The sequence below is a fragment of the Lepisosteus oculatus genome, chromosome 2 (genome assembly GCF_040954835.1).
Source record: "Lepisosteus oculatus isolate fLepOcu1 chromosome 2, fLepOcu1.hap2, whole genome shotgun sequence".
NCBI lineage: Eukaryota > Metazoa > Chordata > Actinopteri > Semionotiformes > Lepisosteidae > Lepisosteus > Lepisosteus oculatus.
The window spans coordinates 70279612-70406304 of record NC_090697.1 but is presented as its reverse complement, the minus strand read 5'-3'; the positions used below and the strand labels follow the sequence as shown (position 1 = coordinate 70406304).

At 42.3% G+C, this 126693-nt stretch overlaps 6 protein-coding genes and 1 long non-coding RNA gene across 8 annotated transcripts; 1 reads left to right on the top strand and 6 right to left on the bottom strand.

Annotated features, from left to right (window-relative positions):
* Positions 1-6618: 6618 nt before the first annotated feature.
* On the top strand, positions 6619-20975 carry LOC138224553 (uncharacterized). Its single transcript, XM_069182400.1, has 5 exons — positions 6619-6813; positions 11771-11822; positions 14401-14481; positions 17935-18019; positions 18479-20975. Exons 1-5 carry the CDS (start codon positions 6757-6759, stop codon positions 18543-18545), a joined length of 342 nt encoding a protein of 113 aa, XP_069038501.1. The 5' UTR covers positions 6619-6756; the 3' UTR covers positions 18546-20975.
* npc1l1 (NPC1-like 1) lies at positions 20590-39989 on the bottom strand. The gene is made up of 18 exons (XM_015340311.2): positions 39802-39989; positions 36360-37915; positions 35226-35326; positions 34537-34709; positions 33789-33917; positions 32335-32517; positions 31415-31529; positions 30446-30711; positions 29614-29703; positions 28714-28904; positions 27732-27859; positions 26984-27113; positions 26606-26661; positions 26157-26307; positions 25636-25867; positions 23567-23680; positions 22744-22906; positions 20590-21882 (listed from the first exon to the last, which is right to left on the bottom strand). The coding sequence occupies exons 1-18, from the start codon at positions 39850-39852 to the stop codon at positions 21668-21670; spliced, it is 4044 nt and encodes a 1347-aa protein (XP_015195797.2). The 5' UTR covers positions 39853-39989; the 3' UTR covers positions 20590-21667.
* A 1693-nt stretch (positions 39990-41682) lies between these two features.
* LOC107078693 (uncharacterized) lies at positions 41683-43244 on the bottom strand. The gene is made up of 2 exons (XR_001479659.2): positions 43103-43244; positions 41683-42161 (listed from the first exon to the last, which is right to left on the bottom strand). It is a non-coding gene; the product is annotated as an uncharacterized lncRNA (long non-coding RNA).
* Positions 43245-50115: 6871 nt separating this feature from the next.
* On the bottom strand, positions 50116-61287 carry ddx56 (DEAD (Asp-Glu-Ala-Asp) box helicase 56). Its single transcript, XM_006625514.3, has 14 exons — positions 61203-61287; positions 59791-59952; positions 59063-59217; positions 58349-58519; positions 57652-57742; positions 57114-57355; positions 56478-56624; positions 55850-55963; positions 55454-55548; positions 53891-53964; positions 53130-53219; positions 52636-52741; positions 51503-51606; positions 50116-51340 (listed from the first exon to the last, which is right to left on the bottom strand). Exons 1-14 carry the CDS (start codon positions 61257-61259, stop codon positions 51254-51256), a joined length of 1695 nt encoding a protein of 564 aa, XP_006625577.2. The 5' UTR covers positions 61260-61287; the 3' UTR covers positions 50116-51253.
* A 523-nt stretch (positions 61288-61810) lies between these two features.
* On the bottom strand, positions 61811-67348 carry LOC107075471 (transmembrane emp24 domain-containing protein 4). The gene is made up of 5 exons (XM_015336722.2): positions 67088-67348; positions 65627-65727; positions 64770-64895; positions 64156-64302; positions 61811-63559 (listed from the first exon to the last, which is right to left on the bottom strand). The coding sequence occupies exons 1-5, from the start codon at positions 67239-67241 to the stop codon at positions 63410-63412; spliced, it is 678 nt and encodes a 225-aa protein (XP_015192208.1). The 5' UTR covers positions 67242-67348; the 3' UTR covers positions 61811-63409.
* An 820-nt stretch (positions 67349-68168) lies between these two features.
* Positions 68169-73684, bottom strand: LOC102698260 (transmembrane emp24 domain-containing protein 4-like). Its single transcript, XM_015336645.2, has 7 exons — positions 73451-73684; positions 72841-72941; positions 72227-72352; positions 71604-71750; positions 70894-70998; positions 69496-69903; positions 68169-68725 (listed from the first exon to the last, which is right to left on the bottom strand). Exons 1-7 carry the CDS (start codon positions 73584-73586, stop codon positions 68690-68692), a joined length of 1059 nt encoding a protein of 352 aa, XP_015192131.1. The 5' UTR covers positions 73587-73684; the 3' UTR covers positions 68169-68689.
* A 2315-nt stretch (positions 73685-75999) lies between these two features.
* Positions 76000-103777, bottom strand: nt5c2l1 (5'-nucleotidase, cytosolic II, like 1). Of its 2 annotated transcripts, none has more exons than XM_006625516.3 (18): positions 103099-103777; positions 97708-97781; positions 96790-96907; positions 93977-94072; positions 90628-90719; positions 89281-89338; positions 87856-87949; positions 87000-87053; positions 86231-86314; positions 84378-84419; positions 84017-84127; positions 83132-83198; positions 82312-82482; positions 81469-81520; positions 80291-80351; positions 79384-79560; positions 77650-77745; positions 76000-77118 (listed from the first exon to the last, which is right to left on the bottom strand). In XM_006625516.3, exons 1-18 carry the CDS (start codon positions 103236-103238, stop codon positions 77089-77091), a joined length of 1617 nt encoding a protein of 538 aa, XP_006625579.1. In that variant the 5' UTR covers positions 103239-103777; the 3' UTR covers positions 76000-77088. The 2 variants fall into 2 exon arrangements, with proteins under 2 accessions (XP_006625579.1, XP_015192045.1); XM_015336559.2 differs by having other exon boundaries at positions 84017-84124.
* Between the last annotated feature and the right edge of the window lie 22916 nt (positions 103778-126693).

Sequence of the window (126693 nt, the reverse complement as noted above, 5' to 3'; positions counted from 1 at the left end):
ATAGCACACGAGGCAGGTAAAGGGGTGAAACTCATTGTAGATCTTACACAAAGCCTTTCTAAAGAATGTTGGTTCACTCAATTTGGATCTGCTCTTTTTCTCTCTATGGTACTTGTACTGGTCCTTGCCTCAGCGGCAGACTAGACTGTGTATCTCTCTAAAGCCGTTGTTTTCAATTTGTACTGTACTGAGTGGTCGTTTCTCGCACATCTGCCCGTTCCCACTTCACTGTTGCTGCAGCAGGCTGTTGTGTTGTTTCTTCTTGGGCTGTCGTCTACCTTGCAGACTTGTCCGTCTGCCAGGGATTGTGATAAAACGGTTCCTTGTGATTCCTTGGAATTCACATCTAAAGCAACTCCAGGCTGTTTAATGATTACGCGGCTATCCTTCGGGTATTAAACAGTGCTCCACTTTGTCCACTGTGCATGTTGTTGAAATATCACAGTTTGTACAATTATGTAAGTGACTGTGACCAGTGAACTAAAGGGACTGAAATCAAGTTGAATGTCTGTTCCCTTGGCACATTGATGTAATACATATAAGCCACGTTAGTAAGTGGACAAAAATATCTTATTCTAATGTAACACTCAGCTTTCCTAGACTTTTCCCAGGTCACATTAGAAATAATTTTCTACAGGGGTGTCATTATTATTCCCCCTTTTTTCTGAGACAATTTACCCTGTTAAAATAGCAAAGCAGCTGTAATTATTTTGAGTTAAATTTCAGGAGTGTGTCCAGCATAATGGGCAGTCTTCATCAACAGGGCGTACAAAGGCCATTGAAAGCTGCTGGGCTTTAGCCTGTGTCTCACTGTTTCCCCTCCTCTACCTCTTTCCTCTCATTCAGCTCTGAGACGTCACTTCTCGAGGAGTCTGTGCAGGAATTGCAAACTCACCATGGACTTACCTTAAACATTCATAATGGCGTGTGCACTTCAAAATATGAAAAAAGCAATATACAGAAAGCAGATATTAACTTAAAATCATCCAAACTAGGTTGCCTTTACAGGTCAGGTCTTGTGTGTTACTGGTTCACAGCTATTATAACACCTTGCTGCTTCCATTGAAATGTGTCTAACAGTACTGGCTTGTTTACCAAGGGTTCTGCTTTTTAGTCTAGATGGGTGTGGTATGTGATAGATTTAACCTCTTTCAGTTTGTCTCTTCTGATTAGTGAGATTGTGCGCTGTTGTTCTCGGGGAAGCCAAAAAGCTTAGAAATAAAGAAAATGGACTTAAAGCAGCAATCTGCTTATCAGCGACATTAAAATTAAATGCAGTAAAAAGTCTTAAACTGTTTCTCATGGGTTGTAAGGATGGGATCAGGAGTTGAGGGACCTACATTTTTGATTTACAGGAGACAGCTGTAATATGTTCTAGTGTTTTAACTTGCAATCACAGATTTCATCACAGAAGTTCTGGGATAATTGTAGGACCTAGATATTTTTAAGATGGTTTTACTGGAATAACTCTGGCAAGAAAAAGTCTCATCAGGCCTCTTTCGCCTCAAACACAAGCTTCATATGTTTCGGCTGTGAGTTTTTGTGTCATTTGCTGGTGAGAGTGTATCTGTGAGTCTGCTTACTAACAAGACAGTGTTTGTAACTTGGGTTGAAATGACCCCGTGTTAATTGCTATGTAACCATATGTCTATTTGTGCAATATTACTCTGTTCTATATACTCTGGTGTTGGTTATACAGTGTTTTGCCCTCAGTAGGGCAGGGCAAGCAAATTATTGTATTTGTCAGGGTTAATGTTGTTGAGGGCATGATTTGACAGTCGGGTGCCTTCAATTTGCTGTGATCAATCCCTCCTTTATCTGTTAATGCCCTGCACCTTTGTCATTAAGCTTGTAAATTCATACATTATTGGTAAATATTCTTTGGAGAAAAATTAAGTTTGCTTCATTTTAAACCCTGTATTTAACATTTTAATTTGATTAGCAAGCAAAATCTCTTAGAACAGGGTATGTTGAAGAGTTCTTGCGATGACTTATTGTGGTTCTTTGCACTCCCGTTTCTGTCCACCAGTGGGCAGCACATCTATTAAAGTTAAAGTGGCCTAGCCCAAGACCGCACAGTCCAGCACAGAGGTCATTCTCTCCCGAAGTAGTATTTTTAGATCTCAGCTCATTTGCTGCTGCATCTTGTTAATCCTCCATAAGAATCACGGTACTCATTATCCTTTAGATTGTGTTTCCTCGTTAGAGACATGTAGTGGTGATTTCTTGTTGAGTTCTCCATTGGACTGTGTGAATTCCAGCTTCTACTTACAAAGCTATAGGGAAAGAAAGGAATGGGGTCTTTTCTGTAGGCCACTCTGTGGGAACATGTCTCACTACTTCAGCATTGCAGGTTAATTAACCATTCCACATTTTACCACGAAACCCAGGCAGTTAAGAGAAAGTGGAATGAATTAAGTGGGGAGGGTATCAGTGTTGCCTGATGCATCAAGACAACATTCATTGCATTATGAGTTTCTCTACGTAGTTGACACACTTCTTTTTCCAGGAAGACTAACCATGGCAAGTAACAATTTCAGACTATAAAAGAACTGACCAACAGTTTGCAACACAGTAAGGCAAAAATAAGGTCACAAATACTAGCAAACTTAAAGCTGCTACTTTGAAGTCTCTGGGCAAACTTTAAAGAATGTGCATTGGCTCTGGGGTATTATAACAGTGACCTTTTCTTGCATTTGCAGAGATGGGAAGGTCTGCTTTATTACAATAACACTGGGCGGGCAATGTGAGAGGAGAAAACAGGAACAACTCTCTCCAAGTGCAGAATATTTATCTTTGTAAGCAGTCTCTTCTGTAATGATTTTTAAAAAACAAACGCAATTACTTTCTCACAATTAGGTCTTTCTCTTCCTTGTTTTGTCTTTTGTATATGGAAGCTGATTTGTAAATGTGCTTCTTGTAGATAATTTATTTGGTCTTTTTTCTAACCTCCCTGATGGTTTGGATGACACATTAACATGAAAAAGTGTTATAATAAGCGTTGCCTAAAGTCTCTCTCTTTCTCTCTGCTTACTGTTTACATATCTTGTAATATTGCTTATATAAAGTGTATAAAATTTGCTTTGGAAAATGTGTGGTGCAGTTGCTTTATTTTAAATTGAGAAACGGGATCTACAGTTTTTGTTTCTGTGACGCATCTGTACAATTCATGTGAATTAGGGAACAAATTAAGTGACACCAAGACCAATGAATTTGTCCAACTGTGCAGGTAGTAATTCTAGTGCTGTCGAAAAATGATTGAACCTTCTCCGACAGCAGGGCTAGCGGGAGTCTGGAATCGGGAACCAGGGGACGAAGAACAGAGTCCCAGTTACTCAGCTGAACTGATACTCAAGTTTCACAATTAACCTGTTTTTCATTTCCACAAACTATGTATAAAGCATTTGGCTTTCCTATTGGTGCTGAATAGCCCCCCTAGGCCACAATGTTCAGGAATACAGTAGTAACATCCTGCAAATTTGTTTGTACTTGTCTTATTTTACCTTTCAGGTATGTCCTGGGTTCTCGATGTTCTCTAGATTCTGGAACACTTAGTGAAGTAGTAACGTTGGCAGATGGTGCCAAAAGAGGAGGATCAGAAAACACCGTAGAAGCAGGGAATGGGGAAAGCATTTGTTTGGGTAAAATTAAAAACCGGGAAAACACCTGGCAGATATAGTTGAATGTAGACAAGAGCACAATATTAATTCAGTTAGCAAAATCATTCTATAGATACAAAAGAGGAAGTGCTGAGCTTGAAGGGGCTACTAATTTTATTAGTTAGAACTTCTAAACAATGTGTGAAAGAAATAAAAAAGCACCCAAAGTGTTAGGATATATAGTAAGTAGTGTATACTTTTAAATAAAGAGATGTTAAAATGTTCCAACTCACTAGTAAGGCCCTTTAGAATTTTGTGTACACTTTTAGCCGCCATGTTACAAAAGAAGATTTGCTGTTCTAGAATTAAACAAAAGCAACTAGATACATTCTGGGTCTTCAAGGCATGTTCTACACTAGAAGATTAAAAGCAGTGAAGCTTCTTAGTAGAACAGAGAAGGTTACAAGACCTGGTCCAAGTATTAAAAATCCTCAAAGGTGCTGAGAAAGTCAACTCAGGTGACTTCGGAATAAGCAGTTAGGCCTGATTTAGAAGACACAAGCACAAAACGATGTGGAGATGCATTTAAAACCAAGAACAGGAGGCCTTTCTTTACACAAAGGGCTGTGGGAGTGTGCAACAAGCTACCCAGCCATCTTGCTGAAACAAACTCTTATCTTTAATTCAACAGAATAACCAGATGGGCCAAATACATTCTTCTTATTTCTGTCCTGTTTTATGGTCTTTTGTTTAATTAGAATTTCACTACTAGGTAGCGCCAATGTCTTTGGTTCTGGAGTCGCTGGGTTAGTGGCCAAAGTTCAGTGCTGAGATCGGGAAGATAAGTGAGACGCTTAAGTCTCTTTCCATGTCCTCTGCCAACATTGTCTTTCTAAAAGGTGTTACAGGGCAGAATAACAGCACTCTAAGAGCTTCCTCTCACAGCGGTTCCTCTGACTGACTGCCCCCATTTTGTTTTTCCCCATTTACAGACCTTTTTGAACACAGACAGATCTTCGTATTTGGACTCTGGGGCTGTGGTATGTAAAGAGCAGCCTTGTGCAAACTGCTTGTCTTCCCAGTTTTCTCTGCAGAGAATCTCCAGGCACCTTTTTGTTATGGTTGAGGCTTTCATCCTGGAAACAAAACCATGGTGAAGTAATATAGAGAGAGTAAGGATCTCTGTGCCAGCAAAAGGCTACCTCTTAGTGCTTCTGGGGCTTAAAATAATTTTAAAACATTTATTTAGAGGAGATTGGAGTGTTGAGAGCAGGGATCGTTGAGGTCCACATGGTATAATTTTCAGATGTCTGGTTGCTTTTGCCTTACCCTTGTGATTTGGAATAGCAGATTGTTTTTGTTACATCTTGGTGTCTACTATGTACCCCGCAACCACACATGAGAGTAGCCTTACTACTAAGTATAGCCTTACTCCTCCAACCCGCCTACCTTTAAGTCTTTTGCCAAAGGCCGCACAACTTTATACTGGATTTGGCACCAGTTTGGGGATGGGCATTACTGGTTGAAGAAGGCTCCACGGCCGAAACGTTGTGTTTTCTTCAGCATGGAAAAAACCTATTACTTGTTCCTTTGCAGCCTATGCATGCTGACGCAGCTACTCACCTGAACTACTTAAGCAAAAAAGCCATATAAGTTAACCACAAATAGTCCTACAGTATGGCACTTGCAGACTGGGAAAAAAAATGGATGTACTGATATTGGGACAATTTTCATATTCTCTCAAAAGAAGAAGGTAAAACAGCCTTTGGTATACATTCCCAGAAAGTCATGTAGAACATCGCTCTTGACCAGTGTCATCAATTCCCCTTCCTGGGAGGCTGTGGCTCAACCAGCTACAACTTAGACAATTAAGAAGAATAATTCACCTCTTCCATCTACACTTGAAAATAATGATTTTGTAGATATTACATATACAATTAGCAACTTTTGAAGTTCCTGGAAAACTGTCCAGCTGAGCAAATCATCAGATCATCGATGATGATCAAACTTCAGCTTGAATGCAGGGAAGCCCACGAACCCCAGCACAGACCTCCTGATACTCCAGGGAGCTACAGACATCTCAGCTCCTCACAGATAAACTGAGACTGGGTGTCAAGAGGAAATCATTGCACTGAGAGGCCGGATTAAATGGCAACATTCGCTCGTTGTCCTGGAGGGCGTTGTCCTGAGAGGATTGAAAAGAAGACGATGTGGCTTCCCTCCAAGACCAGGAGTGAATATCCATGTGCTAAATGAGCCATGAAAAACACACTGATGCCCTGGGATAGTTTCTCCATCACGGTACACAACAGAAACTGTTTTTTTTTTCTGTTAGGAAGCTAGATGCTTCAGGGCACCACAATCAAGTCTGGCCAGGTCTTATTAAAACACGATGTAAACAGTCATTCCTTTTAGTCACTTTGCTGATACTTTCATGCAACACAGCTTGTGAAGATTGAGTTGTGCATCAGTTCTTCACTAGTTGTGCAACAGCTGCTCCTGAGTCACAGTAGGACCTCAGTTTTAGGTCTCATCTGAGAGGCCAGGCATGGGAGGGTTCAGAATCACGTGTGGCTTCTGCAGGGCAACAGTGGGCACGGCTGGAGTTTTAAATAAAGCGTCCCGGTAGCATTCCATTTATCTTAACAACAGGACCTTACAGACTCTTAGTGCACTCCTGAGGTTAGTCTGAGTTGTTTTAATTTCAAATTAAGTTGGGGCATATATTATCATATTACCAGCCACAGTCCAAACATGATTAAACTTGTCAGCCTTGGGTTTTTGTTGTCGTTGCTGTTGTTCAATGGAGACTGAATAAGCTGGGTCTAAGTTGGTTTAAATGAAAAAGAAGTGTGGTTCTGGAATGTGAAGTGACCAAGAATAAACCCTTAAAGCTATCAGTTTCACTGAAACAATAACGACAACAATATCAAAACTATTATTATTATTATTCAAGGCATTCCCTGTACGAAACCAGTGTTTAGCTCGCTCCGCCCAGAGATGCGAGTCTCCGCCCTCTCTGAATGATCAGGTTCTGTTTTAAGGGAGTTGCGGAACAGTTGCTAATTGCTGCTAAATGCTGGGATATTCGGACTCGTGTAGGGATATGCCAGTAAATAACCTGACCCCAGCCTGGTAGACACCTCTGCTCGCAAAAATGCCTGAAGAGTCCAATAACTGGACTCTGGTTAAAACCGAAGGAAACCTGGTTCAGGTATGTTCGTTTGAACACAGCAAGAGCTTTGTCCTCAGGTGAGAGGCGAACGAGAGCACGATATTCTGAGTTTTAGAAAACGTAGCTGCTCTTTTTTAAACGATGCTGATGTTTTGCGTTCCAGCTAAATGAGATATATAAGATATAAAAGCTATATAAGAGGCTTTGTGTTGGTCTGTTCACGCCGAACGTCTTGAACGAAAAATTTAAGAAGGTCGATTTGTGTTTTATTTAGTATGAAAGTGGGCGAATTCATATATAATTATGTGTTCTCGAACAGATAATGCAGGTAACGATGAACACAAAGAATATTTTCAGTTACAGCAATTTCAGCATGCTGTCTAAATCAGTTTTACTATTGGAACGTTATAATGGTGAGATAAGCAGCATTGCATGAGACTACAGATAAATCAGCGTTGAGTGGGGGAAAAAATGTGACCTGCGATTTATTTAGTACCGTTGACAATGTGCAGTGTTTTCAAGTTATCTTCAGTTAAAATGAAAAACGCGAAAAAAAACGCTGTTGCCCTGTCGAGTGGTGTCTTAGGAAGTACGCACGCACATGTTTTGGAAACTTTTAGAGTGACTGCATTCTTTCTTATCTTGGTTAAACAGACCGACTGAAGAAAATGCTCTTTTGAGGTTAAAAAAAGACAGCAACAAGCACGAGCAAACCGAAATCAAATTAGGCTTTTGATTAGTGCAAAGTAATATCGCCTTAATCCGCTGTATAACAGCTATCATGTTTTGTGATGTTTAAACCACTAGAAATGCAGTGCATTTATACCGAATTTTTCTTCAGTGTTTTTAGACAACTGGCGGCATGTTTCGTTACAGCGCTTTATCGGAGTCTATCGATCTGCTTACATGCCAAAACTCTGCAGAGTATTTTGCAACCCCGCACTACCCTAAAATACCGCACACCCTGCATAACTTAACAACAACGGGTGTAGTCTCATTATGCATTGTCGCGTCTGACAGGCACTTATTGCGCTAGTACACATGACAATATAATTGATCATGTTTAGTGTTGTTTACATGGTTACAAAATATTTGTTTTTTTGTCTTAAAAAAATAAAGAAAACCTAGATTTGCTTTTAGGGATACATCTCAAAGCTTTGTGGTTTTTGATATTCCAGTATCACAAAAATATCTAAATTTCGATCTGGACGTAGGTGAAACACACTGGTAGGTTAATTGGTTTCTGGGAGAACTGGCCCTTGTGTGTGTTTGTGCTCCACTGGCGTCTCGTCCAGGGTGTACCCCACCTTGTCTGTTGCTTGCTGGGATAGGCTCCGGCTCCCCTGCGACCCTGTTTTGGATGAAGCGGTTAGAAAACAGATGGATGGATTTGTCTGGCTAAGAACAAGTGGTTCTCCAGGATTCTCCATGGGCGCGATACGTGATTTGACGTTTTCAGGGGCTGCATCATTTCATTCTGCATCCTGAACACAAATCCACAAAGTAGGAATACAAACAGTGAAGCAAACTTTATATTTTAAAAGACCTAGTCCGGAAGGAATGCCACAATTTCATATGGCGTTTGGGTTAAAAAGTGCCGAAATAAGTAAATATTTATATTTTCAGGATATAAATATCAGCAAAACCAAGGAAAAGGTCAAAACCAGATCCCCTTGGGGCCCCTGCATTGTTCAAGGTGGCTTTTCCTCTCCAAAAAAAAAAACTGTGTCAGTTAGCATATTCCAGAGAGCCTTTTTTAAAAAACATGTATAAATTATTGTGCAATTTTCCAGGGGAAATGCTTTATCTGGAAAGTAGGGTGAAGGTACTGCTAGTCAAAGTTCCTTGATTTCACCAACCCAGTTGCTTTTGTGTGCGAGGGAAGAATCCTGCCCCGTGTCAAGTGAAAGTGCGAGTTCAGTGCGCTCTGGGCCTGACCTCCCAGTGGACGCCTTACATGGAGTCTCGTGGGCCTTCTGGAACCGAATCAGTCAGTGAGAACATCATAAAAACAGGCACAACAAACCCTTCCTCCTGTCAGCATATTTATTTTGGAATGGTTGCTATGTAAAGTGAGGTCTTTGAACTGCGGAGCAGTTTGCAACACATTGTCTTTAAAGGAGCAATGACGAGATTGAATATGAAAGAATAACCTGCTTACAGCACAGCACCATTAGCCATGAACCACCAGAGCTGTGCTCATACTAATTTTGACCAAAAGACATATTTAACTCAAACTCGGACATGCTGCTCTGTATGGGTTGAGAAACATGACCCGTAGACGTGTCCACACTGTATGTTTACCCGATTCTTTCAGCTACTCTTTTGGGTGTTCCAACATTGTAGAATGCACAGCAAATAAAGAATGGGGTATCAGCTTTTTTAAAGTTAAGAAGAGATTGTTCATTTACACATGATGTGTCAAGCTGTGAAAGGAAGAATTGCAATTCATGTGGGTGCTTTCATGGCTTGCCTGCTTGTTTCTCACTTTATGACAGGTGGTGCTTTGCTTTTAAGATCAGATGGGTAGAATGGCTAACACTGCTGTTTTGTGGAGCTCAGGCTGAATACCTCTATAGATGGGCTTTGTGGTCTCTGGAGAAGTAATGCAGAACAAAGCTTGTGTTTGACCGAGCATTAGTTGGACTTAATTTGTACCTTTTCAAAAGGGATCCCACAGGGTCAGTCAATAAGCAGGTTCATGCATACTCTGTTTAATATTTTTGTGTTTTTTTTTGTGTTTTTTGGGGAAACAGGAGAACCTAGGGGCAGAATGACAGGAGAGCCCTACATCAAGGCATTATAGATACAAAGTATAAAACAAATTTATCTGTGATGATTGTGCATGTTGTGGTCTCCTTAATTCCATTCAATTCTGACTTTTCTGACCTGAACAGTTTATTGGACTTTTGTAACAAAGGTTTACAACACTTTTTAGAGTAGGCAGTTTTATCTGACTTGTCTATTTAATATTTGTGGACTTACTTTTTATCATACAGTGCCCCTTTGCTTTTCTGTTGTTTCTAATGTTATCTAATGTTTTAGTATATTATTTCACATTTATATTCTAACATATTTGTGCACAAATAAAGGGATCTTTCGCTTACAGCGGGCTTGATCAAATATGTTTAAACGTCGACCATCCAAAAAATCATAAAAATGTGAATAGGCAAGAATGCAGTATACAAGAATGATCTGTTTTCAGTATGAAACCTGAGCGAGACACATTTAAAATTCAAGCATCGCAAGTTTAACATTGGTTATGACCTCCTTGAGCATTAATGTGGTTCTGGCAGCACTGATGTAGAGACGTGAGCAGCCTCTAGACAGACTGCTGTTGGGTTTTCCTCTGCTCTTCCTATGCAGTAGCAGCCAGTCAGTGATGTTTGGCCAGTTGTGGTAATATCATATTAATAAAGAATATAATGACCAAATGCTCTTATTCAGCGCATATTGTTATGGTTATTGAAAGAGGCTGTTGTGGCCTCACAAGAGTCTAGACACAATGGATAACACCTGTCTCAGTGTCAACTTTTGAAGTTCTCGGGAGCCTCAGTGCAAGAAAGGAACTGGTGTTTACTTAGTGGTGTATTTATTAGCCATATGCAAGAGATTGTATGTGGCTAATAAAGTGATCTGATCTGATCTGTAGCACTTTGGATACTTGTCACTCAGAGCTTGAGGAAATCAACAGTCCTGTAAATTGGTTGACAAATTGAAGGCTCTCCAGGGCAGACCAGCATAAAAGGATTGCAGGTATTCAGGTGGCACAAAATTAATTAATTTGATTTTTCCATTTAATTTGACTGCAGTTATAACTAAACCATGGATTAGTGCAACCTGTTGCCAGGGCATGGTTGTTTTAAAGTCTCCCTGTATGCTGCACATTAGTGGTGGTGGAGGGGAGTCCCCATTACCTGTAAAGCACTTTGAGTGGAGTGTCCAGAAAAGCGCTATATAAGGGTAAGCTATTATTATTATTATTATTATTATTATTATTATTACTTGCGCTGGTCTTGGGCTTTTCTTCACTGACATTTTGCCTGGGGCCGGTGCCCGTCGATGAGAGCTCAGCTACTGTAAGTGCTTGAGTGAGCGACGGAGGCAGTGCATCGCTCATCTGAAGAAACCCAGATGTGCTGAGGCGGACAGCACAGGGAGAAGTTCGCCTGCGCGGTGGGGGCTGAGAGGCAAGGTGCTGTATGGGGGGAAGAGAGGGAAAGAAAAGAGGCTCGGTAACTGCTCTCAGTTAGACAGGGAGGATCCCAGGGCAGGATGGGAGTTGCACAAGTATGCTCCGAGTCAGCACGGCCAGTTAAAACCACTGCTCCCTGCCCCCAGACAAGTCTGATAATCTGACATTCCCAGACTCTCGGACAGCTCTGGTTCCTTTCTCAGTGCTACTGTAGCCTTGGATGTGTCGCTGTTCTTTCAATAACAAAGTCTACGCAACAGGAAGGATACAGTGTGGGGAAATAAACTGTTGCCTTAATTGATCTATCTGACCTCCTGTTTTGTTTGTCTCATGTTTTTTTTTTTGGCGTGCAGCAAGATACCAGTAACTTGTTAATCTCGGTGTATTTTGTCTGGTTTGATAGTGTGGAATACAGTGTGTTTTAAAAGTAATGAAATGCACCACCTTGTAGAAAAAGTATTTGAGTGTATCAAGTTTTCCACATTAAAACCTACAGGAGTGCAGTTGCTACTTACAGGAATGACCACTGTGACATTTCTGGTAAACCTCCCAATGTATCCAGGTAATTGTATGTGTAAAGGTAAAGCAAGTTTTAGAAATGCACATAAATATCTCAGTATATACTGAAATGTACCCTGATAGGTATACTGTTGACATCATCCTCATGAGCTGTAATAAAGATTCCCAAAGGAGATATTCAGGGCTCTCTTAAGGAGCAATGGTACAACTGCGCCATCTGCCCAAAGCCAGTGCCATTGCCCTGTACCTATACTTAGTCTGGTGTCTGCCACTGTCTTTCAGAGTGTTCTCCAGGACCTGGCCTGGGATGCCCTTTCTGGAGCGCACACCAATGGTGAGTGGGACAATGTCTGGACACAGTGCAATCCCCCCTAAACTCGGTGTCAAATGGGTTGGGTCTAGTCAGCTTAGAAAGAGCTGTTTCAGGGGCTCCAGGCTCAACTGGCAAAAGAACTGGTTTGGAGCAAGGTGGAGCTGTACGGCCCGGTGTTTCTGGTTCCATCCTTGTTCGACTGGTTGGAGTTGTCCAAGCAGAGGGGCTCAATTGACAGAGTGCCCCCAGAGGTACAGCTGGAATTATTCAGCCAGTCATTTCAGTGCTGCAGCAGCAAGAGATGTCCCGTGCCTCACTTTAACTCCCCTGTCAAGCATTGTAGAACTTCAAGCTTGTCAAAACATGGCTGGTTCTGCTGGCTGGGTGTGTCAGTGGCGCATGTCAACAGGTGTCTACTTCCCTTGTGAGAACAGCAGATGATGCTGGAGGGCAAATAATTAAAACCCTTAGCAGTTCCATTTAAGAATTACTCTTAAGAGTTTGTTACTCTTAAATGTGGGACTAAATGATTTTATTTTTAACTGTGTACTAAGAAAACAAGCAAGGAAGTTTAATAAAGCTTTCATCTAGTGTGCTTCCATCTCTTGTGGTGTCACAAGGCTGTTTAACCTTGGATAAGCACATGTATGGCAGTTGGTACCGCTGGCCAAAACGACGGTTCTCATTGCTGTGTGGAGTTTGTATGTCCTCCTCGTGATCTGGCATCCCCATCTAGGGGGCTGCCCCACTGTCTGTCTGGGTTCGCGTCAGCTTGGGGTGACCATCACAGGGATCGCAGCAGGTGCTTATGAATAGGGGATGATTGAACCACCATAATACACTCAGACGCACGTTTGTATTTCTGCATTTGCGTGGACGTCCCCTCAACTCATTCCATCTCTGCCTACTCTTCTATACTTCACCAGCTGAAACTCAACGTGGGGAAAACCTAGAACCAAAATGACTAGCCTGTGTACTTCTAGACTTTAAAGGAGATGCTGTTTAGTTTATAGAAACGGTAAAAAAATGGACCTCTTTAAAAATCCCTGCCTGTTTCTTAGGAGTGTGCTGCCTCTGACAGGTAGATATTTGGTACAGTATATTATAGTACTTCTGCGCATGCATGTATATGCATGCACAGACAGTTAAAATCTTTTCGGTTTATATTATGGCTGGAATGGGCAGTTGTGTGTTTTTCACTTTTCAGCTATGAGCCCCGTGAGCTCAAACCGGTAAGAATGAGGAAGTGTAGGCAGATACTCCTGGCCCACCCACTTCTGAGTTTTTGTGTTTTTTGCAGTTCAGTGCTGATTGGAGGAGAGGCATATTTCCTTCCCAGCAGCACTGCATGTCTGTCAGTGCCTGGGGAGGTTGGAAGGGCTGCTGTGTTGCAGTGAGTGAGCCCTGACTGATTTACCCTCCCTCCCCTTGGCAATTGTGCACAGTTGCTTTGGGATTTCTGGTCACCTGGCTCAGACTCAAGTCCAGCAGTTCCCTGTCCTGGCCCTGGTGACCCCTCACACCTGTTGGTTTATGTTCCAGCTGAGCCCTCAGTGACACAATCAGAGCCGTCATTGACTTAATAATAAGGTTAGTGTGCACTGTTTGTGCCTAGCTCGTAAACATGTTGGAGCTTTAACCACTGTATTTTGGAAGTGGAATAAAATCCCAAACTTGTCACTAGAAACAAAATGCAAATATTTCAGTGGAGCAACTTCTTAGATCAAGTAGGGCTTGAAAGATCTGATAAAGGTGGGAAGGAATGAAAAGCAGTAGGCGTGTGGACCAGGACCAGGACTGGGAATCGCTGCTCAAACCCGTGATCGTGGAGCTCAGGCGAGTGCCTTAACCCACTGAGCCACTTGGGTGACACTTCCACTTTAAAACCTCCCCTGTTGTTCGGTAATTTCTCCTTAACAATTTCTTATGCTCACAGAAAGGCCATCGATGCAGGCATTTAAAGATCAAAAACACACCAGCGAGAAGGTCATTATAATTCATTCTCGGCTTATGGCAAGAAGCGGCATTCATAACGCCAGTCAAAGGAAAGCTTTGGAAATAAAAATATTAAGTGATATTTTTAAGAGTAATTGCAAAAGTCCAGTCAAAGTAGCCCTTATTTCATTAAAGTTCTTCATTGTAAGATTTGTCTGCTTAGAATAAAATAACAATTGTGTATTTTATTATTATACTTGAACATCTCATGGTAGACCTAACAGTGTTATTATAGTTACTGTAACAAAGTTCCTGACCTAAAATCTTGGTCCAAATTCTTTCGACAAGATATGCCAGCCTTGCTTAAATATCTTCATGGGATAAGTGTTTCATCATTTCTTCCCATTTATTCTTAAACTTCTGTTTTTGAAATAACGGGGGAATTGTTTTAGAGGTCTGAAGGTTGGATGTCCGAGATGTCAGATGTTCTAGGCTGTGTTGTTTGCAGAGACGTAGTGTTACCTTTGGTGACTCGTTTGGGTCAGAATGAAGAAGTGACGAGAGGAGTTCAATCGTGCCGCAGAGAGAGGGCCGGGCACGTGGGGGTGGTCTTGGCTGGGATTGAGCAGGAGCTCAGAAGGTCCTCTTGTCTTTTGGGTTCCAGGGTCCACTCCGGCAATGCAGTTCCCCCACACACAGCCCACTGCCGGCAGCGAGGTGGTCCGAGGCAGCGGCATCATTCCTGGTAACCAAGAGTTTGTACATCTTCCTGCACTGTGGGGGTGAAACTCCCCTTTCCCAGCAGTTCCAGGCTGCAGTGTTTTCTTACAAATTACTGACGTATTTGACTGACACTTTTGTCCAAAAGAACATAGCTTTTATAGAGCTGGGCATTTTTTCAATTGGAGCAATTTGAGTGAAGTACCTTGCTTAAAAGTGCATCAGCAGTGTCTCTCCTAGGATTTGAACTCGCATCCCGACATCCACTTAATATAATTGCTGGGATGCTGCTTTTTATTGTCCAACTTCACACTTCCCTGTAAATCATCATCATAATTAAGATCCAGAGATTTGGATGTTCTCTATAAACGTACGTTTTCTTTTGCTGTGTCTGTCATTTTCAGACAGTAGTGGTAATGGTGTCACTGTCTTATGTGGAAATAAAAGTTGGCAGCACATCTCGTCGGAAAAGACGACAAAAATGTACTTTCAATCTGGATCCAGCCTGGAACGGGTATTGTTTGAAAAAGCACCTAAATCAGGGTTAGAGTGATGATGAATGTCCCAAAGCAAACTCCATTCCTGTGTTTTAAAGAAAAGGTTGGAAAATAGTCATTCTTCATCCAAATGATCCTGTACTCTTGTTGCCAAGAATTATACTGTATGCAGAGTGAATCAAGCAACAGCTGACCTAACTACATATTTACATTAAAGGCAAACTATTTTATTAACAGCAGCAAAAATGCACATTTTGCTTGGAAATGTATAGGCTCAGATATACCGAAACAGTTATACTTTCTCTCTAAGCTGAAATTGCTCTCATTAGTTAATTACACAGTAGCTGCCCGTTGCTTACTGATTTAGTAGCAGATGGAAGTGCTAGGCCCTCCTCTGTGTGGGCCGAAAGGAGCAAGACAAATGCTGGTAGGAGTAAAATAACCAAAGCAACATCAGTAACAAATGCACAGGGGCTACATAAGGTACATTAGAGTAATGACATGTCAGCCAAACAGTTTTGGGGACCAAAGATCAGTGTGATATCGTCTCAGTTCCAGTTATAAGCAAGGCAAAGTCAGCCTTTCACTTACAATCGTAATCCAGACATAAACTTTGAATGATTCCACATAGTGGAAAACAATTGTGTGGTTTTAACTGCCTTAATAGGCTTAGAAAACAGCATTTGATGATAAATGCTGACAAAATTGAGGCCACAATCATATTTCATGTCTTGATTTTTGATTTTAAGAGATCTTTAAAGGTATTGTCCCTGTGCAACATTTCTCAGACATAATGGGTGGTAATTGGTTTGATTCACAAATTGCATGCACACAGTCAGTCATTTTAGAGTTCTGAATGAACTGAGGGCCAGGAGACACTCTGGCCTTTCAGGAAATGAGTTTGATGCTTCTGTGATGAATTGTCACAGGCTGCAGTTGCCACAAAGGGTTCACAGTCTGCACAACTGGTTGTCATACCGGAGTGTAAAGACAACAGCTGCAAAAGAATTTACAGTAAACCCATAAATTCCCTTAAGGAACAGAGAAAAAGAAATCAGGCTTAAGAGGAAATTTAAAGTTGGAGAAGCCCATCACTTTTGTCCTTGAGGTATTTGGAGAGGATTTTGGGGACATTTGTGGACTGATTAGGATTTATCTTGGACTTGCTTGTCTACGTTTACACTGGTTCATCCAAGGTCAGTGCAAGTTGGTGTCTGTGAAACTGCCGCTTGGTACTGATTAGGAGATAATGGACTATGTGATCCAAATCGCTGTGTGACTGTATAGGAATCTCTTTATTCTGTATGATTGGACTGACACAAATATTGCATTAAAACCTAACAAGTTAAGACCCTTTTTAAAATGTTCCGTTTCAAGTAGAAAAACCCCTGAAACGGATTCTTGACACTCTCTCCAAGCCCAGGCGCACTTCTCTTGCACAGACTGTACAGTGTGTGCATTTCTTCCCTGTCGATCACATTCTGTTCTTAGCTGAACTCCTGCACTCAGCTCTAGCTCTCCTGACTGGGTAGTAATCTTCATGCCTCCTTTACAGTGAAATATGTCCTTTTTCGCGGCAGGAGACACCTCTGTAATCCACTGTATAATAACTGCTTACAGGGCCCGTGACTAACCTCCTGATGTAGGCTGAAACTGACACTCTGAAACCTGTTGTTAACCTGATGCTGTCAGCCAGCTCCCCTGTTATTACTTTCTGTGGCTTCACAAATTGAACATTAACTATACAGTGCCTCAGCCCTTCAGGGCATTTCAGAATCTATTTCTTGTTAAACGCTTTTGTTGTAACACAAAAACAGAATACCAGGATTGAATTAAATACATTAGTACAAGCTTGTGCCATCAATTTTTTTTAAAAGAAATTCACATTTTTAATCTGGGCAAGTAAATTCAGATCAGCTTAATTGGCTTGTATTTCTGTTGGTTGACGCAAATATCTGTGAAAGCCCCCTTTTGGAAGCTTAGTCTTGAGCATTTTTTCTTTAGTTTTTGTGTACTTTTATTTTTTTTCCTAATTTCCTTGGCAATGTTCTTGTTTGTTCCTCTGGAAAAAAAATGTTCTCTGAGTGATTGCAACATGAAGAATATAGGTCTTGAGAGGGAGTGAGAGATTGATAGTAAGAGTGAGGGAAAGATTTCTAAAAATGAAATCGGAATCTGTGTTCTTTTAAGGCTAGTAAACAGTGTCTCAGACATTTGATTAAGCTGTTGAATTTGCCTTTTGTAATGTGTACAAAGACTTTTTTTTCCATTTGTAGGACACATGATGTGGCAAGTTGCCATTCTGTTCTTTGGTGCAGGCATGATCTTTTTTTTCCAAGATTTTTCCAAGATAAGACCTCGTGGACTGTAATTATGTCAGGTCCTCTTTGACTCCTGCTCACACTGCCCCCTTGTGGCATTCCATAGGAACTACACAAGCTTTCAAAGTGATTTAATATCAGTATACTGTATTTGACTTCAGCCTGGCCTCCCAGCTAGGTAGTATCTTGTCTTATCTTGCCAGGATAGACTCTGGCTCCCCTGCAACCCTGTGTTGGATAAAGTGTTTGGAAGTTGGATGGATTGAATTTAACCTTAATGATTATAAATTCCCTGTATTCAGCCTGATCCACTCACTGCTGTTTTGTTAAGGATTGGGAGTCAACTCTTTGAGTCAGCTTGGACTGTAAGCAGTGTCTACAGTAGACGTATACCGCCAGGCATCTATGGATCTGTGGGTGTCCTCAGAAACTGAGTAGGGTGTTCCCAGGATTTCCTCTCGTGTTTTTCTTACACGTGTCATGTAATCTCGCAAAGTGGATCTGCTCTGACGGTGCTCACAGCAACATTGTCAGCCTGTGGTCCGGCTTTTAGTTTGGTGAAATGCCTTCATATGAACTGGCTTATCCAGAATCTGCCAGGCTGGCCACAGGCTGGTGTCCTGGGGGAGCTGTGATGAAAATTACTGTGCTTCTGTGCAGGTGGGATAGCGGCAGCTGTGTTTATCAGTTTCCTGCTGGCTCTCTACGCTGTGCTGTGGAAGTGTATGGTGGCTGCGCCCAAGAGGTAAGATGATTCCTCAAGTATTCAGTTAATTTTAAATTTTAAACCTTGTGAAATGCAGATGGATGCATTCAACAGGTTTGTTCCTTCATGCATATATGGAGCACATGTGGGCTTAGCTCCTAACACCTGACTTGCCAACATCTTAACAAGATGTAAAGCACCACACAGATCATTCTAAATGCTGATTTAAGAGATCCCATTAAACATCATAAGATCTTCGTTCTGGTTTGCAAAACATTTTCTTGAAGAAGTACTGTCATAACCCCACTGTTGTGAAACATATTTTAGAAAGAGTTTGGTGTTCTCTGTGGCTCAAGGTGAGGATTGAATTACATAGACGCACTTTGAAGTACAGTATACAGGATTTGTAAGCCAGACCAGATTTAATTAGCATGAAGAGAAACGGGTATAAACGGGTAATTAGAAAGCGTGAAATAGGATATCTTTGTAAAATTTCAGGCATGAGAAGAAAAGGAAGGCGAAGACTCAGCAGCTGAAGGGCCCTCTGAAGGAGCTGATCTGCTGATTCTCCGGCACTGGGACCTGTGCTGTTTCACTCTGGCACAATTCTTGTCACCTTGTAGCTTGCTGGTTTCTCCAGGCTGACTCACAGACTGGCTCTGCTGTGCCTGCTGAGGGACGAGACCTGGCTGTGTAACCCTGCATGAGGGACTGTTTAAAGTCCCGCACAGGCGGCATTCTCTCACCTCTCCATTTATGTTCTGCCTGGAGGGGGAGCAATCATTTTCACCACGGCACAGGAGCAAGACTGCATCAGGAAACGGTTCCCGCCAGGGCAAAAATGTAAAGCTTGTTCGGTTTTAAGAAAAATCTTTTGGTTGATGCCTCAAGCTGACACCGTGATTGCATTGTAGGACAGCCATCCTTATAGATTCGTATTGATACTCATACACCAGAGAGAGGGATAAATGAACACTAAGCAGGGGAAAAAAAACTGGGGTTGATAAAGATGCAGCGATTGATATGATCCCTGTACATTAATCGGAAACGTTATTGATGGCAGTAAAGCGTGCAGGAAAGCCATAGCTAGCGCTGGAATGTGCTGTGAGGCAGTCTGCTGTGAATGCATCGTCCTGGCCAGAGGCAGGTACTTTCTGGGAAAGTGTGGAATTGCAAGCCAGAGATTAAGAAGGCTTCACGATGGAATTTCAATAAAAGAAATTTGTTCATATGTGTTTATACCCAGCAGTCATGCCTGCCAGCTGCAGACCTCTGGCTGGGTTTGCACTCAAGCCTTACTGTATATAATGGCAGCATCCATAGAAAGATTGAGTCTCCTCACCCCAGTGCCATGCTGTTTTCCTTGGAGAGGCACCAGCTGAATAAGGGTTCAGTTTCCCATCTAGCACTGTTTTTTTTTGTTTGCAGTTTGATCATGGGATTGTTCAATGCATGTGTATTTAGTTACATGTATAAGCTGTGATGTCGTGTACACACTGAGAAGCTGTTGTTAAAGAAAAAGTCTTTCAGTAAACTGTATTGTCAGTTCAGCAAGATTACTGGGGATTTAATAAAGTTAGATATTTTGGGTTTGTGCTGCTACAGGACAGAAGTCATATCTGGTGTTATGGTTGACTTTCAGGATTTTGGTTGTGTTGGTTTCTGTTGATTTTCCTTTTTGCTTTAAATACCCTGTTTTGTATAGATGACTTCTAACGGTCTTTGGTTTTATATGGGAATGTGAGGTTTTGTGAAAGTGGAATGAATATGAGAGAATGTCCTGTAAGTCAAAGTCAATAGTTCAGTTGGACTCCCCACTGTCTTTGGCATATTCCTGTGCCGAGTTACTGTAAATGTTGTGGATTTCTTCCACCTCAAATATGCTTTACATGTTATACTAGAAAGGAAATGCTCCCTGATAAATAAATCTTTTTTCAAGCCCTTAAAATGTATCTATGGTTGTATCTAGAATACCCATGAAGCCAAGATGCAGTGGTTGCAATGATTTAAATTTAAAATGAATCTGCACTTTAAGTGGGCCCACCTACATGATGTGCATTGCAAGGTGCTGCTGCATTAAAGAGGTGAGATACTTTTCCAGACCTTTTTAAGACTTATTTGGGATACGTCTTGTCGCTTTTGTAGGATGTTTTTAGAGGATGAGACTATCCTTTTAGACATAATACATAATACATTTAACCTTGGTTGTAGGGTACAAAGTCTTTAATTCAGTTTAATTTCAATTTTTAAATTGACCAGGTTTCTGTCATTGAGGGGGGGAAATCATCTATTTTCTGTGTGAAGAGAACTTTCCAGTTAAAAAAAATAAATGAAGAGCTCATCTCTAAAGCTTCTGAAAGTGTCAGAACATTGAAGCAAAACCAGATGGGTACAATCTACAGCTCTTAAAAATAAGCTGTTTTTTGTTCAGCCTCAGAAGATCAAAATAATTTATTCTGTTTTCTCGCGGTGAAAAAGAGTGAAATTGATGTACAGAATGCTCAAAGTAAGTATACCCCCCATTTTATTTCTGGTCAACAAACCCACTAACAACTTTCCTATTTATTGCATAAGTCATCCTTATATTCTTGATTGAACTTTGATTTCAACATGGTCATACTTCTTTTATTTTTTCTTAGTGTGATTTTACATTTCTTTAATTACATTCATTTGTGGTACAACAGCTTATATTTTTCAAGTATACTGGCAAAATGTACAACAGCTATACTGAAGTGACAGGCTTACTAGTTCCTACAGTGAGATAGTACCGATGCCTATGTTTTGTGCTTGCTCATGGGTATAGGGACCAGAGTGTCATGAATTTAAAGAGTTAAAGTTAAGGAAAATGAGTCAAACTCATCACTGATGGCAGTCACCGAACTTTACCCAAAATGGGCTCTATTTTTAAACATGCTTCAATGAATACTGTAAACATTTTTCTGTTCAACCTTTTCTCTAAAATTTCATATATTGAAATAAATCCTGTATAAATATATGAACTGTTTTTTTTTTTTAGTGTTTGAAATCCACAGAGTGGTGCAAATGTAACACAATGTATTACAAATTCAGTTGGAGCTTTGTGGACTCACACATATCAGATTAATGTGTAGTTGTTGACCGAAGTTACTACTCTACTGTTACGTACAGTATATATGTACATAGTGGTAATAATGAAAGAGTGGATTAAAGTGTTTTACATTGTATATGTAGAGAGGAGTGCAAATATCTGTGCATGACTAATTCATGTGTCAATAATTTTTTCGAGAAATATTACAGTCCCTGTTGTAATAGCAACACCACTGTTTAGGTATAAAATAAATAGTCTGACTTAATTGCACAGTTTCCACTACTATATACAATTAGTAACATTTTTCATTGCATTCGTGGTGTCTTTTATATATGTATGATGTGAATTTTTAGAAGTATCAAATTTCTACTTAACAATGCAGCAGAACATAAACTATTTGAGAACACTTTTACCACAGTGTATGAAGGTCTCTTCAGCATTCCCATTTGGATCTTCTTGTGTGGCGTTTTCCAGGAGTGTACAGTTTGTTTCCTGTTTCCACATGCTTGTATCCTGGGGTGGTCGTATGGGTATTTTCAAGATCCCATGTTCTCAGAGAAAAATGAGGTATGTGCAGTTAAGAAAGAGTTTTGAGAAACAGTTTTTTTTTCCAGTGGTTTTCACAATTTTGAGGTTGCCTGGACAGGTTCCCCCTCTACAGTATTGGAGGGACAGGTGTGTGGTTGTCCATTGTTCATTGCACTTGTGTCACAATGAAGGTTTTTTTCAGTGTCTTTAAATCCTGCGTTTAAGTAGACGTGATTGACCCGTTCAGAATCCTTCTGCTCTTTTTTCTCCTGGAGTTCCAGCAGCACAGCGCGGTTGACATCAGGCCCTGGAAGAGAAAGAAAATTATTAAAATCAGACCTTGACCTGGTCATGTGGACTGATTGATTGAATGTTTATTTCGGGAACTCAGTGCACAGATGGTCCCTGGTGTCAAGTCTTATTAGCTGCTCAACTGCTTTGAAAGCCCCTTTTATCCTTCCTCAATTGAATTGATCTGCCAGAGCCAGCTACATGAAGAGTGCGGATTTACTACTCTTAAAGGCAGTACAGGTGGCTGTGGACAAATATCACTTTTCTGCTCAGTTTCCCAGATCACCACTCATTGCTAGACTACGGTGTTTTCTCGTTCTATATCTGGCTCTTCTCTAAGTTACTGTGCATTTTCTCCAAATAGGGCAGTTATGTGATGATTCACAATTCTGGACCTGGGGACCCATACACCTGTTCATTTACCTTACAACTGAGGTCTTTAGTTTAAATAAATCCTCACCTGAACCAACACATTGCTTGCTTAGGACTTTGCAAGTTTTTTTTTCTGTGCAAAGGCTGTAGATTTTAAGTTCTGTAGGAAATGTAATAGTTAAAAGTCGACCTCCTACATGTTAAAAAACTGAAAACAAAGAATTCAATTTTAAAATATGAATGATCTAAAGGGTACAGTTATTTAGATGTGTGTTCAGAGGAAACAAAAACCAGGACCAGAATTAGGAACACCTGGGTTATGGGACTCCACCTGTGACTGGGAATGGGGTGAATATACAGTAGTCAGTCACTACAGGTCTTCTAGCTTTAGCAAATAAACACAGTGCCTGATTCATGTACAGGATGGCTGGTTGGAACTCCAGATGGGGGGAAGAAATAATCGATCTCTCCGGGTAGTGCAGGGAAGGAGAGAAAGCTCTCTTACCAAAGTAGCTGAGTAGCACGGGCAGGAAGACCAGGCCATGAGCCATGCCCAGCAGGGTGATGACCAGGTTGAGGCGGAAGAAGAAGAGCTGGATAAGTTGGGCCTTTGCAAACGCCAGCACCACAATTCCTGGGAGATTCGTCATGGCAACACCAGCAAATACCTGAGAGTCCGAGACATGAGACATACAGTTAGGCCGAGCTTCTTAGGATACCCTAGATGAACTGCCCTCAGACTCCTCTCTCTTAATGACTGTTGTTCTTAATATTAGTTTCTTCACCATCTGCATCTCATTGTTTTAATTATTCCTTAAGTTCTATGAGCCTTTCTTCATCCTTCTTAATGGTAGCGAAAACGTGTTTTGGTGCATTCACAAAGCCTAGCTTGTAAACAGGCTCAGTCATGGGAAGTAAACCTCCTAGCTTCTGCAGCCTCAGTCATTGGAAGCCCATAAGAATAACGGGATATTTGTTTTGTAGGACTACATTTGGCATGCGTGTTGTTACAGAGCAGTTTTACATTTTTGTGCCAAAATTGGACATTCCTACAACTGAAGCAACTCTTCATCAGTAATTGTCCTTCAGATTTTAATAGCTGATTTCTGATTTGATCTTATGTCTGCAGGATGACACTTCAGATATTAGATCCTATGAGAAGTGGCTGCTGGAGACTTTGAGATCTACAGCCAACATGATCAGTTATCAAATGAGCGAAGGGGGTCAAAAGGTCTGCCCTCGTTTGTAGCCCTCGTGGAGCTCTTGTTCTTGCCCTTCTAGACTCAGTCTGCTCAGGAGCTACTGTAAGTAAATGCACACTGACTTACGGCACTGCCCATGTTGGCTGTGGCCTCCTTGGCTCTCTCCACACGGGTGGTCTTGGTGCTGATGGCAAAGGTGCGGGTGAGATGGGAAACGAACTCCACTGAGATACCGACAGCCTGGAAGAAACACGCACTTCCATTAGGGCACTGCACGATACGACTTGATGTAACAGGGGTTTGTTCCAAGTACTCATGATCCTCAAGGGCACTGAAGAAGCCAACTCAAGGGATTTCTTCAGAATGAACAGCGAAACATGAATTTGAGCACACAAGTGGAATGTAGCCTTTGGATGAGACGTAAAACCGAGGTCCCTTACTCTCTGTGGTCATTAAAAATCTCAAAATGAGTAGGGGTGTAACTCTGTAATTTCCCATTGGCCCTTACCAATCATGGCCTCCTAATAACCCCCCTCTATGAATTGGCTACATTACTCTGCTCTCCTCCCCACTGATAGCTGATGTGTGGTGAGCGTTCTGGCGCACTATGGCTGCCGTCGCATCATCCAGGTGGATGCTGGACATTGGTGGTGGTGGAGGGGAGTCCCCATTCTCTGTAAAGCGCTTTGAGTGGAGTGTCCAGAAAAGCGCTATATAAGTGTAAGCAATTATTATTTCAAACCGAGAACAGGAGGCACTTCTTTGCACAAAAGAACAAAACACCCAGCCATATTTTTGAAGCTGATACCATGACTTCTTCAAGAAACAGCTAGATGAGATGCTTGGATCAATGAACAGCTTCCAAATGGGCTAGATGGCCAGATGGCCTCCCCTTGTTTGTAACTTTTCTCATGTTCTCATTTTAATATAGTGCTTCATACAGTCCCATCATAGAATATTGTATTACAAACAAGCAGAAAAAGCCATGCAGTGTGATTCCATTTACAAAGGGATAGAGATAGTGATATACTGTATATAAGACACAGTAAACATACTGTGATCTTGAAAGGAAAAAAGTAATAGGTTTATTCCATGCTGAAAAGAGACGAAAGGAAACACACTTCGGTTGTGGAGCCTTCTTCGGGCGTAAGAAAGATAGGGCTATGCTGTGATCTTAACTTACATTTTAGAATGAGTGGGTTTGTTTGCATATCTTGTATCTGTCAGGAAGTACCTACACCACAGAGCTTGCTGTTTCAAGTTTCTTCAGGGCAGGGAAATGGGTCCAATAAATTGAACTGATTTAGTTTAGAGTGGAACAAACATCACAACCTGCTCATGACCCTCAGAATGATGAATAAGAAAGAATGCCTTACTATGATAAGTTTAAACTCTGATTTGCCTATAATTTGGCAAATGGAGCTACACATTGGAGGAGTGGTACTGTGCACACTAATCACAATTGCAAAATGTTGCACTGTGCTCTGAAACCTGTTACTTACAGCATCTTATCTAAAAAAAGGTGATATGGAGTTGAATTATTGTATTGATGAAATCCTTCCAATGAATAAGCCCTAACTACCCTTTAAATGTATTTTTGAATTAATTTATCTCTTACTTATCTTTTCAGTAAAACCATCGCTCTTCAGTAAAATGTAGTCTAAGAAACACAAGAATTACTTCCTACGGTTACTTAAAGTTAACCTCTGACCTAAATGTACCCTTAGTGGAATTCAATAAGAAATGAGCTACTGTACACGTACTTTTTTCCATACATGTTTTTTCCAATTGAAATATACTTTTAAGCCTGGATGAAGATGCCTGTTCTTGAATTGATAGAACCTGGATAGAAGAAACTCTTATCAGAGCATGTTCAACACCAAAGGTTACAGAAATTCTTGGTCTGGGGAATGTGTGGGTTGGTCATACAGTATGTGAACACAAGGTTTTCCAAAGTAGAAATTATGTGAGCTCAACAGCAGTTCAGCAATAGGCTCTGCAATAACCAGGTTTTCACTATGGCATCCACGAAGATAAATAATGATTTCTTGCTCAGTCCAACAGCTTCTAATCTTCCCTGTTCTGTGAAAGGAATGTGATGGAGCCATCACTGTTTGATACTGTATTAGAGAATAAATAAAAAATTCTCAATCAAGAGAATTGTGTTAGTGAGTCTTCAACAATGCATTACTGACCGTGACCAGGTTGATGAGTGAGACAGCATTGTAGTCAATCCCCCACAGGGTCATGACCCCAACGGTATCCACGGTGATCATGACAATGGTGAGAAGGTTGAGCAGGCCTGACAACAGGTCCATGCCCAGCAGGATGCAGCACACAACAAAAGTAGGCAGGAGACACATTGAGATGCTGAAGATGCCCTCTGGCACAATGGAGAGGTACTGCTCGTAGAACACGTAAGTGATCCTGGAGGACAGATGCAGAAATGCATTTATGTGCTTTAAGGTCCAGTAAGTTCAAAAACTGCACAGTTCATAAAACTGAAAGTACCAGTTCAAGAAATGGTAGACATTCCATAACACACCCTCAAAACTGTTGACATCTGTGACGAGAGACCCCCCCCCAGAGAGGGATTTTAACTTTTAAAAAGACCTTAAAGCACTTGAGTCTTAGTCTAGAAAACCCCAGGTGTGTCTAGCTCTGGGGTCTCCAGGTGCCCCTGCACAGTAGTTCTTAGGGGTGACGGGGCTCGTACGTGTAAGGGAAAACCTCAAAGTCGGGGTCTGTGCCCAGGATCTTCCTCATGCCCATGGTGATGTTCTCCGCCAGCTTTCGGGCCTTCTGCAGAGCGTCAGTGAACTCCTGAGAGTTGGTCAGAGGGGTGTGATAGGCCATGAACCGCGAGGCTGCCGGAGAAAAAGAAGGCAGGGTTAGTCTAAACAGTTTCCAACACACACACATTCCCTGATATGGGGGATTAAATATCTAGCTTCTTCTCACGGGTGTAAACAAATATTCTGTGCTGCATGCGTTTTCTTCATCAGCGTGCTCAGCTGTGCATTTAGCAAATCTTTGAATAGTGAAGTCATGTGAAATCTAAAAGCTGGGTTAATGTATTTTTCTTTTTTTAGAAATCCTCAGTACCATGCACATCTGCCAAATCTATCCATAATCACAACTCTGGTTAAATAAACTGATTCTTACCTATCACATCTCCGTTCTCATTCCTCACCACTGCTTTGTCATAGGCCCCCAACCCTCTGTGGAGACAGAATGGGGGCTTTTAGCAGATACAGGTTCAAATGGACTGACTAGGTCTAAAGGTTTTCTGGGACATTTATTTTGTGGGATTTGTCACACAACTGCAAGTGGGACTTCTCTTGAGCCGAGAGCAAACCTTTGCTCTTTGCAACAATGTCTGAAAGGAGCACAGTGTCAGTCGCAACATCAAAGTGTGATTTTTGGGCTAAGTGAACAGAAAAGCCACAGAAAAAGATTAAAAGTTGAAAGTGGACCACAAGAAGCAGAGTATTCTGGAGGCGAGGAACAGCTGGGCAGGATGGGTGCGCTCTCTTCACTCACCCCTTCGAACACTGCAGGTTGGGCCGATCATTCAGGAAGTAGGGAAGGTACTTGTGGAATTCCGTCACGTTAGGCCTCAGAACACCACTCTCAGGAGATTTCATACACCTCTTCAGGCACTTCAGGCCAGCTGCCAACATAAGATTTCAAACTCTGCATCCATTATGAAAGCCTCTAATGTGAGTACCACATGTTTCATACTGTACACACTGATTTTGGGACTAATGTGCATTTCAGCAGTTTGGTTAGATTCTAATAGATTCTAATCAGTGCAATAGAGGGTTGAGTGTGCGAGAGGTCATTTGGCGCAACTTTCCTAGCTGAGAGAATGAGTGCAAGGATGAGATTGATCAAATCCCCTCCACTTTCACAAGGAATGAGTTAGGGAGCTGCCTCAAGGGTGGAGATGGGTTCCCACACATCTTCCCCGACATCTGTTATGTTATCTGAATGTTTTGCCTTTAGCAAAACATTCAAAACACTTTCCAAATATGACCAAAGAGACCACAAAATTAGAAGGTGCTTAACATACAGTTTATATAATATACATAGATATATATGTTAGGTGTTATTATTGAATTATGAGTTAATCTGACAACAAGGGCGCCAAGTAAAAGTGCTTAGGTCTCTTACCTGAAAATAATACGTTTTTTCTTTAAATAATAGTGTACAGTAAATATCAGTGAATTTTCAGAATGTGCATTGAACTCCACAGTTTCATAGAGCATTTGTGAAAAATAGGACCTACTCTCATTTGCTGGGCAGAATTGTCCAAAGTGAGACCCAGATGTGTATAACCGGCAGCATCTGGAGCCTGGATTGAGCCAGTCAATGAAGTCATCAACCCAAGAGGAGGCTGGGATAGCAAGGTATGATCTGAACACAGAGACAGAAACAGGCACGTGAATGGAGCGAGTTACTTTTAGAACTTAATCAGTAAAGGGGGAGCACTTGGGCACTCATAAGTGAAGGGTTGCAGGTTCAAATTCCAGGTTAGAAACAGCTGTTATACTATCAAGGGAAGTACTTCACCCAAACTGTTCTAGTAATATGTCCAGCTGTGTAAATTGACACAGATGTGACCCATTTTGGATAAAAGCATCAGCCAATTTATGAAAGTTGTGTTATTGTTACCTGTATGTAATTTAGCACTTATCTATTATAAATGTCAATTTAAATTAAAAAAATGAAAAGTACTGCATATCGTTTTAGAGCCACTTGCAAAGCAAAACACGAAATATTAATCCTTAACAGAAAACACTATAATATTTTATAAAGTTTGGTACTGTAAATGTATAGCCCTTTCAAATATCTCAGAATGAGCCTCTTTTTAATTCAGGCTATGTTCTAAAAGAGTTATACTGTATGTGGTTAATTATGGGTATGAATCTTAATTAGGCGGTTGTAGTTCAGGTGGGTAGCTGCGTCAGCATGCGTAGGCTGCAAAGGAACAAGTAATAGGTTTATTCCATGCTGAAAAAAAGAAGAAAGAGAACACAACGTTTCGGCCGTGGAGCCTTCTTCAGGTGTGAATCTTAATTATATTGGCCTCACAAGAAGGGCGAATGTGAATTCTTAAGACAGTTCCATGTTCTGCAGGATTGTGATTAGCTGAAGAGCTTATTGATACTGGAACCCATAATGCCTTTCAAACACACATGTATCCTATAGACTTTATATATACAGACATTTTCATCCTTAAGTATCAAAAGCAAAAGGGCAGTGCTTACTCTTTGGGGAAATTAGTGGCATACTGGATTTTCTGGGTGAGAGAGTAAGGATCACATCCAACACTTGAGCACACTCCATTCATCCCACTGACACTGGCGAAGTTGTAGCCCCCTGTGGTGACGAAATAGGTTGGGACGCCCACCTCAAAATACTTGTACAGGTACTTGAAATACTCCAGCATGTACGAGTCCTGTGCCAAACAGAGAGAGCATGGTGGCGGTCAAATCTTCATTTGCATCATTTTGGGACCAAGCTGAGCTTTCAATTAAAATATGAGTTGGTTGCCCACTTAAATGTGAGTGATGCACACTGGCTGTCAAAACAGTGTGTGTCAGCTCTGATGACGGACTTTTGCCATCACTGAATCTGTGCTGCTCACGACTACAGTTGGCACTCATCTAACTGCTATCGAATAGCTTTACACTGCCCACTACAGTGCTACCAGCTCAGTGCTGGTTCAGTGTTAGTATCTGGGCAGGTGAAGTTTAACCATTGCTTGCTATGCCCCAGAGCTCTGGAATTCAATCACCTAGGATATCAGAGAGTCCTTCCCTGAGAGCTTTCAAATACAGACCCAAAACATTCTTCAGAAAGGCTATTTGATATCAGTGTCTGCCCCTTTGTTTTTTCTTTACATTCTAAACACTTTTTTAATTATTCTGTTATCTCCTCTCCTGTTTTTTTCTTATTGTAAAAGCACTGAGATGCTACTTGACAAGACACTATTATTATTGCTTGATATTAATTGATACTTTAGACATGATACTTCTGCCATACATTGTTTTGGCATTGCACAACTGAATACAAAACTTTTTCCAGCACACACCAAATACTGAAGCATCTTTTATCTGTGGTGCAAGTGACAAGATGTGGAAATCTAAACAGAAAAAAAAACTCACCTGGGGCAGAGCCAGTTCCTGATCCAAACCCACTTTCACATGGAACATCAAGAAGATTCCAGAGCAGAAAATGAACAGGAAGAGAACCATCTGGGAGGAGACACAAGGCACAGCAGTAGATTTTAGCCACAGGGTTGGAAAAGGAATTGTGGTGCAATTCATACATGGTGGTACTTCAGGATTTAAGAGAGTGTGTGGAAAAAAGAAGGTGCAGTATCCTCACCAACCTGTATTGGCTCATTGGGTAACAGTGTTAATCATAGTATTAGTAGCTACTGTATATCACTCTGCAACATACAACTGGCAACCCCCACTGACCTCCTGGAAAAGCTAAGGTTGCTACTGGAAGAGCTGTTAGTGGGACCAGACGGGATCACTCACCCTGCAGTCTGTGTGGCACTATACTGTAATAAGGTGCCATCCTTTGGATGAAACATGAAACCGAGGTCCTGACTCTTTGTGGTCATTAAAAATCAATCATGGCCTCATATTAATCCCCATCTATGACTTGGCTTAATTGCTCTGTCCCTATCCCAAATGATGGCTGATGTATGGTGAACGTAGTGGCGCACTATGGCTGCCGTTGCATCATCCAGATGATGGAGGGGAGTCTCCTTTTAGTGGATCTCCCAGAAAAGCTCTATATCCATGTATTATTATTATTATTATTATTATTATTATTATTATTATTATTATTATTATTATTATTATTATTATTATATTGCCATGATGTGTCATGTTGTCCCTTCAACCACATTCCTCATGGCAAGAGTGACACCTGCTGTCCAATTACTATACTGCAGGTCATCCTGCAGCAGATCGCTGGACCTACCACAGCGACCCTGGTGACGTTGTGCAGCAGGAAGGGGGCGTAGTAGCGTCTGATGGCGGGCAGCAGGAAGCCCTCGTTCTTGCCCTTCGTCTCGGAGCCGCCCACAGTAACACAGCAGAGGACGTCGCAGCGGGAGGCGTCCTGCCGCCGCGCATCCAGGGAGAGCAGCGCCACGAAGGCCGTCATCTGCAGGAGGAAGTCCATCAGCACGGCGAGCGCGGCGTAGAGGGCGAAGGACTTCACCGCCGGCATGCTGCTCAGGGCTCCTGCGACGGCAGAGAACACACCCCTCACCAGCTGCTCCACACTTTTTACCTTCCTGGCAGCATAATAATTGCTTGCACTTATATAGCGCTTTTCTGGACACTCCCCCCAAAACGCTTTACAGGTAATGGGGACTCCCCTCCACCACCACCAGTGTGCAGCCCCCACCTGGATGATGCGACGGCAGCCATAGTGCGCCAGAACGCGCACCTCACACCAGCTATCAGTGGGGAGGAGAGCAGAGTGATGATCTCCAGTGGGCTGCCAGTTGTGAGCTGCAGGGTTCTGTTGTGACTGCTGGATGTTTCGCCCTAGTTAAGGTTCTGCCACGGTGTTTTAGGCATGCCAGTTTGTTTGGAGGGTCTTCAGATTTGCAGGAAGAGATCGGTGGGTGACTCTGTGCAGTTGTCACTGCTAACACACAACCTGCCTTTTGTGTACTACAGAGAATGCGCATGTACACAGCACCTCTCAGACTTGCTCGATTACAAAGAAGTTTCTCTTACTTGCCCACAGGGGTTTCTACCAGTTCATCATCAGCAGTGACTTGATATTTTGTTTCTAAAACAACGTTAAGAAGGACAGTAGATCACTTTACCGCTTGAAGGATCCCAAAAGAGAAGGAAGGGGGGATTCTGCTTTTTTAACCCAGAAGTGACCTCATCATATTTCACAGTCTAACATTATGACAGACTCCATTCTCACCTAAGAAGAAGCAGACGGACTCGGAGAGGCTGCAGAGAAGCATGCTGGGAGCCACGCTGCCCAGTACTCGACCAATCTGTGCCTCTCTCTTCTCCTCTGGTTTCCGCTCATCCCTCTGTCAATGAGAACGAACCGCTCATTCAACAGCAGGTGACAGCTAAACTGCTCCGGAGACAGTAACGGCCTCCACATGCATTTGATGCGGCTGAGTGTCACCTTGGCTTACATCTAATGGCAAGCCCATTTACTGCGGAGTTTACACTCCACAATTTTTCCAAGTGTTGATTGACTAAATGCATTTTTTAAAGTAGGTAAGAGCAAGGAGGTGAGTCAGTGTGCAAGCTGCAAAGCAACGAGTAGAAAAGGAAATGGAAACACTCAAAAGCTCAGTGTTTTGGCTGTGATGCATTATGGAAAACCACACATCTCAAGGCGGCTCTGCAGCTCAAAGTAAAAGCTGAAAAGAGTTTTCTTTTCAAGTTCAAGTACAATACATTATTGCCTTAACCACTAGTTGCATGCAATTTGGTTTGGTGAGTTCATGGATTCAAATGCCACACAACACAAATATACAACATAAAGCTAATAATAAACAGCATCAATCCAATACATCATCACATAACATCCTAAACACACACCAATAACGTTATAAATAGCAGTGAGTTTCATTTTTGCATTAACCATTTTTGAATGTCTCAATGACATAAAATGAATAAGAATTTCTGCTTTTTAAAAAAATGAAATGAAATAATACTCACTGAATAAAGATTTCTTTATTCCAATCAATAAAGGAAGGAAATGGTGAACATTTTTTAGAACTTCTCATCCGTGACATATTTATTAAATATTTAATATGCACATATAAGAAAAAGTTTTCCAGTTTCCAATTGGAAAGTCAAACGATGAGAACCCTTGCTGACCTGAAACTCCAGGACGAAGATGAAGATGTTGTCAGCTCCCACTGCAAGCACCAGGAAGGGCACGACCTGCAGGATGACCAGGGAGGATGGGATTCCTATCCAGGCGTAAAATCCCATGGAGGCCAGGACAGAGCAGCCCACAACCAGAATCCCCCCCAGGCCCAGCAGCAACTTGGAGTCAACCTGGAGCACAGCAACCAAAACACTATCGTCACCCACCAGCCAGAGCTAGGACCTACTTTACCAAAAGTGGGGTTCCCCATTCCTGCACGGCCAGGCTAGGGATACCTGCTGGGCCCTGGATGAACCAGACACTTTGAGAAAGGATGTGTCACGGACGTCCAAAGGGACTAACCGTGGGGAGCAGGAGAGCGGAAAAAGACCCATATGCGTAGCGGCGAGACGGGAAAAAGGCCCGGGCTCATTAGTGCAAAGAGTTCAGGAATGCCGTATAGAAACCTATGCCCTCAGGGAGCGGACGTGGGGCGCCCTGGTGCTAGGCGGGTCTCAGGACATCCGAACGTCAATGCTGAGCCAGGACAGAGTGCAAGACCCGGAAATATATAGCCCAAGGGAAAGAGAGGGACAGGAAGGACAGCAGACCGGAAACTAGGGACAGGTCAGAGAAGGAGCGCCCTCTGGCTGCAGAGGGCGTGACAGGATGGTTGTTGCACGTTGTCTTAAAAGTAAAACAAATGAACTTTTAAACTAAAAAGAATGACACCATTCTTATCCTCTTTTTGTCAATCCAAGCTTCTGTGGATCACAGCCGAACAGAATTACCAAGAGCTGAAGTAGCAAGATGCATGAATTGTCCAGAGGGCAAATCTTAGATCATAAATGGTGTAATTGCAAAATAAGAGCAATAAAATAAAGGATAGTGACAGCATTGTTCAACGCTAATAGCAATGACCTTGTACATAATGTTCAGATATCAATGGACAACTGCCAATAACCCTATTGCACTGGAAATATTTTTTTGGAAAGTATTGCCAGCATAGCACCAATCAAATCAACTGGCACAGACATTACTGATTAACTAAGGAGGAAATGAAATTATTTCTAGATAGGCATCCTTTAAAAAGTAATTTCTTTGAATTGAAAGGCATAGCTATAAAAGCTAATTTAATAAGCAGATATATTTTAAAGTCTAATCTGGAAATGAATCTCTAGTTCAAGCCGTATTCTCCAGTTGGACCAGTTAGCAAAGACAGAAATCACTTTCTTTGGGTTTCAGATTTTTAACTTCTGAATTTTGGTTGACACTGCAATTGCAGTACATGGATGATTCTGTACAATGTTAAACATGATGAAAATTGTGTTTATCTCATATTACGGAATATTATTGTGGGTATACTGTGAAGGGACTAAGTCTTTCTCATGCCTGTTCAGGTTTGATTTCACTTCAAAGCAGCTCTGGTATGAAGACGCTGAGTGATGAGGTCATTGCCTACCAGTATTCTCCTGCAGGAAGAGTACTCCCCCAGCGCTACAGCGATGTACACGAAGATCACAAGGTAGCTGATCATGAAAATGGGAATGTCTTCCATTGTTGTTCGGTTGATTTCATCTTCCAAAGATCTCTGAGGAATAACAAAAAGAAAGAGAAAAGAAATCAAAAGAGATAAATGCATAACTGCAACACTTCTTTTTGTACTTTGGGGTAAAAGTTCTGTTGTTACGTTGACTTGTTGGTCTTGCAGTTTTGTCCACGAGTTTCTTTCTACAACATCTGACTGTAAAACATGTACAACCTCCAGAATTGGCTTTTTTCTGATGATTCAACTGTGTAATCAACCCTTCCATCCACATGTCCTCTCATCTGTTCCATTCATAGGGTGATTTGAAAGGGAACGCAGCACATTCCCTTTCAGCAGTCAGAATTAAGATCTGTAAACAGAGAGCTCAAAAAGGGGACATAATTCCATCTTTAAAAATCCTCAAAGGCATCAAAAAAGTCAACCCAATGAACGTCTTCAGAATCGACAACGAAAAGTTAACCAAATGGTAGAAATGGAAACTAAGGACAGGAGTATTAAAAATGAGAACAGGGATTTTGTTTATGCAATAGGCATGGAACAAGCCGCCCACCCATACTGCCAAAGCTGATACCAATTGGAGAAGAGCACCCTCTCAACTCTAGGCTCTCTTACGTTCTGATGTTAAAACAAATCAGAGTATATTTCACCTCTGGGGCCATACCTCAGCCATGTACGCAAAGGTGAAGTTGGTAGAAGGATCCCTCTGGTACTCTTGTACGATATCCAGAAACATCTGTTCCCAGATCTGGACCAGCTTGAACCTGACGTCATTACGGGGGTAATTGTTCAGGGAAAACGTGAGAATCAGAGCCTCAGCATTGGTGTAGTCAGAACCTGAAAGGTAGGAGGGGGAGGGGGGGGTCTGTAGTCTGACCTCAGTGAGCTTCCCAAAACTTTGTCCAGCTGAGAGCTACAGTACAATTCCATGCAAACAGATTAATCTAACTTCCACTAAAACACCTTTATCCCATTTGTCTTGTTCTAACAATCAGTTTGCCCAGTTTATTGTGGTGGTAGTGTGAAGTGGCTTTCAAGTAAAGTTGTGTTACAGATGCACAATACCTTCCATCCATTCATGTAATCAATCACATCAAAAACAGAACCACAATGAAGAACATGTGTAGTACCAACATCTCCTTTGTTTTTGTCAAACAGACCCTTCATTTACTTCTTCAATATTTACTTAATGGGACAAATGTATCCCTTTTCCTCTGCGTTTCTGTTCCTCTGTGTTGTTGGCTCAGAGGTGCTTTAAGATGACACCTTCAAAGCAAGAGGAAACCAGACGAAGCCAGAAGAACTTTGGAAGGCAGGATCGAGCCCATATAAGCCCTTTGTCTACGTCTTTACCTTCATATCCTCCAACTGCCAGGAAGGGGAAGACAGGAGCTCCGTAATCTGCCATGCAGCTCAGTGAGAGGTCTGTGACATCTTGGAAAGACAGTGGAGAGCTGGCAAAACACATTACAGGGATGCAATGCAAGTGTTGCTAAAGAAAAAGATTACACAAGCAGCAATGATCTTTTTATACAGCTTTTAGTGAAGCATGAACAATCAGTGCTGATTGACACCTATGAATATGTGCAAATTATTAACACACTTTATGTTGAAGAGGGGACCTACGTCAGTGTATGAGTTGTTCAGATCCTTGTGGATCCATATACAAAAAGTTTTTATGTTTCCCATTAGACCTCCTGAGATAGAAAGGATCAAATACTCTCCACTCATTTGTTACCTTTGTCGTGTTCTTAGATCTGTGCTATATCGGCCATAGAAACAACAAAACAATGTGGGCTTTCAGCTAAAGCATTGATGGTCAGATCAGTCGTTCACACTATATATATAGAATTTATCTAAAAAGTTCACATGGAGTTATGCAAAATAATTACAGTTTTATGGCACCCAGGAATTAAGAACATTGTTACCAGCGACCATGTACAGTTAATTAAAACCATTGCATATTTACCTATTCTTATGGTCTCATATGAAAACAAAACAAACCAACTGAAAACCAGAACTGCTTTATTATACTAACAATAAATGTGAAAAGATGTGTTAAGCTTTGCACCAAAGCATTTTCTCACTTTTTCATAGGAACTTAAACCTGTTAGAACAAAACCAATAGCTAAGACACACAACAATGTTGTCTATGTATCTTACAAGGAATGCCCTTGGTTAATGGTGTCTGTTTAACAGCATGCTGTTACTATGTCATTTAGATGGCCCCTAATACTGGTAACATCGACTTTACATACATATAAAGTAAAATCTGAAAGTTCTATAGATAGTTTCGCCCCTCCTGGTATTATTGAACAGAAAGAGGGACTGTATCCAATGGAAAATAAATGTGGATGGGAATGGGAATGAGGTAATGTCAGTGTGGTACAGAATAAAGAGCCCTGCAAGAAAACAATTCATTATTCAGATTTGAACTCCAGCATGACTTTAAGAATCATTTTATTAATAGTGCTTCTGTATACTCACTTAACACAGTATATGAAGTGGTCCCTCCAATCCACCTCCATTGTCTTCCCTTCCTCTGTCATGTTGACTTTGGCATCCAGATTTTGCTTGCTATTCTGAAAGTACTGTACCAAGCTGTTAACTGCACAGTCAGTGAGGGCTGGGTTGCTGGGGTTAAGAGGAGCAAAGCAGATATCACTTAGGGTGACATTTCTGCCATAGTCCTCTGACCAAAACTCGATGGACTGCAAGCGGGTCTGCAGTTCTAGGAGTTGGAGGATAAGATCTTTTGAGATGATTCCACTGAAATTTTGCTTCCCAAAGAGCAGTGAGTCGTAGGTGTAGCCTGGGCGGCCGGGGGCAGTCAGGATCAGCTGGTTGGTGCGGAAGAAAGGGTCAAAGTGTTTATCATGGAAATCCTTCTCCTTTCTGGCCCGGCTGTTGGGAGCCGACCAAAGCTGCACAGGATCTGTGGTCAGTTCGATTTTCACAAGGCCCGCGGCAAAAGCTGAAACGATAACTAGCGAGATTATTATGACCTTGATGGGGTGGGAGGCCATCAGGGTGCCCCAACTTTGGAAAAGACTCCCCAGGAAATGCTGAGTGGCCAGGCTGGCTCTGTCTTTGAATCTCACATCTGAGGGGAGGACTTCTTTTCTCACCACATTGTCGTTCTTGTCTTTCCCTTTGTCTTTGCTTCTTCCCCTGCAGAGGTTCCTCACCAAAATGAACCCCAGGAATGACAGGCTGAGTGCAATGAAGACCACCAGGCAGAGCACCAGCACGCCATCCAACTGTCCAATTTTGAAGGCCCCTGACGAGGACACCGGAGGGGCATCAATGAGACAGGACTCGATGCAGTCCTGACAGGAGCAGGCTTCTCCTCCAAGGGATGTAGATTCATTGCAGCGCTGGGCCCTGCCATTGTAGGGCACGATCCCTTGACCAACAGTAGTGCCTGCGGGGATGAGGCGGAAGTCAATATCCAGGGGGGCCAGACCATTGCTGCTATCTCCCTGGAAGTCCAACCAGCGTTGCGTGTTGCAGCGGGTGGCACCATACCTTCCACACATGGTGGCAATGGCAAAGCCCCCGGTCGAGGGGATGCGCACGTTTTTGCAGGAGTTGAAAGAATCATCTGCAAACTTTCGGGACAGATATGCCTGGTACTCCACTACAGCTTCCTTTTCCTCTGCGTTTATTGTGACATTGACAGTCCTGGTGATGTTGATGTGCAGACTCTGGTTGGGGCTGCAGGTGTTGATGCAATGGATATGGGCAAAGTTCTCAGCACAGGAAGGACAGCGGACCAGGAGGGACTTAGACAGGGTGAGGCTTTCCTCCAAAGACTTGAGTTGGTTGATGGAGCAGCAAGCGTAGGTGTTGTTCTCCCCATTGTCAAGCATGGGACACACATCCTTGAGCCTCTGGTAGTGCAGACTGCTCAGCTTCCTTGCTGGTCCTCGATAGACACAAGGGATGATGGGCTTGATCAGGCTGATGTTGATGGATGGATTGCGACCACACTCCTCATAAAACGTGCAAAAGCCTTCCTGATGGATGGCATTTGAGACAACCTGGGGAACCCAGAGCACAAATGCTCTAGAATGTTTTTTCGTCACAAAATACAAGCTTAATTCTGAATCAATTTTTTAATAAGCTCAGCTCAACACCCAAACCCAAGTTCTTGCACAGCTGGGACAATGTCTGCACATGTGATTTGTGAGGTCTGATTTACATACTAAAATCTGATCACCAGTGAGAGATATGAATGGTGGGTAAGACTGTAGATGCCACTCTAAGCAATTACACTGTGATTTCACTGGCATCTAGTAATTCCTATGTCCACAGGTGCATGACAGTGCATAGCAAGCTGAAGACATCCCTGGAGTGGATTAATTCTGGCCACAAAAACGTAACCAACATGCTCTAGTAATACAACTCCACGACATGCACATGCTTTTGTGGGTTTGGCCACTTACAAGCCCGTCTTTCTTTTTAAAAATCAAATAACAGAAAAAAAGCAGATTAGCAAAAGTTAGAAAATACTGTAAGCAGAATCGTGGTTCCTACATTATGACTTTACTTAGCTGTGATATTCAGCACAATATACAACATACGCCTTTCTCGATGTTTCAAATACAGAGACAAAAAAAGAACCGCAGCGTGTAGAGTTTCCTAAATATTTCAATGTACTAAGCATTTTGACTTCACCTTGTTACAAGTCAGGAGTGAAAGTTTGGCTTGGTTCACTTTACACTTGTTAGTATTATCCATAAGGAACACAAATTTCCATAAAGCTATGAATCACAAATTATATCTTATCGGTAGTGCTATTATTTTAATCATTCCATGCAATTTTATCTGCTGTGTCACTGAACAGTGCGTAAGCCTCTGGACTCATAACTGATAGGCTAGAAGTTCAAGTCCTTGCTGTAGACACCGCTACTGTAACCTTGAATGAGGTACTTTACCCTAATTATTCCAGTCCACCCAGCAGTAAAAATGGGGACCAGCAGTACTGCCCAACACTAGCCCTGGCCTGATGAGCCACTGTGCTCTGGTGTAGTTTGATTTTGTTGACTTTTTACGCAAATTTAGACTTTACGTATACTATGTGGTGTCAGTCCTTCAACCATTGCTGCTTCACACACAAAGAAAGCTGCTGAGAAAATCTTGGTCTCTGAGAGACCATGTTCTGTCCTGCCACACAATATAAACACAGTAACCACAAACCAAAATACTAAATTCTGTAACTGATTTTATAACAAAAAGCAAATAGTGTTTCAATTGTCAAGGTTAGTTGATTCAAAATATATAGTAAAGGCTACACAAAAAGAGACACTATTACTTACTTTAAGAAAAGTGAAATATATATCCATATCACAAGTAATTAAGATAGACTGGCTGTTAGGTAGTGGACAAATGCTTCTCCTGGCCTGAATTATGTGGGTCCAATTCACTTAACTATATCATACAGTAACAGCATAAGAAAGGTTACAAATGACAGGAAACCATTTGACCCATCTACTCCATTTGGTAAGTAGTGCATATGTGATCTGAAGATCTCATCCAACTGTTTCTTCAAAGAAAGCTATCGAAACAAAATATTGGGTTGACTCGCTTGATCAGAGCTACGGTTTAGGCTAGTTATGAATGTTTCTGAAACCCACTACATTTTCTGGTTCTATAGGTGAATTAATGGAATAATTAATCTATAGGTGATCATAGTATCTTCGTGAAGTTGTTATGCTGGCTACAAAAGCCTCCGTTCAAACACCGCATTATCCTGTCTTGTTAAATATAATAAATATTGTTAGAAAATGACCTGCTTGTCAGTGACATCACTTGTTGGTATTATTTAGAATTTAGAATCGCCACAGAGTGGGCACAAGAAGCAGGAAATTGAAAAGAAGAAACCGAAGTCAACAGGAAGTACAAAATCCTGCTTCCGATTACTTACTTGGTGTAGACCGAGGACGCACAAGACAACGACAAACGCGGAAGTGTTCATGTTGTTACTCTGGACCTTGCTTCAGCGGGGACGGAGTGTGGGATAGAGGGGCAGTTTCGACGAGAGGCCAGGTGTCAAGTACGCTGCTCTGTCTGGCAGGCTGTTCAGCCGTGCGACAGACGAGCAGTGTTTGTGAATGTGCACTCCCAGCCTTGATAGAAGGAGTTTTATTCCTGTCTAGTGTTCTTTATCTGGTGTGATGCAGACACATCCAATCCTGTCAGAGCTTCTAAATAATCATTGATAAAGTGGTATGTTTGTGTTGGCATGTTATCAGGCTTAGGAGATAAACATGCTGCATTACTGTAGTGGAAGAGGCTCATGTGGGCTTTCCCAGATATGGCATGGTCTTGGGGAATTTTAAGCATTTTCTAATGTTTAATTAAAATATATTGTGTATTGTTCTGAAATTTACTATGATTCTTTGTTCACCACATCTTTTCATACACATGAGTTTACCTGCTATAACCAGTGTATGGGTTCTGAGATATACAGCTCACTCTGGAATGCTAAAAAACAGATTTCTATCAGTGTTCCCTACATTTCATTTCAAGGACTGTTGTTTACTGAATGCATTTTCTCTCATTTTCTTGTGCTACAGCACGTTTATATAGTAGTAATTTAATATCTTTACCAATTGGGCTTAAAGATGAGTACTTTAAATAACATTAAATCAACATTCCTGATATCAAGAAGGACATGAGACACTTTTGCAGTGACTAAGAGGCACTTAAAGGACATTTTAACAGTAATGTTCTGTACCTCCCTGCCTTGCAGCTGTTGCTTGCTGGGACTGTCTCCAGCTCGCCCACAACCCTGAAGTGGCAGAAGTGGTTAGAAAATGGTGGATGATTGTTCTGTGTCAGTGTTGCAGTTCATTAATGACCCATTTCATGGATGCTTGGGTGTGTATTGGGCACCTGTGGGCACTGGGGGCCTCAGAAGAATGCGCAGCTGAATGGAAGTAGTCCACAGGGAGCTCTGGGGTGTCTTGGGAAGTTAGACTGCACAAAGTGAAAGCTGAGTTTAGAGGCCATATAAAAAGTCGTTATTTCTCAGAGTTTCATGTTAAATGGTGTCTGTCTGTTTCTGCTACACTTTCTCTGATGAAAGCATCTCTATTTGGATTTGACCTTAGTTCAACATTATTTTAGCTCCATTTATGTTTTTTTTTCACTATTTATACTATTAATATTTTGGCCTCACTTCCAACCTGTACAGCGAAATTCAATCTAATCTCAATGCTATCTCAGATGGAGCCTGGAGAATGTTACTGCATTCACTTCATATGAAAAAGTAACAGAAGATGCCAAATATTGATGTGGTTCACATTTTGCTGTTTGTCTTCCCCTAGGTGAGTTTTCAATTATTCAGTCTCCTAACAGAAACTTCAGTTATCAATCGCACCATAGTGATGGAGTAAGAATAAAATCATACTTTTATTTACATTTTAAGAAGTGAACAGATAAGTTTGTTGTTTGAGAAGTAGTACTGTTCTTCTGATTAACAAAATACTAAGATCAAACCACAAAAAAACAGCCGTGTGGAGCAGTGGTTAGGGCTCTGGATTTGTAACTGAAAGGTCGTGCAGTCGAATCCCAGGTGAGACACTGCTGTTGTGCCCTTGAGCAAAATAACAAACCACATTAATGGTCAATCACCTCCAGAAAGTTTTGATTTCTAAAATTGCTGAAAAGAATTTAAACCCACATTTAAAAAGACTCAATAACAGCAAAATATAAGAATTGCTAATGGCATCCGAAAGCAGCCTGTTTGTGAAAAGCAAATCGGTTTATCTGCTTCAGCAATAAGCAGACTGTGAACAGAAAATATGTAATGCATGTCTCTTACTTTAATGATTCATTCAACACAAGGACTCCTTCAAGCATGTTGCCAATAGCAGACTAACATTTTGTTGGCAGATCTCACAGTCGTAACTTAATACCACTGTGGTTGGTGAAAATACATAATCAACACCCAGTTGCCATATTAATTAGCCCCGATGGGACTAATTAATACGAGAGCTGATGAGGATTACTACACCAGCTTGGCCACATCAGGAAAGCGGTTGTAACTCATCGTCTGTATGAAAATGATCTGTGTGCTTGGAGGACTTCAGGGGTAGTGCTGACTGTTGAGAGGTGAAATTGCTGTCTCCTGTGGCTCAGGAAACATCTGAAGTGGAGTCTGAGAGAATGGTGAAGGGCTTTGTTCAGCAGTAAATCCTGTTTGGATCTCGGCAGACCTGTTGGAAGACTCCTTTAACAAAAGATTGTGTTTGGCCCATGTTGAGAGTATCTTCACTGCTCCTAGTGATAAAGAAAAATTATTATTATTTTTTGTTATTATTACTAATCAGGTTTTACAAGCTGGAGACTCATAAAAACTGTGAAAAACATTACCAGATACCGCATATATTAAAATGATTAAATAATTGACAGTAAAATAAACTCCACTTAGCATGAAATAATACTAAATATATTAATTGATACACTTGTGCAACAGTCCCTCAGCTTTCTTACCCTGGGTGGTTAAAATGGATTAAATTGTTGTACAACAGGAATCCTATTTGCTTTCTTGAATACAGACACATCTTCTGTAAATATGCAGTCCAGAAAAAAGAACCAGTGCTTCCACAGGGGAATACCAGGTATAACTACAATGAGTCTTTGTTTTGCCCAAGTTTCAGTTCATGCATCCAGTTTCTAACTGCTTTATCCAATACATGGTTGCAGGGAAGCCGGAGCCTATCCCAGCAAGCAACAGGTACAAGGCACCATACACCCCGGATGGGTCACCAGTCCATCGCAGGCATTCCTAGTTAAATCACCAATGTCATTCTGAAGAATTAAGCATGTTTTTTATTCAAAATCTTTTGAAAAAAATAACCTGGGTTCTACAAGTTTTGAAGAACTGCTGGCCTTTTGAGACTCCTCAACAAATTGTTCAATTTATATATAAGGCAAGTTAAGATATGGATGAGCGATGCAACAGAATCTGCTTGATTGTGGCTCCAAAAGGACCGGAATTCATTATGCTCCCGCTAGAAAGATAATGAACTTTTTGAGCAGAGCTGCACAGGTGGCCCTGAATTCTCCCTTCTGGACACTGAAGATCCACGCTGTCAGTTCAGCACAACTTTTATTCCCTGCATCCCATAAAGTCAACAAGGCACTGACAATGGTGAAATGTAGAAAGCAGCCTAAACAAACAGTGCTGTAGATGGATAGGTTAGAAAAGAAACACTAACCTTATCAGAAACTCTGCAAGGTCAAGATGTGAAAATAAACTTTGTATTTAGAGCGGAGTCGCTCTAAAGGCCTTCTGCTGCAGAATTGAACCCTGGGCCCCAGCGCTGTGGGTGAAAGGGTAGTCACAGCCATCCTAGTGTAGCTTTCCTCTGAAATGCAACTAGGAAATGTTCATTGAAGGGTGTTAACTGTCAGGACCTTGTACTTTGCACATAATTCACCCTATGTGGCTTGCTCACTCACACACACTATTACAGATAATTACATACAAATTGGGAACTAAATCATGTACGCAGTCAGTCCCTGGCATCAATAATGTGATGTCCTGCGCCTTGTAAAGAGCTGTTGGTCTTGTATCCGTATGTGGACACAGCTTTTCTAGAGGCAAATAATGATGATTTCACTGGTTTGATCAATTCAGAACACGATATCAATGGTTTGAAATAACATGACAACTAAACAAGTCGCAAATGTTTAGAACCGCCTGATAACATTACTATTGGGTTCATTGGCGAAACACTTTGGAAAGGCCCTTGAATCATCAATGGATTGTTACGCCTGGGCAAGCCAGAGCTCAGTGCCCGCGGTGTCCACGGCACAAAGCCGTGTTCACATGTGGTGTCATACAGCCCCCGGTGACGTGAGAACGCGATCAGAGTGGCTGTTTGTGCCACCTGTCCCCCTCTCAACGAGTAATTGCCTCATCAGCACTGGATACTTAAGCTCTGTCCTGTCCACAGTCCGACACCCTGCCTTTGAGATTTCATCTCTGTGCATGGAACTCCAGTTACTACATGGCAGTGGATGGCGTCATCAGCAATCTCGCTGACCTGCCTGGCTGAGTAGCTTCTCCTCTATACTGCCAGTCAGCCCAGAGCACCATGCCTGCCGGCTTGCCTTCTCCTGAACCTAGCAAGAAGATTCCTCAGTCTGTCTTGCAGACGCGGCATTCTCCAGGTCAGTGCTGTGTTGAAAATCAAGAAAACAAAAAAAAAATGAGACTGATCAAATTCAGTCCTCTCACTTGCAGGCTACGAAACTAAAACAGTCGATTTGTTAAGTCCCGATACGTTTAAACGCATCCGAGTTTTCACTTGGGCTCTCTTATACAGATCACAAAAGCTGCTTGTGCTCTGCCATTGAAGTCGAATATCAATCTCAGGGTCAGAACAAAAGATAGGAAATCTCATCTGGGTCAGTGCCAGACTAGCAACATACAGCCAACAAACAGTTGTACAAGCTTGCAAGCAGGAAGATTTGGCAATCGATTGATTTTGCCCTTGAAACCTACAGTATTCACCTTGATAACCACCATGAGGACTAGCAGATTTCTGATTAGACAAGAACAACTTTGCAGCATTTGTGTTCCCACGAAACACCTTTACTCCATTTCTGCATGGGGTGTTGAAGAGCTCTTATCATGTACAAATGTATCATTTAGCTGATAGTCTGTGGTTATCTATAGTATTAGAAAAGGATAGTAAATATTTTAAGCTTTCTTACTTCCCTCAGTCAGACTGTCACAACAAGAGCACAAAATCAATACTTTACCCAGGTGCCTCGGCTCACAATGATTAAATGTGGATCCTCCTCTGTAAATGTCTTAAAATGTATTTATTTTGATTACTATTCAAGGCTGTTTTCAGAATGTTCTTCGCTTTTGATATTTTACCTTCTTCTAGAAAATTTGTACATGTACCCACTTTCTAATACTTTTTTCTTTCTTTATCCAGGGTTTTACATTAACTGCTCAAATGCTGAAAATGAAATTGTTTTTTTAAAAGACATGTATTAACAAAAGAATCCTTTGTGTTTTTGAACAAGAAATACAGGTAGTCCATGATTTACCTGGGCGATGCATTCATGAACAATTCCAAGTAATTCAAAAACATGTTAAAAACAGCTTGTTAGAATGTAAATTGGAGAGGATTTCATCCTGCCTTCTCTCAAAACAAGAGGTCTGAACCTTTAATAAAAACAATTACAGATTTATTCACGTATGATCTTTGCATTGTTGTACTAAATGCTTTTTTTTAATTTTGTCCAAATGAGAAAATCTTATGTTTTATTGTATCAAATTAACCATTGACCCATTATCATATGACCCATTGTCCTTTTAATACCAAATGCCTCCTTACAAAGCTTTGGAAGACACAGAAGACTACAGTAGCTGCGATTTAGATCAGACATTTCCTGTGAAGAAAAAGACAAACATTTAGAGAAAACAGAGAGATTTAAAATAAAATCATTGTGGCAATCCAAAGATTGATATTCTGTATTCTTTTTTATGTAACTCTAATTTAAAATAATGTGAAGCACTTCTGTTTATGTAAACTGGAGTTTTATTTTGTTTTAAAAAAATATTAACTATCTTTGTACTTTCAACTCATTAATACCTGAGGAGCTATATTTGATGAGCTTCACTCATTCTAAAGGAAAAAGAGTACTGCGCAGACCCACTGATTGGGGTGGGATTTCACAAAGCAGCTAAAATTGACATTAAAGTATTCAGTATTCAGTGTTCAGAAGTTAGGAATTCTACATTTTTAATAATTACTACAATCATTGTTAAAAGACTTCAGAATAGATTTTAAAATTGACACACGTGGATTTTTTTTAAAAATGGACATTAATGTCTTCCCTTCCGTGACAGTAAACTAAAAAGGAGTGTTGAAAGAAAAGCTCAAAACAGGCTTTTCTATTTTTTTGTCAACCTCTTTTCTTAGAATTCATAAGCAGATACAATTAATATGATTGAGCTGTACGACATTAGTAATAAAGGGCACACAGCATTCATTAACATTAATGATCTACACTCCCTCTCTCCTGTGTGGCCTTGAGAGGTACAGAGTCTGCTGAGGTTCATTTCCTTGTTGAGATATATCTATACAGGGAACGCTTCCAAAATCGATGTGCAAGATGTGCAAGAAATGTACTCCATTGATGCTGGTACAGCAAAATAACACTTCTTCTGAAAAAGCCAATGTAGTGCCACTATATATGACCTACATTGTTCATGAACCATTTTTTGGTGGGTATACAAAGAACACAAAAGTCAGAGAGGGGACCTCTGTCACTGTTCACATGTGATCCGCAAAGGAACCAGAGGAGGATATCGAGTCGAAAGAGTAAAACACTACGTTTCTGCTTCAGGTGTGGACAGGAGAGAGTGTGAAGAGAGGAGGAGGTGGGGGGGAGACATGCAAATGAGAAAAGAGGAGGGAATGGGGATAATTTTTTGGAAATGTGATGGTTGGATTACAGGGGAGGAGTGAAGGGCAGCACTCTGTAAATGAATGGTGATCTTAAAAAGAAATGAGTGCAGTCTAATGATTTTGGCTTATGATGCCTTTCCAGCTCACTTGTCTTTGAATGTCTGTGAAAGGAAAGAGACACAGATCACAGTGTGGTCATTATCAAGAGAGGAATAGTGAGAGACCCCAGTGTTATAATATCTGCACTCTTCCACTTATCAGCTATAATTCACCATCTTTACTCTAAAGCATATGAACCAAAAGCCTGCTTAGTTTGGAGGTAGTCCACAAAAGGACACAAATACTGCACACACCTTCACTCTTGGTGTGCACATCATTATGGAAATATTGTTAAATCCATTTTCATAGAGCCGTTTAACTTGACAAAATAGAAACCTTAGGCTGTAGAAAATCAGCTGCTCATCACTCAGGCCTTGAGATTTATTTGGTCAATACCTAAAGTGTTAAAGAGAACTAGACAAGCTGTTGGTCAGTGGTCACAGGCTGAAGGGTGAATGCAGGCAATGGAACTGAAACTCACCAGCTGCCCTGGTAATCCCCTCTGCTTCATTACTTTCATACAATCTGGAATCTAACTATCATTTAACATTAACTTATCATCTGACATTACTCGCCCTGGTGAAAGTTTGTGCCCTGCAATGGACTGGTGCACTGTCCAGGGTGTATCCTGCCTCGTGCTTGTTGCTTGTTGGGATAGGCTCTGGCTCGCCCGTGACCCTGTATTGCATAATAAAGTTAGAAAATGGATGGATGGATAAATAAGGGGCTTTTTGTGAAGTGGACCAGACTATCAGCAAAGAGAGAAAGCATATCTTGGTTTATGTGTATGCTATGTGTATAACTCTATAACTATCCTTTCATATGTTTCTTTTCTGTTGACAAAGCCCTAGACATTATCAGCAATGTACAAGAAATAGTTTTTTTGTGGCGAGTCAGCTTTGAAACGATACAGCCCTGCAATAAACTGCCGTGCGTATCTGAGCACCACTCCCTCCCGTCAGCGCAAACACCTGCCCATTCGGATTCTAATCTCACCCAATGCACCAGTTTCTGCCAGCTCACAGGACAAAAAAGCAAAATAGCATCCTGTTTCAGCCATTTTTCACTGCTACGGAAAGCACTTTTTTATTATCACTGTTCCTATTTCTGATTTTTGAATTAGCCAACATACGGCCTCATTTATGTAGCAATTTCTGACTCCTTTACGTTACAGTATTTAAAAAAAAGACCTCTCCAAATTGCTAATGTCAAAATAAATTGCTGAAACTATTTACTGGTAGTAAGAAAAAGCAATGAAATAAAATCTCTAAGTATTATAAAACCTGTAAACTCATTAAGAGGCTATAAATGTTCTGTGAATATGAGCCTTAATGTCTTTAAACCAAAGGTTAAAATTTGTTTGTATCACACTGTGCCCTTCCTTGTAATTGACTCAAGTGAAAGCAGCCGGCTTAGTCTGAGTCAGGGATTAGTAATGCCCAGAGACTGTGCCTGGCAGCTCCCAAAGTGCTTTACTCTTCCAATTCCTCTGAACACGGCCTGACCAAAACAATCTGCAGACCAGATCAGCAGTTAAAAAAAGATCAGCAAACCTTCCCTGCCCTTTCCCACTAGGAAATGTTTCTCAACACCCTTTTAGAGAGCAAACAGCATCTGGTAATGAAGTGTGTCTCATCTTCCTCTGGCTCATTTTTAAGGACCAGATGGTTAGCACTGCTGCTATAATTTCCCAGTCCCAGCCTCAGGTGTCCATGCGTTGGGATTTGCACTGTCTCTCTCTGTTCCCCTGACATTTAACCAGGTGCTCTGGTTTTCTCCTGCCCCTCAAAGGCACACTGGTTAGATTTGTTTGGTGACTCAAACTTGTCAGTTTGTCCATGGCCCATGAATGATCTGCTGTTCTGTTCAGGAATATGGCAGAATAAGGTCTGCCTTATTCCATATGCTTAAGGTGTGAGCTCTGGATTACAGCAATTCTCACAGAAATAAGCGCCTTTCCAACAATGGAAAATATCACATTTATCCAGGTCACACTAACCCCACTTAAAATGAGTTTCTAAAAACACTCTTAACATCTCTTAAATCTACTAGAGATCAGATGGCCTAATAGATAAAGATCCCCATGAGAATGAAAAGACACAGCACTCCATGACTATGGTTGAAAATCACTGACCTGTAGATCCTGATGAACTGGGGTTCTCCAGGACCAGGGGTGCTGAATCCACTCTATAATCCAATCTGTAATCACCAGCTCCTGAAAGGGAGCCTTTCCCAGCCAAACCCTTCCATTCACAGTGAAAAAATTACTCTGACACATAATGCACAGTGCCTAACAAAGGTAATGATGGATTAGCGTTGTGGCTGGGGCCTGCATGTCCAACTCTGGAGCAGAATCGCTTGTTTGTATTGATGTAAGTAATGACAGCAGCAGGAGACTGAAGCAGATGTATTCAGAAACATTTTGAAACAAATTCTTATTAGTAGCTCTTGGTAACTATGCAGCATGACAACGACCCAAAACATACCTATATGGCCAATAAGACAATGGCCAAGTCAATCCACAGATTTAAATCCAACTGAATGTGCATTTAACAGTGACTATCAAAACTATCTCCCCCTTGGATTTTTTCATCTTTTACTATTTCACATGGGTTCAGGATCAATATACCTACCTCTGGGAGGTCCCACAGTTCATTCCTACAGCTCCCAACAACTACATCATTAAAACAAAGAAACTTTCAAAGTAAATCTGGGAGAGGGTTACTACAGCTTGGGGAAGGGTATAAAAAAATTTCCAAGGCAGTAAAGTCCATTGTAAAGAAATGTGGAAAATACGGCACAACTGTGAAACTGTGAAGAACAGGGTCTCTTAAAAACTGAGTATCCAGACAAGAAGAGCATTCGTCAAGAAGGCAACCAAGAGGCCTGTGACAACTATAAAGAAATTGAAGTCTTCCATGGCCGAGATGGGAATAACTGCATATGCCAATTGCCTGGATGCTTCACAAAGTTGGGATTCATAGAGGAGTGACAAAAAAACTCAAATCTTGACTATACTTTGCCAGATGGCATGTGGAAAACTATGTGACCAAGTTGAAGAAGATTATATGGTCCGATAAGACCAAAATTGACCATTTTACCATCAACAGTAAGCGTTATGTTTAGTGCAACAGAAACCATAACCCTGAGAACACCATCCCTACCGTGAAGCAAGGTGGTGGCAGTAAAATGCTACGGAGATCAGGGCCTGGAAGACTTGTGAAGACAGAAGGAAAAATGGATCTTTGAGAGAAGATTCATCTTCCAGCAGGACAATGACCTAAATAAAACATACATCCAAAGCCACACTGGAGTGATTTAGAAAGAAAAATATCTTTGTTCTGGAGTGGCCCTGTGAAAGCCCACACCTCAATCCAATCAAGAATCTTAAATGATTATAGAGTTAACTAAGATCAGTGAGTCATGGATGTCATGCAGTAAGAGCCTCCAAGGGATATGCAACAGAAGAGAAGTGTTGTTTACACTCTTTATATAACGTGAAGGTGTCCCAATTCTCAAGACTGCTTGAAATTACTGGGTTGAAGACAAAATGTGGTTTTGTTCTAATATGTAAACATGTACTGTAATATGTCAAATGTATGCATGGAACTACCCAAAAATAAAATACAGTGAACTTGGCATTCATAACACATTCATGATTACAAATGTGACTATAAAGCAAAAATAATTTTGACTGCTAAAGACTAAATGTACTTTATTTCTTCATACAGTCATATAGTTCACAAAGCATAAATGAAATACAAGAGTCCTGGAAGGGTTGTGGACACAATAGAACTGTGTCACCTGTCACCCTCTGCAAATAAACTTGCTGTAAATCAGCACTTCCCCATCATGGCCATGAAGGACACCACAGCCTGCATTCTGTTCTATTGAAGTCATTGATTAATTAAGCCCAGTTATTTTTTAATCAACCTACTCGCTTTTTATCAGTTTCAGCCGTTGAAAAGGAAAGAAAGGTTAGAAATAAGTATTAATCCTCTAAGAGGAGCCGAGCTTTAGAAATCCTTTCATTTAGTTTACCCTTTCAAGGTGGAAAGTAATTGTTCTGTACATCACAAAGAACACTTCAATGCATGTGACACAGTGTCAGTCTCGACTGTGTAAGTACGTCATTAATTAATAATCAATTATAGTAAATGTTTAGACAGCTACTGAAGAGCAAATATCTTAAACCTTGAACGATTGAACTTAAAAGTTAAAATAGAGATCTGCATGCTAGGTTTTCTTGAAAATAATATATTAAGAATATTTCTGAAACTCAGACCCGAGTGTAGAAAAGAGTTATAAATGCAATCAGCTTGTACAATTAAGAAATCAGTAAGCTTAATTAATCAAGAGCTCAGTTGGAGGACAATACTCCAGGACCAGGAGACACTGCTGTACATGGCACACAGACTCTGAAGGTGGCTGTCTGTTGGGCCAAATGTGCCCTACAACAACAGGCACAGAACCAAACTATATTAAACAGCGGGGACAGGTTCAAGTGAAGGGAGGTGACCAGCCCATGTCAGAACTGCCTTTATCACAGCCTGCTGAAGCATCCTCAAAGCCTGAAGACATGAGTCCGACTCACACAAATACATTCTCTTTCCCAGGATGAGTTCAGAACTTCCTGGAAGCCCGCTAGTGGAGCAGGAAGGACTGCATTATGGCAGGGAGACAAGAAATCTGGGGGCATGAGTCTCGCGTTAGTTCTTCAGTCAGATGGTGTGTTCAGTCTGATCCCCACTGCACTGCTGGAGATGCGCAAATTCCACTTTCCGATCTCTCCCAGGAAGGCGAGCTCTCCCAACGGCCCCGTCGTCTTGTGGGTTTTTATGACTGCGGCCCCTGGCTGTTCTTTGTTTTTCCCCCTTTCGCGGTGTAGCGGAAGTTCTTCAGTGGGTTCCGGCCTCTGTGCGGCTGCGGAACCACGACAGTGGAAAGAAATGACGGGTTACAGGCCGCGACAGGGAGCTCCTCGAGAACGTGTCGACAGGTACGAGTGGACCCCACTACGAGTCGCCCCGCTAAGCGTTGTTTCGAACTGACAGACGTGACAGAAACACTCGCCGCATCACCCACCTTGAACTTGCTTTTCAAAACGGCGCCCTCTGCTTTGGCTCCTCGCACACGCTTCCTCTTTCTCTTGACCTGGGGGCTGGCCACATTTTTCAGAGTTTGAGGGACTGAAAAATCAAGCACATGGAAATGGTGTGAGCACATTCACCTCTCTTGACAAAACACTGACTGACTTCCCAGATTCTACACCCTACTGATTTGGCCTACACCTTCCTATTTTCCTATATTTTAAAACAGTGATGGTCCTACATTTTCATTCACTGTACATGATATTCATTTTTGTTTGTAAAATTAAACTGCGTACACATTGTTAATGATTACTTAGAATCGATTTGGATTAAACAACAATTTTCTGTTTTATACCACTCAGAGTGACATTTCTAGCAGCTCAGCTTTACAGTTAAAACTGCAGTAACAGAAGGACCTGCAGAGACAATCCTCTGCCTGAAACAATTTGCCACGTGACTAGTTGTGAGCTCCACAGTGTTTTAAAAGAGAGCATAACTGACATTACTGCAGGCTTGCAGGTGCCCAGCAAATAACAGGATTTGAAATAAAAGTTGAGGCTACCTTAGCAGCCTACGTCCACTCAAATGAGGCAAAGACTCCCTCGACTGTGCATCCCCACTCAGGGGAAAACTATGAGCTCATGTCACAAGTCCAGTGCCCAGCTTAAACCACACAGGCCCACTGAGTAAGAACCTTTACTTGCTGAGTCTTATATATTTCACACTAGAAATCTTAACTTCCTAGTGTGTGAATGGCACGGTGGTCTGCACAATTGGGCCCTGTGTTCGATTCTGGGCCGGGACGCCTCTCTGTTCACATTCTTCCTTTTGTTTGAAAGGATTCCCTGCAGGTGCTCCAGTCCACCCGCTTTGCAAAGACATGCTAGATAGGTTAACTGGTGTGTCTCAATTGCTCTTGTGTGCGTGTGCTAATACCATCCAAGGTACAGCTCCGCCCTTCACCCTACACCTTTGGGATGGGCTCCAGGTCATCGTAACCTTTGCGATGATAATGGGAAAATGGGCAGCGGTGTACTGTGTAATGCTCAGAATCAACACAGGTGCACTGGGCGCCCCCATGCTATTAGTAACGTGCTCTGCAACAGCAGAAGCTGTGGAGACGCTCACTCAGGTAGTCTGGCACGTTCTTCAGGTGGGGCTTGACGAGGGCTGGGTGGAGATCCCGGTCGTGGCGGAGAATCTGCAGGTCCCGGGGGTTGTCTTCAAAATACGTCTGAAGAAAAGACACAGTCAGATGAATCCAAAAGAAAAAAAAAAGTTTACTTTACAATTCATCTGAGAGAAGTGGTGTCAATTAATTTGGTCATCTGAGCCTGTGTGAATAACTCTGTAGTTCTGAAATCTGTCTGCTTTCAATATTTGGCTCAATTTGATTATAAAGCATGATTATGTAGTTGCTGATTTCTGCACCACATATCTAACTGCAATTCAGTGTTGGGCCTTTTCCTATCCTGAAGGATCTGGTGCCATATTAGGACTAAATTTGGATTCTATTTGCTCATAAAGGTTTAATAATCCTTGTAAATTTGAGTTTGTATTTTCCCCAGTCTAAGCTTGCAGTAACTATACATGCAGGTGATACACCATGAGGAGGCACCTACCTTGAGTTTCTCAGAGTTGAGCAGCTCCTGTTTGATTTCCTTGAGACGGGCCTCCTTCACTGCCTGCTTGGTGACAGACCTCATGGCATCCTGCACACACAGCCAGAGAGACTCAGCCACCGTACAACTCCCTGACACAATCGCAACACACATCCACCATCCTGAGTCGCTCTGGCCATACCAAAGCCTCTACACATCTTCTTACCTTAGTCTTTAAAATTCCCCTTCATTTTCTGCCGTGCAGCAAATGACAGTGTAAAAATTATATTTTGAACATAAAAACAAGCACATGCCCATGGCCTTTGACACTATGCCTCAACGGTAGATAAGAATCAGTCCAGGTAAACAAGGATAAAACACTTTCCAAAACATTTACAGCCATCTGCTATCAAAACATTGTCACGTTCCCAGAGGACTCCCCCTCAATTCCTGAAGGGCCCAATGTCTTCTGTGTTTTGTTGTGCTTGAGTTCTCAGCTACACATTCAGTCTAATTATTTAATAAACTGTATAAATGTACTACTTTTAAGGCAGCATCGGGAAGGGAATATTTAAAATACTAATAAGGTCTTTAAGGGGAGATTGCTTAAAACATACACTCCATTAAAGATGGTATTTTCTTTACAAAATTCGAATATGTATAAATTAAATAAGTTAATCCTTTAAATGACTACACAGGTTGGAACACAAGCCATTAGACTCAAGGCCTCTCAGAAACAGAGCTTGAGACCCCTGCAGCACACAGGAGCATTAATCACTTACCCGACACCTGTACCTGAAGCCCTCAATCTCCTCCATCTTAAATCCATATGGTTTTAGGGCACATTCTGCATTGTCTGAAACCAGAGACAATCCTATTGTTTACCTTGAGATATTTACTTAACTGGGTAAAAAATGACACAATAATTCTTGATGGTACCTTGGATCTCCGATCTGAACATTTAATTTTATTTTAATTAAAAATTGAAATAAGAAAAGATAGGTAACCTTGCTTTAACCCTGTGTGGATGATTTGTGTAAATATGTTCCCCGATACATCTCTAGGCCTAAAGGAATCACGGGCTAAGCAAACTAAATCATTACAAGCACTTTTTAGGACAAAGCATGATGGGAATCTGGATCAAGGTATTCAGTTATGTTATTAAAGTAAATAGTCTAAACTTATTTTGAGAAACCCGCTGGATAAGAACTTTGGGTCATATAGCCACTAGACACTCAACTACCCAGATGAGGCAAATGGCTCATTTTCAATTGTAACCTTCAAATATTCCTATGTACAATACCAGTTAAAAGATTGAGTACACACAACCTCCTCTGAACAGTTGATGTTGAAACATCTGTACTTCTAGTTGCATTGAGCTCAACTTGTATTTCAGGGGCAGTTAGTCGCCAGTTTTGCAGACTTGTGACTCTAATGAACGTATTCTCTGATTCTCAGGTCACCTTTGGCCTGCCTGACCTTTTCGGATCTCATGAGTGCCGGTTTCTTTATATAGTTTGATAGTCTTGGCCAGAACAGTTACTGACACTTGCAAAGTTCTTGCAATTTGTCTTAAAGGTTGACCTTCATATTTATAGTAATCGTGGACCCTCACCTGTTTACCAATAACTGGTGACAAAAGGTCAGGACAAAAGGAGTGAGATAACATGCTAGTTCACTGTAAGAACATTTAACAAAGACAATTTTAAATTTCTTTTAGTGTTCCAACACCATGTTATACACATTTCTGACTTTTAACTAACCTGGGCTTCAGACTGAAATCTGCTTGCTTTGGGTGTTCACTTTATTGAAAATGAAAACGTAACATTTTCAATGCAGTTCACTTAAGATTAAGAACACATACCATGTAATTAAATATTAAGTGTTTATAGACAAGTTTATACAGTTTAAAGCGCAGATAATCATGAAAAACCTGGTTTCAAGCAGGTATACTCAAACTTTTGACTGGTACTGTAAGTCATTCAAAGATTAACCGCAGCACAAACATATTAATGTCTGTCTTTATTTTAATTACAAGACAGAACCATAACTGCCTTAATGCTGGGGCCTTGACATCACTGACAAGAACAGGGATGGAGTTTAGATCCACTTCTACTGTCAGCCAGACATTAGCTTATTGTAGACAGCTCAGCATGCGGTACATAATGAGCAAAATGTCTGCAGGGCCACCCCCAAATCCTCCAAACGTTCGGGTTTTTTTAAGAGAAAATAAAAGAAGCCGTCTCTGTTGGCATCCTTTGCATGTGACATCTGACAATTCTACTGAGACCCAGAATGCAGGATGACAGTCTGAAGAAAAGGAGACATGGACAAACTGAGCTGACCTCCCATGAGCCCGTCCCGGAATTCCTCCAGCAGGCCCAGCTCCGCGTGCGAGACGAAGCTCAGGGCTGTCCCAGGGTTGTCAGCTCTGGCTGTCCTGCAGGGGCACAGACAGAAACCAACAGGGAGAAGGGTCAGGTGAGGCTGCTCTCTCTGCTGGATTTGAAATTCTTACCAGATTCCTATCCTGTGCTATTGATAAAGGCTTGCAGGGAACGAGAAGACTAACTGACGTTCCGTGAACCACTCCTGTACAGCCTTCCTCTGCAGACTGGAGAAGCAAATTAGCCGAAGCGTCACTCATGAAACAGTCCACACAGCTGCAAGAGTCAGTGCAGGGAGTGTTTTACCCCATGCACAGCCACACACAGAGAATCAATGGAAGGAGAGGACCTTACCTGCCAACACGGTGGATATAAGAATCGATGGAGGTGGGCAGGTCAAAGTTAATGACATTGGCCACATCCTGGAAGTCGACCCCCCTGGATACTCCGTACTCCTTGTCTTTTCCCCTGAAAGTGAGAACAAAAAGAGCTGCCGCTCAGTCTGGTCCAAGACCAAAGAGGGTAGAACACACCTGTGCCAGGAAAACAAGCCTGAAAGAGCAAAACAGGCCATGAAATCTCTGAACCGACAGAAGACAAAATGGAAAACACAGAGACACTCTTAAAATAAACTTAATTTGCTTTCCTGCGGTTTGCCTTGTTGTCTGTTCTGTCCCATATTGCATTAATAACAAAAGAAGACTATTTTTGAAAACCCGTAACTTGCAAAGGTCACTACAAGTAACGCACAGTGCATCTAACCTAGTGTTCTAGGCAGATGGCTGTACTGGACTTCAATGTGCCAAGCCCCCATATGGCACCTAGCAACACCACAAACCGGCCTGGACAGGAGAGATGTCTGCCTCTTCGAACAAATGGAACTGTGGTTTTACTTTCAATAAGCTTACAGCAGGTTCTCTCAGCCACCCTGTCTGAAAAGTAATACCCCCTGCTTCCTGTTCCCTCCCAGCCCTGTACTCACCTCCCTTCTTTCCAAAAGCTCTTTTTTTTCTTCTTTCCCTTACTGCCCTCTGCCTCCTGGGCGCTGCTGGGCTGCGCCAGGTTCTGTTCGTCTGTGGCGATGACGTAATCATAGAAGCCCTGGTTAAACTGGCCAATGATGTGGCACCTAGAGAGAGAGTCCTGGCAGTCAGTCTGGAGAGCTCCAGGAACACACCGGTTAAAATCACAGCACAGGTGTCAGGAGCCACTCAGCTCATTCGATACATAAGAGCATGCAGGGAGTCCAGAGAGCAAGACCAGCCATTCTGCTGATAATGGCAGCTGTGTCATTGATATTCATTCCTGCCCGTGGAGGATAATAACTCTGCAGATTAGATTATACAGTCTCCAGTGGCTAATGACCTGATACTGCAGGTTAACTAGAGCAATTAATCCATATCTGACTGGCTTAAGGAATTACGTGCTCAGAAGAAACTGAAACCAAAATGATCCCTAAACCCTCCAGGCTCTGAAGTCTTGGATATTGAATAATAGTGAAGTCAATATCAACAGCCTAACTGAACCAGCACTGCAGAGTGAGGATCTGACCCCATTAAAGTCACATCACTTAAACATAGAAATCCTAAAGAAAAAAAGAGCGCCTGGTCACACACACCTGGACAGGATGGGCAGCTCGGAGTTGAGCACGCACGCAGGGATGCTGAACTGCTCCAGGAAGAGCTTGAGGCGGTAGCAGCGGTCGATGGCGCTGACGAAGATGATGGTCTTGCCCCGGACCAGGCCCAGCTTCAGCAGGGTGTAGATGAGCAGGAACTTGTCTTCTTCCTCGCAGAGCACGCTGTACTGTGTCAGCTGGGAGCTGTCCGGCAACTGGGAGCCCTGCAGCTTCAGAGTCACCTGGGAAAGCACAGCCAAAAGGCGCACATGAGCAAGATTTATACTCGCATCTTGGAATGGCAACAGAAAAGTAAAAAACAAGCAAACTCTTGCACAATTAGATGTATTTCTAGAAAAAAGATCAGATTTGATATCCGGTATTCAGGATTGCATAACTATGTTTTTCTTTATTCAAATGACCTAACTCAGATTCCTAGAAAAACCTCCTTGACGGCAACACCATTGCGACAATCGAATCTTGTCATTTAGAGCCAAGCTGCAGAAGCCCCTTGCCCACTAACTCTGTCCCGTCTTACAGGGTTGTGTAGGACCAGCTCTTTCAACGCCTGGACATCTTCATTAAAGGTGGCAGACATCAGGAAGGCCTGGTAGATCTTGGGCAAATGGCTGCAGGAGTAGCAAAAAGAGTGGCAATGAAAACAACAGTCAGGTAGCACACCTGGAAACGTCCTCATGCATACTTATACTAATGCCTTGACTTTGCAAACTCAAATTGACAGCTACATGCATATGACTACCAACAGCATCTACCCATGGCTACATGAAAGGTGACAAACAGCATGAAAGGTGCTGATTAAATGATGCAAGTCACTTATCTTATCAGAACTGATACACTGATAACTGATGAGTGAAGAAATCAAAGTTCCAGTTTTCTCTATTATCTCAGTGCATCCCAATCCTAGTTCTGGAGAGGCCATGTCCCTTGTCCCAGGGTTCCCATATTTTTCTTTTCAGAGTCTGTCAGGTAAATAACTGAATGGTGTACTTATTATTTACTCAGCCACCACAGTCTTTGTCTTAATGTATTAACTCAAGAAAGCTAGTACATTGACCAAAGAACAAAATAAGAAATGTGGATCTGCTATGAATGGGAATGAACAAATAAATGTTCTAACACCTGGACAGGTTGAACAGCTGGATGCCAGTGTGTGTGTGTGTGTGTGTGTGTGTGTGTGTGTGTGCAGCCAAGTCAGACGGCACAGTGGACCTCACCACAACAGGCTTTTCAAGTCACTCTCAAAGCCAAAGGAAAAGACCAGGTCAGCCTCATCGATCACCAGCATCTCCAGGGAGCTGCGCAGGGTCAGGTTCTGGGCCAGCAGGTGGGCCAGCACCCGTGACGGAGTGCCCACCACGATGTCCGGCTTCTCCATCAGGATGGGCCTGAAACACAGAGCCCAGAGATTAACGCTGCAGGGGCCCACAGATTCACCTCAGACCCCCGGAGCGAACCAATACTGACAGCCAGGTGGTACTTAAAAATAGTGAGACTTTATGGACAATGTACTTTTGAAACCAAAACATCAGACACAGGAATACTAAGGTCACTGTTCAGCTCAAGACCAGGGGAGAATTCAAATACCCCTCTGAAATCAAAGAGGTTATGAAATGGTTTAAAACACTATGGGCTTCTAGGCCTAACATGTTCAGTTCTAGCATTTTGTAGTAAAGATTCCAAATTAGAAAACATTGGCAGGCTTGTAATTTAAATGAAAACAAATAAAAGCACATAAAAATAAAATAAGTTGTAGCATGGACACAAGTGACATTTCATTCCACAATACACCGGGGTGACTCTGTCCAAATAGGAGGAAAGAAAAGCCTCTGCTGGCACTCAGCGTTATCACATTATAAAAAACGCTGTCGGTTTTTGTCAGCTTCTGCCCCTACCATCCCCCCCCACCCCTCACCACCTGTGGTGCTTACTTCTGCGCAGAGACGTCGGCCTTGCCCGAGATATCTGCCACCCTGACGTCCCGGGCGCAGTAGGAGGTGAGCTGGCGGATCATGGTCTGTGCCTGCTGGCCCAGCTCCTTGGTGGGGACGAGGACCAGAGCCCTCACCGCCTGCTCCTGCACCGTCTGCGCAGACACACACAAAACAGCAGAGGCAGCCCGGCTCTCCATGTTACTCTCAGCGCAGAACCGCCTCCCTGGCATCACACTACACAAGCAGACCTGAAGCACCCGCATGCAAAGCAGGAACCGGCATATGGTCCCTGTTCTGGGGAGAACAAAAGTCGGTGCCACTTCCCGAAATGGGGGGGCGGAGCGGTGGCTCTGTGGCTCAGGATCTGCGCCTGTGGCTGGAAGGTTGCCGGTTCAAATCCCGCAGCCAGCAGAGGAATCCTACTCCGTTGGGCCCCTGAGCAAAGCCCTTAACCCCAGCTGCTCCAGGGGCGCTGTACAATGGCTGACCCTGCGCTCTGACCCCAGGCTCTCTCCCTGTCTGTGTGTCTCATGGAGAGCAAGCTGGGGTATGCGAAAAGACTAATTCCTAATGCAAGAAATTGTATAGGGTTAATAAAGTGATGTTAAATTCACCTTGATCCCAAATGGACACACGCCTGCACATAATTCAAACTCCCCAGCAACATGAAATCAGCTGAGGTCTTGGCCAGGGCTAACACAAGTGCCAAGTGGGCTGCTGGTTACCTGTTTTGCGGAGAGAATGTGCTGAATGATGGGCACGGCGTAGGCGGCGGTCTTGCCGGAGCCAGTTCGGGCTCGTGCCAGGAGGTCTTTCCCTTCCAGAGCCAGGGGGATGGCCTTCTCCTGGATCAGGGTGGGCTGGGCCCAGCCCAGGTCTGCCAGCGCCTAGGAGAGAGCACTCGCATATCGGAGCTCCAGTCCCCACACAGGAACAACACTACAGCCTGAAACCTGGCTGACATGAAGATGTACAGGGTCTACAATCCATATCCCATACCACTTACACCGGTATCAATGTGAGGAATGTAGCCCAGTTTCATGGTATCAGTGACCACACAGTGACAACAAGACAACAACCTGCTATCACAGTTGTACTGCTGCCTAGCAGATTATCCAAAACACACACAAAAGCTGTAAAAGTTTGTGTTGGACAAACACGTATTAGAGACACATATGCACAGCTATGAACTGAAATGACAAATCAGAATGTGATTTGTATTTTCCTTTTTTCTCAGCATATATTATTTGTACTGTTCCCTATGTTATGTTTACACTGACGTTTTTAAGAATTTATACACACTTTCGTGGCCATTGCTAAGTATACTGCGTGAACTCCGTGACCTCCTTCTGGGATCTGAACAGATGTGGTGATAAGAATCAATACTAATTTCACTCGTGCAAACACAAGGGAAATCACTAGACTCAGTGACGGCCCACCTTAAACTTAAATCTGGCCTCGAAAAGAACTATGTTTGTATGTTTGAGAGGATCAATTCAAACATACGAACTCATTCTAAACGGGAGGGGGATTCTACCTTTTTAGACTCAACAACTACACTAGGAGCAAAGAATGATGAACACTATTTTTTTGGGGGGTCGTGGGAGCACTTTTAAAAAGTAAACCCTGAACAAACTGTTTGAAACTGGGTGTTGGTTAACATCAAAGTAAGAAAGTTCAAATTTTGTTGTTTTTTACGTTACGAGTCAAATTACAGGGAAGCTGAGACAGAATACGCATTTGTGCACAAAGAAACCCTCTTGCGGCAGTTCATTTGAATTGACAACTTTTAGGGTCAGGTTAAAATGTATTAATCCCAACACTTAAGGATTCCCAAATTTACCACCTAAACAGTAACTGTAAAATGAGATTGGAAGATTTACAAACTATTCTTGAACAATTTAACGTCTGTAATAAGATTAAATTACATAACAAAACAGAAATAACCATTTAGATATTTTATCACCTCCTTACAATTCTGAAATCTTTGCAGCTCAACACTACTGATAGACGAGACGTGGACATGAGAATTGGCTTCTTTGCATGAGAACCGATCTTCACAGCGCTACCCAAAAAAGAATAAGGCGGCCCATACTCTTCTGTAGTAAAGATTCGCCGGTTACACAACTTTACCTACCTTTAAAAGGCGATCATCTAGCCCCATTTCATGGAACTGCAGTCTGTCAGCAGCCATTGCTCCCACGTGTGTCTGCTATCTCCGGAAGAATCGGGGCTGATGAAGTACTCAAACAGAAACGAGCAGCGACACCTGGCGGCTTGGAGGAGCAGTATGTTCGAAAGCGACTTAAACTTGGAAGGCAGACGAAAACTACGCCAAGATAAAATGCCTTAGTACTCGCTTAAGAGACAAGTGGTTTTTAACCAATAAAACTTCTCAATACCGTCCTGCTCTTGATAAAACTGTTAATATTATCCATAATGGCTAAAGAAACTTGTCCATTTTCAAAAATTAAACGAGCCATCTTTAAAATAAATACAATTGGTACAAATTGGTATAAACCGTGTTAATAAGCTTGCAGTGTTAGGACATAAGACAACGTTAAAATATTTTTCTTCAGTTTACATTCTGAGTTGCTCTTCATATCTTGTGTTTTACTGATTACTTAACCATATTCAGATTTTGTATAAAGCTGTGTAATTATTAAAATTAAATAAAACCTAACCTAGAAAAGGCTTTACCCGTATTTTGAAAAAAGGGGACAAATAAACCACAACACTAAAAAGCAGTATTCATAAGTCAGTTTTATTTACTGAACACAAAGCTCTGTATTTAAAGAAAAACATGTACAGCAGCTGGACAAACGTTTTTTTTTACTGTAACTTAAAAACAGGAATAAGTGGCTACAGTAAGTGTTGTCTTCTTTCAAAGGACCAGATAATTGAAAACAGTTCTTGTGAAAAAGCTGCTCACGTATCCAAAATTAGCGTTTACGTTAGAAATTACTTATACTGAAAGAAACGTGCCTCTTGCCTTAAATGAGGTGTGATGTTTTACTGCACATCTTGCAAGTTAAAACGACGTTATGTGTGGTGCAAAACGATAAAGGCATTAGTAATTCCAACATGACATTGGTTTCATTCTGGTTTGTATTAGCAGCATGAATATAGTACCATGTGACAATAGGATATCTTTGTTTCTTTAAAATGTGAAAGGGTCTATTGATCAGATCTATTGTTGATCAGAAAAAACATTTTCATAAATACATTAATGGCATTAAACATCAGACAATACAGAGCAGGCAATCAAAAGGTAACAAACCGTACTATTCAAATTCAAAAACAAAATAAATAGACTTAAATGTACTGCAATATCAAGCTGAAATATTTATATCCAAAAGGCTTTTTCTCAGTCTGTGATTCACAAGACCAATTTCTTTCATTGCGTGAAGCCAACAATCATTTGTTTTTCTCTCAAAGCTCAATAAATAATTTCTTCCCCAATATAGTATTCACTTTATCTTAATGTTTTTCAACATCACGTTCCTCACCTGAAGTGTATTTTTTAATTCCTCCTTTCACATTAACTCTTCACCTAACACACTACATTTCATTCCACGGACTTGACCACAGTTACTCCACTACAGTTAAGCAATTGGTTCCAACTCATACGAAAAACAAAACTTTACTCCAACTCACCACTGTCATTCTGAATTAAAGTGTTAATAATATTAAAGTTATTTACCTACCCCTGCATTACTTTGGGTAGAAAAGAGAGGAATGCATGTGTTAGGAATACTGCCTACTATGTGTAATATTAAAGTACATATGAATCACACAGCATGTACAGTCTGCAGATGTGTTGCGTATTCACTGATGAAATATCAACAGTTAGAAAACCAAAGCTTCACTTAATTCCAATAAGAACTTTAAATGAACCCTGACATGGGAATTACAAAAAATAAACGTAATTTTGGGGTTAAGATTTCTGTAAATGAGAACGTCTAGTCACCTCAAATGTACAAATTACCTATTAATTAGAACCAGAAATATGCTGACATTTACCATATCAAGTAAGCAATGCCATTGTTTTATTGTTTAAAGGGGATCTTCCATTAAAAGGAGGAAGATAGGTAAAAAAAACTCTTATCATTCCTTGAACCTGCCTTTACTTTAAAACTTGAATTACTCTTCCCTTCCCCACTCCCAGCACGGAGAGTCCAACAGGATTTTTCCACGGAGCCAAAGTGAAAGTCTTCAATGGCTGGATCAATAGTCTGGGCATCAGGTTGAGTCCCACTCGTCGCACCTCCACCTCTTCCTAAAGAAAGGAGACGCAGTAACGAGCACTGGAGGACGAAGGGGGTTGGCAGAGGGCATGCAGGATTACACCAGCTTCTTGGCCTCGAAAAAGCTTTTCAGGTGCCTCATCTGCCAGATGCCGGTGATGATGAGGATGATGGTCTGAGCAATGGACCACCACAGCACACGCTGGTTGGTGCTCTCACTGGTCATCCTGAAGCGCTCCTCACGGTACTGCCGAGACAGACACACAGACACTGAAAACATAGCCTCTCCTGGCCCAGACTGTTACGGGTATTCTGTTCTGGTTTCAGAGGTGCACACTGCCTGGAGCCCCATTACCAAAGCACTGCACCCCACACCTTCCATTAGCTGAGCAACAAGAACAGCCTGAAGAGGACTTGACCTGTATTCCACAAGGTTTTAAAATATCTGCAGATCTAACCCATCCTAACAGAATCTCCCTCAATTGAGGGTGCTTGTGAGGGGATTGCACAGTGCATCTGTAGCACATATTTTCAATAGCATTTAGACATACTGTAAGGTGTATTTTGTGCTGGGAAGTGAATGGAAATCAATTTACTGCTGCTGTAAATTATACGGTCTATTCATTGGACATGGAGTTCCATAACCATAATGTTCTGACCAGTGTGTGTACAGTATGTTGCATTGTAATGTTTTCTGCTATGTTATGCTCACTGCAGAAGTTATGCAATAGCATGACCACAACAAAAGACTTTAGCAGGAAATAGTTCTTAAGCAAGAAACGGATCAGAACTATGTAGAACAACCTAGAAACATACTGACAAACCACTCTGGGCCTTTCTTACCCGCTGGTAGTTCTGCTCTTTCTGGATCTGCTCCACCTGGTCCAGCAGCTGCCTGACTCTGAGCTGCAGCTCTGTCAACTTGTCTTTGGCTGCAATCTCAGGGTAGTTATTGGTGTGTTCCCCTACCTGGATATCCAGGTGAACTCTCTGACAGATTAACACAGGGAAATTAAAAAAAAACATGACGTATGACATCAATTTAGCTCTTAGTGATCAGGAAAGTCTGTGAGGTCTGAAGCAAGATTAAACCACGATGTTTCAACTGTTAATGGATACTGTGATTCCCTCTGAGAAACTTAGATGAGTTTGATAGAACCAGTTCTCTTCTCTCTCTTTCCATCTTCCATCAGACAACTGTTGAAACTTTAGGATTACCCAAGAAAGTTACTCAAAGCAGAATAAATGGCAACCTCTTTAAGTTGATTACGGTTTTTAGTGTTTTTCAGTGTTCTGAATTTCAATCATCTATAACAACACCCTGTACCTGAGAATTGCAACGATACAAAAAGCTGCAAGAGCACAAGATGGCATGTATTTTAATCTTCAAAAGGCAGGACCTGCCTGGAACACCTGTGAAGCAAAATGCCAGAACGGTAGTATGAAGGGCTGCTTACCAACTTCCCCCCAGCAAAAAGCACCATCTTGGTGGAGTTGGAGTGCAGACAGATCTGATGCTCTCCAGGGGTGTGGGAGGTGAAGGTGAAGCGGCCTTCCGATCCATATTGCCGGGAAAGCACGACCTACGACACACAGGCAGAGCCAACAGGTGACTCTTCACTCCCACCAGTCCCAGACCCATATTCATCACATTTTAATACAGTGCATGGAATGGCATCCAAATCTAAAGGAGGGATCTGAATGAAGTAACACCCCAGCCAAGCACCAACACTAATATATAGCAACAAGTCCTCCCACACACTGTGCCAAGTGTACTTTGTTAACTCATGTACATTCATCATGCCATGTTCAGCACTAGCATGTGGCGTGTTGTAAAATCCTGAGCGTAATGCCAAAAGTAATTTGTTTTTGTGTCCCAAATGTGGTTGAGGTTTTTTTGTTCCCAGACGAAAATGTGTTTCAAAGGTTATTGTTTCATGGAAAATATAATATGTTGTCTCCACAATGTCAAATTGGACATTATATATTTTCTCTTCTGTTCAACGAATGCAACCCACATGACAATAAATAATGCTTTTTGCAATAAGATGCTCACTGCATAACAGATTGCTTTATTCCAGGTTTAGCAGCTTTAGACTGAGGAATTAACCTAGCGCCAGGTGATAGCCACGTGGAGATTAAATAATATTTTAAATATGCTTCGCCTCTAGGTGAAAATTGCAGAACCACAGTGTAAAACAATTTACTGGCATGTTAGAAAGCAGTCTACAATTCAGGAGGAAGTTTGAACTGTCTTTGCTTGAAAAGGCACTGGTCTTCCATGCAGCCCCAGAGTTATGAGACCCAACGCTACCTTGGTGTCTGGATCTTTGACCTCGACATGCATCCCCAGGCCAGGTGTGGACGGCAGGAATGAGCTGCTCTGCTTGTCCCACAGCTGTGTGCGGTATTTCCCTGGGAGAAACACCCAACAGGAATCAGCATGTTTGCTCTCTGTCCAACGACGGAACCAAGACTTGCGATGCACAAGCACATAGCTCTGCTTCACACTTTGCAGGCCCTTGTATAATAAGCAGCATTAGGTGCTGGTTACCCTGTACTTCATACCCTGCTAGATTATTTAAAAAGGACATAGGTGCTTGCATTTCTGCTTCATTCAGCACATTCTCTTGAAGAGCCTACAGTAAGCCTATAAAACCTGAAATGGAACAAACGGCTATACAAAGGGCATTCTTCATCATTTGCAGTGTATAAACTAGGAGTCTCAGATCCAGGTCCTGTGGAGGTCCTGGTCTAAGAGGCTATATGGGTGACCACTAAAAGACCAACAGAATTCTATTGTGGATTATCAAGGAGATTTTTTTTTAATTAAGTGATTTGCAGATCATTCGGTACAAAAATCAGAATGCCCTTCAACCCATAATAACAAGAGTTCCCTAAACGGAACAGATTATTTGCTTAATTGGCCAACATTTACAAAAACGACTAATATTTTTTAAAAAGTCAACTTTAAGGTGACTTATACAAATAACCTTTGCTCATATTTCGGTTCAGACTAACATATGCACAACCCATGCTGTTTCAAACCACTAGGTTTGCACCACTAGACTTAAGAACCGTTTCTACCTCAATCCAGTGTGCATCTTTAAAACTAACTGCAATGCACCTTCTGTATGGAGTATCATATTCTTTTCACTGCCACATTTATTGAAAGTGGTTGTTATTATTTATTCTGTACCATTCTGTAATGTACTGTTTACATTGTGTGAGGTGATCAGTTGTACTGTGTATGCCCCGAGAGATCGGTGCGAATAAGAATTTCAATGCACCTCTGGCACAAACGCAAACCAGCAAAACTTGTTTTTCGTCTTAAAGGTGTCAAGGGCGACCCGTCGATATAACAGAAGCGAGCACAGGTGCAGAACTAAGACCATGGCACCTGCGCACTCAGCTAACCATTTGTTTACACGACGACGTTTTATGAGAATGAAACGCACACACTGAAACATGAAATATTAGTCTTTTTCATTATTTCTTGACATTTTAACCAAAACAAAACCACAAGTAAGCATACTGTAGCAAGCACACGAGAGAATTGTGAACAAGAGAACTGCATCTCCGTAGAGGACGCCGAACAACGTTATACACTCTATGCCAGCTCGCTTTTTAAACGATAAAGAGCAATTGAAGGGCTGCTGAAGTGGTTCAGGAAGGTTCGTCGTCCCAGGAGGGATGGGCGTACGTAGATAAACGAAAGCGAACCCAGTTTTATTAACCAACGGCGAACGCGGTCAGGTAGTTCACCTGTACGTACCGATAACCATGGTCTCGTCGGGAATCTCCTCGATGAAACATTTTTTCTCCGTCTCCCCGATATGGAAGTACAGCGCTCGGGTGAGGCTGAGAGTGGCGAGCAAGAACAGACAGACAACCTGCGAGAACAGAGACATCCTGGACAAAACTGACATTGACAGCGGCTGCACCTGAGACGTCGAATCCGCACAATACACACAGCCTCAGCTTCCGAGCGGGCATGCGCGGATTCTTCCAGCAGTTCCGACCCAGGGCACTGCGTCTGCGCAGTGTTTTTGCGGCCCAAAAAGTAGTCGATTTGAGCATGCGCGGAAAAAGGGATGACGTATTGCTAAAACGGGGTTATCATACAGCAATGTATGTACAGTATACAGTTATTGGCCACGTAGGACAACAACTTTCCTAACTGTTTCAATTCAGGATATTTTCCTGAAGATTATTCTGTTCATTGTAAATCTGGTACGTGCATTATTACGTCAGGAAAAAGGGGTTGATCAGGATACTTTTGTCTGGGTCCAAGTTGAGAGTACAATATATCTTGGGGGTTCAGTATATTACTTAAATCAGTTGTTCCTAACTCTGCTCATGGGGTACATCTTTACGTTCTCATTTTTGTTCCAACCAAGGTCTTAATCTTAATCACAGGCAAATTGAAGTGTGTTAACTGAAATGTAACATTTGACCACCGCAGAAAGATTCTTTAAGGGATCAGCTACTAAGAGCTCCCTTGTTTTAAACAGCAGAGCAAACTCTTAATAAGCAAGTTGATAAGCATACATACTGCATACAGTTCTGTATATGAAACTAGAAGACACAGGAAACATCGAGTCAGATAAAACAGATATACAGTAGTTATTATTAAGGCATACCAGGGTCAGTATTAATACATTCCTTTGTCATGTTTAGTTTTACAAACATGTTAAAGGGAAACTGCTGTAATTTCATAAGGTACAGGGGCGGTAAAAAGCTAAACGTAACACTGTATGATATGATACACTTTGTTAATCCCCAAGGGGGAAATCAAGTTATCAACACAGGTCATAGATGTAAAAGATCATAAAATCTTACACGGACATGACAACTACTCCCCACACAGGATGCATTTATTTGTATTTGGGAAAACAGAAGATTAGTGCAGATGGGACATTTAACAGGACTTGCATCCTAATTCATGCAGACAATAGCTTTTTATATTTGACACAAGAGAGGAAGAATTTTGTCATGGGTTTCCCTTCACGATGATAACTCACAGAAAACTGAAGGAGCTCTGATGGCCTAGTACTTAGTTAAATAATATCTTTTACAGGGGTGTAAAAAGAGTTCAATTGCCTCAAATGTGCAAAAGGTTTCTTTAAAAATATACAAGTGCAAGTTTCGTTTTTAAAAAAAAGTGCTTAAGTAGAAGTATAAAAGTATAATCTCATGTTGACCCCGATGGACGTCTCCCTCATTGTAAGTATTGACCTGAGCAGATCCATGCTGTCTACTGAACAGGTCAGATATCCTTCAAGCTGTTTGGCACTTTCTTGTACAACAGAAGACTTCACAAAAGCTAAAAAAAAAAAAACTTTATCGGAGGAGTTCTGTAGCTCATCAGGGTCTGTTATGAGCTCCACCCGCTGCTTGATGTAGTCCAGACCTGTATTGTAAAAGAAACAGGTTATATCCTTTCTAATAATGTACACAATGTTGATATCACACAACTATGATACAGAGAACACTGTAAAACTACATTACATTAGGAAATGAGGAAATGCCATCAACCAATCAGCTTTCTCATCTAGCAGACTATTTTCACCTATTACTGTTTTCCATATATGCCTACTAGGATGTTAATTGAGTTCAATTTTAAATCCATCTGCACATTAATTTGCTTTTATCTTTAACATTCCAGTGTAAAACTGAACAAGTGTTGAATTAGTTAAATGACAATTTTAATATGATTTATGTATGTATCAATACTGGTATTTAATTCCATGCTCAGTCTCTAAAAGCAAGTACCAACTCAAGCTGATACAGTCAGGATGTGTCACAGTGTTCTCTGGAAATGAGCACATCAGCCGTATGGACAGAGCTAAACATTTCAGCAGTCACATTAAGAAAAAGGTGTAATTTGTAAAGCAGAGATTAATCACTTGCTCACTTATATTTAAAACACGTGATTTATAAACATTTGTCAGTGTATGGTAACCAGATAAAATATTAAAGCTCCATTGTGAATGAATGTTTACAAAGTTTTTGAAAACAGAAAGTCATTTTCTAACGGCAAGCCCTATCACAGGCTTAGCCACGTGACCTTGAAAAAATGAACAGAGCTTTGCCTTTGGTTGGGGACCCATCATTCCAGTCGTAGACATACGCCAAATGTAGAAAAACCACATTGACTGTGCTAACAATGGATCACCTCACCTTTTTTTCTTTGTCCAGTTTTATTCCAGAGATCAAAGAACTTGGCAAAAGTAGACTTGTGAGCCTTTTGTTGGCACCACTGTGTTCAGCCAGTAATGCCTCCTCAGATGACACAAAGTTTGATAGGTAGGGAGCACAACACTGGTGTTTGGGCAGCTGGCACCCGTGATCACTAAACAAGTGCAGGAGGTCAGCAGTTTCTTGGAATTCAACCTCATTTTCTTCACCAGCTTGTTCCTCTGGTTCCTGGTTTTGGTCTTTGGTGTTCTGGAAGACTGTGGCCTGTGATACAAGCACGTTGGGACTTGCCAAGGAATCAACCTTGACCTGCTTGCTTCCAAAGCCAGAAGCTTGGGGTGGCTCTCTCTTTACCTTCTGCACATCAGAAGTGTGATGGGTGTCTTTTCTCTGTGGAGGAAATCACATCGATTTAAGCATCGCTTATCAATTTTCTGAGCTAGAGTTATGTTGGGGAAACTCGGTCTCTTAACTACTTTTTATCTTGTACTGCCAAAAAGTTATAACAGTGGATTCACAATAATTAGCGCTATTGTAGCACCCAATACAATTTGCCATTTGTTTTCATCAGTATTTCAAGATTTTACACCCCTCTGTTATTTTATTCCTACCCATTTGGGAACTTTATCTTAAAAATCTAGTTGTATTGGCTATTCTCAGCCTGAAGATTAACGAACGTTTCAGAGCAGGTACACGGAAAGAGAAACTGTCTTCTACATGTCTCTCAGTTACCAGCGATTTATGTGATGTGTATTTCTAAGACAAGATCTTACCATTTGGTATCCAGTTACTGGACTTGAAAACGTGTAATGGTCTGTATACATCCATCCATTCTCTAACGGCTTTATCCAATTCAGGGTTGCAGGGGGAGCTGGAGCCTATCCCAGCAAGTAACTGGCAAACGGTAGGAGACACCCTAGGGATGCCAGTCCATTACAAAGTCTGTATACAATTGAACTGAATACTATGCCTGAGTAAAAACTTTCAGATACTGTGTGATGCTTAATAAGATGTATTAATTAGGTGTCATCTGGGAGAAAACACCACAGATAGTTCAGTATCTCAGCCCTCTAACAACACCCTGACCATAATCAAAATGACTTTTTCAATTACTATTTATTAAATTAAATAAATTACTATTTATTAGCTCACTTTAACAATAAGTTTTATTCAAGCTTTGCAAATGGTTTACAGCTCAAAATGTGGCCCAGCTTTAGAAACAAAAACATATTGTACATTTCAAATATGAAGGGGAATTGAAACACAAAGTCTGTAACAAAGCTCCGTGTGTTTCAAGATGAGTTGGGAACGGACATACAACACCTCAGGACTCTTAAATGCCTTTCCATGGGAATTAATACTAGTATAAAGTAGGCTTACTAGCCAGATGCCGGTGATGATGAGGATGATGGTCTGGGCAATGGACCACCACAGCACATGGTAGTTGGTGCTCTTACTGGTCATCCTGAAGCGCTCCTCGCGGTACTGCCGAGACAGACACACAGACACTGAAAACACAGCCTCTCCTGGCCCAGACTGTTACGGGTATTCTGTGCTGGTTTCAGAGGTGCACACTGCCTGGAGCCCCATTACCAAAGCACTGTACCCCACACCTTACATTAGCTGAGCAACAAGAACAGCCTGAAGAGGACTTGACCTGTATTCCAAGAGGTTTTTAAAAAGATTTGAAAATATCTGCAGCTACAACCCCTTCTATTTTTCTAGTAGGATCTCCCTCAATTGAGGGTACCAGTGAGGGGATTGCACAGTGCATTCCATCCATACCACTGATTTTTAATCCTACTTAAACCTGGGGTGTGTTTTCCTGCTCCTCAATTCAGCTACAAATTGCCCATCACAAAGACAGCCTATTCAAAGGACCTGGAGTTCCACAACCATAATATTCTGACCAGTGAGTGTATAACATGAAGCCTTGTAAGGTTTTCTGCAATGCTATGCTCACTGTAATAGTTATTTAACATGACCACAACAAACAAATTTAGGAGGGAATAGTCTTAAGCAAGAACTGGAACAACGAGATGTGCAACAAACTTGAAATACACTGACAAGCCACTCTGGGCCTCTCTCACCCGCTGGTAGTCGTACCCCATCTGGATCTGCTCCACCTGGTCCAGCAGCTGCCTGACTCTGAGCTGTATCTCGGTCAGCTTGTCTTTGGCAGCAATCTTAGCATAGTTATTGGTTTGGGCCCCTACTTTGATATCCAGATGGACTCTCTGACACAGGGAGAGCAAAAAAAAAGAGGTAAAACAAGATATTTCATGCAACTCAGAAATAGATCTGTAACAATAGATCATATAAACCTAGCACCTAGTGATCAGGGAAGAGTTTATGAAGTGGATGTAAACCTAAACTTTGAAATTGCAACAACCTGCTCTGGTTTCAACCGAATGTAAATAACACTGTTATTGCTTTCAGAGTTTCTCTGAACTAGATCTGTTCTCTCCATCTTCCAACAAATGTTAGGATTACTCAAGAACATGACTGAAAGCAGAGTAAATGGCAGCCTCTTCCAGTCACTAATGTTTCTTAGAGGTTTTTGGTGCTCTGTCATCTGAAATCTAAAAAACTGCAACAACAGACTGTATATGAAAATTGTAACAATACAAAAAGCTGCAAGCGCATAATATGGAAAATTCAGTGCAGTCTTTGAAAGGCAGGTCTCGCCCCGAACACCTGCAGGGTCGCTTACCAGCTTTCCCCCAGCAAAAAGCGCCATCTTGGTGGAGTTGGAATACAGACAAATCCGATGCTCTCCAGGGATGAAGGAGGTGAAGGTAAAGCACCCTTCAGAACCATATTGCCGGGAAAGCATGATCTACGACACACAGACAGCCGACAAGTGTCCCGTCACTCCTACCACTCTGAGAGCCAGAAAGGCCTGGGAACTGCCTGGATTCAGATTCAGGGCATTTTAATACACCACTGTACTTCTTCTGTGTGAAATAATTGTTAGTTGCAGATCTTAATACAAGCCTTCAGTAATGTTGAACCAGGCGAAACAGGTATGTTGTGTTCTGAAATGAATCTGAAATGAACAAACACTATCATCCTGTCCCAGGCAGTACTGAAATTTGCTCTTTTTAGGTTATTCTTTCATGAAGGCTGTAAAACTGTTGTCTCCATAATAAAAAATGGATACTGTATATTTTAACTTGTTTTAAAAAATGGAATCCACTTAACAATGCTCTTTGACGTTAAACTCCAATTGCATAGCAGTTTGACTTGTTCCACACTCAGTCAGTTATTGACTGAGTTGTTAACCTAGGTGCAGATGACTGTTATGTACAGTAGTATAAATGTTACCTTGGTGCCTGGATCTGCGACCTCAACATGCATCCCCAGGCCAGGTGTGGACGGCAGGAATGAGCTGCTCTGCTTGTCCCAGAGCTGTATGCGGTATTTCCCTGGGAGAAACACCCAACAGGAATCAGCATGTCTGCTCTCGGTCCAACGACAGAACCAAGACTTGTGATGCACAATCGGTTGGCTCTGATGCACACTTTATGAACCAACCTGATGTGCTTGTTAACTTGCTACACTATCTAGAACGGACACAGCTTCTTGCTTTTCTCTTTCTTTCACCACATTTGCTTTAAGAGGCTGCAGTTCATAAAACCCCAAATGGATCAGAGTGAATTCTTCGTCGTTTATAAACCAGGAATCTCTAAACCAGTCCTGAAGAGGTCCAGTATAGGAATTGTATAGGTAATTGTTAAAACACAAAAAGTCTCAGAAGGAGAAAAGTTCCCTTAACTACTGTAATTCTTTGCTTAAGTGATCAATACTTGCAAAAGATCCTAATCTTTTAAAAAGGGTGATTTAAAGTAGCGCAATCAAAGAACACTTGCAAGTACCTCAAACTGAACTCTAACAAGATGATTGCGGTCAGGTACTGTAGTTCACCTGTACGTACCGATAACCATGGTCTCGTCAGGAATCTCCTCGATGAAGCATTTTTTCTCCGTCTCTCCGATATGGAAGTACAGCGCTCGGGTGAGGCTGAGAGTGGCGAGCAAGAACAGACAGACAAACTGCGAGAACAGAGACATCGTGGACAAAACTGACAAACTGCGACATCAACTCTATTTCTCAACAACGCAAGCACAATCTCAACTTCGGAATAGCCATGCGCAGCATTTTATGGGACTTCCGAGAACAGAGTACTGAGTCTGCGCAGTCCTTTGCAGCCTATAAATTAATCGGTTGTGAGCAGGCGCAGAAAGAGTATAACGGTAAAATAGCACGGGGTTATCTTACAACAATGTGCTATTTATACAGTGTAGATTTGTTTATTTTCTGGCTATGTAAGACACTTTTCCCAATTAGTTGAATTCATGGTGTTTTCCTCTATTATTATGTGCATTTGAAATCCCGTATATGCCTTTTAACCTCAAGAAAAAAGTGGTGAATAGGAATATTCTCTTTGACAGGAGGCTGGGTAGCCCATTCATTAACTCCACGACGGTTTGCATAATGAAATGCTTCCTGTTTTTAATTTCCCTGTTTTAAAATGCACTTGTAGATGCACTTCTGCTTTGTGATTCACTGTCGATACTCAAGAGGCCCACTGGATTGACGTTTGCCAATGACCCTTGAGGTTTTGAGTACTTGAACCAGGTCTTTCTTGAGTCCGTGCTACATACATCGATATGACATCATATGACATCTATATGACACCTGAAGAAGGCTCCACGGCCGAAACGTTGTGTTTTCTTTCTTCTTTTTTTTCAGCATGGAATAAACCTATTACTTGTTCCTTTGCAGCCTACGCATGCTGATGCAGCTTCCCACCTGAACCAATACATCTATATGTACCCATATGTTCATATATGATCCAAGTACATTTTTGGTGTGGAAAATCACAATCAATTCATCACTTTCCAGTACTTTCAGTTTTTAATATTTAAAGATCAAAACTAGTTTTTCATCCTCCACATCTGTCTCTTTTGTAAAATTAAAAAAAACAATAACAGAGAAAGGAACATAATGGATAAAAGAGGAATTAAATGGCCCAAATGTGGTTCTCAGTTGTGAATCTAGAACTTAATTGAACTAAAGTAGTCGAAATTAAATTGTTCACAGCAAGGGGAAACTTTGAGCTCTATATCCAAGATGCAGAGAGAGGGGTCTCGTAGGACTCCGTTATTCAATGGATGATATCATACCTGTTCTGTGAAGAACACTGCTTCTACAATAACTGCCACACAGTTTTTACCTCCTCTGTGATTTAAACTCATTATGGATTGTCTGACTATCGAAACAGCAACCTAAATGTATGGTGATTTTTTTTTCGGATGACCTTCACAAAAGTGCTTGTATTGAATTTAGAGCAGGCTATAAATTTCTTACTGCCATGCTGTGTTTAGAAATAAAAGATGTAATAAGTCAGAAGCATGAAAGCAAAGAGTAAGCTCTCCAAGACCAGAGTAGGCAAGTTTATGGACCACAAAACAAAAATCTGTAAACAACAGAAATTATCGTTCAGAAATGATTTCTTCAATAGTACTTGTGTTTATTCCTTTCCTGCTTGTTAGTTACTATTCCTCCTGTCAGTTACTTATTACATCTCATTTGTCTGTACAATTAGATTAATTACGGAGCTTCTTGGACCTGATCTGTTTTTGATGATACATTTATTCGTATCTGGAAAAACTGAAGGTGATAACGTACGGATATTGAAAAAAGTCAACCTAAATGGACATACATTTAGTATTTTGTTTTCATATTTACTGCAGCAGGAGAAAGTGAATTTTGTCGTAGGTTTCCCTTCAAGGTGATCACTTAAATTAAATTGGTAGATTTGAAGATGCTCAGATGGTTTAATGTGGTATGTTTAATATTGTCATTTCATTCCTGATTAAGGCATCTATTCAGGAAATTGAACAGTCTAATTCTGGGGATTTTGGTAGTTATATTGTCATCTCAAAGACTAAAGAAAGTCTGAGAGCAAGTATACAGAGGATCTTGGTATCGCACGGTGAGTCCGGAATGATGATTTATCACCCTGGGATTTCGAATGTCATTAAAATGTCTTTTAATGGGTTTCAGTTGACTCTAAAATCTCCTTACCAAGATTTTAACACCTGCCACATGTAACAGGACTGTGTCATGGCTGCTTAGACACACATAAAACCACTGAAGAAAACTGACATCTGTACTTTACAAATTCCACTGCTTCACTTAGACAATGTATTGAGCTTACAATTCAAGCACTCTCTCTCTCTCTGTTTTTATTTTAGTTCTTGATTGAGCTCAAGCAAGGAGGCTTTCCTTCCATGTTTTCAGCAGGTGGGGATTTGAAGGCAAACTCACCTCTACCAGCTCAGCAGAAGTCTGTCCCTACAGGGCCAGGACCACCCAAAACTGCAGTGCAGTTTTTGCAAAGCTAAAACAAAGGTTCACATTGGCAATAATCCTTTCCCAGAAGCCAGATGTATTTGCTTAGATATCATTTAAAAAATACGGTTTTTAAAATCCATTTTATTTTTTCTCCATACCACATGTTGTATAAAAGTTGTTTATTTCCAGCTTACTTTACATATACTTCTGTCTTAATATTCACAGCAATTTTAAAGTGTATTTATAAAAAAGTTACCATCAGAATATATTTAAGGCACACGAAGATCTTTCTAGGGCGGGTCCTAACTTACACCTTCTGAAAAATTAATAACAAGGATGCTGTTCAAAGGCATCATCACAATAGCTCTCCCTCCATTCCACTCTGGGTAGTAGCCAATGAACCGTATCCTTGCTGGCAAGAGATTTCTACATGGAATTTCACTTACATCGCTCAGACTCTGTTTATTGCACATTACATGAAAAGTTTGCTCAGGCAGGTTTAAAAACAATGCATGTATGGTCATCCACACACTAAACAAACAGATCGGACAGCACTGAAAATTATCGCATACTGTGGCAAACCAGACTGCACTTACAGTACAGTCAGAAGCAGTACACTGGCTAGACACCAGTCTGCTATACCCAGGGCAGATATGTAATGAGTCTGCTGGGCACCAGGTTCAAAGGATTCTGGTATCATACAGGAGTTACAGTTTCTGTATGATTTGGGATTGCAATAACCTCTCTGGATCACAGATAAATATGAGTCCAAATTGCAAAAGGCACAGAGATGACTCCTACATCAAGTACTTTTCTGCATCAGCAATCATCCACCCTACTGTAAACTGGGAGAAAATGCCAAGCAAGTGGTTGAACCACAGTAGGTGTTTGAACCTCAAGACCTAAAATGACAGCTTTTGGAGAGGTTGTTATAATTGTTATTCTCATTATTTTTTTCCTGCAATGCAATCTATGCAGTTATGCTGAAGATGGATGTAATCCCAGTATTTAGTCATGTTAACCAGAAAAAAACTTGCAGTAGTCACAGCTGGAAAAACTGTCTTTTGTGACTTGAAGCTCAATATATTAATGTACGTTGGTAATACTGTTGACCAGCCCATCTCCCTGTGTCCCTTCCCTTCTCCAGGCTAAAATTCCACTTCCTCTTCCATGATTTTGTCCAGTTTATTGTTGCCGCCAGCTCCCCTGGGCTCATTTCTCCTCGTCACGGGGGTCACGTGCCTTGTGGACAGAGAGACACACATGTAAGAGATAGAAAAGCATGCTGTGCTTTCTTTAAACAAACTTACAAATATTCAGGTCCTCATTCCTGCATCTGGGTCAGCTAAAACCAATTTCATTTTTTTTCTCCTCTAAGCACAAATCCTGAGTTATGAAGCACATTCCTGGGTGAAACACTATATACTGTAGAAGATAATCTACGTTAACATGGTCAGAAAGTAGGACAAAGATTTCATGTTAAATTTGTAAAAAAAAATATCTTCAGATTAATTCTTCCCTACGTCAATTTATTGTTGCGGCAAAAAAGTTCGGAATCACAGGAAAGAAAAATATGTGTTCAGTGGACAGGCATCAGTCCTTTAAGCAGTTTGTTAACACTGTACTCTTTGTCTTGCAATCAGCATTATTTTTATTTGTTTACCAGGGCAGCGTGTTTGCTACCATTCACTTAAAGCACAAAATAGCAGAATCAGCAGAGCAGATGCTACAAAAGGGACATTTGCTCTGCAGTTTTCAGGATTACTCACTCACCTTGGACACTGTGAGGCGGAGGACTCGATTGCTTACAGAGGAGTCCGACACGGTCATGTCTAGGGGGTAGTGGTCCACTGTGGATTCATGGGGCATCTGTGAAGAAGCAAGAGCAACACGCAGGTCTGAAAGTAGCCCTTCCTGCTCACACTGTACTGCCTGTAGCAGCTGTTCAGGAATCATTCTCAGAATTTCGAGAACTGGCTGTAGCAAAAGGAACCCAATTCATTACGATTCTTCACATACTGTACATGCAAAACACCTGATCTGAATTCCAAAACCAGGCAAGACCATACTTCTTATCCATGTTTGTATTAAGTTATATGTCACTATCAGTGTCTTGCCAAGGTTCGAAAAATATAAAACTGATTTTAAATTGATGCTGCAGTAAATTACCAGGCAGTACGTTTTAGTCATTTTGAAGACATTGGTAATCAGATAATCAAACATACACAGTAATTGTTCTGAGTATTTCACAGATGTTTGACAGAACAAACTGACATACACTGTTAGATTTTAGCATCCTTTCCCCTAGGGGGCACTCCAAATTCCCGAGTCCTAGTTTGATTGCTGTGTTCCTATTTCCAGGTGTTAAGAATCAGTGTTGATACATAAGCCTAGAGTTTCCGATGCTCAGAGCTCAGCGTTAGGAAACAGATGTCCAGAGGTCCGCCTAGAACCAGACTGCGGACTGGTCTGAGGGCACAGGCCTTGCCAGGGGCATCACGCCCCCTGAGCCCAGGGTTCTGTAGGACTCGGCCCCATATGTTCTTGGACTGTTCATATTTCCCTGTGTCTGTCTGGTTGGATGGATCTCCTGGTTTAGGATTATTGGACTGGGCCCTGACTTTCCCCCATGGATTCGCTTGTAACTGGATGCCTCCTTTTCCCCTGTTCACCAGGGCACCTGTTGTCACTGAGCATTACCTTCACGAATAAACCCTTATGTGTTTTCCCTGATGTCCTATTTGTCTCGGGTTACACCGCACCGCATAGGGTCTAATCAGCAACCCTCCACAGAAGACTAAGGCCCATTCGTGACATGCACAGGCATACGGTATACAGACAGACTGCGGACCGTGAGCAAGGCAGCCACACTGGAGTGTAGTCTCCCTCTCCAAGAGGTCATTCTCCATAAGATCCCTCAATTCCAGCACAAGATTACATTTCATAGAAATATGCAGGGCCAGATTTGGTGTTCATAGGCCCTAGGCACTAAAATGTGCAAAAAGAGGGGTAAACGCCAATTGAATTACGTCGATTGACATGATGCACTTTAAACTATTCTAAGGCTAAACCACGTGATTGATGGAGCAAATCCAGCCACCATCACTCCGATACTTCTAGTTTCTAGAACAGCAGCTTGATAGATTATTGCACAGAGAGTCGATCTCAAGCATGTTGTTTCAGCTCATTTTACGTTAGTCACTAGTGTTTCCCTCCTTCCTAGGCTCTAAGCACTGTGCCTGCAGTGCCTAATGGGAAATCCGGCACTGGAAATATGACAAAATAGTGTTCAGTATTAAGACATTCAAAACTGCACATCAAGAGGTCCACTGTCGGAGCAGATCCACTGTGTGAAAACACAGATTTTACCCACTGGATGATCCTGGGGGTGGGGAGGGGGTGAAATGTTTAACTCTGTTTCTGGGGACACCGTGAACAATCTCTGAACCCCCTCTTGGGCTCCCAGACGGAGTGAAAGACGGGAGGGGGAGGGGTCCCCGCACTCACCAGCACGGGCGGGGCTCTGAACAGGTAGCTGAAGGGGTAGTAGAGCAGGTTGAGGCAGGAGGCAGCGTACAGGTCAGCGTAGCGCATCAGCTGGCTGGCAAAGAGCGTCTGGCGGGACCCACAGCGCAGCAGGCTGCCCATCTTCCCGTAGCACATGTCCATCTCGTGGGTCACCCTCTGCACGCACACATCGCTCGCGGTCACCCTCTCACACCGCGACCCCGCGCGCACACCCAAAACTATCCACTGTAGGCTTGCTCCTTAGCTTTCCCCTTAAGCTCATTACAGTCAAGAGGAATTGACATTCCTTCTCTACAAACAGCACTTCCTGCGTTTTAGGAGATATTGTAAGCAGGAATATTTCAACTTAATTCAGTTAATTGACCCTTAAAGCAGTAATTGATTGAGTTGTTTCATTAAGAACTCGGTTATAATGAAACCCCTGGCTCTCCAGAAATAGGAGTGAAATGTAACTTGATATTTAAGGTAGTCCCCCAAAATTAGACCATTTGGGAAGTCTTCACTCTGTTATCTTAATCAACCCTGCAATTACATGGCATTCTAGCAGCAATGAAGATGCTCGAATAAACAAGAGTGATTGTAATTGTTAATTGTTCTTGTATGTTAACCTGAAGATAAGCCCTTAAAAAATGTTTTTTTTCTGTACAGAAAAGGAGCTCTTAATCTTGTGTCCTTAAAAAACTTTAAAGAGAATGAAGGGAAGGACAAAGTCATAAAAATAAACAGATTATTTTTATTTGTTTGCTTAGCAGATGCCCTTATCCTTAATTCTTTCCTCTGTATCTTCCTCTCTCTCACCTCATTCCTTCAGTTAGAGTTATTCTTTTGCATTATTTATGTTTTTTAATGTGCTAAACTAATGAGCAGAGCTGATGATGTGCCTTACCTTGATTCTGACTTGAATAGCACTGATGTCGGGACACTCTATGCTTCCACTGTCCAGGTGTCTAGAACATGAAGCACAGAAAACTGTCAGCACAAACCAACAGGGAAGCTATCCCATGATTCATTGCATGCAGCTGCACACGCAGAAGTCTACACAAGCATTAGCTGATTCTTGCAGATGGGTTATCACTGAGAAACACACACCTGTATGCTCTGCGCATCTTTTAGACACTCTAGTGGACAGAAATAGAAAGGGCATCACACATGCCAAAATCTGCACCTATTCTATATGCCGCTGAACTCAAAAAACATCATTGGAAACGGAAAGCACTCATAAAATCAAGAAGGTGCCTTGATTGCTATGGCTATATGCCATATCCGCACATATAGCCAGCTGTTTGCTATGGCTATATGTGTGGATATATGTACAGTAGATATTCAATATGACAACCTCGATTTTCTGTATCTCTATAACCTATGAACAGCCTAAGACCACTAAAAGGACTTAAATTAGTCAGTTTAAGATAATAATTAATTCCATCAGGTGCTTACCTAGATTAACAACAAGCATTTTACCCTGACATCATTCTTTTAATTGGATCAACAAAATTTTGCTCATCAGCCTAACATTTACCTTATGTCAAGGGCCAGTATAGCATATTGACGTCAGGCCAAATGTTATATGCATATATATGAGACGATGGAAACAAACCATCTCATGAAATCTTTAGCTATATTGTTAATTCAAATCTCTAATATCTTTTAAACCGCAAAAATTTATTGTTCTTAAAGCCTCTAATCTCTCTCTATATATATCAATACAAATAAGAAAAAGAATCTGACTTAATTTGACTTTTAATTACAAATTGGCCATTCATGTGGCCAAGGGTAATACGATCAATAATAATGAATTGGTCCATCTGCATCTGTCCAAAAACAACTAATATAAGGACTAAACTGACTCACTGTCATCACTGACTCATAGTTCTGCAGAGATTTAAATAATCATCCTTTATGTGACACTTTACAACCTGACTGGACAGATAAAAGAAACAAAGATGACCTCGGCATGATGGTAAATATTGTATGGGTGAGGTGAACTGCCACGATACAAACATTGTCCCTTTCTTCAATTTGTACATGTGACACGAGCTTGCATCTGTGTCGGTCTGCACATACTTGTAGAGCTCAGCCAGAAAGACATCAAGACTCTTCAGCTCTTCAAAGAGATCTGGAAAACAGAAAACAACAGCGGCTCACACCTTGGAACAGCATGGCAGCCTGGGAAACTGGACCTCTTTCAACAAGGCATTACAGGCAAATGATACAAACCCAACTTTTCAAAATAGACATGATGGACATTACCTGAAATCAGAAGGAAATAAACTGTCTGAGCATTTTGATTGCATGATCTTATTGCAGGCTGTTAATGTCAAACATGGTCACAAGGTGGAGCTCTGCTCATCCTCGAATTCTGTTCCCTATTTCAAATGCATTTCCTCATAGTTTCCACTCATGTCTTCTGGTTCATGTCTTATTATAGATCCTAAGAAGCTGACATTGTCATTGTCAACAGCTGACATTGACATTGTCAACAGCTTTGAGGATTTTGAATACTTGAATTAAACCTTCTCGTTGTAACGTGGTGGCCAAAAGTGTAGAAAATATTACGAACCAGGTTTTACTAGTGCACAAGTAAAATTTCAGCACCTCTTGGTTGAAATTCTACACTCTTAAATATAACAATATCCTAAAATTCTATTGGCTTTTTTATTGCTTCACCTCAATGTCTAGACTTTCTCATGCTGAGTTCCCGGAACATAACCATCCAACACTAGCCAGGTTTTCATCTAACATATGTGACAGAGGATTATGATCTTTTTTTAAATGTCTCGTCAAATGGGGATACAGAGGCCCCTGCAGGCACAAAATGTCCACCTTGTCTTAGCGTTGGTCATTCTGCACTGTACCGGACCACGTCTGTTTCTCAAGTGGTCAAGCGTGGCTCTGCCCTGTACTCACGGCTCTTCTCCGTCCACACTTGCAGCTCCTTGGCCAGCTCAGGGACCACCAGGCAGGTCTTCCAGCCCTGGCGCTTCTTGGATTTGAGGATGTCCCCAAAGATGTGATCACCCACGTAGAGGATGTCCTTCCCCTTCACGCCCAGTAGGTCACAGACGATGTCGGAAGAGCCTGGAGACAGAGGGCCACGTATGAAGTCAGATACACTGGAAGAAAACTATTTGGAGACCACCTGCCTCATAACTCACAGAAAGCAGCACAGGTAATGCAAGATACTGCTTCCTGGATTCATCTCTGTGCAACCAATAATGGTCATGTTGTTGATCCAACATGTATAACCTGCTGTAATTAAGAGATCTTTGCAGCATTATACAAGATGCCCTATGGTGTTGTGGTTACCGGGCTTTTGGAAGGGTATGAGTTGAAATAGCAAGTGAAGTGTACCTTTCAAAGTACCTTGTACCTTGTTTCAGGAGAATACCCAACTGAGTATGAATCAGTACAAAACAAATTCGCTTTGGAAGAGCCAGCTAAATAATAACAGGTACTTCAATCAGCTGTTAGAATTAAAATATATATCTCTAACCTATTTGTAACTGTTCATATGCCACCTGTTTTTCGATATAAACGGAACAAAAGCAAATGATGCATATGACCAAGATACATTAATCAATCACACAGATACTTCATCGTAAAAAGAATCCACACAGGAGGTTTTCAGTTTCTTAGACAACAGCACAGGTTAATCCTGTATGAAACACAAGCATCCCTGAATCCCTTTCTGTGTAACAAACATTTTGTAATGCATAAGCCCTTTTACCTCCAGAGTATACTGTCCCGTGCTGCAGCCCTCCTGTGTATGTACCGATCCTCAACTTGCCTGTGTCCTGCGGGGTAGAGAACATCAACAGGGACAGAGGATATCGTCACTGCAAATACAAGACAAAAACCTGAACGTTCATTATTTAACTGGATCGTCCCATTGAGAGCGAGAGCTCGTTCCGAGGCAGATCAAGGGGCAGAGGAAGGTCAGGTCATAGGCTGCAGGTCTGTTAGGATAGGGGGTCTTTTAGTTGGTTAGATTTACATGCTACTCTTTTTTGCTAATACAAAAGTCACACATTTTTGGGACCAGACCTCATTTTAGTGGCTCATCAGTTTAGTGCCACCTTTTACAGTAAAGAGTCAGGATCGGCTTTGGGGAGATTCTCAGATCTGCCCAGATTGTGATTCGGGGTGTTTTAGACACTGGTCTCAGAAAAGAGAACAGACCCACCCTTCTCACAGTCTCAGAGAACATCACTAAAATGAAAGACAAACTGCAGCTGTATTTCCAACTATTAAAGAACAAGTAAAGGTTCACTCCATTCTGAAAGGTAAAGACAGGACACACAATGTTTCGGCTGTGGAGCCTTCTTCAGGTGTGTGACCTGTTTCTTTGTAGTCTCTGCATGCTGACGCAGCTACCTACTTGAACGTTTCCAACTATTAGTCTTCTTTTACCCACAAATGGACTCTTAAAAGTCAAGTTTCGAATAGTGTCATTCAGGAATAATACTTAACAACATATTTAAATAAGATTGAGGGGTCTGAGTTCTCCCAGATTTTGGAATCCAGTTTTCACTTGCTGGAGATGCTGGGGCAGTGCGGGGCAGGCAGTGGACAGCGAGCCGTGGCGTCCCAGCAGCGATGGGGCAGGCCTTACCGTGTCCACCTGGCGCAGCACCGTTCCCTCCGCAAAGAACAGCGGCTTTCTTGTATCCACGACAACCAGGTCAAAGTAGCATCGCCAGGGCCGTCTGGGGCTGCCTCCCTGCTGGTCACAGCAGAGAGGGGAGGGAGAGTCACTTGGTTAGAAAAATACCTGTCTTAAGAGAGCTGAAATTAAAGTGCCAGTAAAATCATTCAAATAATGATCATCCTTAAGAAACATGACATTTCACATCATGACGCTTCCTGTAGAAAACATGCAACATAACATATACATATAACATATTGGAAATTCTCAATTAATTTAATCTGTGTGGGCTTTCCATGATGTGGAGGAGACTCCCTGACTCTCTTACCTCGGGACCCTGAGCAAAGTCAAACAGGTAGTTCATGATGGCCTGCAAAGACAAGGTGAGGACTGAGGTGAGCTTCTGTTCATTCACCAATGAGGATAATGATGAAGAGGTTTATTCTTATTCATTCATATATTTTCTAACCACCGCTCAGCAGGTGTGAGGCTGGTCAGTACCTGGATGGGAGACCTCCTGGGAAAGCTAAGGTTGCTGCTGGAAGAGGTGTTAGTGGGACCAGTAGGGGGTGCTCACCCTGTGGTCTGTGTGGGACCTAATGCCCCAGTATAGTGACGGGGACACTGTACTGTGAAAAGGTGCCGTCTTTCAGAGGTCCTGACTCTCTGTGGTCATTACAAAATCCCAGGGCATTTCTTGAAAAGCGTAGGGGTGTTACCCCAGTGTCCTGACCAAGTGTCTATTGGCCTTTACCAATCATGGCCTCCTAAAAATCCCCATCTCTGAACTGGCTTCATTACTCTGTTATTTTTCTCACTGAGAGCTGGTGTGTGTGAGTGTACATGTGCATCATCCAGGTGGGGGCTGCACACTGGTGGTGGTGGAGAGTCTCCATTACCTATAAAGTGCCCTATGTGGATTGTCCAGAAAAGAGCTATATAAGTGTAAGGAATTATTATTATTATTATTATTATTATTATTATTATTATTATTATTATTATTATTATTATTATTATTATTATTATTATTATATGTTCAATGAGGGGTTGCAGGGGAGCCAGAGCCTATCCCAACAAGTAATGGGCAGAAGGCAGGCTACCCCCTGGACGCGACGCACACAGTCACACCTCACTGAGACCTCATTATGGGCGAGTTTCACACATACAAACTTCATGTAATAATAAAATGTACATTTTCTTAAACTGTAGAAACAAAAAGCATATGGTATTCTGCAAACAGTTAGAAGTCTGCAGGTGTTTAGGTGTTGCTTTCGAGTTTCTACAGATGTTAACTGACTGCGCGACGCGACGATGTTGCCTCTGAGCCTGGTGGTTTCCTGTCACCAGTGTCCTCGGTGCTGGCTCTCAGCCCTGTGTGGTTGGAGCCTGTTTTCTAGCCGGGAGCCCCTCGTGTGTGATTACTGCTTTTATTTTAACTGCTCTTCTGGAATTTCACAGCCCCACATCCATGAAGAGCAGAGCTCAGGTCTCCTGGGCCCTGCGACCGGACAACTGCAATCACAGAGGCTCGGAGAGGACGTGTCCCAGAAGGAACTACCTACTTCCTGACACGTGGCTAATCTGGGAGTCTATGAATTCTGTTGCACACATGGCACTGAGGAGAGAACTGTGAGCTGGGCCGTTGTGTGCTGTGCTCAGCTCCTCGCTGGGACTGCAGTGTCCCAGATATACAGAAGACTCTTTCCAGTTGTGCTTCTGTGTTTCAGGACAAAATGAACCTAAATGTAATCCAAGCCTCATGAACTGGAAAGATGAGCACAACTTTAAAATAATGCTCTTAAGGATTCAAAATTAAAGTAATATCTAATAAGCTTGTTTCTGTTTTACAGGCACTAAAGGAACTAACTTATGCTAGCTCTTAACTGTTAATTTACACTATTGTTAAAGTTTAAGAAACTACAGTTTAGATAAGATTGAGGAGTTTCGATCACAAACATACAACTTAATGTACCCTACTTATCTTCACATAATGTACGATTTAAATAATGCGAAATTCTTCATTTTGAATGTAAGTTTCATTTAGTCCAGAAGCATATGTCCCCGTATTTCTACATGTTTTAAGCAGTAAGTAGAAACTTGCTGCTTAAAGTTCAACTTGAAGCTCAAAGAAACTTACTGCTTAACTTAGCAGCAATGTCAGACAGGTGTGCTGTTGCTCACCTCAGTGTAATTGTAGTCGCTGTTGGTAGCCAGGAAGACTTTGGCCACCTCATTCATTCGGCTGAGGAGGAGAGGGAGACGGGGCTGTAGGACAAAGAGAGAAATTTTACATCAGAGATCCCTCTTGGCCACCAGAACACTATCGTGTACCAATTTCCAGAGATACATTTACACTACCTAGAATCTTTTCAACAAATACAATTTTCTAAGCTAAGTTGACTTTTTCTTTCTGTACATGTTTACCATAATTCCCCTAGGGGATAATAAAGCTTGAATTGAAGATAAAAAGATGAAAAAGAAAACCTATCGGTTTAATGTTATTTTAAATTAATGCTGCTATCTGTGCATGTTTAGTGAACTTTAAGCAACAAGCCCCAAATATCCAGCACCTGATTTCTGATTATATAACCTACTGTGTAGTCAAGAGTCTCAGCACTTTCATTGGTTTTATCTAGATTTTGTGCCCAAAAACACATATACACTTTCCACCCCTTGAAAAATGTATTAAAGGCGCAGACTTTGTGAGGGCAACAAAGCTTTACGCCTGATACTGTAAAAGCAAGGTCTGCAGGAAATGTGGTGGCAGGCAGTGGCAGCAGGACTACACTGTGTCCAGGTGCAAGCACTGCTGTGAAAGTGCAGTATACAACGACAAGAAACCCACCACTGCCTCTCAGCCAATGTAACCGCAGTTAAAAAAACAAAAAACTTTTTGACATCTGGAGTTTGCTGTTTGCACAACTTAAGAGACTCTCCTTGTACCACTTACGTCTTTGACAACATATTTCTCCAGGTTCTGAAGGGTCTTCTGCTTCAGGATTCCCTGCAAGACAGCACACACGAGAAACCCCCATTACAGATCCCCTGTAAGATCCTCAGCTGGACAGGGGAAACTAATGTTTTTTTAACCTTGATTTCAAAAGCGAGACATAAAAAAAGCTGGGCCTGAAAATGATCATTCTGAATGACAGCTGGTTGCTCTGACTTCTTTAATATACTGCGTCCAGAATATTTCTTTTAATTTCTTCCGTTCAGTTGGGTTTTTATAGGTAGAAATTCTGGCTTCCAAGATTGTCGGGTCTCATTCATGCAAGGGCTCTGTTAGGCACCACTAACAGAAGTTTTACAATCACTCAACATGGATTCCTCCACAGGGTGAAGGTTTGGAGATGTGTGCAGTAAATGACATCAGACAGACACCGCCAATAGAGCACAGCCTCGGCATGCACAGACCAGCTGAAGTCTTGAAAGTTACAGCGCAGGAAAATCTGAAAACCCAGCAGAATGTGAACCATATTGTGGCACACTGGGCACGCCATGCCTAATAGGTTAACACTGCTGTGCTGTTGACTTGCTTGGACTGCCACAGTATTCTTCACATTCTGTTGAGTTCTCACATTTACAGGTAATTAGTCCACACACTTGTAAATGAGATGTGTATGATGTCAGGGGTTTCAGAGCTGCACTGAGTCCCAAAGTAGTGATGAAGCATATAAGAATACACACATAAGGCCAGGCAATGAGGAGAACTGGTTTTGAGAGCCCCACTAGCACAACGGTTCAGAAGCTGATTTGGGCTGACAGTGCTGCCCAGACCCCCGCGGGGGAAGTGTGATAGGACTCACAGTGTCGTGCACATGGTCCATGGCATCTCGCACATCCTGGAACATGCTCTTGAATGACATGAACAGGTCTCCATGCTTGTAGCCTTTCTGACAGCTAGAGAGAGAAAAACACCTTATTGTAGACTTCGCTGAGCAAGCACCTCTTTATGAAATCACAGCTGCAGCTCAAGAGAGTTAACGCAGCACTGCAGTACATATTACACAACAGTAAACGTGTCATTATCCACCTTCCAGCGTCCTCACCTGTGTGGACTGCACTACAGATATTTCAGTCCACTGCTATTTCACAATCATACTTATTTCATAATGACTGTACTCTGCACTGAAGCTGCTATCCTGTGTTAGTGGACACTGATACAGTCTTAACCTCCTTCACTACAGATGATTTAATCTGCTCCATATTTTGGGGGTTTATGTATTTTTTCAATTTTTGTAGACTTTAAATGTTTTCATATTTGCACGGCATTGTATTTATTTAACCCTCAGAATCCATCTTGGATAAAAGCATCAGACAAACTAATGAATCAATACAGGAAGTCATAAAAGTAATTGCTTATGGAATCCAGGTGACCTGATCTCATTTATTTATTATTGCAAATACCCAGGCCTGACATACCCACATCTACAGAAGTGAATAAAAAAGTGAGCGTTGGCTGTTTTTGAGACAGTCTGTAAACTAGTAACTCACTCTTGGTAATTAACCTTAAAGAGTCTGAATCTTGGGAAACGGTCAGGTCTGACTTTATCAAACATGCACGAAATGAGAAGGGCGAGATTTAGCGCTCCTCTTTTGAATTTTCAGCCAGTAAGTAATAGTAAGAAATGCTTTCACTGTTTTTGTATACCTTGAAGCACAGGCATGGACAGCTGGGTAATTTATTGGGGGGACAGACTGCGGTCTGTACAGAGTGCCTTGCAGTGCAGATTCCTCATACATCTGGTTGGAATTTTCCTGAGGCCCTGTGGAGGCTAACACTCGGACACGAAACAGATGTACTATACTTGTGCAATCGAAGCCAATCATCCAGCACGAATCAGCACTGCAGTTCACAACTTCCCTTTATACAGCTTTGTCATTCTGCAAAGTGCAAGGTCCGGCCTTGCAAAAATAAGTACTATACCTCAAATGTGCACTGGAATTGTCCAGTTAAACCAAATAATAAACATCAGCCTCAAACATGCATGGTTCACAACACCAGGTATCCATGTGATGATGTTGTGATAAAGTGTTTGTGCATGGTTATTTTGAGTGCAGTATATTTTCACAGCTAAGGATCATGCATATTGTTTCCATATCTAGGTGCCCATGCTGACTTATTTAAATATGGCAAGGCACTATGCATAAACAAAATTGAACTTCTCATCGTGGCATTATGGTATAATTAAACTTGGCAGTATTCTTCAAAAGGGGACCCAGGAACTTACTTGGTGTATCGGGTGCAGTTGGTGAAGAAGTCAACGAGGCAGGCGTACAGGTAAGTTTCTGGGGGAGAAACAGAAAACGAGGATAGCTTCATCTAGCTTCATCCTGGACACCTGCCTTTTCTTCCAGAGTGTGTTCATGTACTGCACTTTAGCTACATGAATACTACTACAGTGGATAGGCATAGTCAAGACTATGATTATATTATTATATAGTCAAGATTATCCCATTATGATACCATAATGGGATAATCACTACTGTCACAGCAACCAGGGGAGTGTTATACAGTACAGGGAGCCAGAACTCTGCAGCCCTAGATGTGTATCAGCAAATGTGTTAGGAGATTAGACTTGCATTGCTGAATATAATGGACTAGTTAGTTTTTGTTTCATACTATGGTCTATAAGCCAGCACATGGTACTAGATATTCCATGCTTATTATCTTTTTGGAATGAATTAGTCATGGGATTAACCTAAAGTGGATACAAACTCTTTCACCAGATACAAGATTGTTTATCACCCAATACCGAGTATAAGGGCCCGCAGCCCTTCAAAACCTTGTGATGCAATGGCAGTCTTGTTTCCGTTCACAAACATCATCACCTTCATAAAGCACTCAGTGAACACAGAAGCACTTGAGGCATTTTAAGAAATGAAAAGTATACTGCATAGGACTGGTGATCTATAGAAGCATAAGAGCTTGAGACCTCAGAAACACCCTGCGGGTACGTTATTCCTTAACTTACTGTATATGTCTTAGTACATTAGAACTCAGCTTCTCTGCAATGAGTTCATCTGTTTGGCCCGTGGGGAAAATCTGTGCAGTACACTGTTACAGTAAACTGATCCCAGTATACTGTAAGTGTCTGTATATATGCCAGATTCCAACACATCAGCTAGAAATCTTGACGTGTATTATGTAAATCAGATTGCTTCACACAAAAAAAGAATGAAAATGTATAAATTACTACTGGGTCCTGTTATCAGGGCAGTATGGACTGATGGATAAGGCACCTGACTCATTACCTGAGGATCATTCAACTTCCCACTGAGCACACTGCTTTCCCCAGTCAACCCAGACCATCAATCAGTACTGGCAGTGTTAGGGAGTTAACGCACAATGAACTTGCAGACTGATTACACTCCCAGTTAGTGAACATTACAGAAAAGGGAATAATGGAATAGCTTTAAGCCCTGGGAGGCATGTAAACTCAGCCCTGCACACATCTGCTATGAGATCTGACCTTACGAGTTTAGCCAATGGAAATGGGAAGTTTTGTGTGTGTGAAGGGGCTGCGTTTATTTGTGTGTTGGCGCAGTGCCTCTTGAGTCTCTCTTGTTCCTTGTACCTGATAGGTTGAAGAGGGTGTTCAGAATGTAGAATCTGTCGGTGTTGTCCCTCTGGATGAATTTGTTGGGATAATACTCCTGGATCTGTGCCCTGCATATGATAAGCACACAGTCACATGATCTGTCAACGCAAAATCTGCTTCAACACATCCACCCTGTACGAGGCAGGTGCTTCGATTCCATTTCCATTCTGCTTCATCTTTAACACACAGTGGATGTCCCTGCTAAAAAACCTGGAAACGTTATGTAGACGAAGAAAGGCAGGTAGAGAGAAAGGAAAGCACTCCAACTACACAAAACCTATAACAATTGCAAACTCGACACTTATCGTCAATAGGTCAGCTGCCATATCTGATGTGTCACATCAGGAAGGTTAAACCAGGAAGACAAGGTCAGTGTTCAGTCATTGTCTTCTTCAATTCATGTTATCTTATGTTGCCTGTGTCTGTTTTTGTAGCCAACACAGTAGGGTCACAGTAAGGGAATGTTACATCCCAGGCAACCAAGGTGCCTGCTAGGCACTATGAGCACTGTGTAACCAGTACACATTAGGAAAAAAGTCGATATCACTAAAAAATCAAAGGCACAGGTTCTTCAGCTCCCAGTCGGGGAAGAGTTAAGCCAGCCTCTGGGCAGCTGTCCTGTTTATCCTGCCCTGACAGCCAGGCTCCTGACAGACAGCAATTAGATCTTGAGTCAACAAAGCAGGTATCGGATTCCCACTGACCCAGCTCCTCTGGAAGGTGACTCCACACAGGCACAGCCCGCCCTGCAGCTGAGCTCGGGCTCTCGGCACGTTTACCCAGTACTGCTAATCTTTCCCCGTAGAGAGAGCCCCCCGCCCCCCACCCCCTGACCACCCTACCAGCCTCTGCTCCGCTCTTCAACGCTGGGCGCTTGAGCCCCTGCTCCTGTCCCCACAGCTGTCTGAGCTGTCTATCACAGCCCCCCGGTAACAATAGTCCCGCTGATTACTGCTGTATAAATACAATTTTGCTTTTTCCCCATAGCAGGGAGATGATGTACTGTGTGGGGAATGCTGAAAATAAAGATAGGAGCAGAAACAACGTTAGGTCTAGAGAGCAGAAACAGGAAATCTGATATCTGTTAGGATACCACAGCTGATATCTGTTAGCATACCCTGAGCATCGCACCTAGACCCTAGTTCTTTGACATGAACACAATCGTCCTGTAAATGCAACCTCTTGGTACAATAGGCTCTTTTATATGGTTCTCACACTTGCAAAAATGCAGCCTTTACCAAAGTGATATTTTAAAAATAAAATGCTATATTTCTTAAAATAGTGATAATGTGTGCTTAATACAGGTTTGTTTGCTCGTTGAAACAGTAATAGGTAGTAATGCTTACGGTTCTTTAAAGGGCACGTCTGAGGTTGCAGTTAAATACAGAAATTGACCATTTTTAACTGGTGCTTCGAAGGTTGTGTTTTTCTATTATGAAGTTGGGGAAAGTGGAGTTTTTCGACAGCGTCACGCTAGCCTTTGACCCACAACCCAACTGAACTAAAGTTTCGGAATCCTCCACAGGGCTTTGTAAGCCCCTTTTTTTTTCAGAGAGATGCCCTCTATGTGGTCTCCTGCCCACCACCAACCTCTGAACCTTCTGGCAGTGAGCCTGCAGGCTGATCTGCAAACAAGCCAGCAGATGAACTTGGAGCTCTTCAGGGATACACAGAACAGAAGAACAGAGATGGAAGCTTGTCAGTCAAGGACAGGGCACCAGAAAGTAAAAGATTCTTGGGTTGTACAAAGGAAACACTAAACTCCCCTGTTCTTCAACAGTCCAAAGGCATACCAAATATCACTGCACCCTTCTTTCCTTGCAGGCCCACTGAACAGCTGCAATGCAAGGAGCACAGGGGGAACCTCAGTACCTGGGGCTCAGCCCACAGACACATGCGACCCACGCCTGCAATCTCGCAGCTCCAGCATGCTTCTGAAAAGCTTTGACGAAGCAGCTCTACAAGCCTGCTGCAGGGGTCTAAATGAACTAAATGCAATTATCTGCATGAAAAAAACAGATGATAAAATAAAAAATGCATGCAATAATGGAAATGTGCCTAAGTCGTTCTATATGTGCCTTGCAGGAAATGACATGTGAGACATCGCTGAATGATAACCCTGCAATATTTCACTCTGCATGTTCTCTGGCCCTTTAATACGCCACCTATCTGTTTGTCTGACCATGCTAATCCTGGTTGAGTCCTACTTGTTTTGTGCAGAATGAACAAACATGATTAGCAAGTTAAGATTAGCCTGTAGCTAACATGGTGATTTGGTATGGGGGGTTTCTGGCGTGCCTTACTTTTTACCCTCTGTTCTGCAATGCATCCCAGATTTGAATTAAAGCAAACAATCCGCAGGCTAGATTGCTTTCACATTTCCGCAGGAGGCAAAGTCCTCGAAGTGATGCAATAAAGGATTGGGAAACCCTGATTGAACTCTTGCGCAGACACGACCAGAAAATACCTTCACACTGACCCCAGGTGTATATTTCACTTACTTTGCAATTCACCAGAATGCAGTTCTGTACATACAGTAGGATCATAACATCTTCTGGGTCTTGTTTTATCAAAGCAACATATACCATTTGTGTGTAAGTGTGTGCAGATGTGTGTTAGGCCTCATACAAACTGAGCCAGATATAGTGCCATTGATTTCCTCCCGGTCATCTGGAAGACAATTTTCCCGGGTGTTAAACCTATCATTCTACCGAATAAATCTGACACGCATTGGTTAAAATCATATTGGTCAGCGGCCTTCTTCTTTTTTAAAAAAACAAAAAGAATTACAAATGAGTTTTGTTACACCTACCTGATGCAGAATGGCCTGTTCAACTCAAAGCTCTGGACCCTGTGACCGCACACGGGGGAGAATGAGGATGTGCAGGTAGACTCCTCCAACCCGCCCATCTTCAAGACACTCTTGCCTTTTAACACTTCACAAACCCCTTGCCAGCAGCACCACAAGCCTGCAGATGCTGTAGCCAAGCCTGCTGATTAATCCCACCTCACCCTTGGCAGCCAATTGTGCACCTCTGTTTGGGGAATCCTGGTCTCAGTTCACTAGGGACATGACCCAGGCTCGAACCCGTAATCACAGAGCCCAGCCTGCATTTAGTCATGGACATTCAGGAGATCCCAGCACACTGCAGGATAAACTAAGAAATAAGCAAAGCAAGATTCACTTATGATCCGAGTGGGAACACTTTGCACGTCTGGCCACTGTCCCATTTTTAAAATGATGAACGGCACATGCAGGAATCAGAGAAGGAAATCATTAAGGCTGATTGGCATGATGAGAAATTCAAAGGAGCATTTCACTCACCCTTTGAGGAACGTGAAGCCATGCGTACACACTAGGATGTTGCCATGTGAGTCCACCTTGAGGAGATTTCCGTACATTGTGTCAAACACCAGCCCTCTGAACAAGGAAGCACAGAGCCAGAGGTTAAAGCACTGCAGAACGAGCCGTCCAGAATGTCAGCTTTCACCTTCTGTGTTGCACAAGCCCATTGCAACGGATGTCGGATCTGGGCGAGCGAGGTGGAACACTACCGTGCCTTCCCACCTCACTTCCTGCACAATCATCTTCTCAGAAGGCTGGGACAGGAAATGGAACAGAGCCAACAAAAGTACTAAAAAGGCAGACGAAGAAATAAGAGCAAGAGAGAAATGAACCGACAGGCAAGGACAGGTGAACAGTTCCACACAATTCCTGCCAGTACGGAAAATGAGTAGTTAATCCTAAATTGAATGATTATGTCTATTATACAGTCTCCTCCCGTAAGTCATGTATTTTATAACCAAATACTGTACAGCTCAGCCAGTAAAGGTTGTGCAGCACAGCTGGAAACCTCTTCTCCAGGTGGGCCTGAGTCTTGGTTACATCATTAGCCAGCTGTGGCCAAGAATCTCATGAGCGCTCCACATGACTGTCTGCATCAGACCCTGCACATAGTATACTCATCATAGCTGCAGGGCTTTTGTGTCAAGACCTGTTCATTTCCACCGGGCAGGGGAAATGTAGGGATGCACAAGCGACTTGAAGTCAAATTCAGAGCACTGAAATTGGGTAGCCACTCAGGGGTTAATGCCTGTGATAAACCCAAAAGTTTACCCAGCTGTAGGCTGGCGGACTTGAACCAGCAGGGATCTGCACATGTGCCTTTGGGCTAATCCCTCAGGCGCAGGGCCCCGTGTGTTTTAATCCAGACTCTGGACTGCAGACCCGTGGAGATCAAGGAGCCAGCCAGCAGGTCATGACCAGTGAGGTCCTGTCAGCAAGGCGAGTCCCACCCAAAGGCCTTACCCATAGCTGTATGGCTGTGTCATGTCACTGTTACAGCATCCCAAATACTCTGACTAAGCCCCCTCTCCCCATAATGAAAACCATGGTCACTCCTTTACAGCTCCATTGCCTGCAGTTCAGATTAGCTTCATCCAGTTAATCTATCCTTCTATTTCTGTGTCTTTCAGAGTCATTTCTAAACAAACGAAGCAGACATATTGAGCTCCACCAGTTTTTGTAACAGAAGATTCTTATTATCATCATGTACCGTCAAACTATCCAGTCATCCATTTTTAATCTGCTTTACCTTGTGAGGGTCACAGCTATCACGTATCATTTTTGACTGGAATCACAGCAAAGTCTTCATGTTCTGCACAGCAGCACTGTGTTAAGCTAAGATCAGACCCATAAATTTAAAACAGCAGCCCATTTACAGCTATGGCCATTCTATGCTACTGGCTGTTGCTGTCTACAGTAACAGTAGTGGACGTGGAAAGTTATTTGTAAAGATTTATTTGACAAGGTTTATGCTACTGGGACATTATCATTTCTCAGTCATGGCTAGATGCCAAAAAGTACACTATACCTGTGTATTACCGAATGCATTATATCGTTATAGCTGATGCCATGTTTGTCACATGTAGCTTCATTGTCTTTTCAGCAAAAATGCAATATCTATTTAAGTAATATGCATTAGGGTTGGATCACAATGATGCCAACTGCAAAGGAAGTGCTGATTGTGTTATCCTAGATAGCCAGGTTGGGAGCAATAAAATTATACTGCAGTCACACATCGTGCTACAAAATGATGATATATCCATAGTGTGTTAGAAGTTGCATTGCATGAAAAAAACTGTCTGATTGTCACTGAAAAAGGATTTTTTTAGAAGCAAGATAGCATTATACCCCCTGCAGCTATAAAACACAACTTTGCTTTGTCTTTTCAATGATCGCAACCTGAAAGGCTTTAAAATTCGAACTTCACCGCATTCATTTTCGTCATGTCAAATAATATGGGCTTTGTCCTCATGGCTAGCATCTGTCTGACATCATGCGCTGCTGGTATAGAAACTACGGACGTGTGTTTTTCCAAATCCAGACTTGACAGGACTCTGGACATTGTGATGCATAATATTTCTGGTGGTGATTCCCTACTGTCAATCCCTAGTGATGTCAGACAAGCAGTAGTCTTAGGAATACACCCCTGGACTAATTGTCATCATCAGATGTAATTGCAGTGGCGCTTACGGTACACCTGCCAGTTTAAAACTTGTCAGAACATGAAGAGGAGAAAGAAAAACTTCAGGCATGTTGCTCAGATAGAGGTAAAAAGACTCAAGAATGTGTAACATGTCATCTTTCAGAACCCTGTTAATTTAACAGAAACATTATTTTGGCTCAGAACAGAAACCGTATTCTGAAAATTGACATAGGGGTACTCTGTCCTAGACCCGAGAGCTGTACGTTAGCTAACATTCATGCCCCTTCTCTCTGAAATGTTGCAAACTAAAAGAAATGGGGGTCAGATGAGGCAAAGTCTAAACACACATTGATTTTTTTTTATTAAGGTGAATCCTTAAAAAAAAAAAAGACCATGTCGATCCTCAGTACGTTTTTACAAATCATTAATAGAAGTTATGTGCAGCACAGTCCTGGCCGTGCAATGAAAAGCCAGCTGTATCTAGCACAATCTAGCACAACAGAGTGAAATCACAGTAAAAAATGTAAAAAGGCACCGAGATGTTTTGCAAATCTTGACACAAGGGGAAAATAGAGTGCATAAAAGGACAAATGTGGTGAAATGACCAAATGGGGCAGGTTCTGTAGAGGAAAAGGCACACTGCACTGACCTGGTGGGGAAGTTTGGGTCGTATTTGTACTGCAATATTTCATGTGGGTAGCCAATCGACACCAGCCTGTCCATCAGCAGCTCATAGCCCAGCTCCTCGTAGTCAGGGGACTTGTACACTGGACAGAGGGACAGAGGTCACAGACTGGACACACTACACGTTTTCAGTATAGGTTTGTACATTACAACAGCAGATAACCATGGAGAATTATAATTTCACTGCAGTTTTCATCACAATTTATGCACTAATTTACTTTCCTTTCCTTTTTTTTATTTTTTCTTATCCTACCATATCACCATAGTTTAATTGAGAGTTACAACATTCTGTTATGACATTAGCATGGTTTTCTATACGAAACATCCAAAAATAGGAACGTCACACAAACCTTGCAAATAAAAAACAAAAAAACATGTGGTGAATCTTATTTTGATGCTCCTAATTTATATTAGATAAATATTGGAATTGCATCATTAAATTAAAAACATTGACACAGCTTTTTAAAACAAATCTTTTGGGACATGATGTCACTGAAACATGCTTACCTACTGGGTTTTAATTTTGCTGAAATAGCCCTAACAGAATTTCACCGATGGTTTCTTTTTACCCAAAATGTATCATGTACAGTACTGTATATGCATTTTTTTCCCAAAGCCATGTACACTTAAAAAAATAATTGAGTAACTAGATCCTGGAAAAAAACAATAATACAAACACAAGCGAGAAAAAAAAACTGTATAATGGGAATCTGGTTTAGAAAAAATATCTTATTTAATGATCTGATGCTATTGTCTGTCTTGTCTTCTTGTCTGCTCTGTAATTGCACACTTGAACAACAGTAAGACCCTAAACAGGTTTTCACTAAGCACCTGTTTAAAGCCACAGGTCCTGGCATCAGACAAACCATGCACAAGTGCTTACTTGCCAGAGTGTAGTCCATGTCAAAGCCATAGCAATTGATTTTCTCCAGAGTCAGGCTTCTGTTCACAAACACCCTGTGGCAGAGAGAGAAGGCAAAAGGTGGAGGAAAAAACTGGCTTTCCAATCAAGGTTTGTTTCAAAGAGCTGATGCTCAAGTCATGCCAGCTGACCGGGGAGGCATGGTGACATGGTGGTCATCACTACTGGCTCACAGCAACAGGCTCCGGGGTTGGATTCCAGATTCAGCTGTCTGTGTGGAGCTTGCATGCTCTCTGGTCTGCATGGTTTTTTTTCTCTCTAGGTACTCCAGTGCCCTCTCACTAAGACATATGGGTTAGGTAGCATGATTGAGAGCACTAGATCTCTATCCGGAGTGGGGTTTGAAAGGATTTCATTACTGATGAGCCAGTTTCTCATAATCCTGCAGTGGCTGTGTGGCTACAGAGAAAAAAAGACCAAGTGATCATGAAGACCGGAATAACCTCTACTCATCTGTGGCCTTTCTGATGTCCTTCAATCATCTAATTAAAGATTAAAAAACCCTTACCAGCTCTGAAGCAAATGCACTTACTTAAATCTGATAAAGTGGCACTGGAGCACTTTAAAGTCAAAGCATCTAGCTGCTTAGCACACAGGCGTCCACAACACATCTGATGACTGATTTCAGTAGGGAGAGTCAAGATTAGTCCCTGGAGGCCCTGCAGGGTCTGGTGTCTCACAGGGCACCCAGACCAGGTGCTTGTTTGGGTATTTTGTCTAAAGTTGAAACCATTATTTTGAGTTTTATTTTATTAACCATTATTATAGTTAAGACCAGTATGGCCACTGTGTAATCAGGTACACATTAATAAAATCACAAATGTAAAAGTCCTTGCAAAAATGAATAGGTCTTTTTAATCCAATAACCAAATTCAATTAATTTAGATGTTAAGATGAAAAGAAAATCAGAAGACCCTGCCTTTCTCCAGGGATTGTATTTAACATCCTCATGATTCACTTGTAAATGTCTTTACCTCTGTTTAAATATAAAACCTTGTTCTTGTAGGATTAAAACACAAGCAACAAAACTAACACCAAACAATTGGAAAACACATAGACTTATCTCATTTCTACCTAAAACCCTCACTGCAAAAGACTAATTAGCTGCAAACTCAGTTAAATACCAATAATATCCAACCTGTATTGTGGAGTCTGCAATGAAAATGGATAACTTGCAATATTTGTGGTGTAACAGAAGCAGCACTGTGGCAATGAATTTTCTTTAGGTTCAAGATACAATCCGCCATTATCAGACAGAGAGAACTTCTAAGGAAAGCTGCGTTTTATTGTGAATGCTTTCTGCGACAAGTTATTAAAGGCAAAATCAATAGAAGAATGTCAGACAGCTCTGATGTTTTGCACCCAGCCTTTTCATAAGATCAGAGGTCAGAGGTCACTCAATAACTACCAAGCATGACCTGAAGAATGCTATTGAACCTGGTACCCTGAGTGAAGCTTCACGAAATGTGGCCTCCCAGCCAGCTCCTCACATCACAACTATACACTCACCCCTGCAGAAAATGCTCAACAACACCCACAAGGCCTGCAGGACGATAAGGAGTCCATAAGGAGCTGGTGGATGGGAATTCTGAAGCACTTTATTATCTCTCTTGTTGTTTGTCCATTGTGATGACAGTGAGATAAAGCAGGCAGGGATGGGCCCAGGCCTGTTTGTAATCATTTAGCAAGCTGCTGCTCTTAGGATCTCTGGGTCTTTCATGACAAAACCGATCCAGGTTCTTATGCAGTTCTGAGCAAAAGAAGGAGAGCTAAGCTTTGTGCATGCTAAACCTTCTAATGAAGGCGCACTCTGTTCTCCTGCTTTCTGCTCAGATACATTCTATTCTTCTCTTTTAATTCAATGAGAACACCCTGCAAGCAAATTCCCTACAGTCAGGACAAGATGTCTTTACCCCCTCAGCAGAGGGCATCAGCTGAGAGGAATTTTGCACTCGTATAATTAGCATGCAGTTGATATAAATGAAGAAGGTCGATTCTGTGTCTCACTCTCTGTTACCTTGCTTAGAATTCCTGGGCTCTTTCCAGCAGTGCCTGGCAACACTAATGAACTTGCATTACTCTTTTATTCATTCTGAAGCTTATTCTTAATTGAAACACAATCAAATATACTGACAGTCTGATGCTGTTTTCATAATGAAGGTGTCCAGTACTGGGAATCTGAAGCCAGAGTCACATGGGTCTCCTGAAATCCCAGGAAGCACTGCAGATTTGGTGGAGTGTCCGTCAAGGCATGATCAGAACCAGCAGGTCCTTTGTATGGGGCATGCCAACAACAGCAAAACACAGATCGTTTGGAAGGGCCTGGCAAGGTAACATGTCAACCTTTATACTTGCTCAGGCTGTTTTTTCTGTGAATCAAAGGGGATGTCCAGAGGTGTGGCTTCCTAATGCTCTCAAGCATTCAGTGCGGTTGCTCGGGACTTTGTGGGTTTGTCGGTAGTTACAGATCGCATCATTTCTTATCATGTCATCGCTAACCAGTTGTTAGTATGTTGTTGTTAACATTGTAAAGAAAAGTAGCAGACCAGGACGCCAAGACATGAGAATGTAAAAGTTATGGCCGACGTCTGGCAGCGTTATTTTGAATTTCCTCCATCTCCTAATTAAACATTGAACCTGAATCACAGCAGCTAATTATTCCAGTTTCTGTCCACCATGCACAATCACTACAGACTGCATTGCCGCCTCTGAAGCTGAGTTCACCTCGCCAGCTAGGCCCCCTCCTGATTGTTGACAGCCATTCTGGGTCACAACCGGCATGACCAGAACTGTGTTTCAGAACGCACCCCTCCTGGGGAGGTCACAGAAAATGGCGCACCTGCTCCCAACATCCATCCATCTATAGTACGTACTTACCACTTTATCCAATACAAGGGTTCAGGGGAGCCAGAGCCTAACCTGGCAAGCAATGGGCGAAAGGCAGGATACACCCTGGATGAGACACCAGTCCATTGAGGGGCACACAGACATAACCACGCACACACTCACACCAGGGCCAGTTTTCACACACGCCAACTGACCTACCAGTCACTGGACTGCGGGAGGAAACTGGGGCCCCCAGAGGAAACCCACACAAACACAGGGAGAACACACAATCTCCACACAATGCTCCCAACTTGTGTGGAGGAAATGGAAAACTCTTGGTACTGCTGCTGACTTTGTTTTTTAAGCTGGGGTGCTAGAGCCTTTGTCTGTCCCTTCACTGAACGTTGGACAGGGAAGACAGTCTGGGAAAGAGCAAGGAAAAAGAATCACATTCGAAACCAAACTATATTCACTAACAGCATCTTCTTTGGCATCAGTTAAGATAGGTAAGAGGTCATTCAGACCCAAGCGATGTAAAACAAGATTGTTTCAACCGTGTCCTACATTGAATGATAATGAAGGCAGCCACTATTACATTACAGTTTCCAGCTCACCAGTACGCACTGCCTGCGCTCTGTTGGGTGTGAAGACATGACACATCTGTGCTAAAGAGAGGAGATCGGCTTCAGTTGATTCTAAAACTGAAACGTGCTGGAGATCTGAAACAAAGACGCTATTGTTTAAATATTCCAAGAGTGGACGGCGGGCACGTTTCTCTTTCATGTCTGACACAAACCAAAGCCTTGAGCTTAACTTCAGTGCCGGGAGGAGTTCGCCCATGAATCCTATTTAATATAATGGTGTTTCCTGCCTCAAAATGCATGTCAGTGCATTAGAGTCTGTGTGCCATGAATGTTCTTTTCTCAGCTGGGTCAACCTCCTAACAGCGACTGGAATGAAGATAAAGCAGTCTGAGCACGTAACGGGTCCGAGCTACAGCCCCCAGGAGTTCCCTGTCAGGTCCATATTACTGATAAACCCTGTTCTACAAAGGCACCCTGTTCTGAGGTCAGTGATCACTCTCTGCCCTGGCTGCAGGAATAGCAGATTGGCCCAGCTCTATTTCAGCCCAGACCTGCAGGGTGCAGGATCGCACTGGGTACTGTGGAGCACAGAACTCAAATGGATTTGACATCCCCAGTGAAAGCAGGCGATAGTAAACACAAAAGTATGGAATGTATTAACATGCATGTCAAGCTTTATCTGAAATAACAGATACAGTAGTATTTCTTAAAGACAAAGGTGAAAGAAAGCACAAAAAATAATTTTCTCAACAGAATGTATATATCACAACCAACATATAGCTTTGTATTGACCCACATCTATTTCGATGGCTTTTTATTTTTAATACACCACAGTGACTGTAGCCTGTGAATTCACAGCCCTAATGCCCTAATGTGGCTTCCTGTCGATTACAGCACTGTGGCGTGGCTCTAGGTGTGAGTTTGTATGTATTGGCACCTTTAGGTCTATCAGCAACATTCACTGATGCATTCAGTTTAATAAATGATTTGCTATTAAACTATGCTAATTTGCCAATCAATCTAAATCTCCTTCACCACCCTCATGCTGGTCAATTTGCAGACAATTAATTTATGTTAATGAATATGTTTAAATGATAAGTAAGAAGTCATATGTTTTTAATGTAAATGTCTGTGAATTGTATGTGCTTTGGCAAAACTACTATTTGCCCGTCAAGCAATTAGAGCCCTTTTAATCTGAATTTGACATTTAAATTATTTACCATACTAGGATGCCAATAGATATATAACACCCGCAGCTGTTCTCGTAAGGAGGGACATTTTTCATTGATTTATTAGAAACAAGAATGATACGAAAAATATTAATAAGAATTTGGTTTTAATTGCCTGTTTAGTTACAAGGAGACAACATCAAAGGCAACTTCTGGCATGCTGCTCTAGAAAGTTTTTCTAGTCCTTCCGTTGATTTTCTTACTTAAAAAAATAAATCGAGATTCTTGATAGATTTTATAGGTAACTGTTGTCATTTTCTACTTGCATGACTCTTCCAAAGTATAGGTGTATTTTCCTATGTCTCCTTAAGTTAAAAACAGCTCTTCACCTGGTGCAACTGGAAAATCGATCCCACTAGTTTTGCCAGTTCATTCCTGCTCCCAAGCCTTAAAATGCTGGGGATTAAATAGATATTTAAAAACCTGCTGCATTCCTGACTCGGTTGTAAATTTGCGGTAGGATGTGCATACGGCATACAGCCCTTACGAAAACTACCTAAAGTTTTCCACATAATTTGGCTCAGTTTGGAAAAGATGTGTGTATTACAATATTGCAGGTACTCAGATCTGACACGGTATCAACAGGTACAGCGCATTCAAGCTGTAAACGAGCCGCACTGTGTACAGCAGCATCAATGCATTCGAATATACTGGCGCTAACGCAATTTTTCGTGTAATTATAAATTTGTGTAAAACAAGCGCCCCTGTCTCACCTGTGGTGGTAGTCTCTTTTTAGAGAGCGATAGTCTACGTGGTTCGGCTCCATTAGTAATCTGAAGTGCTGCTGGGCTTCCTGCCATCCCCGGTTCGGGTCTGTTGTAGTTCCCGTGCCTTCTCGAGAGATGCTTCCCATGATTTCAGCTCTGTGACAGGAGCCCGAGTCTCTGCTGTCTCTTGTGGGTGAGCCTGGAGACTGTTCAAAAACTGGAAACGACAGCCTAGGAGTTCCTTGCTTTCGTCAACAAACCACCCCTCCCTAATCAGCTGGAGTTCTGGGACCGACGAAACGGGCTGCGATCGTGCTTGACATCATGCACCTCCTTCGCTTGTCTTGGAAATGGGCTTGGATGACGGGTCCAAAGTCTCGCTTGCGCGAGGAAGATAGGTTTATCAGCTCGCGCACACCGTGTCTCCCGGGGGGTCCCTTCTCGACGCCGCTTATCGGCAAAGGCTTGACGACGGGAAAGAAAATGAAAAACCTGGGTGTCGGTAGAATGAAGGCGGCAGGTTCACCTTTAAAACTGTAGTTTACAAGGGCAGTGGAGCGCAGACCCGGGCGAGGACAGTGTCCAGTCCAAAGTGAGGAAAATGAGAGTTAAAAAAAAACGAACTCTCGTTTCACACCAGTAATCAATTCATTATCCAGGGCTCATAGTCCTCGAAAAAAGAATGGCGGAGAGCCCAGAGCTTCGGAGACAACTACAATGACACCACCTCCCAACCCCGAAGAAATACCGCTCACACACACACACACTGGGTTTATTCTTTCAGTATTTTTAGACCGTTTTCTAATGAGCCCCGCTTGCCCGCAGCGCCACTCTACACATTTATATTTCATCACAGCTTTTCAGGCTACATAACTAACGAGTCCCCGACTGCGGCTTGTATCCGGATCTATTTCATATACCCTTCACTGTCCCCAGTAACAATAATGCTGCCGTTTATAACAAAGCGGCAGTTGTTCCCTGAGGTAAATAAAGTCAAATCGAATGCTCAGACAACTTCTCAACTCTTAACACTGGTGTCGGGAGTTATCTATCATTTTTAGTTTAAACCGTTCAGTCTGGTTTTCCTCTTTATACCGTAGTTGTATCGATAGTTTCCGGCACGTATCTGATTGCCTTTTGTTACCTATCGGTTGTTGTTTTTTCCCCCCCTGTATGTGAAGTGACAATAGCAGAGTGAGATGCGTGCGTTGATTGCCGCAGATCGTTCACATGAGTTCTGAAGGACAGAGCATGACACGGTTTGGGAGCTACAGTGAATCAATGCGCTTCACCAAGATTCTTTTCTGGGAAAGAAAAAACTACCTAAAACCCTGCTAGATTACCCAGCCTATTTTTACTATACCCCCTTTTAAAGATTTTCACCATTATCTTCAGTGAACCCAGTGGACTAATTCGGAATAACCAGCGGAAAACGAAGCAGAGGGCACAACGTGGAAAGTGTGTGGAAACGCAGTTAAAACCAGCAGGCACGCAAAAGGTTGTGGGAGTATGAAACAATCCTATGTTAAGCTATGTTGTCAAAGCTGATACCTTTGCTTTTTTCACAAATCGATTGGATGAGATCCTCAGATAACCTCACCACTGATACAAAACTGGCCAGATCGGCAACTTTTCCTTTTAAGCTCTTTAAGAATCTTGAAAATGTACAGGGTTCATGTTAAAACTTTGAAAGCAAGATGTGGATTATTACGTTACAAGAGCTCAGGTTGCCAGTTCCATCCACTGGCCTCCCTGGATGTGAAACTCCAGTAACACAGCGATACTTAAGCTTTAACAGAAATTCCCAGCAAAGTGCCACAAGTCAGGACTTCTTGATCTGTTCTTGTTGAGGTCTTGTACTTTCAAAGCACAGCATTGTACATGGTCCCCTGTTTAAAGTGGTAAGAGACACAACCCTACAGCACACAAAAGTGTTGATCACTATAATTCATAATAAAAAACAGAAATCATTGCACCAAGGCAATAGGTCAACAAGTGGCAGAATAATAATCCCCACACTTATCTAGTTCTTTTCTGGATACTCCACTCAAAGTGCTTTACAGTTAATGGGGACTCCCCTCCACCACCACCAATGTGCAGCATCAACCTGGATGATCTGACAGCAGCCACAGTGTGCCACAGTATTAGTGGGAGAACACAGCAATGAAGCCAATTTATGACGATTATTAGGAGGCCATGATTGGTAAAGGCCAGGAGGAAATTTGGTCAAGACGCCGGAATAACACCCCTACTGTTTTTGAGAAACGCCCTGGGAATTTTAATAACCACAGAGGTTCAGAATCTCAGTTTTACTTCTCATCCAAAAAACAGCACCTTTTTCACAGCATAGGGTCCCCATCACAATGCTGGAGCATTATGACCCACACAAACAGCAGGGTGAGTGCTCCCTACTAGTCCCAATAGCAGTTCTTTCAGCAGCAACCTTAGTTTCCCCAGCTGGTCTCCCATCCAGATACTGACCAGGCTCACACCTGCTAGTCAGAGCTTCGGTGGGCTGCCAGTTGTGAGTTCCAGGGTGATATCCACTTGTTCACTTTAGATCAAAGGACACTTGACATGGAATACAGAACTGACATGGAATACAGAGCTAGTTTTTTTTTCTGGGGCAGCAAAGGTTCAGACCTCCCTGGTAATTCACAATGTTTAACAGAATTAATATCAAGGGCTTGATCTCCAGTGACTAAGTTTCTAGAGGTTAAGCATCAATTTGGAGAAAGAGCAATTTACAGATGCCAGAGCCAGTCCACATTTTCATTAGTTTGGAAGTCATGGCCTACTTCACAGTCATATTTTGCAAAAATAAGTCTTGCTAGGATGTTAAGCTTAATAATTAACTCCAAAGAGCCTAGTTTTGGGAGATCAGGTCACAGATGTGCCTAAAAATACTTGTCAGATTCACTCACATGAGAGGGTTTACAAAATGTAGTTCTTAACAGAAAATATTTCCTCTGTTCTGCTCCCATTCAGCACAAGAATATTACTGACACTATAAGAAAAGTTATTGCCTCCTGTGTTGTTTTGCTAATCGACTTAAGAATGTGGTTATTTGTTCTGAATGGTTGGGGTGGGCAGAATCCCACACATTTTGAGATCTAGACGTGTTTGCAAAGGAGAAAGAAGTTAATCTTGCAAAAGAGTAACAGCAGCATTTTCATTATCAAATTGAATGCGAAAAAGATATGTGATTTTCTTTCTGTAGCAAGTATTAATTATAATTGAGAAGAAACCAATTTATGTAGATGGAATTCAGTGCAGCCAGCAAAAGCACATATGAACCAAGAGAGAACATGCAAACTCCACACAGACCTCTGTACTGTGAGTCGAACACAACAGCTAGGAGTCATCAACAATATCTGTCATGCCACTGAGACCAGGCCTGCTTACACTCAAAATAAATTCAAACCGGCAGCTCTAATGAAAATAAAATAGAAAAGCCATAAGGGGATTGAATGAGATCCTTTGTGATTAAACAGATTATTTTAACCTTGTGAATCTGAACGTCTCCTGGGAAATACATATACTTTGAAGTATATTGAATTTAGTCTATCATAAAGGGTTTGTGTGGTTTATGTAACAATTTTTTGCATCTGGCTGATTATATCATTTATACTTCCTAATTACTGTAGCTTGTAACTTTTCTATTGTTCTTTGACTGTCCCCTTTTGTTCACTGAGATACAGTAAGGCATTTAACTTAACAAGATTATTTGGGACTTAACATCGAATTGATTGTGTTGTAATTGATTGCCTGATTGTTGATTTACTATTTAATTGATTGACTTATTGGTTGATTTACTGTTTGACTGATTAATTGATCTTCCGGTTGTTTAAAGTTTGCTCAAAAACTAAAGGCCATGATAAATGAAACATCTCAGTGAACTTTCAATACATAGCATTTCAAATATCACAAATTAATAGTTAACACATATTTCAGATGGCCTATTTAATGTAATTCTCCAGTCTTCCCTTAGCAGGGCTGAATAAAGAAAAGAGCTGCAGCCTGGTTTGTGCTTTAGTTTGAGGCTTTTAGCCTTCTTTGCAATGTTGATCTGGAGGTACTTTCCACACAATACATTGCTTTGAAAACTTGATGTTAACTTACTTGTATATATGAGTTAAAAAATCAAAAACACTACAGAGAGTAGTGTCAGGATCATCTTAAAAGAGGTGTGCTCGCTTGCAAAACACTCCTCTTTCAAGCTGATTCTGATGTTGGAGAGAGATCTGAAGGAGACCTGGCATCACATGGAGGAAGGCCGTAACACAGAAGTCATTAGAAAACATAGAGGTAGAGAGGGGCTGCCTGCTGCATTCTGGGACTTAAGGAAAGGTCCTACAGTGACATGCTGAAAGAGCCTCTTTAGTCTTGAACAGAGAAGACTGCAAATAGGCTGGAGACAAAATGAACCGAGGACTTCTTAAAGAGGAACAGTGAAACACAAATGACTGGGCACATGTGGAAACTATCTGGAAGTGCATTCAAAACTGAGAAGAAGAGGCATTTCTTTACACAAAGGACTGTGGGGATATTGAACGAGCTATCTAGCCATGCAGTTGAGGCCGATACTTTTGCTTCCTTCAGGAAACAGTTGGATGAGATCCTTGGATCAATTAGCTACCACTACAGGCTAGATGAGAATAATGTCCTCTCGTTTGGAACCTTTCTCATGTTCTTATGTTCTAGAATCTCCAACATGGCAAGAGGCACATGCAGATGGAACTACAAATGTGATGTGGGTCTGCAGAATAGATTACCAAACTTGCAATTATCTGGCCTTGTGCTGTATGTGGCATGGCCATTTGACATAACCAGGCCAGATCAGATGCAGGTATTGTCCCAGTCCAGGTGGATGATGTAGACACAATAAGTTAAGCAGCTCATGAACACAAAACATTAAAGGATTCTCTTCGGAGGGTTCTGGAGAGGCTGCCTGTAATCAGCCGCAGATAAGAGCACTGCTGTTTGTTCATCATTTCTGCAGACTACATTAAGAGGGGGTATAAACTCCAGACGGTAAACTCCCACCACCTTTTGCACTGTATTCAGACTGAGTGGAGGAGACATGATGGTTGTTATCTTAACTGTCTTGTTTCTCTTTTTACTTGTAGATACTGTTCTTTGTACAATGCTTTTTCAAAAAGTGAAAAAAAGCCAAATATGTTGCTTTTTGAAGAGGAGCATGTTCTGTTTTTAATGCAGTTCATGATGCCTTATTATGTCAAACATAATAATGATATATATATATATAAAATCAATGATTTTAAATCAAAGCCCTTTATGAAAATCCTTCATAAAGTGATTGTACAAATACCATGCTTCGTGACTGTAATATACAATGTCTCCTACTGTCATATACTACAATACATAGTTACTAGAAGGATATAGTAGTATTTTCACTTGCTGCCATACTGTCTGTTCTATTTTTTAAATGCTGTATTAGAGCCAATTGGAAAGCATTACTGAGGTTCAGTAATGTACTGTTGGTCCCCTGCAAACCTTGAACATAAAAGAAAGTAAAACTGTGATCTCTCTTGGAAATCCAAAATACAGACTATGATTTAGCTCGAGGTGCATAGTAGTACTCCTAGCAATGCTTACTATAGTGATCTGTAGTATTCCTAACATAGACCAGTGTAAAATATATATCACAGCCATGGGAAACACCAGGCAAGAAACAATATTCATTATTTTAAAATGTGGACAAAAAAACAAAGTAAAAAGGGGACGTTGCTGTTCCATATCACCCATAGGAAATGAATGTGACAGTTCTGTGGCACTCTGTAGCCTTGATCCTATCTCCTCACCAGCTACAGAGCCACATGGTCGTCCCTCAAGTAGGTCACCAACAGAGGGGCTTGGCAAAATTGACTTGTTGTCTTTATCAGTGGAAGCCAAACGCTGGAAGCTGTGAACAATCTGGGGATGGGGATCGGTGAGGAGGAGGTATCTGGATGCAGACAGCCGGCTGTCCTCCTGTGTTATCAGGGCCCTCTTCAGAAGCGCACGTTCCTCACGCACGGCGCAGAGCCCGCTCAGGCCTGGTGGGCTGCTGACAGCTCTATGCCCGCCGGCGCAAGGCTCACAAATCTGCCTTTGAACACATCGGACCTTTTGCCATTTTGCCTTTAGGTCTTTGGAAGGAGGAATGGCTAAACCAAGCTGCAATGCCTGTGGCTTTCTAAGGACGTGTGTGTGTGTGTGTGTGTGTGTGTGTGTGCATATATACAGTATATATAAGATAAGATAAGATCACTTTATCAGCCATATGCAATTTCTTGTATTAGGAGTTTGTCTTTTCACATATCCCAGCTTGCTCTCCATGAGACACACAGACAGGGAGAGAAGCTTGGGGTCAGAGCGCAGGGTCAGTCAGGGTCAGCCCTGAAGAAGTTGGGGTTAAGGGCCTTGCTCAGGGGCCCAACGGAGTTGGATTCCTCTTCCAGCCGCAGAATACAAACTGGCAACCTTCCAGCCACAGGCGCAGGTTCTTAGCCACAGAGCCACCACACCAGCAAGCCACCGCATCATGTGTTATTACTGGCCTGATATTACTATCAGAGTGCAGGCAAGTAGGAGAAGTACCTTAAGAAGACAGTAGCAGAAGGCATGGAAATGGGTTGGCAGGCTGGATAATTCTTTTTCCCATTTAATGCCAATGTTACACTTTGTCCATCTTTATTCATCCTTATTTGAGAGCTGATTTATATGGTGATAAACATGAATGGAAAAAAAGGGCTTATGATGGGCATTTAAAACAGGGCCTTTAAAAGGTAATTCAAACTGGAGCTGAAATCCAAGATGGGTCAAGTACCTGTCACTCGAGTCTGTGAAGTGCAGCCTCTTCAGGTTTCACTGTTGTCCTTTCTTTCTACATTATTGATATCACACATTTAGGCTGGAACCTCATCAGTTGAAGACCTACAGTACAAGTACCAAGAGAGAGCCCACGACTGTCTCTCGGGGTCTGTGTGATTTGTCTTTTCAGATCTCTGTCATCCCCATAACATTTCATTTAAAAACGTAAAAGAGTAACAAAGCGACTTATACAAGGGTGCCTTTCCAGAATATGCTGTATGAGGGATTTGTGAAAGAAATTAAATAAAGTGGATAATAAGTGTGAAACACTTACACCTTAACTGACTTTGTACAAGGTCACATGCGTTTCAAGTTCTTTTACTTCTTCTGTCTTCTGTTGGAAGTGACTTGTTCAGAATTGAGGTTGAATTCAAGGGAATAAAGAAATAACCCAAAGGTTGGGATGTCCCATACTGCACAAGCAATGTCCTTAATTTGACACTGATACTGTGAACCACACATTTGTATAGGAAACTGTGTTTATAAGCCAAAATATTAGGAACTTTACACCAGGATGAACTGAAAAACTTTAAAAACCTTGTGAAATGTTTAACACATCCCATGCAAGCATGTACAGTGCTCCAACTAGTCATACAGAGGGTTTTCCTAATATATTGGCCAATGAGTTTATACGTGCCTTTTTTATCATATCGGAAACACAATAAAATATTAACGTTTGTCCTGATTCTGCACTGCACCTGTGATAAGATACACCCCTTTCTGTGGTGATAATACCGTCTGCACATGAGAGCTGAAAAACGAGGTCTCTGTGCTAAATCAGCTAATCAGAGCTGAAGTGTATTAATGCTACTGCTTGCACAACTCCTGCTGCTAAGAACAGTAAAATGTTACTGAACGCAACAGTACCTACTCCTGTTCGAGCTATTAGCCCGGACTGATGATAGCAGTTTTCAGAAAGAGTTTGTTTTAGAGAACCAAAGATATTGGAAAACGCTAAAAGCAAACATATCCTAAGAAAAATAAGGGGGTGTGTGGCAGTTTTCTCTGTGACCTCTGAACACTCAGACTGTACACTGCTGACTCTGTCATGAACTGGGCAGTGTGAATCTTCGTTGTTCTTAGAACCAGAAACAAGTGTCCGACCACTGTTTCATGAGGAAAGCCACAGTGCAATTAAAACTCTGCTTTTACCCTTCGATTTACTCTTCTCTGTTGAGTAGTGTGAGTCGCCAGGGAACTGCCTCTCATGTCAGATGACTTGTTCATGGCACACCTCCCAGGCTTTTCTGCACTGATTCAGCAGAACAGCTTTCTGAAGACCGATATTCTACCATATTACATAGAAAACATTACCTATTAGAATACCGAGCTAGTGTTGAGGCTTTTAAACCTGTGCCAACTTTCCCGGACTATTGCAGATCCCAGGACCTCCTGAACCTCGCTGCTCAATGATTTTGAGACACCCATATCTTTGTTGATAAGGATCCCTCTTTAGTTGGCTTCTGCCATCGGTGGTATGACCACTGTGAATCGTTCAAATTTTTACGAATGGACTTCACGGAGTTCACAACAAGGGTTTGGGAGGGAGGACAGCAGCCATGTTCCCCTGAGTGGTCCTATGGTGTAATCTTTGGAAGTCATTACCACACCTGAGCCTTTTCTCCTTCACAGTCCTCCACCGCCTCTGCGCCTGTGCAGCTGCCCCTTGCTCACTCCTCTCTCTGCCAGGAGGTTGGCCCTCAGCCCAGCAGGTTAAGACAAATTGAATTAATCAGTTCCTTACACTTATATAGCTCCACTCAAAGCACTTGGACTCCCCTCCACCACCACCAGTGTGCAGCCCCACCTCTCCGTGGGGAGGAGAACAGGGTGATTAAGCCAGTTCAGAGATGGGGATTATTAAGAGGCCATGACTGGTAAAGGCCAATGGGGAATTTGGCCAGGACAACAGGATGACACCCCTACTCTCTTCGAGAAATGCCCTGCGATTTTTAATGACCACAGAGTAAAATGGGAGCTTTCGATACATTTTTTTCCCAGGGTAGGGATTCAGAAAGATTGATCCATTTAAATGATCTTGGCAGAGAGACAAACACGAGCGTGTTGAGGACTCCTGTCCTTGGTGAGAAATGTCTCTACGAGTTGGTGTCTTCACGGCAGAGATAATCCTACATCCTACAGTGCCACCTAGTTGACGGTCAAGACAGGTTGATTCTACAATTCTAATGTCGCTAATATTACCGGTGCCGACCGTAGAGGTCCTTTTTTAAATTAAAAAAACGACCATTAACAGCTGTTACCGCAAAGTGAAGGTTGGTAGATTCAGAGATAGAAGTGCTTTTAAAATTAAGAAAAGGAGGCACTTCTTTATTTCTTCGCTCTCGCTTTAAGCGCCTTGAGAAGCCACTTTTTAAAGGCGTTACATAAAATAAAATTATTACTGATGTTGCTGTTGTTGTTGTCATAAAGAACTACTCGGCTATGTTAAATGTGGCTGCATGATATAATAGATCATAATTTGTCGTGTTTTCCTTTGAAGATAAAACTTGTTTTTTACTGGTTGTTGTTACCAGCAATTTTATTATAGTAAGTCTTAAATTTTTTGTTGGTCCACTAGGTGGTAGTGTAGGCTCGTGTTAATATAACACGACAGAGAAAGTGGGAAAAATTCAATAGGAGAGTTTCCTAACACCCGCCATAATGACGCGATACATACAGTTTTTCCTACGTGTTGTTCTCCTGCCTATTGTACATCCAGCTGGTTTGGAGGAAGTTCGAGTTGTGTACTCAAAGCGAGTCGGACGCCGTTTATAATTTGACTGGTTGTTTTTCACAAGTGGGGATTCAGAAGTCAAAAGACAAAAGATTCGCAAGTGACGCATTCCTTTATCTACCTTTCTTGTGTTAAACATTTAATGGGGTGATTTTCGATATTGTCTGCTTTTTTCTGTTAATTTATTTGCTTGCTGTAATACGCTGTACCCTGCACCTATTGTTTTTTTTTACTATTTGAGTCCTTGTTTTTCCTCCGTTTGACGTCTGCAGTTCTAACAAGAATGGCACACCAGCCAGAAGACGCAGGGTCTACGAAGGCTCTTCAAACCTAGGCGGAAGTAAATGAATGTCGCACAGCTCTCTGAAGACCTGTGGAGATAAGCAGCACACTTACCCTTGATAGTCTTTCCCTGCCTCACAGTCTGCCTCGCGGTAGAGTTCAGTGCAAGCAGCCACAGTGAACGAAGAAGTCAGAGTATCGTGTGTTTCATGGGCGGATGTGTACATTATTGATCTAAGCAGACAGATATTGATCAGAAACAGCGCAGATCATCACATAGTATTACAGATAACGTAGATAAAGCCATCAAAACCTATACACCCCATTTCCAGTGAGATTTAAAGTTATAGAAAAGCTTTTACCCTTTTGACATTCTGGGCTTTCATTCTTCAGCACGAAAAAATGCCGCACCAGCTCTAAAACTGAATGATCAGAGTTATGCCGACGTTCTTCACCCAGACCAGGGGCCAGGGAAATGTCTCACTTAAAACGACAGATTTCCGATTAATTGACAAGCTCGATTTTATATTTTGAGCGGTTTCAATTCAGTATTAAATCCCGAACAATTCATGAATCGTTTATACTTTTAATCGAAATAGGAGAGAGGCGAGACGCTACTGTACTGTAGTCCTTTGCGGTGTCGCTCTGGTTGCTACTTCAGCACAAACGATAAATTATTAAAATGTTCATATGACTTAATGACAAAGACATAAATTATTTAGATTTAGTTAGCTGGGTTCCGAGCATTGGTTAGCATTGCTGGGGCCCTGGGTTCAATGCCGAAACCCGTGTGCTGTCTGTGTGGAGTTTGTATGTTCTCCCCGTGTTTGTGTGGGTTTCCTCCGGGTGCCCTGGTTTCCTCCCCCAGTCCAGAAAACATACTGGTAGGTTAACTGGTAGGTTGGGCGTCTGGGAAAATTGGCCCCGGCGTGTGTCTGTGTGTGCCCTGCAATAGACCACCCAGGGTGTACCCCGCTTTGCGCTCATTGCCAGGATAGGATCAGGCTTCCCAGTGGTTAGGAAATTGATGGATAGCAAAAAAACAATGGAAGGATAGCGTGGTTTCTAAGGCAGAGTCTACAAAGTCTTCATCGGCCGAAAAACCGAAGATGTTGGATGAATGACAGACATCGAAAAATGTCTACAGATTGCTATAATACCATCTCACAGAGATTTAACATCCCAAATCGTAATGCGATATAAAACTATTATTTCTACGAGCCCTAAGAATGGAGTTTGGAGCGTTTGCCGATTTCTTCAGTGGCTGTCATGTACATGTTATCCACCAGAGGGCAGTGAAGTAAAGCGGATCGTGGCGTGATCTCTGACTCGGTTTCAGGAACGTCGCTGTTCCTCAATTACAATCAACAGCTGCACCACAGCAGTGAATCGGGAATGAGCACAATGATACTCTCTGTGTCTATTACCGTAGGTCACCTCGTGTACGTTACTGAAGTACTCAGGAAGGAGATCATTGGTAGTGTTACCACAGTGTCAGTGATCCTACACCCCCAGCTCAGCCCTGCATGGCTACTTTGTTCCACACTCCCACCACTGTTTGTGCAAGGAAGTGAATCATACCCTCCTGAATCCGCAAGTACAAAACTTCCATTTGAGTCATTTTGTCCAGGTGTAGTTTGTGAGTCTCAAACAAAACAGGGGGCTTGGGCTGTATCCATCCTCTTGATGTTTTGGAAGTTTTTTTTTTTGTGGATTTCCCAAAAACCACGGATTCTAAAGTGTGTCAGGAGAACATGTTTTTGGGGTCATTTGTTTTGACAACTCAGGCCTGAAACAACTGGCTCCTCCCGGTTTCACCTTCAGATACAGCGATACAGAAAAGAGTCAGTTGTCCAGCCAGGGCTAATACCTCCTGGGAAAGGGTGTTGAAAGCTGGGGATGCTGTCCTGCAATTCTGCTTTTGATATTTTTCTAATTGAAGACAACAGTGTGATTTGATGTTTTTTATTGATATCCCACATTGAAACAAGGTCCTTCAGTCAAAAAAGGCCACCCTAGAATACAGATGAAGTCTTAACCCAGGACACTCACAAAGCAGGGGCCTGACTCCTGTCTGCAGTTCTCCAGCAAAGTTCAGGCTGAACAAACAGAGACTAACAAATGAAAGGCTCCAACACGGATCTCAAACCACCGCTCAGGACTTTGACTTTTTGGGCTGTTTACACACAAGCAGACGTTTGCAGTTAAGGCAGCGGTCTACCTACACAATTATACCAGCTGCGAGCTCAGGGAGACAAGAACCTTTTTCATAACGGCAACGGTACTCCAGAGCAAAAGCAGTCAAATGCGACAACATTTTCTTATTTCTTTTGATAGCAACAAGTGGCATTTTATTTAAAAAAAAACAATAAAAATAATGTTCTTTAACACAGCGCCTCCTGACCAGCCCAGTCAATCCCAGATGTACTCTAACGAGCTGCCAGTGTTGTACCTGTCATGTTTTTCCATGCTTCGTGTTACAGCTGCTTTCCTCCTTGCTTCTTAACTGCAGCACCTTGTTTTTGCTGGTAGTGAGCATGTGCACCTCTGTAAAGACAGACCTGTCAAACACTGCGCATTTGGTCTGGTGGATGACCTTGTGTTAAAAAATCTCTGAGTAGCCAGACACACCTAAAAAGGAGCGATTTAGCTTCCCCTGAGTCTTGTGGAATTGGGTTTGTGTCCTCCCATCATCGCCATCATTCTTTGTTTTATTTCAGCCTTTCAGGTCCTAACTGGAAAAGGACACTGTGATTTAAAGAGCACACTGATTCCTCAGGCAGCTCGTATCTGCTGTGCAGCAGTCACACCTGTTATCTTATCCCTCAGTAATTACCCGTTGTCTTCAGATAGCCATGAAAATAAAACAGCTCAGATGTATGATATGCTGCGGTACCTTTGTGTGAGACCACCATATGTAATCAGATTGAAGGCAAAGCCGCAGGTTATTCAATGAGGGGTTTTAAAATGCAGATTATATATACTAATGCAATCCCCAAAAGAAAACAACAATGAAACGGCTGACAGATAACGAAACAGACATCAGAAAATGCCTGGAAAGCTACAGCACCCCTGCAGAGACGATCTTGGTAAACCACACACTTTTACTGTTTGGTTGGTAGTGACAATTATTTCATCTCTGAATAGGCGGGTGGTGTTATGATGACATGATGTTGTACTTCTTATCTGGGTTGAGGGCAGGAAGAGGAGGGGGGGAGGAAAGGGAGAGGTGATGAGGAAAGCTGTAGACATGGCACCCTGCAAGCCTGGAGAGTTACAGATGAGCACTGCCAAGATCCTTAATGCAGGCGCACAGTGAGAATGCAAGCAGGCAGCCAGTGATGTGATCAGTTAACTGTGAGGCTTGGGCCCCGAGTCTGGGAACCAGCATTGAGGTCTCTCTTGGCAAAGAGTGTCGGAAAAGCAGCACAGCACTGATAACCTAAATCCGAGGACAGTGCAGGTAGCGGGGTTTAGTACTAGCTGTTTATCTTGTAAAAGCCTCTGTTTTACTGTGCTCAACTGTTCCATTAATACCCCCAAGCTGCTGTCTTCTGCCTGAAGTAGGCCAGCTTGTCTGGAGTCATGAGATACCAGCTACATTTCCCTTGGGCTGTTCCTCAGACTGACTGCACAGCACAGAGTGGAGCTGTCTGGAACAGCCTGTGACTCTGTACGCGTCTGCGAAGGCCTGAGACAAGCTGGAGAAGTCAAGTGCACTGGGGTTAGCGCGCTCAGACGCCCAGCTTTCCTATTGCCAAAACACCTCTGTGCAATTGCAAGCATGGCCGGAGGGGAGTCGAAAAAAGAAAACACTTACATTGAAGTTAAGGAAGCTGAAATACCATTAGTTATTTCTTGGCTTGCAAAAAAATAAAAGGAATAGGTAAGTGTTACCAATTACAACTGATGGATACAAATAAATGGGATGATTTTTTAAAAAGCCAAATATCTGTGTGTAGCAGCAGGCTTTAGTATACATGTCAGGGAGATGAGGAAACCTCCTCCTGTCAGTGCAACTTACTTCTTTATTTTTTTAACCTCCATTGAAAAAACACATTTGGGTTGCTTTAACATCGTCAAATCTAAAGGCATTCTCAGGATTACAGGAGTGGTCACATCTTTTGCCAAACTCCTGTCAAAAGAGACCAACAAAAATGTTTGTTCTAAAAGAGAGTGATTTATATTGTCTGCCTGTTCCTCTGCAAAATGTTCTTGTCTGTTTGCAGCAACAAGAAGCATGCTGGGTAAAAGCAATAGCTTTAGTCCTGAACACAGGAGAATGTCAGGGGGGAAAGGTGATTTCTTATGAGGAACCAAACGCCAAGGGATTTCTGTCCAAGAGCATCAGTGGAACATTGTCCTGTGGACACACAGGAACGGAAAACCCAGTGAACATGGAGAAAAGTACCATGCCGAGCTGTTGAAGGTGACTTTCCAGGATCCTTCAGGAAGTGACTGATTCGACAGTCAGGAACCAAATTAACAAACGGGCCAAATGGCTTCTTTTGGATTGTAACCATTTTAAAGGGTTTCTGACTGCGTCTAACTGCTTCTTCCATTCCAGGCTCTGGAGTCTATGCTTGCAAGTATAAGGTATGAGCAGGACACACCCCAGACAGGACACACAGACACAAACACACACCAGGGCCAATGTTCCCCGGAGCCAGTTAACCTACCAGTATGTCTTTGGACTGTGGGAGGAAACTGGAGCACCCAGAGGAGACCAAGGGGAATACGGGGAGAACATACAAACTCCACACAGACAGCACCCCGGGTCTGGAAGTCAACCCAAGGTCCCAGCGCTGCGAGGCAGCAGTGCCAACCACTGCGCCACTGTGCCGCTCTCCAGGTTCTTACTAAATATTGCTCTCTGTGACCCTTAATTGTTGTTTACATTTAGATTTGGATTGCATTTATTTTTGGAACGCCAGCTAAAAGGTCCTGGAAACCAGCTTGTAAACAATGTTTCGGGAGATGACTGGGGGCTAGGGAGGAGTTTCTGTGGGACACCATCTTCACACATTTATGGCACGGGGGTCCTCAGTCCTGCTCCTGGCCGGTCAGTTTGTCTACAGCTTTTCTCTAGGTTGCACCAGTACCTGAGGAGCTGGAGGAAGCTGTGAACCTGGTCCCAGTAAGTCAATCAAATCAAATCCAAATCAAATCAAATCAATGTTTATTTAGCAAATGCACAACAATACAGCGTGCAGCAGTAGTTGGTGGCAATGACATGTCTTTTCTGCGAGCTCACAAAAATCACAAAAATCGCAGAAATCACAAAATTCACAAAATTCACAAAATTCACAAAAACACAAAAATCACAAAATTGAGGTTACGGAAATAAGCTTACATAATAATAGCTGAAACAGAGATGGAATAAAACTCAATATGAGTAGAGCTTCTATGTGTCCATAGTGTATATAATATATACAAGTAGTGCAGTTGTGCTGAATACAGTGAAGACTGTGTGTCCATGTAGCTATTACAGGTGATTTGCTAAAGGAGCTGCTGGTTGGCTATTTAGCAGTCTTATTGCCTGGAGGTAGAAGCTGTTCCGTAGTCTACAATAAATAGCCCCCCTTAAACAGGATTGGGGATCCCTGTTCGATAGCCTCAGGTCCAGCCTTGCTCTTTATTTCCTACTCCCCCATATACTCACTGTGCAGCGGGAAGTCTTTTCAGCTACACACCTCAGCGTCAAATCGCACTCCAGCAGGGAGTGTTGGTTTCTGTTGCCAAGGAGGTCAGCCACATGAAACTCCCATTCCAGGCTAATCCATTTCCAGGAAGCGTGCGCTGCTTTACCTTTCAAAGTAGGACACGACACGAGGTGCTAGACACATTCTTTGTGCTCTACCTTAAGGCCACTCTGGCGCACAGCTCACAGTTGTTCAGGAGACAACAGCGGGGCCGGATACTGACAGCAGTGTCATTCGACAACATTTCCTCTGAGAGTAGAGCAGCCTTTAAGCTTGCTTGCTTTGGGTGGAGTGGTTTATCCGCCACTAGCATGAAACAAAGCAGGAAAGCGCAGCAGAGGAACACGTAAGGGTCGTATGGGAAGATCCACAGGAGAGATCACGAAGCAAGATGGGAGGACAGCCCTCCTGTCACCTGATGCGTGCTCAGCTGACGTACTTGGACATCTTTGCCATATCCTTCGGGGACAGATAGAAACTCCCTCTTAGGACGTGGCAAGATGTTGATTTAGATTAAAAGCAATAAAAAGACATAAATGTCTGCAAGCTGTTTCTTTCTTCGGTGAAGCACCTCAGGCAGCAGTAGATTATCACTCTGACTCAGACTGACCATGCCTCCTCCTTGATCTTCTCCTTCAGCATCTCTGTCTCTGATTGGACAGCCACCCAGCTTGATTCTGTAGCCCCAGCAGGACTAATAAGACACTGTGGCACAAACAAAATTGTCTCATAATCCTGGCCTTGCAATTCAGTGCAAGAAGTAAGACAAAAAAAGTACAGAACACTGCCCCAAGGGTGTAACGGCACATACTCTTATCTAGCCTTGGTGTTTATTGCAAGGCAATTTCTGCACCAGACTCCACCAGAACAAAATCAGGATTTTATCTCTGCGCTGTACCTGCTAGACCAATAATCGTCTGGCTTCTTTTTTCTCTTTATGGTTTTATGGATGTAGGAGAGCCTCCCTGGCCCAGACTGTCATCCACGTGGCACACAGGACAAAGAGGCAAAAAGCAGCTCTTGATCTGTGAAGTTTTTGTTCCTGTCAAAACAGCTGCTCAACATTTAGTATCTGCAGCCCTCATCCAAGCACAGCGCTCGAGCTCAGTCTTCAGGACAGATAAAATGAGCCGTGTGTCCTGGAGTGAACCGTCACGGGCCCACATCACTGAAAGCGTGGTTTGGTATGATTTCATTATTCTTCCCACAGAGGCCATGTGGAGAGGGGAGGCTAATGATTGATTTGGCACCGAAAGCCGACTGTCCTCAAACCACCAAGAGCAGCTGCCCCTTGGGGTACAGAGACTGAGACCCAGTATGCACCTCCCTTATCAAAGCATGTCTGCCTAAACTTGAGGCTGACGATTTGTGAAGCAATGATTCCAGTTCTTCGTGTTGTATTTCGATTCGCTTTTTTCCCTAGTTTGTACTCAACCGGCCCTTCTATTTTTCTGCCATGCATTTACTATAGCTTGCACGACTCCTCTAGACCACGATTTACTGTAAGTATATTTACTGAATGTGATGACTCTGCTTATGAAGGCCCGCGGCTGTACAAAAGTACCGCAAGAACATGGCGTGAATGATGTAAAGCAGTGTGAACCTTAAAGGTGACAATTTGCCATGTAGCCTTATCATGGTGATTAAAGTGTAAAATAGATGGAATGACCTTAAATGATCCCAGGCTCTCAGTTAAGTGGGGGAAGGCCTGCTGCTGTATTGATGTGGGGTTTCAGGAGAGACACAGGCAGCACCGGGCGTCATGTGTCCTTGAGGTTTGTGAAAGTCTGATTGATTCATAGCTCTGTAGGAAAGGAGGAAAGTCATATCAGTGGCAAAACAGTCCTTTTACTGCGGTTCTTCCCATGCTCCAATGCTGTTTGTTAAGCAAGAAGCAGGGAAGGTCAAGACCACCCCTGCTGATAAGTGCTAAGCCTTTATAATCTGAGTTTATTTACTGCAGCCCACAGTTGCTAGGGGAGTTTGGTAATGAGAGGCTGGAAGGTGGGGACACATCTAATGTTAATCACCTTGGTATTTTTTACTTTTATTCTGGTCGGGCTGGGTGAACCGTCAGTCAGGTGCGGCAGCACCTTGATCCACTCCGGCCTTTCCCTTATAGAAAAGGCGAGGTTGTGTGCAGACAGACACCAGTCCTTCCTGAAATGAGATCTTGAGTTAGAACCTCTGTGCAACAGCAGATCACAGAGAGCTACTGCTGGAAATGTCTTAATTGCATCAAACTCTGTGGATCCTGCTATGAGGCACCGAAATTGTCTTACCTGTGTGTTTTCCATTTTTACCATTAGATATCAATGCAGGGGATAATTTATTAGGAGCAGTTTTAATATTAACAGTTCATATTATTTTGGATTTCTGTAGTCCTTTGTAAAGCAGAAAACCTTCGCTAGAGAACACAATACGCACTGACAGCTCTCTAATTTAACGCTGGCAACAGCTAAGACCAGATTGCATATTAGCATTACACTCTGTTTACAGTGTTGCTACTCGACCATCAGAAAAGGAAGACAGCGGGACAGTACCGCGATTGGGAGGGACACGGCCACCGCGTTCACGGTAGACGGTACCGAGCCTGTGCACCAGCAGACAAATCATGCGTCACTGTGGGTGGGAGGAGGAAAGGTCTGCAAAGCACAGGGGCATTCAGCAAGGGGATGCAGATACGCGGCGGTGCGGGGGGGCTACTGAGCTGGTTATGGCGCCGGCGTGCTCAGGGTGCAGTGACCTCCGGATCACGTGAGCGGGTTTCTCCACGCCGCGTGCGTGTGCTGCGATCGCACCGCCGGGGTCTCGAAGGTCGAGCGCAGCGGAGGGTCATACTGACCCCGCTATTCCCGTAACACGCGCAAAAATAACTTGCTGCCATGGCACCGCGCAAGCAAAACAAGAGTCCCACGTCTCGTTCCGTGGCACCCTACAGGTGGCGTGTCATTATCACCGAGGATAAAGCACAAGTAACCACAGCAGCGGTATTATGCTACCCTCTTTTTCACCGTGACCTGTTTCAATCAGCGCCGCGTTTTTAATGACAAAACGTTCGCCAACGCGGCATCAGTAGTCAAGTTCTAGTGGGAATACCAGTACTAAAGCCCCCACAAAAACCTGGCAAAAACTGCAGAAATGCGGATTCAGTTCCAAGCCAGCCACGGGATCATATTTTACGCGATATGCCTGGTCTGCAGTTTTCTGCCCATAATGAACCGGTGTCGGTCTTTCGCTCTCATTTCACCTGCCCTGTCGTTTCTTCGTGTTTACCTGGCGTTCGCCCTGCAAACCTCTGACATGAGTTTACCCGCGTCTTATTTTCCCCGTCTCGTGTTTCAGACATCTGAGAGGCACAATTATCTTAGTGCAAGGAGAATTTAACAGAAACAACGTCGTGGAATGGCAGCGCAGAGCACGCCCGGTACGGTCCCTTCGCCAGCTGCTTGGTCTCCGTACAAACCGCACCGGCGCTCCGGGGAGAACTTCAGTTCCTCGCCATCAGTTAATGACAATGATTTTTACATTTTTGTGTGTGCAATGCGGGTTACTACAACATCTAATAATTTACGTATTGGGTTTCCTTAAAGACTGCATGACCTAACAGTATGAACAGTATGAAGCGAGGGGGGCTGACTAAGCGTGTACTGTATTAAGAACAACTGCGGTTACGCAACGCCAGTAAAAACCTTACTAGTTCAGACCGGGTCCTGATTGCTTTAGGGAGGTTTCTGAACCGACTGTTTGCTACCAGAGGAGAGCATTTGATACAGCTGCTAGGGTTTGGAAGCAGGTCTTTATCGCGTAAGCGGGGACATTATTTACTGTATTTAATTAAGGTTATAAAGTACAAGGTGTGTTTCTGATGCAAAGGGCTGGTGTTCAGTTATAATAATAATAATAATAATAATAATAATAATTGCTTACATTTATATAGCGCTTTTCTGGACACTCCACTCAAAGCGCTTTACAGGTAATGGGGACTCCCCTCCACCACCACCAATGTGCAGCATCCACCTGGATGATGCGACGGCAGCCATAGTGCGCCAGAACGCTCACCACACATCAGCTATCAGTGGGGAGGAGAGCAGAGTAATGTAGCCAATTCATAGAGGGGGATTATTAGGAGGCCATGATGGGGTAAAGGCCAGGGGGGAAATTTGGCCAGGACACCGGGGTTACACCCCTACTCTTTTCGAGAAGCGCCCTGGGATTTTTAATGACCGCAGAGAGTCAGGACCTCGGTTTTACGTCTCATCCGAAGGACGGCGCCTGTTTACAGTATAGTGTCCCCGTCACTATACTGGGGCATTAGGACCCACATGGACCGCAGGGTGAGCGCCCCCTGCTGGCCCCACTAACACCTCTTCCAGCAGCAACCTTAGTTTTTCCCAGGAGGTCTCCCATCCAGGTACTGACCAGGCTCACACCTGCTTAGCTTCAGTGGGTTGCCAGTTGTGAGTTGCAGTTCCAGCGCCTCTGCCCTTTTGCACGTCCGCCGTGGCGAATTTACGGTTTTACGGTTTGTACTTTCTGACAAACCGTAAATTTGTCAGAAAGTGTATGACTTCACGTTCGCTGTGTCTTCCAATATTTTCACATGCCTACACTGAATCTCGTGTGTACCTTGAACTATGCTTGGAAACACCTTTCACGATAGATCATGGCTTTCGGCGTAGCAAAGCAGTGCTTAGAACCAAGAAACCTATCAAAAGGCAAAACTGTCCTCACACATTCTCTCTAAACCTCAGTAACTGGAAACACCTTCTTAACGCGAGGATGAATTTTATTAGTGTGAGATTATAACTCAGCAAAATCCCGTAGAAATATTAAAATCACCATTAAATTATCGCCAATTTACTTTTTAAACACTTTACCTACTGCTGCAAGAAATGGTTGAATTGCTGTTTTATTTACGGTTCTCTCACCAGATATTACCCAAATTATTAACCTTACTAACTGATTCAGCAAACGCGAGTAGCCAAGGCGAATTCCGTTCAAACAAAACTCTTTCATTAAAAAAGCTGTGGGGGGGATACAGTATCATTAGGTTTAACATGCGTTAGGAAAAATGTCAAATGAAATTGTCCCTCGAATTGGACATACCATAGCCAGTATGAAACTATACAAATCGTCTTAAAAATACGCGTGGAAGCGCGACAAAACCTTTTTTTTAAAAAAAAAACGATTATGAAGTAAAAAATCAATCCTAACTGATAAATCGCGGAGTCAAGGGTGTTAATTACATCGGAGGTTCACTCATTGCGCTGTTCTTCCCGAGCCCCTGTCTCGCGTGGACAGGTATTGGAGTTCAGGAGCGCCGCACGATCGTGCTGTTGGTGCTGCATTATTTCGACACTCATAGGCGAGGAATCCCAGAACGTTCCCAATTATTATTATTATTATGATTATTATTATTATTATTATTGGAACAATGACATGATTTTTAAAGTTAGCAGGAGAAATCTATTTAGCTTCCGAAACAAAGCGGTGAACTCAAAACCCTCTTTTAGGAGCACTGCAGTTCACTAAAGACAAAGGAAGTAAGCCTACACATTTTTAAGTTTACTCATCGACGGTTTATGAATGCCCAGTATATTAAACCCCTTCTAAAACAATTCATAATAAACCGATAAAATTCTACCCACTGCCTGTAAGTAGTAATTTAGTACAGCTACTGTAGATATCTGCTGTGGTATATTAAAAGCATTGACAACTGCTATTTTGGATGACGTCAACCTTATTGTGATTTTTTAGAAAAAGTGATGATAGGCGCATGCCTGTATCTATTTAAGAATAAAAGCAGTTTTTGTTTTTTAAAAAAAGATAAATCACGCTATAAATAGTTTAATTTCAGTACAAGAAATTTAAATTTCCAACGATAAAAAATACAAGTTATTGGAACATACAGCTTTCTCCTCTCGAGATATCTGTTCCAATTCATGCCATGATGAATGATGAAAAAAAAAAACTGTACTTAACTACAAAGACCAGATCTCAATTTTAAGCATTCCGGCTGGTTTTATATTGTTATACGAGAAAGCGGATTTTTGGCAACAATAAAGTTCTCTTGAAGCCGGATTAGAGCTCATACAGTAGTACTGTACTTCAAAGGCAAAGTGTGTAAAATTGTCAGCTGCCGTGTGTTTGGGAGCACGGGAGAAACTGTGACGCTGGGGCTGTAGCGAGGTTAGGTTCGCCGCCGGCAGTGTCGTCAAGCTCTACGAGCAACAAGCCGCAGTGGATACAAACAGAGCACGCTGCTTCGGCATGTTTAAAAGTTCATAAATCTTTGGTTCATCACAAAAGATGAATTCTCAAACTGCAGGCTGAAGACATTGAAAACAACGAATCACTGAGACTGAGAATGGGATAATACTAGCGAGGAAACAGTACAGAAGAGACGTAAATACCCCCCCCCAACTGGGGGTGATATCATTATTGGAGTGCCACAGTTTAGGGGTACATATTAGGACCTCTGATCCACTTTGCATAGGATGCCAAAATAGGAGGAATATAAAATCCTGTAGAAAAGGCAAAACAAGCTCCACAACACTTAGAGGATATTCAGAGCTTCCTGGTAGATGACATGTGAACATAGATAATGTTAACAGGTGTTGGGTTGTTGCATACAGATAACAAAAACATCAACTACAAATCTCAAGTAGAGATCAGAGAGCTTGAAGAGCCTACCTAAGAGAAAGACCTTGGTATTTATGCAGAAGTATCATTTTCATCTTCCAGGCGGTGTGAAGAAGCAAACTGTTGAATGATATGTTACATTTGTGCAATGTACTAATAACACCATATTCAAAACATGTTGCACTATTTTGGCCACCTAGATACCAAAATGATAGTGTTGCCCTGTAAGCAGTCCTCAGGTACATTCCTGAAGTTAAGGGTAAGTCCTTCACCAGCCAACTAAACTAACTGAATCTCTTTAGTTTCCTGTTTTATGCTCGAAGAAGATATAGTGTTTATTCCCTTGGAACAACAGTGTTCCAAGGGAGTAGAGTGTGACTTGACCTTGACCATGTGTCATTTGATCTTATCCCAGCCTGAAACTCTGTACCATTTAAAAACTGAAGCTGTCCGTCCACTCGTCCATTTTCTCAGTGCTGTATCCAATAAGGGTCATAGGGGAGCCGGAGCCTATCCCAGCAAGCAACGGACAGAAGGAAGTATACATCCTATGGGACCCCAGTCCATGTCAGCAGGACACACACACACAGCCAGAACAGTTCTTCCAGGATCCAATCAACCTACCAGTATGTCTTTGGACATACAAGGGGAGAACATACAAACTCCACACAGATAGCACTTCAGGGCCCAAGCATTGTGAGGCAGCAATGCCAGCTGTCACGATCGCTCTTCCTCCTCTTAAGGGCGCTTCAGCCCTTCCTTGTTCTGCCCCGTTACCTGCACCTGTTTCTGTTTTCCGTTCCCCCTTAAAGGCCAGACGCAGACGTCACCCGCGGTTCCTCATTGAATCCCGTTTCGTGAGAACCCGGGGACCTGCTGCGTCTGGCTCCATTATGATTTTAACCTTCTGTTCCTGATGCCCTCCAACCCGGTTCGTGGTTTTAATCCCCTGGATGGATCTCCTGGCCTTGGACTTTAGCTTCTGTCTTGGATTCCCCGTTTGGATTTCTACATTGATTGTTCGCCTCGGACTCACTTCCCCTGGACACCTGCACCCCTTGGACACGCCCCTCTGTCTCCATACCCTCTCCTGCATGACTTTTTCCCCAGTGTTTCCTCACTAATCCGTGTCGATCGTGTCGTCTGCATAGGGCCTGGAAAGAACTGTTCGTGACACCAATTACTGCACTGCCAACACACCCCGCTGAAATCATATTCATGTGAAAATTTACCACGGTGAATGCATATGGTATATTTTCCCCCCTTAACCATGTGGATTTCATGTGATCTTGTCTAATTTTTTCAATTAATATTTGCTACAATACACTATGATTTATTCATATTCAGCATATTGAAGCACAG

Coding starts and splice junctions, on each gene's coding strand:
- LOC138224553 (XM_069182400.1), top strand. CDS start 6,757: ATGCCTGAAGAGTCCAATAACTGGACTCTGGTTAAAACCGAAGGAAAC. Junction 6,814..11,770: donor CCGAAGGAAACCTGGTTCAG/GTATGTTCGTTT, acceptor ACTGTCTTTCAG/AGTGTTCTCCAGGACCTGGC. Junction 11,823..14,400: donor TTCTGGAGCGCACACCAATG/GTGAGTGGGACA, acceptor TTTGGGTTCCAG/GGTCCACTCCGGCAATGCAG.
- npc1l1 (XM_015340311.2), bottom strand. CDS start 39,852: ATGAACACTTCCGCGTTTGTCGTTGTCTTGTGCGTCCTCGGTCTACAC. Junction 31,530..32,334: donor TCTTCGTCCTGGAGTTTCAG/GTCAGCAAGGGT, acceptor TCTCATTGACAG/AGGGATGAGCGGAAACCAGA. Junction 26,308..26,605: donor TGAGAACGGAGATGTGATAG/GTAAGAATCAGT, acceptor TTTCTCCGGCAG/CCTCGCGGTTCATGGCCTAT.
- ddx56 (XM_006625514.3), bottom strand. CDS start 61,259: ATGGCTGCTGACAGACTGCAGTTCCATGAAATGGGGCTAGATGATCGC. Junction 59,218..59,790: donor ACATTCTCTCCGCAAAACAG/GTAACCAGCAGC, acceptor GTGTCTGCGCAG/ACGGTGCAGGAGCAGGCGGT. Junction 51,341..51,502: donor TTTTGAAAAGCAAGTTCAAG/GTGGGTGATGCG, acceptor GTGGTTCCGCAG/CCGCACAGAGGCCGGAACCC.
- LOC107075471 (XM_015336722.2), bottom strand. CDS start 67,241: ATGTCAGTTTTGTCCAGGATGTCTCTGTTCTCGCAGGTTGTCTGTCTG. Junction 65,728..67,087: donor CGACGAGACCATGGTTATCG/GTACGTACAGGT, acceptor TGTTTCTCCCAG/GGAAATACCGCACACAGCTG. Junction 64,303..64,769: donor TTTTTGCTGGGGGGAAGTTG/GTAAGCAGCCCT, acceptor TTAATCTGTCAG/AGAGTTCACCTGGATATCCA.
- LOC102698260 (XM_015336645.2), bottom strand. CDS start 73,586: ATGTCTCTGTTCTCGCAGTTTGTCTGTCTGTTCTTGCTCGCCACTCTC. Junction 72,353..72,840: donor TCGCAGATCCAGGCACCAAG/GTAACATTTATA, acceptor TGTGTGTCGTAG/ATCATGCTTTCCCGGCAATA. Junction 71,751..72,226: donor TTTTTGCTGGGGGAAAGCTG/GTAAGCGACCCT, acceptor TCCCTGTGTCAG/AGAGTCCATCTGGATATCAA.
- nt5c2l1 (XM_006625516.3), bottom strand. CDS start 103,238: ATGGGAAGCATCTCTCGAGAAGGCACGGGAACTACAACAGACCCGAAC. Junction 87,950..89,280: donor AACTGCACCCGATACACCAA/GTAAGTTCCTGG, acceptor TTCTCTCTCTAG/CTGTCAGAAAGGCTACAAGC. Junction 79,561..80,290: donor CTATTCAAGTCAGAATCAAG/GTAAGGCACATC, acceptor GTGTGCGTGCAG/AGGGTGACCCACGAGATGGA.